Source organism: Oncorhynchus mykiss, chromosome 25, assembly GCF_057628025.1.
Source record: "Oncorhynchus mykiss isolate SJ-2025 chromosome 25, ASM5762802v1, whole genome shotgun sequence".
Taxonomy (NCBI): domain Eukaryota; kingdom Metazoa; phylum Chordata; class Actinopteri; order Salmoniformes; family Salmonidae; genus Oncorhynchus; species Oncorhynchus mykiss.
The window spans coordinates 25,849,589-25,993,767 of record NC_143046.1 but is presented as its reverse complement, the minus strand read 5'-3'; the positions used below and the strand labels follow the sequence as shown (position 1 = coordinate 25,993,767).

The 144,179-nt window shown below is 43.1% G+C and overlaps 7 protein-coding genes across 17 annotated transcripts in view; 3 read left to right on the top strand and 4 right to left on the bottom strand.

Moving 5' to 3' along the window:
• The window catches only part of LOC110504411 (E3 ubiquitin-protein ligase BRE1A), a 21,450-nt gene extending 20,062 nt beyond the window's left edge, over positions 1-1,388 (bottom strand). For both annotated transcript variants that reach the window (XM_036970482.2, XM_036970483.2), the window contains exons 1-5: positions 1,272-1,388; positions 689-866; positions 478-546; positions 277-375; positions 2-149 (exon numbers count right to left, since the gene is read on the bottom strand). In XM_036970482.2, the coding sequence (XP_036826377.2) occupies positions 2-149; positions 277-375; positions 478-546; positions 689-850 (478 nt within the window). In that variant the 5' untranslated portion in view covers positions 851-866; positions 1,272-1,388. The remainder of the gene's footprint in view (position 1; positions 150-276; positions 376-477; positions 547-688; positions 867-1,271) is intronic.
• A 1,460-nt stretch (positions 1,389-2,848) lies between these two features.
• LOC110504840 (fructose-bisphosphate aldolase B) lies at positions 2,849-7,588 on the top strand. The gene is made up of 9 exons (XM_021583688.3): positions 2,849-3,047; positions 3,798-3,910; positions 4,097-4,302; positions 4,626-4,680; positions 5,937-6,097; positions 6,314-6,397; positions 6,605-6,779; positions 6,890-7,089; positions 7,302-7,588. Exons 2-9 carry the CDS (start codon positions 3,799-3,801, stop codon positions 7,395-7,397), a joined length of 1,089 nt encoding a protein of 362 aa, XP_021439363.1. The 5' UTR covers positions 2,849-3,047; position 3,798; the 3' UTR covers positions 7,398-7,588.
• Positions 7,589-7,635: 47 nt separating this feature from the next.
• Positions 7,636-9,498, bottom strand: LOC110504841 (L-asparaginase). Its single transcript, XM_036970481.2, has 6 exons — positions 9,323-9,498; positions 9,133-9,228; positions 8,895-9,055; positions 8,698-8,781; positions 8,086-8,248; positions 7,636-7,905 (listed from the first exon to the last, which is right to left on the bottom strand). Exons 1-6 carry the CDS (start codon positions 9,458-9,460, stop codon positions 7,819-7,821), a joined length of 729 nt encoding a protein of 242 aa, XP_036826376.1. The 5' UTR covers positions 9,461-9,498; the 3' UTR covers positions 7,636-7,818.
• Positions 9,499-13,471: 3,973 nt separating this feature from the next.
• Positions 13,472-39,092, bottom strand: LOC110504839 (carnosine synthase 1). The gene is made up of 9 exons (XM_021583687.3): positions 38,965-39,092; positions 32,394-32,568; positions 31,838-31,927; positions 23,810-24,255; positions 23,522-23,732; positions 23,236-23,321; positions 21,360-21,591; positions 20,828-21,105; positions 13,472-20,342 (listed from the first exon to the last, which is right to left on the bottom strand). The coding sequence occupies exons 1-9, from the start codon at positions 38,965-38,967 to the stop codon at positions 18,789-18,791; spliced, it is 3,075 nt and encodes a 1,024-aa protein (XP_021439362.3). The 5' UTR covers positions 38,968-39,092; the 3' UTR covers positions 13,472-18,788.
• Positions 39,093-54,043: 14,951 nt separating this feature from the next.
• LOC110504832 (uncharacterized) lies at positions 54,044-77,056 on the bottom strand. 4 transcript variants are annotated; one of them, XM_090219460.1, is made up of 12 exons: positions 76,787-77,047; positions 75,975-76,036; positions 75,749-75,876; positions 64,831-64,994; positions 64,557-64,715; positions 64,165-64,327; positions 62,191-62,320; positions 58,145-58,218; positions 57,803-58,028; positions 56,299-57,462; positions 56,114-56,205; positions 54,044-55,929 (listed from the first exon to the last, which is right to left on the bottom strand). In XM_090219460.1, exons 5-12 carry the CDS (start codon positions 64,580-64,582, stop codon positions 55,894-55,896), a joined length of 1,911 nt encoding a protein of 636 aa, XP_090075586.1. In that variant the 5' UTR covers positions 64,583-64,715; positions 64,831-64,994; positions 75,749-75,876; positions 75,975-76,036; positions 76,787-77,047; the 3' UTR covers positions 54,044-55,893. The 4 variants fall into 4 exon arrangements, with proteins under 4 accessions (XP_090075586.1, XP_090075587.1, XP_036826019.2 ...); XM_090219461.1 differs by lacking the exon at positions 76,787-77,047 and adding an exon at positions 76,635-76,707; XM_036970124.2 differs by lacking the exon at positions 64,165-64,327 and having other exon boundaries at positions 76,787-77,056.
• LOC110504836 (T-cell surface antigen CD2) lies at positions 77,057-111,731 on the top strand. Of its 6 annotated transcripts, none has more exons than XM_090219469.1 (6): positions 77,057-77,236; positions 78,397-78,484; positions 79,967-80,305; positions 80,664-80,918; positions 81,237-81,350; positions 81,452-81,846. In XM_090219469.1, exons 2-6 carry the CDS (start codon positions 78,478-78,480, stop codon positions 81,508-81,510), a joined length of 774 nt encoding a protein of 257 aa, XP_090075595.1. In that variant the 5' UTR covers positions 77,057-77,236; positions 78,397-78,477; the 3' UTR covers positions 81,511-81,846. The 6 variants fall into 6 exon arrangements, with proteins under 6 accessions (XP_090075595.1, XP_021439355.3, XP_021439357.2 ...); XM_021583680.3 differs by lacking the exon at positions 81,452-81,846 and adding an exon at positions 110,462-111,160 and having other exon boundaries at positions 77,071-77,236; positions 78,397-79,657; XM_021583682.3 differs by having other exon boundaries at positions 77,071-77,236; positions 78,397-79,657.
• A 13,257-nt stretch (positions 111,732-124,988) lies between these two features.
• On the top strand, positions 124,989-139,634 carry LOC110504838 (uncharacterized). Of its 2 annotated transcripts, XM_021583685.3 has the most exons (5): positions 124,989-125,394; positions 125,839-126,171; positions 134,524-134,631; positions 138,588-138,701; positions 138,828-139,634. In XM_021583685.3, the coding sequence occupies exons 1-5, from the start codon at positions 125,346-125,348 to the stop codon at positions 138,839-138,841; spliced, it is 618 nt and encodes a 205-aa protein (XP_021439360.3). In that variant the 5' UTR covers positions 124,989-125,345; the 3' UTR covers positions 138,842-139,634. The 2 variants fall into 2 exon arrangements, with proteins under 2 accessions (XP_021439360.3, XP_021439361.3); XM_021583686.3 differs by lacking the exon at positions 134,524-134,631 and having other exon boundaries at positions 125,136-125,394.
• The last annotated feature ends 4,545 nt before the right edge of the window (positions 139,635-144,179 follow it).

Sequence of the window (144,179 nt, the reverse complement as noted above, 5' to 3'; positions counted from 1 at the left end):
CCTCGGTCTTTGGCTCTCTCCTGGTTGGAGTCGCCGTCGGGTTCTGGGGTGTCAGGCTTCAGGCTCCGCCCCTCTCCTACCGGGGTTTCCACAGGCTCACTTCCTGATTGGTCGTAGCGCCTGCCAATCTGGCGCACATTGTCATCAAACTAAGAGGAGGAGAAGGGAAGTAGATGGTATTTAGAATATAGAGAATTGTTTTAATGCTAATTTTATCTATGTGCAATGTTTTAATTGCATATTGTTCATTATTTGAGTGAATGAATAGTTAGTTACCTGATTCCAGTATCTGTTCAGGATCAGTAGGCTGGCATCATCAGTAGCCTGACGAGTCTCCAGTCTCTCGATTCTCTCTCTCAGCTCATCCTCAATCACCTGCAGAGCAACAGTCCCATTTTAAATGTATATAGTGAAAACAGGAGTTGTAGGTTTGTGTGTGCCTGTGTATTTGTTTATGTGTGTGTGAGACTAACATACCTGTCTTTGATCGAGGGATTCTCCCAACTTCCTGTTCTTCACATGGAGAGCTTTGACATCCTGTTCCTCCTGACCACAAGAGAAAGAGACCGAACAGATGAGAACAACACAATCAACGACACTGCTGACAAGCCATAACTACCATATGTAAAGGCAGGCAGACAGACAGAGATAGGATAAATACAGGCTAGGCACTTTGCAGCTCTCTCACCGAGTTGGACACCCCTCCGAGTTTGATGACGGTTTCCACGGCAGTAGCGCTGACCCCGGGAACCCCGTCCTCTCCTCCTTCTCGCTCCCTCCGTTTATCGGGGGGCGCACCGGACGAGGAAGAGGGGGCGCTGGAGTCACACGGACGCTTCTGTCCTGACATCCTGAACCCAACACCGCTGTAGTAGATATTAAATATGTACACATTGAGATCCTAGCTAACTAGCATTAGATAACCTTAATTAACGTGGTGGATCTTATTGTAGAAAACCCCACGTAGCTTGCTAACGTTAGCTAGCTACAGTCATTAGCTTACTATATAATTTCGAAAGAGCAGACATTTGTTTTAATTATAATTCAATTTCAGCTATTTGGCAATGTTACATTCACCAGTTAGTTAGGAAATTCCCAAATACGTTGTAACGTTAGATAGCTGTAGCTAATAGTAGCCAGTTTGCTAATTCAAATATACCACGCGCTATAAAATAGCCTTTCTAAACAGAAAACTTGAGTGGGGCACTTTACATCAATACATTTGATTTGTTATTTCTTGTAGAGTCGGTGGTTTGATTCAAATTCCTTACCAATTTTTATAAAATAGTGTTATTTACAAATTCTGTCAATGAATGTTGATATTGCAGCTTCTTTCGGCTCTCTTCCGAAAACGGAAGTAGCCACTGACATTGAAAGTCGAACCACTCATCATTTTAAAGGGCGCCACCACGTGGTGGAAGAAATTACATTCAGAATCATATAGATTGTACACGAATCTGCAGACTGGAGTTGGAGAACTAGAGAGATTATCATTCTATTGCTACCATCCTTACAAAAAAGGGATTGCAGTTTTGAAATCTGCAGTCGACTGTGGTATTTTGTGGGCAATAAAAATAAACTGTGTTATATTGGACACAGTATTTGCAGCATAATGCTGTTATACTGCACTCTGACTGCAGTCTGTGTTATCTGTGGATGGAGAAGTGAAGTATGTAGTACTGTATAAATAAATGTTGGTAGCGGCTACAGGTGGCATATTATCTCACTGTTTTATTTGTGGCAGCAAGTAAACAACACTAAAGACTGTAACAGCATTGTCTGGTTTTGGAGATCAACGTACAGAAATAACGTTTGTGCCTCTGTAGTTTCTCGCTCTCACTCTCTCACACACATTTTCATTCATTTTCTCTCCAGTGAATGAGAGGATGATGGGAACGGACTCTGACCCAGAGTGTTTGTGACACCATTGTTGGCGGTTCCATGGTCCATCTTGTGTAAGCTTGATTTGTAATAGCTTGTGCGTTAGTTTTCCACCCTGCTTACCTCATACCCGGGGTTCAAATACATTTGTCTGATGCAGTCATTCACAACGCCCCTACTGTGTAGCAGAGCGCCCCCTCCCAATGCCATTGGCACACCCATTTGTTGTTTTGTCCCATTATCTCCATCTTTTATGAATGATGTCTATAGAGGCGGAACAGGAATGTAGGTTTATTCCTGTCTATAGCCAGTAAAACAATACATTATACAGTTTGGTTAGCACACATGTGTACACTTCAGTATCAGTTGACCTTTACGGCTGTAAAGTGGTAGGCTACCGTATGATTCTACAGGAACCTTGTCAGAGCAGTATATCAAATAGGTGTCGACCTAGACAGACACAAACATGAGCTATTCATTGAGAGTCAGGGGAGTAAGTAACATGTTCATTTCATAATGTGGATTCTGTCATTTGACACTGATCTATTGTTGATGATAACCCCATTCACAAACCAACATATCCAGACATATTACTGAGAGATGTACAGACAGACATACCAACAGACTACAGACACACATACACAACAGCAGGAAAGACACAAGACAGTATGAAAACCTGAAAATAAACATTATATAGCCAAGCTATCATTGCTCATTGTGTATTTATTCCTCATGTGATTTTTTCTTCTTCTATTATATATATATATTACCTGCATTTCTCTGCAGGCAAGCACACACACACACACACACACACACACACACACACAATCATCATGCACTCAACGCATGCTGCTATGTATAACAAAGGATTTGCAGAGGGATGTTCCTTTACCTCGAAGTAATACTTTCAAGTTCTGATACAACTCAAAGTCCACAAAAGATGCATTATACACAAAAACGCCCCCCCCCCCGAATGTCTCGACCAATAGCATTTCCAGTGGGGATGCACGCCCGCGCCACATCACTCAGCGTTCGTCACCCGCCCGATAAATAGCACTTTGTTTCGAAAAATCGTTATTCTCAATTATTCCGAATTACTGGGAGACAGGAGAGGCAATTTGTCTATTCGTTTTCTGCAATTGGTGTTAACTTTGTCATATATTCAAGTAAGTTTTACTTTCAGCTTCATTTTCACGATTTGCTTATCTATGAAAAGGCTCATAAATGGCAAAACGAGTTTCTGTTTCTGGGCTACAACGCTTAAAACAGAGGCTCTTAAATATTGCAATGAAATATTGCAATGTTTCAACCCGATGTTGCAAGAATATCTTAGATGTTTGCAATGTTTGAGGCTCCATGCGGTATGCGGACCTCTGCAGCCTATGCTCTTCACTTCTAGTCAATTTTTTTATGCGTTGTAGGCAAAATATTTAATGGCAAATGTACACGTTTGTGCAGATATTTTTTTTTTCTTCAAGGTTGATATGTTGACTTTTTTAATCGAAAACAGTTTCTGTAACTCGAGAGCGCACGCATGGCGCGTGAAACACGCCACAGAATTGTGTAACTTCTAAAAAATATTTATGTTGAGTCCTCCTGAATCTGATCAAATTTGATGGCTCTTTGCCATCTATATGGTGTGAATGATTTGACTGACTTCTATAGTGAACTATGAACCTATTTGTCCTATGTAGGGGGAAGGTAACTTATTAGCTTTCAGACTAAAGTTCAAACTGCAGACAAGCCAAATATTGACAGAGTTGGGGAGGGGGAAGGGTCCTCCTGGTGGTTCATGTACTGTTAGTGTTTGAGACTATGCAACACGTTAACAACCACCAGAACTAACTGGAGTACATAACTGGATTTGGGTTAATGTATTGAATTCGGTTCTGAGTTCTCTTTTCTCTTCTCCACAGGATGACTACCCAGTTCCCATCCCTCTCTCCGGAGCAGAAGAAGGAGCTCTCTGACATTGCCCAGAGGATTGTGGCTCCAGGGAAGGGCATCCTAGCAGCAGACGAGTCCACAGGTGAGGAGGCAACGCTGGGCATGGATGAGTGGGTGGCGGGGCGATTTGGCGAGGTGGGAAGCTACTATTGTATTTTCTCAGAAAGTAGCAGTGTTGGCCATCTGAAGGGGGAGTGTTAGAGGGAGACGTTAAGAAGCTACAGGTATCTGTCATTCTTACATTCTTTCCCATAATTTCTCCGACTAGGCACAATGGGTAAGCGCCTGCAGAAGATCAACGTGGAGAACAACGAGGAGAACCGTCGGACTTTCCGTGACCTCTTATTCTCTGCGGTTGACCCCAACTGCATTGGCGGAATCATCTTCTTCCACGAGACGCTGTACCAGATGTCGGACAAGGGTGTCCTCTTCCCCCAGGTCATCAAGGACAAGGGCATCGTGGTCGGCATTAAGGTGAGAAGACCAGCAACGTCCGGTCCCTTTTTGAATGCCATTCTTGATCTGGGACAGTTTGCTTGGTGAAAACAGGACAGGGAGGAAGTATGTATTTTCAGAAGTACTCGGACAGGACCTGAGGCTATGCTGCAGTTGTAATGAAGGACGCTCGTCCCATATACTACTGATAAGACTGGTTGAGTGTAGACAATTATGACCACACGCCCATCCATCCAACAAGTAATTACTGGCTTCACTTACCAAGATTGGATGTCATATAGTGACACTAAGGATTACACACTACTGGGAAAGGGGTTATAGTTTGAACATTTGTTTTCTAGGTGGACAAAGGCACAGCTGGTCTGAACGGAACAGATGGAGAGACTACCACACAGGGTAAGATTACGCTCTTTATTTCTGTTGCAACTCTAATAAAGCCCTGTGTCAAATCTGAAACACTTTGAAACCAGTTCCTGAAATCTCCCAAGACCACATTGAATCCGTTTGACATGATGGATTGCAAACCGTCAACAGTAAAATGCGTTGCATGACTATGAAAGCAAAGACTGAACAAAAATATAAATGGACCATGTAAAGTTTTGGTCCCATGATTCATGAGCTGAAATGAAAGATTCAGAACTATTCTGTACACAGCTTGTTTCTCAAATTTTGTTTACTTCACTGTTAGTGAGCATTTCGCCTTTGCCAAGATAATCCATCCACCTGACAGGTGTGGCATATCAAGGAGCTGATTAAAAGGCATGCTATTTACACATGTGCACCTTGTTAAAATAAAAGGCCACTCTAAAATGTGCAGTTGTCACGACACAATGCCACAGATGCCTCAAGTTAAGGGAATGTGCACCCAGAGCTGTTGCCAGAAAATTGAAGGATCATTTCTCTACCTTAAGGTACTGCCAACATAATTTTAGAGAATTTGGCATTAAGTCCAACCGGCCTCACAACTGCAACCCATGTGTGTTGGCGAGCGGTTTTGCTGATGTCAACGTTATGAACAGTGTACCCCATAGTGGGGGTATGGGCAGGCAAAAGCTACGGACAACAAACACAATTTAATTGTATTGATAGCAAAATTAATGCACAGCGAACCTGAGGCCCATTGTTGTGACATTTTATCCGCCACCATCACCTCATGTTTCAGCATGGTAATGCTCAGACCCATGTTGCAAGGAACTGGACATAATTTCTGGAAGCTGAAAATGTCCCAGTTCTTCTATAGCCTGCATACTCAGACATTGAGCATGTTTGGGATGCTCTGGATCGACATGTAGACGGATATTCCAGTTCCCGATAATATCCAACAACTTCGCACAGCCATTGAAGAGGCGTGAACAGGCCAAAATCAACAGCCTGATCAACTCCATGCGACGGAGATGTGTCCCGCTACATGAGGCAAATCGTTGTCACACCAGATAATGACTGGTTTTCTGATCCACACCCCAGCTTTAATTTTTTTTTTTATGGCATCTGATCAACAGATGCATGTCTGTATTCCCAAACAGGTGAAATCCATAGACTAGGGCCTAATGAATTTTCAATTGACTGATTTCCTTATGAACTCTAAATCTTGGAAATTGTTGCATGTTGTTTTTTATATTTTGTTCAGTATAATATCATCCTTCTCTCATCAGGTCTTGATGGACTCTCTGAGCGTTGTGCTCAGTACAAGAAGGACGGTTGCGACTTCGCCAAATGGAGGTGTGTGCTCAAGATCTCCGACGCCTGCCCCTCGGCCCTCGCCATCGCAGAGAATGCCAATGTCCTCGCCAGATACGCCAGTATCTGCCAACAGGTGTGTGCATGCCATGATAACTTCTCCCTTCTAAAACTATAGTGCCCTGTACCCTAGGATAGGGTGAACTTTAATGTCCCAGAGGGGAAACTGTCAGATGTACAGTACTACTGCTGTACCTGACTTCACAAAAACAAACAAATTATCAGAAATTCCTTAATGGTAAGGTTTGTCTACATAAGTGTGTACACGTGATAATTATTTTTCTCTCGTCAGAACGGCCTGGTGCCCATCGTGGAGCCAGAGATTTTGCCTGACGGAGACCATGACCTGCTGCGCACTCAGTATGTCACTGAAAAGGTGAGCTCATAACCTAAATCTGTGTTGGCCTTCAGGTAATACCAACTGTTATTTGAATCACATTTCTCAGTTGTCAATTTCTCTTTCACAAAGCCAGTGCTGGACTTGTTTTAACAACATGAAATTAAACTTATCACCCCAAATCTCTTAGTCACACTCCAATTGACATGGCTGAACTGAATGCCTCTAAACCATCCTTCTCACCAGGTCCTGGCAGCCACCTACAAGGCTCTAAACGACCACCACGTCTACCTGGAGGGTACCCTGTTGAAGCCTAACATGGTCACTGCTGGACACTCCTGCCCCAAGAAGTTCACCCCCCAGGAGGTTGGCATGGCCACCGTCACCGCCTTGAGACGCACCGTTCCTGCCGCCGTTCCCGGTGAGCCCGGGTTAGGTGGATTTGAAGGAGTAAAACATGTATATTTAGTTACGATCAGGTGATGCTAAAATGAACTCGCCACCAAATTGCTTAACCCCCCCCTCTCTCAGGCATCACCTTCCTGTCTGGAGGTCAGAGTGAAGAGGAGGCCACCCAAAACCTCAACGCCATGAACCAGACGTCCCTCCACCGGCCTTGGAAGCTCTCCTTCTCCTACGGCCGTGCGCTCCAGGCCTCCGCCCTCGCCGCCTGGAAAGGCAAGGCCGCCAATAAGCAGTCAGCACAGGACGCTTTCACCTCCAGAGCCAAGGTAAGATGGTGGGGCTATTCTAGGGTAGAGTGGACAACTTACTTACAGGTGCTAACTACAGGGATATCATTGGGAAGCTATTGTATGGTGGCGGCCTCTTTACTTAAAATTAATTGGGTTCAAATTGTCTCCTTCCTCTCTAAGCTTCATGCTGGAAACACATACTTTCCCCCCTTTTTTTTCTCTTACTAAATCACAAATGTTAATTTCAGAGCAACGGTTTGGCCTCCAAGGGAAAGTACACAGCGGTCAGCAGCGATGACCAGGCTTCCATGCAGTCCCTGCACACAGCCAACTATGTCTACTAACTAGAGAACACGGCAGACGCAAGGAGCACAACACAACCTTGAGAAATGTCACCTGCACACAAAGCAGGAAATTATTGAGCTGGGTTGTCTGGTTTTACTGGTCCCTCCCTTCCATGTTGACATTCCCTAATGACAGATCCAGTTGTACAAGTTATTCTCTGGAGTAAATGAAATAAACAGTGCAAAACAAAGCCTTTGTAAAAGTGTCATGCTGTTGGGTACAAAACACTTAAAGGGATTGTTAGTATAATCCTTTATCAATAGGCAAAGCATTGTATGATAACACTGAATGAACTCGATTGTCTAGGGTTGTTGGCTGGATTAAAAAGGATGAATTTCCTGGGGAGGTGCACACTGGAAGTGGTCAGATCATCCTGTTGGCCAGGTGCAGCAGGTTGTTCTGGGCCTGTTTAGGGAACTGCTAAGTGAAGGGGTGGAACAGCTTCAGGATGCTGGGCCGGTTGTTCTGGGCCTCGTCCACTGCAGTCCAACCCCAGATGTCACTCTCCTGAAGTGTGCAAATAGGGTTTCGGGGGAGTTAAACTTAAAGATTGCGAACTGGGAATGGAAACATTGGTATTAACAATTTGAGTGCTAATGAAGTCATTGTGCTGTCCCAGGACTGCAGTTATCATGTCACTGGTAATAAACAGCCAAACCCTTGTCATATTTACAGATAAGGCAGTACCAGAGGGGTGGCTCCGTACTCCAGCAGCCTGGACACCATGGTCCTCTCCCTCAGTCTGACTGCAATATGCAGAGCTGTACGGCCGTTATAGTCACTCTGGTCCAGGTTCACGCCAGACAGGTACCAGGCTTGCAACAGCTGGTAGTCCTTGTTCTGGACAACCCTGATCAAAACACAAAATGGATATGTACCCACAATCTACAATTGAAAATAAACTAGATAGTGTGAAAATATCCAATCACCAAGCTGCAATATGTAACTAACTACCTGACAATTAAGAAATTCATTATAGATCTCATTGTCAGCACGTCTAAGATCTGTTCTGTGCTATTTCTACACTTTTGTTTTAGCATCTTTTACTTTTTTGTACAACAGCCAGAAATACAATGTTTTTGGCCATGGAAAATATATTTACAGGCAGTTTAGATGGTATAACGATGCTGTACTTTGTCACAAACTGAAATTAGGTGAACAATTTTAGCAACCAGGAATTGATGGTGCAATTCCTGCATAATGCATCTTTAAGGATTAGCACAACATTTTGTTTAGACACTGACAGATAAGATGTATATGCTGTGACCAAACGCCTAGCTAGATAAGATGTAGACTCACTTGATCAGCTCCAGCCCGATCCTCACAAGCTCCAAAGACAGAGGGGCTCCTTTCAGACGAAGGATGCGGATGATGTCAAAGTGCCTGGAAGGAAAAATTACAATGGATTACTTTGTCATTCTAGACACACCATTGTATGCTTATTTGTCAGTCAGCTGGTATTCATATCACAAAAGCAAATCCTCTTCACACTGCACCGGTTCTTGATGGCCAGGTGAAGCGGTGTGTATCCAAAGCGGTCTTTGAGCTGGGTGCTGGCTCCTTTACCCATCAGGTACTTGACCATATCCAGCCTGCCCTTCTCACAGGCCTTGTGGAGGGGGGTGGTGCCGTCGTAGTCCCCACAGTTCACATCCATCTGCGAGAGGAAGGTGGAGGGAGAGAGTTTCTCAGACAATGTGTAAGGTGTCTTGTGTGTGGTGAAGAAATCCTCACCCTCTCCAGGATCTCCTGCAGGGAGAGGAAGTCATTGTTCTCCACACATCCACAGGCGAAGGAGGGCAGCAGCTCCCCGATCATCACTTTGACCTCCTGAGAAATCGATGGTGGGTGAACATCAGTCATGTTATTGGTCAAAGGTCAGAATAACTTCATGAACCATAGGAATTGCTACTTGGTAACACACTTCTTGGCTCTTGTTCTTCAGCCACTTCAACTTCAGCACTTGGCCTACCCAGTGCAGAAACCTTCTGTCTCTGGTAACAGTGCCCAGAATTATGATGGGTTTGGTGACAATATCCGGTCCGTCCTGTGTGCTGTCCATCTCTGCAAGGATGAGTTTATGGGGTGGTAGCCAATAAAATAGGCTACACCCAATGATGAAATGAACCCAGAGTGATCAAAAAAGTCAGCTAGTCATCTAATAAAAAAATATATATACAGTAGGAAGAGGAATATATTAAGAGGTAGCTTGGTACCTTTGCTTTAATAGTTAATATTAGCGTTAGACAACTTTTTAGTGTTGACTCTAGAACTAATTCCCCAACATTGTAGTAAAGCAGCTAGCTAATTGACAATATATTTACGCATAGTAAGAGCTCAAATACCCATTGCAGACTCGAATTGGACATAACGTTCTTGCACTTGCTTGCGTGGCTCACCTGCGGCCTGCTGAGTGCTGCTCTCGATACTTGATGTTATGGTGGTCAACCTAACCGTTGACCACTTGGGTCGTCACTAGTTACCACAGTAACAAAGTCATAATTATGGCTAAACCCCGCCTATTTCTAAAATGTATCTTCTAAAATCTGATTTTAGCCATAATTATGGCTAAACTCCGCCTATTTCTACAATGTATCTAATAAAATCTGATTTTTACCCTAACTTTATGCCCCATTTTAAATTAAGATTAAGATTTTAGATTACATTAATTGTTACGACTTTGTGGCTATGCTAACTAGTGACAACCGTTGACTTGGTCGCGAGACAAATTGGCCTAGCTAGCTAGTACCTTGAGGAGGTAATTGCAGCAGTAAAGAACATCACTCCTCTAACTGTCAATGTTTGCTTAAGTGGCTTATCAAAAGCAACGTGGCTGGTCAGAATAAGTAACGTGGCAGGTTAGAAGAATTAAAGTGGAAAGTTAGGAGAACTAACCTAGCAGCAGGTTAAGGTTAGGAAAAGGGTTAGGCTTAGCTAAAATGCGAAACGGTCTTGAGTGGCAATCAATCTGCCCAATTAGCTGAAAGGGCTGCCATACATATATTGATCCTCCCACTTATTTCACAACGCCTACGTTGACACACTCTACATATGCAGTTACCAATTACTCACATTTAAGTGTACCATATTTATGACCATAAGAAATTGCCAGCTATGTTAGCAGAAGATGTCATACAACATCTCACAAACCTGCCAAGAGAAGGCCGCCGACCAAAACTCACGGACCAGGTATTAATCAGAGAGGCAACAAAGAGACCAAAGATAACCCTGAAGGAGCTGCAAAGCTCCACAGCGGAGATTGGAGTATCTGTCCATAGGACCACTTTAAGCCGTACAATCCACAGAGCTGGGCTTTACGGAAGAGTGGCCAGAAAAAAAACATTGCATAGCATCTTCCAGCAGGACAATGACCCTAAGCATACTGCTAAAGCAACACTCGAGTGGTCTAAGGGGAAACATTTAAATATATTGGAATGGCCTAGCCAAAGCCCAGACCTCGATCCAATTGAGAATCTGTGGTATGACTTAAAGATTGCTGTACACCAGCGGAACCCATCCAACTTGAAGGAGCTGGAGCAGTTTTGCCTTGAAGAATGCGCAAAACTCCCAGTGGCTAGATGTGCCAAGCTTATAGAAACATACCCCAAGAGACTTGCAGCTGTAATTGCTGCAAAAGGTGGCTCTACAAAGTATTGACTTTGTGGGGATGAATAGTTATGCACACTAAAGTTTTGCAGTTTTGTCTTATTTCTTGTTTGTTATACAATAAAAAAAATGTTGCATCTTCAAAGTGGTAGGCATGTTGTGTAAATCAAATGATACAAACCCCCCAAAAAATCGATTTTAATTCCAGGTTGTAAGGCAACAAAATAGGAAAAATGCCAACGGGGGTGAATACTTTCGCAATCCACTGTACTTTAAAATTAGATTTTTTTTTCATTCAGCTTCACACTCGCAATACCCCAAACCAGCTTCAGACTCACTGATCAAAATATACCTCTTTACAATTGTTAACAATTTAGTCAATAAAAATGATTTAAGAACTTTTAAGCCTTAGAAGTTTAGTACAACTGCCACACTGGTGTATAGTATAGTTTTTTGTTTATTTATTTTTTAAACAGGACGAATCTGAGGGGGCACATGCCCTTGTGCCCCCTATGGGCATGATACCACTGATTACTGTACAGTATTATTGATGTGTTATTATAATTGATAATTTCCCATCGATCAGTTAAAGGACCATTTCTGGCTATAACTATACATGTCCACTAGGGGGAGTAGCATACACAAACACAAGCAATCAGAACACGTTTTGTTGGTAGGTGATTTTACATAAACCTGCTGAAGTGAAGATTATCAGGAGCAGGTGACTAGTATGTCTCCTCATTTTTAGGTTTCACTCAGACCTGACAAGATAATATCCTCTTTTACCCCATCTTAATTGTTTGAAAGACAGACGGCTGGACGAGATTAGCTGGACAACAACCTACAAAACATACAGATAAAGATGAGGAGAGATACCGAAAAGCATAAGCACACACGCATCAAAGCTGGGACCGAGCGACTGCAAAACAGCTTCTATCTCAAGGCCAGCAGACTATTAAATAGCCCTGTACCCTAGAGGCTGCTGCCATATGTACATAGACATGGAATCACTGGTCACTTTAATAATGGAACACTAATCACTAATATACAAGCATTTCCCTACCAAATAAGTTTTGAACGGTCTTCTAACTCGGAATAGTAAATTGGGAACTAAGGCCTCTTTCTAGAGCTACGACCTGAAGATCACTGACTTCATCATGATTGGACCTTGTTTTTTCCCCAAATTCACAAATTCACAGTCTTGAAAGCGCAATAAATCCAGAGAATGTCAGACTTCGATGACAGTTTGATGACAAAATGTGCCCCTTCCTAATAAAGTAAGTCCAAAAATGTATTGTATGCTGCTGCATAAATGATGTAATATGTCAGAGAGATATGTATATTGTAGCTAAGAAAGTAATGTTAAGTGTATGTTGCATAGTAAACTGTTAGCAGCCCATAAGCCTCACCCTAATAATTTGGTATATTTTCTCATCTAAATTTCGCCTACTGTTCTGACTTGGTGATGCACATGTAGCCTATATCCTGTTTTAGAGAAATGTAATCATCGAATATTGTAAGAGCTTTCATTGTCTGCTTAAATGCCCCCTTTATCACTTGGTGTACTGGGAGAACATTGTAACAACGGCCCACGTCCGTCCTAGCTCGCTCATTAATATCTTAATTGAAATGACGGATTGCCTCTTATACGCTAGTCGTCCCCTTATGCCATAGTTTGTACATCTCAATTGTCAGTAGAAACTACATTTTTTAAGCAAGTCAGCCATATCAGCTATGTTTTTTAAAGGCAGTAAATGAGACTAAATGAATTGTTTCGGTGGCAGACAAGCCTCCGCTGATAGCCAGATGTAGCAGAGGTAAGGTGTTGGGACTTTGCTGTTGGGACAGCTTTATGTAGGCCCTAACAGTTTGAGGGCACCGTTTGTCACCGTTATAGTGCAATTAATGTGTTTAGTGTTGTGTTGTGTAGCGGCTTTGCTGGCATGCATCCCCCAATATATATATATTTTTTTACATGCTAGAATCACCACTGGCTGTAATTGCTGCCAAAGGTGCTTCTACAAAGTATTGATTTAGGTGTGTGAATACTTATGTCAATGAGATATTTCTGTATTTCATTTTCAATAAATGTGCAAATATTTCTAAAAACGTGTTTTCACTCATTATGGGGTATTCGGTGTAGATGGGTGAGAAAACAAATATTTCCCCCATTGAGAATTCTGGCAGGGTGTTCACAAATGTACAGTGCTTCAGAAAGTAATCACACCCCTTGAGTTATTTCAATTTTTTTCGTGTTTCTGCCAGTGCTTGACTTGGGCAGGAGCTCACCGGACCGGAGCTGAGTACTGGTGTTGTGCCGAAAATGGAGAATTCTGGCAGGGGGGAGATTTTCGGCCAAACACCGGCACCTATTTCAGTCCAAGTCAAGCAGCTGGTTACAGCCTGATAACCTGATAAAGTCATTTAATTTAAACAATTTGTCAATAAAAACAAACACAGAAGAGTGTTGATTTGAATGTTTATTGTATTTTACACAACACAGGAAATGTGAATTGATTATATTTGAATCAAAATAGTTGCTGAATCATAACACGATATTCATTCTATTTTTATTGTTTTAAAACTTTGTTAATAAGGAAACAACATTTCCACATTAGCTATTGTTTATAGTCAACAGAAAAATCCCTTTAAATCTGTGTTAATCTCTCGTGGACAGATTCTCGTTACAGGAAATGACAAACTTTCATGAGAGAATTCTACTTCTGGGTAACCGCGATTAAACATATGTTAATATTAAGGCTTTGTTCACCATTGCTCTCATGTGGTGAAATTATTTATGATGCATATGTAACGGATCACATACGTTACACATACTGTATATTTGTAATACAATGTGTAACTGTAAACATTGTATCTGTGGTTGAAACCAGTTCAGGTAACAGAACCGAAAACCATAAAATAACTAAATAAGAATGGATCAACTTTTTCAATGCTAGTTATCACATTTCACATTGGATTTATAAACTACAAAAAGGTAAGACGTGTTTTTAATTCTGGTGCTGCTCTGCACACACAAGCGTGTTAGCTAGCTAGCTCAAAAGACATTCAAAGTTCCTCCACAGAAGCCGCTCCTCCTAGGTACAATTCCTTGGACCTAAATCAGATCATGCGTGTCATAACAAGAATAACATGCATAACATGCGTGTCATAACAAAATTTTCAGTCGCATCTTGCGATGTAAACTACAGTTGTCTGTACATCACGCGTGTAAACAACTAGCTTGCCTGCTCTATCCGCGCTGATTGGCGAAGTAATTTTTAATGAGCTAAATGTAAAACACGGTTGATTTCACAGGTTAAAAAGGAACAGGAGGGAACGATATAATCCAGTATTTTTGGGGGTTCGAATCGGTTCGGGACATTATTTTGCTGGTCCGAACAGTGGAAACAAAAGAACATTGTGATTCTGTTCAGAATGAAACGATTGGAAAATAATTTCCGTTCCAACCCTTGCTTCAACACCAACGTTTTTTTTTTGCAACTTTGAAATTGGCCACTAGTGTGACCTTACACATTGTTAATCATTTAATAATAAAACATTGGATTGGTTTAGAACCGAAAAATTTATGGATATAACAACCAGATGAATTAGTCGCATCATTAAACAGCAGGAAATGTATTTTTATTTTAAAAAAGTAAAAAATCCAAAGAAAGAAGTGGGCTTCGTAGGTACGCTTACCCTAATTCTCCTAACCTGCTGCGTAAGTTCTCCTAACCTGATACGAAAAGTCAATTCTAACATAAATTGTATCCCATCTAGACAGCCTAGAATGGTCCCACCTAATCTTGCCTTCCATCTTGAGGACATGTATTTCCATTGTTTGAGAGGTCACTCAACTATCTTGTCAATATAATATAAAACCTTTTTCTAACTAAGTAAGCAGCTTCTTTCAAACACTCTCTCTCCTTTCTCCTCTGCAGCTTAGCTACTGAAGTCTTGATCAGGATCCGTGGTCTGTCAATGAGGAACTACAGGCTCATCTTTTGCCATAACCTGAAGCAGCCATAGATGACCATTCGATTCACCGCTAGTGAGTGGTGCTGAAGATAAGGTGAATTACTGGGTGTTTTAAGTGCTGAACGATGAGTACTACAACAACAACACATATCATCTGGCCATTTAGGTTTGTGTGAGCATTGAGCTAACATTATTGTCAACATGTTTAGAGCAAATGGCGAGCCACAACACACTGCTGTGTTTGAATAGAGGCTGCAGTCAGTCATTTTGTTTTCACAGCCTAATATGCCCCATGCTCACCTGCAGTAGAGCCCTTTTTTAGGGAGGTCGCTGGCCTGGGTATTGTTTGTTTGTTTAATAGGGCTCAGATCATTGAAACCGTCATTGACATATTCTTTGGTTTTAATTATGTAATCTTGATAGGATGTTTTATTCTTGAACTTTCCTCTCACACCTCCTTTTTGAGTAAAAGCCAGAAGTGTTGGCTCCCGAGTGGTGCAGCGGTCTAAGGCACTGCATCTCAGTGCAAGAGGTGTCACTACAATCTCTGGTTAGAATCCAGGCTGTACACATCTGGCCGTGATTGGTGAGGCGTCCTATTGGCCCAGAGTCGTTCTTAATTTACTTACTTAGTTAAATAAAGGTAAAAAAATATATGTTTACTATATTTTCCCAAATGTTACATCAGAAATACATAAACTAATAGTCAGAAACAGAAGATATGGGAAATCCACAACCTTTTGACCACTGTAAATCTTGTCTGGGAGGTTGTGTGGTGTGGCCAGGATACGTATGGCATCTCAGTTTCACCCTGCTTACTGGGTCAGTCTGACACCAGACCCCAAATGCCACACTACAGACGTTAACTGCCAAGGTTAGGTCTTGTTCCAGGGTCAAGAGGATTGCAACGGTGAAACTGCCTCAAATTATTTCTCATTTACAAAATAACGCACTTTGTTTTATGGGCTAAAATTGGTGTGAATATGTGGTGGAATTCAATCCCCATTTCCATACACTTTTAGTTAGCGAGTTATTTTTGGGGGAACAACATTTCACTTCAACCTTTTAAATTAAGACATGAACTTTCATATGACCTCTAACTTCACATGTATGGGAGTTTGCATTCCTAAATTCTACATTTTCCCAAAAGTTCAAACGCACTGGCCCCGCAGACATCATCTCTGGGCCAAGAGTTAAAAGGTTCCGCAATCGCCACCCCTGTCCACCTGTTTCAGCTATTCTACTGCTCTCCTCAAACCCCCTTCCTCAAAATCTGCAATTTTCCTCTGCTCTTCCTTCATATAACTATTTAGCTAATGACACTCTGACCTACTGCACGTGTAATATTACTCCCCCTCCCACCTGTTCCAACCCTGCACTGCCTTGTGTCCACAGTGTACAGGTTATTAATCAACTGCCTTGTGTCCACAGTGTACAGGTTATTAATCAACTGCTACGTGTTCACGGTGTGCAAGTTATTAATCAACTGCTACGTGTTCACAGTGTGCAAGTTATTAATCAACTGCTACGTGTTCACGGTGTGCAAGTTATTAATCAACTGCTACGTGTTCACAGTGTGCAAGTTATTAATCAACTGCTACGTGTTCACAGTGTGCAAGTTATTAATCAACTGCTACGTGTTCACAGTGTGCAAGTTATTAATCAACTGCTACGTGTTCACAGCGTGCAAGTTATTAATCAACTGCTACGTGTTCACAGTGTGCAAGTTATTAATCAACTGCTACGTGTTCACAGCGTGAAAGTTATTAATCAACTGCTACGTGTTCACAGTGTGCAAGTTATTAATCAACTGCTATGTGTTTACAGTGTACAGGTTATTAATCAACTGCTATGTGTCCACAGTGTACAGGTTATTAATCATCTGCTATGTGTTCACAGTGTGCAAGTTATTAATCAACTGCTACGTGTTCACAGTGTGCAAGTTATTAATCAACTGCTATGTGTTTACAGTGTACAGGTTATTAATCAACTGCTATGTGTCCACAGTGTGCAAGCTATTAATCAACTGCTATGTGTTCACAGTGTGCAAGCTATTAATCAACTGCTACGTGTTCACAGTGTGCAAGTTATTAATCAACTGCTACGTGTTCACAGCGTGCAAGTTATTAATCAACTGCTACGTGTTCACAGTGTGCAAGTTATTAATCAACTGCTATGTGTTTACAGTGTACAGGTTATTAATCAATTGCTATGTGTCCACAGTGTACAGGTTATTAATCAACTGCTACGTGTTCACAGTGTGCAAGTTATTAATCAACTGCTACGTGTTCACAGTGTGCAAGTTATTAATCAATTGCTATGTGTTTACAGTGTACAGGTTATTAATCAACTGCTATGTCTCCACAGTGTGCAAGCTATTAATCAACTGCTACGTGTTTACAGTGTGCATGTTATTAATCAACTGCTGTGTCCACAGTGTGCAGGTTATTAATCAACTGCTATGTGTTCACAGTGTGCAGGTTATTAACAACTGCTATGTGTTCACAGTGTATATGTTATTAATCAACTGCTATGTCTCCACAGTGTGCAAGCTATTAATCAACTGCTACGTGTTTACAGTGTGCATGTTATTAATCAACTGCTGTGTTCACAGTGTGCAGGTTATTAATCAACTGCTATGTGTTCACAGTGTGCAAGCTATTAATCAACTGTTATGTGTTCACAGTGTGCAGGTTATTAATCAACTGCTATGTGTTCAGTGTGCAAGCTATTAATCAACTGTTATGTGTTCACAGTGTGCAGGTTATTAATCAACTGCTATGTGTTCAGTGTGCAGGTTATTAATCAACTGCTATGTGTTCACAGTGTGCAAGCTATTAATCAACTGTTATGTGTTCACAGTGTGCAAGCTATTAATCAACTGTTATGTGTTCACAGTGTGCAGGTTATTAATCAACTGCTATGTGTTCACAGTGTGCAGGTTATTAACAACTGCTATGTGTTCACAGTGTGCAGGTTATTAATCAACTGCTATGTGTTCACAGTGTGCAAGCTATTAATCAACTGTTATGTGTTCACAGTGTGCAAGCTATTAATCAACTGTTATGTGTTCACAGTGTGCAGGTTATTAATCAACTGCTATGTGTTCACAGTGTGCAGGTTATTAACAACTGCTATGTGCTCACAGTGTGCAGCCTACTACGTTATGAGGTAGTAAGGTAGACTGCTGATGCCACAACCTAGTAGATAACAGGGTTGGGGTCGATTTGAAATGAAGGCTATTCAGGAAGTAAACTGAAATTCCAATTCAATAATTGGACAAAGGGCCTCTATTTATTTTATGACTTGTCAATAAACTGAAAAGTAGAAGCTTTTCCATAAGTTTTTCCATATTTGAATGTTAAATTCAAGATAGATAGACACCCATATCCTATTCTTCCCAATCACTGATGAAGATATCTTTTCGAAACTTGTATTTTATTCCCGAGATGGTCCCCAAAATATAAGTGCTAAAAATGGAAAGGTTCTGCTACCTGAATGATTAGTCCCTGAATTTGCAATTTTGAGATAACATATTATGTTTTGATATGAGAAGTGTTTGTTCATCCTGTGATGTACCTTTTAAGCTAACTAAACTAACCCCTGCACACAGCACAACCTTGCTAAACATGGGTTATATTCAGAAGGGTCCAATGTAATGAACAAACATTCAGGCAGGAATATAATATATATAATTCTGCAGAGTAAGGAATCGTTTCAGCTCTTTGTATTATTTTGATCTGTGATTCAAATGTAAATGTGGCACCCTCCTGAACAAACCCTGCTTCTCCCCCCTGAGTTCCTGTCTAGTTGAAATGGGACAGGAAGTAGCCCAGGTCGTAGCGTGGAGGACAGTGCAGGCCCAGCCCTTGGCAGAGGGCGAGGAGGCGCTGGCGAGCGTTGGTGGCATTGTGGGCATCTCTCACCCCGACATTACAGAAGGGCTCCTCGTACTCACCAGAGATCAGTTCATCCTCCTCCGCCAGCTCGTTCAGCCACAACGCCCCCTCCTGGTGGAGCCCTCTCAGGCGCTCAGGGCTGGCTGTGGTCCTCAGGGCATGGAGGTGCCGTGACACCACCACCATCACCCCAGCAAAGTGGCCTCTGGCTGGGAGGGCTGTGGCCGAGGGCAGGCAGGGACGCACCCCACAGGACACCATGAAGGCCGCCATCAGGAGGTCCACGCCATACAGCTGGCGGATCCAGTCGCACAGGTAGAAACCGCCCATGCGGGCGTTGATCTCTATGAGCCTCGGGCCCACTTCTGTCATCTTCAGCTCCACGTTGAACACGCCGTCTCGCAGGCCACAGCCCAGGCATGCGTGGTGTGCCGCGCGGATCAGCTGAGCACGCTTGTCCTGCGCCAGCCCTGAGGGCATCTGGGCGGCCGTCTCGGTGAAGGCCGGGGTGCGCGTGGGGCCGTTGTCGGACACGAAGGCGCCCTCCAGTCTCCCCTCGAACAGGACCACGTCCACGTCGTGCTCGGTGCCTCCCACGTACTCCATGAGGATCATGGTGTTGCCCCAGCCCAGGCCGATGCCAGGGTAGTCTGTCTCCTCGCGGAGGTCCCCGCCGATCCTCTCAAAGTGTGCCAGACTTTCCTCCAGAGAGCATACCTTCCTCACGCCCACCGCCCCCGCGCCGTACTCCAGCTTCATCACCGCTGGGAACCTCACCACCCCCACACTGGCCCCACCAGGCCCCCCCTCCCCCCCACTGGCTGCCTTCTCCAGATCCAGGGTGCTCTCCACGTGGATACAGGGAACAGCATAGGAGGAAGGGGAGGGAGAGAGGAGAGGAGCGGAGGGACGGAAAGTGCCAAAGGAATGTGAGGAGGAAGAGGAGAGTGAGGGGGAGGAAGAGGTAGGGGCGGTAGTGTCGTGTTTGCCCATTGCCTCATTGAAGAGATCCCCCCTGTCGAAATCAGCCATAGCTCTCAGGCTATCTCCTTCCATGTTGACCATGCCATTCTGCTGTCTACCTCTCCTCTCATCCTCTCCAAACTCAACCAGGCTATCTGGCTGACCGGAGGGCTGCTCAACACTGATCAGGTTAGTCCCCGTAGACTTCAGTAGGCCCAGGAGGTGCCTGTGGGTGCGGCTCTTCTCCTTCGCAATGCGGATGGCCTCAGGGGGAGGGCCCCTGAGCCCCAGCCTATCACAGACCAGCGATGTCAGCACCACGCATTCGTCCCAGAAGCACACGCAGCCGTCAGGGCGGAGGCTGGAGGACAACAGCCAATCACAGATGCGGGAGCAGTGCTGGTCATCACGCCGATGGTCGGGGAGGTCTGGCAGGGGGAGGAAGTGGTCGACCAACTGGGAGGCGAAGTGGGCAGGGTCACTGTCCACCAGCAGGATCTGATTGGAGGGGAGAAAGTTAACGAGTTCAATTTGCACATTAGCATAACAAGCTAGCCAGTAACCATTAATGTGCCATTTAATCAGACTTTGCAGTGCAGTAAAATGCACTTCTAAAATAGCTGAAAAGTCTATGTTGGGCAATCTAATATAATCTAGTATTCACTTTCACTGTCTACACTCCTAGAAAATAATGTGTTATCTTGAACCTAAAAGGGTTCTTCGGCTGTCCCCATAGGAGAACAATATGAAAAACACTTTTTGGTTGCAGGTAAGAACCCTTTTGGTTCCAGGTAGGACCCTTTTGGGTTCCATGTAGAACCCTTTCTAAAGAGGGTTCTACATGGAACCCAAAAGGGTTCTACCTGGAACCAAAAAAAGGTTATCTTATGGGGACAGCTGAAGAACCCTTTTGGAACCATTTTTTCTAAGAGTGTAGTTATCCTACATTCATCTATATAGTTATTCTCCATGTAGACATTCACCTTGAGTTTGTACTGTTTGGCTGTTTTCCAGATGAACTTCTTACTGTGTCCTCCAGCTCCCACCACCAGCACAGTTTTCCCCTGCATCAGGTAGTACTGGGAGCGGGTGAGAGGGGTGAGGAGGAGGGTGCCCCTACTCCACCCCTCTATCCCACTGTCGCATCCCTCCATCCCCATCCCTCGCTCTTGGAAGGAGGAGTGGAGACAGAGGGAGGGATGGAGGCCCAAAATAACAGGCCTGATGATGGAGCCATCCATGGTGAAAAGGAGGTCCACGCCTAGGAGAGAGGGAGTAGAGAGAGATAGAGATATGGAGTGGTAGAGAGGGAGATATGGAGAGGGAGAGGAAGGGTCAGATAGTAGCTCAGTGAGACATAGTGTTGACAGAGCGTGAGACTTATGATGTCATAAGTATACCCATGCTTTCAGAGGCTTCAACAGTAATCTTCAGTAATCTTTATCAAATCATATATCAACTCAGACAGCTTCATGCTACCGTAGAGGAAACCTTTGGCAGTGAACCAAAACACACCTATCATGTCAGTCTGGGCACCCGCTCCACCGCGTTGTTCTGCGGACATGCTTGACTCTGTTTCCATGACAACACAGAGGCAGGACAGGGCGGTGTCCAGTGCTAGACGGCAGAGAGATTTCGCCATGGTAGGGTCAGTGAAACCGCACTCTAATAGGGTGGTCTCCAAAGACTGAGAGAGGGAGTGGCTGTGAGAGAGAGGGTCGTCAGACACACCCACTCTACACACCAACTGAGGGAGAGGAAGAGGGAGGGAGAGGAAGAAGATAGAAGAGAAGTTAGAGATAAGGCCATTGATTTCAAACAAACAGTTCAGTTCAAGTATTTGGCCTATTACATGAATGTGTCTCCCATTCCCGAGGTAAAGACAACCTCTTAGATGTTAAGTCCCCGATTTAGGGGACTTTGAGCGGTTCTGGACCGGTTCTGACTGATATTTTGGTGTACAGAACACTCTGTGAACGTCGGAGGGTCCAATTCCTTATAGTGCTTTCCGCTACCACTCTCACTTGAAGTATCAGGTTGGCTTGACGTGACGAGCTGACTTAAAGTGTCAGGTTTCATACATTTGCATAGGGAGTGACGTGTCACATTTTCTGGCCTATCCAGACAGATAATAGATGTCCTTTGCCTCTGAGCGATAGAGCCCAGCCTGGTAGACGGCATATTAAAAGGGACAGTCTAGCGAATACAATTGCTGTAGTTTCATCCCACTGTGATATTCTCAGCCAGATATAGCACTCTCACCATGAAAAAATACTAAATCATTTTGTAGAATGGTGTCTGTAAGTCGCTCAGAGGACGATTGGCAGAAAATTCTCTGTCGTCAGTTATATGAAATGGGGCCAAATTTGTACTGTCACTAAATATGATCATATTTATTTTACAGTTATAAGAAATGTGAAATCTTATAGTAAGTCATTTATAATTTGGTTGTTACTATATTTAGAAAGCATTTCAGTCATTTCAAGCCCTAATAGGAAAACAAGTATATAAATCATATATTTTCATATTATTTGTACTATGTACAGTACTCCTCAGCTATTAATAAAAAAAGGACCAGAATACTATGCACCATTACTCGTTATTGTTAATGACCATGTCATTAAATAGTATGTCTATTTAAATCTACATTTTGCCATAACGTTGAAGAGGAGACAACATCAACATTTTACAGAGTTATATACAAATACACTGAGTGTATAAAACATTAAGGACACATTCCTAATATTGAGTTGCACCCCCTTTTGCCCTCAGAACAGCCTCAATTCATCAGGCATGGACTCTACAAGGTGTCGAAAGTGTTCCACAGGGATGCTGGCCCATGTTGACTCCAATGCTTCCCACAGTTGTGTCAAGTTAGCTGGATGTCCATTGGGTGCTGGGCCATTCTTGAAACTGTTGAGTGTGAAAAACCCAGCAGCGCCACAGTTCTTGAGACAAACTGGTGTGCCATACCCCGTTGCAAGGCACTTCAATCTTTTGTCTTGCCCATTCACCCTCTGAATGGCACACATACACAATCCATGTCTCAATTGCCTCAAGGCTTAAAAATAATTTTTTAACCTGTATCTACCCTTCATCTACACTGACTGAAGTGGACTTAACAAGTGACATCAAGGGATCATAGCGTTCACCTGGATTTACCTGGTCAGTCTATGTCATGGAAAAAGCAGGTGTTCTTAATGTTTTGTACACTCAGCTATACTTTTACAGTATTGAGGGTCAATGCAAATACATGGTAAACACAATGCGAAGACAAGGGTCAAAAAGCTGCTGCTAGTCATACAACAACGTTTTCATGATGCACATAGTCAACATTTCATTTTTCTCTCCTACCTCATTCTCTCTCGTTCTCTCTCTCTCTTACTCTCACCTTGTAGAGGAGAGGCAGGTCCAGAGGTGAGCGAGTTACTATGGCACACAGTCTGAAGGACAGGTCTGGAACCTGAGGCCTGCAGTCTGACAGACACACAACAACTACCTCATTACAACAGGGATGGAGAGGACCATCTTTAGTCATGGTCGTAGTACATTACATTGAAAGTAGTTAGAGAGTCTTTACAAGTTCAATGTCATATGAAGACCACATACAAATACGCATGAAAACAAGGTCCTCAAACATCAAAACTACACTCATCCATCCTGATTAAAGCCCTCACCGGTGTACTGTTCCCAGGTGCGGTCCTCTACCCGTGGCCCAGGCTTCAGTGGGGAGCAGTAGGCCTCGAGCAGGACTGCCTCTCCAGGGAGGAGTTGGGGCAGGAGATAACTCACCTTGGCCCAGACCTCATCCCTGCTGTTCCTCGACAGGTAGACAGGGGGTGAGGTTGCCTCGCCCACGAACCTCCCCCCACTGCACCTGAGCACCACCTAGGCACAGAGAGAAAGGAAAGCTTTGTGTACTTTTACATAAAGGCTGACTGAATTCTTTAACAAACAGGACATACCCTCTCTGATCCCCTCATATTCTCAGACTCCAGGAAAGTGTCCACCTTGTTTCTGACAGAGTTCATCCCTTCCTCCGCTCCCATTTCCAGGTGCACCACCTCCACCCCTCCTGTCCTGCCCTCCTCCAGCCTCATCTGCCCCGGTGGTAACAGAAGGGCCAGGGTTGGGGGGCAGTGGATCTTGGCCTTCTGCAGCAGAACCCTGGTGGTCAGAACATTCCCCCAGAACTGACCCAGTGCTCCAGAACCTCCGCTTGGGCAGTCTGTCTCTCGGGTCATTTCCTCCTTAGCCCACGGGTCAGATGACAGGAAGTAGGTGACCTTGCGAGGCGGGTTGAAGTTGGATAGGAAAGTGCGCCCTCCCAGGTCAAAGGTGACAGCCTTGTGGACCAGGAGGGAGGAGGAGCGAGAGAGCCAGGATGAACAGAGACACAGGAGAGCATCTCCTAAAGAGTGAGAGAGAAAGAGGAGGGGGGATTTGAAAGGGGTAAACGAGAGAGAGAGAAGAAGGGAGGAACAGAAGGAGCGGGTGATGGGGGAAGTGAGGTAGAGAGAAATTGGAAGGGTGTAAGAGAGAGTGAGAAGAGGGGGAGGGAGGAGGGAGAAGGATTATAGAGGGGTGCTAGACATCCTGTGTTTGGCATAGGGCCGATGTGCCTAGAAAACTGGAGATAGGAAATATCATTGACATATTTCAATAGAAAAAGGTCAAAAGTCATAAAGACGATCATGCCACGTGTAAACAGAACTATTTTTTTACCACTTGTTCCCACTTCAACATTGAAGTAAAGTGTTTTAATCTGTTATTGGTCCTAACAGAGGGACAAAGTAGGCGGGAGAATGACTATTTATCATACCTGGGATAATTATAGTTTAAAATATTTTGCGGAGAACAAACAGTTACTTTGGAAGCGCCTACAGTCTTAACATTTTTTTTTGCTAACATAAACCTAAAAGGGTTCTTCGGCTGTCCTCATAGGATAACCCTTTGAAGAACCCTTTTGAGTTCCATGTAGAACCCTTTCCATAGAGAGTTCTACATGGAACACAAAATAGTTATATCTGGAATGAAAAAGGGTTCCTCTACCTTATGCAACCCCATTTAGACGTTTTAAGAGGAAGCTGATTCCAACTCCAATATGTGATAGATGCCGTATGAATGCTGTTGGAACACTAATGCACATGTTTTGGGAATGTCCTGTGGTGTCCCAGTTCTGGTCACATGTTTTGGGAATGTCCTGTGGTGTCCCAGTTCTGGTCACATGTTTTGGGAATGTCCTGTGGGGTCCCAGTTCTGGTCACATGTTTTGGGAATGTCCTGTGGTGTCCCAGTTCTGGTCACGTGTTTTGGGAATGTCCTGTGGGGTCCCAGTTCTGGTCACGTGTTTTGGGAATGTCCTGTGGTGTCCCAGTTCTGGTCACGTGTTTTGGGAATGTCCTGTGGGGTACCAATTATGGTCACATGTTTTGGGAATGTCCTGTGGGGTCCCAGTTCTGGTCACGTGTTTTGGGAATGTCCTGTGGTGTCCCAGTTCTGGTCACATGTTTTGGGAATGTCCTGTGGTGTCCCAGTTCTGGTCACGTGTTTTGGGAATGTCCTGTGGGGTCCCAGTTCTGGTCACATGTTTCACATTTCTTCACAAAAATTATGGGTTTCCCTGTGAACAAATATCCACCTTTGTTTTTGTTGAATGACTCTTCACTTGTATTGCAACTGGTTCAGAAAATAATAATTTATGCAGGGTTAACAGCAGCAAAAAAAGGTTATCCTTAGTGCTTGGATTACCCCTACAATCCTCTCCCTCAAACATGGTTATCATATTTTCTTGTTCATATAGAGCGATCAGTGGCCGTGATAAACAAAGCTCGGGCAAATACAGTTGAGGCATGGGATGTATTATGCAAAAACTCTATCAGATATCAACAACTCTTGACCAAGCAATGGACCTACATGGTTAGGGGAATGGGGAAGACGCCATTTTCTTTTCTGAGAATAAAATAGAATGTTTTATTGTAAACTCTTACTTCTTTTCTGTAAATGTCATATTGTGCACTCATATAATTAACTCCTGACAGTATGTAAATAGTTGTATTGAATGTTAATGTTGTCATGTCGGCTAGTATTTGTAAAGTGATCTGGCCTTGTGTGTTATATATTGTGAAATAAAAATAAAATGTTGATCACAAAAAAAGGGTTCTACCTAGAAACAAAAGGGTTCTCCTATGGGGACAAACGAAGAACCCTGTTGGAACCCCAGATCCCAAAAAATGACTATGTTTTGAAACAATTTGAATACAAATCTCAGAAAGCAACTACTTAAAATATATACAGTGGGGAGAACAAGTATTTGATACACTGCCGATTTTGCAGGTTTTCCTACTTACAAAGCATGTAGAGGTCTGTAATTTTTATCATAGGTACACTTCAACTGTGAGAGACGGAATCTAAAACAAAAATCCAGAAAATCACATTGTATGACTTTTAAGTAATTCATTTGCATTGTATTGCATGACATACAGTGGGGCAAAAAAGGATTTAGTCAGCCACCAATTGTGCAAGTTCTCCCACTTAAAAAGATGGGAGAGGCCTGTAATTTTCATCATAGGTACACTTGTATGTATCAAATACTTGTTCTCCCCACTGTATATACAGATCTGTGGAAGTGACTACTTTTCAGAAACTGCCTTCAACTAATGGCAGGGTTGTATCTGGAACGGTATGTTGGAAGAAAGAAACAGAATGAATAGCAAACACAATCTCCTATACTATTCCAATCTGACAGTCATTTGATCGACACAATACATTTCTATCTGAACATTCTGTGAATGTCCATTCTCCTGAATGACCATTGCACCAGGTGTACATTATCAAGTCAAACAAAAACAAATTATATTTTGTACAGATATGTAAAAATATGTTGTGATGCTCAACTTCGGTATGACTCTTTCAACATGCCACTACAGCACCTACAGCACCCGATGTCACACGAATGCCAAAAAGATCATCAAGGACAACAACCACCCGAGTCACTGCCTGTTCACCCCGCTACCATCCAGAAGGCGAGGTACAGGTTGGATCAATGGTGAGGCCATCTACTGCATCTTGCCTATGCCTATCATTAGTCACTTTAAATAATGCCACTTTAATTATATTTAACATCACTCATCTCATATATATATATATATATATATATATATATATACTGCTCTATACCTCTATATCTTGCCTATGCCACAAGGCCATCGCTCATCCATATATTTATATGTACATATTCTTATTCATCCTTTACATTTGTGTGTGTATAAGGTAGTTGTTGTGAATTTGTTATATTGCTTGTTAGATATTACTGCATTGTCGGAACTAGAAGCACAAACATTTTGCTACACTCAAATTAACATCTGCTAACCATGTGTATGTGACCAATAAAATTTGATTTGATTTGGAACAGTTGACAGCTGCTATTTATTTGATTAATTAATGCCACTGAAAATACTGCAGAGAAATTCAAAGCCATTTGCAAACATTGCAAACAGCAAGTTGGATGCTTAGCAAAAACAACTTTGATACTCTTTGGCCATCTGAGGGGAAGTGATCTTGTTTCAAACACATCTTTAAAGGGGTAGTTTATTTAGTATACAAACTAACATGATTTCCAACCTACCTTGGCTGTAGTTGATACAAGACAGCAGTTTTTGGATATATTGTTTCCTTTCGACACGTAATAGCCATATTTTGTTACTGCTAGCATTCTCAGTAACACTTCAAATCAAACTGTTACTGTGCCTGTGTTATAAAACTGTAATTAGTTTTGAAGCAACATTTTAACATGTTACATAATACTTTGGTAATTGCATTTGAATTCCATAGCAATGAGCTGAACGTTTTAGCAACTACTGTACACAAGAGGAATAGTGACTGTTCCATATTCCACTTATGTAATAATCCCATTATTATGCAACAATAAAGCAATTTCCAAAGTCTTATGTAACAGCAATGTTGCTATTGTAATAATCACTAAGATACTACACATGTATAAAAACTTGATGTTAAGTGTTACTGTATAACCTTATGTCACTCATTATGAAAATATATTTGTTGGTCATTTTGAAGCTGCAAAAGTTGTCTACTCTAATGTTGAGGTGATACCATGTCCCCCTTAAAATCAGTTGGAGCTGATTTGCTGGAGTTTAAAAAAAAAGTTATGTCCAACAAAAGTGTATTTTATTTTTATGCTCAAAAAACTTTGGGGGGCCAAATAATATCACTGGTGCCAGTTGTGGAACCTTGCTATTGTAGTTTTTGGTTCCTAGTCAAATATTTGGCAGACATCAAATATATTAATATATATTGTTCTCAAATAACTTGCCTATATTCAAATAGCTTCAACTATTATTTGTTTTTCTGAGACCTGTATTTGAATATCACAGAAAATAGTTGCCTTTTAGTTGAAACTCCATAACTATATTCAACTACCTCAGTATTTTCAAATAAACTACAAATAAACATACTGTAAAGTACAAAATGCAACTATTTTCTGCCCATGTCCGCTATTTATGTATAAAAAGAGTCAAGGAGGGGAGTGACATTCTAATGAAATGTCAACCTGCACTAGCAGCTTTCCCCTCAACCTGTTGGCCATCAGGCTAAAATTAGATCTATTACTGTTAGACTCAGAGTTTTTCTCTAGAAGGCGATTATGTTACTTGATAATGACACTAATGAATCCCATTAAAGGATTGTCGTTCCAATATATACACTACCTGACCAAAAGTATATGGACACCTGCTTGTCCATATATCTCATTCCAAAATCATGGGAATTAAAATGGAGTTGGTCCCCCCTTTGCTGCCATAACAGTCTACACTCTTCTGGGAAGGCTTTCTAGTAGATGTTGGAATATTGCTGCAGGGACTTGCTTCCATTCAGCCACAAGAGCATTAGTGAGGTCAGGCACTGATGTTGGGCGATTAGGCCTGGCTTGCAGTCAGTGTTCCCATTCATCTCAATGTTGTTTGATGAGGTTAAGGTCAGGGCTCTGTGCAGGCCAATCAAGTTCTTCCACACGATCTCGACAAATCATTTCTGTATGTTCTCACTTGTGCCCAGGGGCATTCTGGAACAGGAAAGGGCCTTCCCCAAGCCGTTGCCATGAAGTTGGAAGCACATAATCGTCAAGAATGGCATTGTATGCTGTAGTGTTAAGATTTCACTTCACTTGGAACTAAGGAGTCTGAACCATGAAAACAGCCCCAGACCATTATTCCTCTTCCACCAATCTTTACAGTTGGTACTATGCATTGGGGCAGGTAGCGTTCTCCTGGCATCCGCCAAACCCAGATTAGTCATTTGGACAGCCAGATGGTGAAGCGTGATTCATCACTCCAGAGAACACATTTCCACTCCAGAGTCCAATGGCGGCTCCAGCCGACGCTTGGCATTGCGCATGGTGATCTTAGGCTTGTGTGCGGCTGCTCAGCAATGTAAACCCATTTCATGAAGCTCCCGACGAACAGTTCTTGTGCTGATGTTGCTTCCAGAAGCTGTCTGGAACTTGGTAGTGAGTTTTGCATCCGAGAACAGACAATTGTTACACGCTACTCACTTCAGCGGTCCTGTTCTGTGAGCTTGTGTGGCCTAGCACTTCATGGCTTAGCTGTTATTGCTCCTAGACGTTTTCACTTCACAATAACAGCACTTACAGTTGACCTGGGCAGCTCTAGCAGGTCAGAATTTGACGAACTGACTTGAAAGCCACTGTGTTTTTCAGTAAGGCCATTCTACTGCCAATGTTTGTCTATGGATATTGCATGGCTATGTGCTTGATTTTATACACCTGTCAGCAACGGGTGTGGCTGAAATAGCCAAATCTAGTCATGTGAATGGGTGTCGACATATTTTTGTATATATAGTGTATTTTACTGGTGCTCTGACAAGGTAAAGTGTTTAGGTCTATAGATGGATAAGAAAACCATGTACAGTCTAACACCATTCTGTTTGGCACTAAGGGACACTGGGAAGACCTCTTGGAAAACAATTTGGCACATACTTTGAGGGGTAAAGGTATATGTTTTGGCCGATGTTCTAGCCAAACAGGCTTTTACATTGATTTACTGTCAGACTGATACCGGCAAGTGCGTACTGGTACTTATTAGAAGTGATTACAGGGTTCAACCACCAAAAACTGTGACCAAATTTTTATTTTGACATTTTTACAGATGGAATTTCTTGACTTTTAACCAAATTTCTATGACCAACATACATATAAAAAAGTAATGATAAATGTGGTATTGACAATGGCTGCTGGCTGCTCTCTGATCCCATGTAGCCTGTTAGGCAACTTCATAAAACACATGTGGTCAACCCTCAGTCTGGACAGCTACTGGGTGTGGAAGGCTTTTGATCCAGCCATTCTCAAACACATCCAGCACTAGACAAACATTGGCAGTATTACCGGCTGTGCACATCAAGCCCAGACGATAGTGGAGATCCATAAAGCCCACTAGCAGCTGCCCAGGATACTTTGCAGGCTGACTAGCATCTATTGATGTTGCAATGTCCCATACATTGGATGCCCAAATCAACTGGAAGTATCTACAAAACAAGTTGAAGCCACTTAATCCAAAAGAAAGGCTACATCTAATATGTTTTCCTACAATTACGTTTCACGACTCATATGATTTGCTTCACCGCGATTGAACAGAATTACAACTACTACAATGGCGAAATGAATCGTTAGTTTTGTAAAAAATAATAGTTTAAATTAATAATTTAAATCGTTTTTCGCGAGTGTCAGTGGAAAGTTTTTGGACATGATGAAAACATGAATACATGCTAATAATAACTAAACAGTTAACTATAAAGGTAACTAGCCAGGCTACAATATATATTTTTTCTACCTATTTAATCTGTTCTCTATCCTATTTTATAGTCTAGGCCAGGGCTCTCCAACCCTGTTCCTGGAGCACTACCCTGCTGTCGGTTCTCTCTACAACACCAGTTGTAACTAACCTGATTTCAATTTATCAACCAGCTAATTATTACAATCAGGTGTGATGGATTAGGGTTGGAGTGAAAACCTACAGGACAGTAGTTCCCTAGGAACAGGGTTGGAGACCCCCTGGTCTAGGCCTACCTGCTGCTACAATATCCTTGAGCAACCGCCGCACACCTGTCACCATCGTTACTCGCTCCTGGGCTTCATTAGACTTACTTGGACTCCATCACTTCCCTGATTACCTTCCCTATATATGTCACTCCCTTTGGTTCCTTCCCCAGGCGTTGTTGTTTCTGTTCCTGTGTTATGTATGTGCGTTGTTCGTGTTTCTTATTTTGTATTATGTTGTGTTATGTTTATTTATTAAAACACTCACTCCTTGAACTTGCTTCCCGACTTACAAGTATGCACTAAAGCAAGGCTACTAAGCTATATTCTTATTGGGCCAGATGTAAAAAAAAAAAATAAAAAAAAATTAATTGTGAGCATAATATTTTGTCGCTTAATTAAACTGTTCAAGTGCTGGAGTCAAGTTTATATGAATAAAAATAATCAACACGCCACACAGATGCTAAGAAACCGCTAAAAACGCTAAATAACGACACTATACAGGATACAACCACCATAGTGCATGTCATTTTGGCACTGAATGTCGTATTTTTGCGTTTTTAAAAAATATTAATGTTCAGAATTGATCAAAGGGACAATCTAAATGAATAACACGGGCCGGATCTAGCAGCTGGGCCACCAGTTGAATAGTCTTGTGCTAAAGTGTCATATTCCGATCCTGGCTGATTGGTGATTATTATGTGATTGATCAACTATTAAACAATAACTGTTCCTAAATTACATTAAAATAAATGATTCAATTATTTTCCATGACTTTTCCAAACCTTTTGAGATTTGAACATTTCCAAAACTTTTCCTGGCATGGAAAACACAATTGTAAAAATCTATGTATTTTCCAGGATTTTCATGAGCTGCTTGTACATATCTGCTGTGTTTCCTGTCTGGGTGTGTTCTGCTACCATACCTGGGCTCCGTTGGCCTGCCTCTAACAGCAGAGAGAGATAGGGGAGTGGGGATCCCAAAACACAGATGCACATCTCAGAGTGACTCATACCTGGAAGAGAACACAGTAGAACTGCCATTATGGTCAAAATCCCCATACATCGGTACTTCAGCCTTTCATGAAAGAGAAAGTAGTTAAATCCAAAAACAACTATACAGGGGTCAGCAAAATGGTAGGTCATCTAAGCTAATTTCCTACATGCACACAGCCCTCTGGCCCTTTCCGGTCTGCAGACACACTTTGACACACCTGTTCACCTGCTAACCCAGTGACATATAGTGCTAAACGCATATGGTCTGGGTGACTCTGTGCAGGTTAATATCCAGTGATAGGTTCACCTGGCCTGTAGGCTTAGTTCTGATTCAACGGTTCAGAGAGTCACAGGTAGAAATAAAGGTGATAGAGCATGACCCCAATATCATAGAGATTGTAATAAACATGGAGGTGTCTTTCTAGCCTGGTACACTTCTGACACATCATGAACATTTCAACCAGGTGATCGTAGCTCGGGTCTCACCCTGTGGCAGGTCCTGTGTTTCAGGCAGGTCAATCTCCCTCAGAGCCTCCTGCAGGGTCTGGAACAGTGCCACCTCCTGTCTGGAGGACCGTGCCCTCGGTCCTCCAGTAGCACAGCCCCCTGGAGAGGAGGAAAGGCTGGGGACAACGGTGCTGGGGAGAGAGCTGAGAGAGAGCTGTGGGGGACAGGTGTGAGATGGACAACGTGTGTGTGTGTGTGTGTGTGTGTGTGTGTGTGTGAGCGAGAGAGTAAAATAATTGGATTAATGAGAAAATAATCTAAAATTGAGAGGAGACCTGTCATCAAAGGGATTGTATTATAATCTATACATTTATAAACTATCTCCAATTATAAACTGGGTGGTTCGAGCCCTGAATGCTGATTGGTTGACAGCTGTGGTATATCAGACAGTATACCACAGGTATGACAAAACATGTATTTTTACTGCTCTAATTACTTTGGTAAACAGTTTATAATAGCAACAAAGCACCTCAGGGGTTTGTGGTATATGGCCAATATACACTGAACAAAAATATAAACGCAACATGCAACAATTTCAAAGATTTTACTTACAGTTCATATAAGAAAATCTGTCAATTGAAATAAATGAATTAGGCCCAAATCTATGGATTTCACATGACTGGGAAAACAGATATACAGATACCTTAAAAAAAAAGGTACGGGCATGGATAAAAAAAAAACAGAACCATCTGGTGTGACCACCCTTTGCCTCAAGCAGCATGACGCATGTCCTTCGCATAGACTTGATCAGGCTGTTGATTGTGGCCTGTGGAATGTTGTCCCACTCCTCTTCACGTCGATCCAGAGCATCTAAAACATGCTCAATGGGTGATATGTCTGGTGAGTATGCAGGCCATGGAAGAACTGGGCCGTTTTCAGTTTCCAGGAATTGTGTACAGATGCTTTGCGAAATGGGGCAGTGCATTATCATGCTGAAATATGAGGTGATGGCGGTGGATGAATGACACAACAATGGGCCTCGGGATCTCGTCACGGACACTCTGTTCACAACGTTGCCATCAGAAAACCGCTCTCCCAAATGACTCCACACACGCTGTCTGCCCAGTGCAGTTGAAACTGTGATTCATCCGTGAAGAGCACACTTCTCCAGCGTTCCAGTGGCCATCGAAAGTAAGCATAATCGACAATGAAGTCGATTATAACGACAAACTGCAGACAGGTTAAGACCCTGATGAGGACGACAAGCACGCAGATGAGCTTCCCTGAGACGGTTTCTGACAGTTTATGATGAAATTCTTCAGTTGTGCAAACCCACAGTTTCATCAGCTGTCCGGGGGATGGTCTCAGATGATCCCGCAGTTGAAGAAGCTGGATGTAGGGGTCCTGGGCTGGCGTGGTTACAAGTGGTCTGAGGTTGTGATGATGGTTGGACGTACTGCCAAATTCTCTAAAACGATGTTGGAGGTGGCTTTTGGTAGATAAATGAACATTAAATGATCTGGAAACAGCTCTGGTGGACATTCCTGCAGTCAGCAAGTCGATTGCACACTCCCTCAAAACTCCAGACATCTGTGACATTATGTTGTGACAAAACTGCACATTTTAGAGTGTCCTTTTATTGTCCCCGGCACAAGGTGCACCTGTGTAATGATCATGCTGTTTAATCAGCTTCTTGATATGCCATACCTGTCAGGTGGATGGATTATCTTGGCAAATGAGAAATGCTTACTAACAGGGATGTAATCAAATTTGTGCACAACATTTGAGAGAAATAAGCTTTTTGTGCGTAAGGAACATTTCTGGGATCTTTTATTTCAGCTCATGAAACATGGCACCAACACTTTACATGCTGCATTTAGATTTTTGTTCAGTGTAGTATCGTCCAAAATGTATATTGTGATAGTTAACTGCATACATTTTTTTCCCCCACCACTACTATAAACTACTTAAAACCCCTTTACAAACCCTTCATGAACTGTTTTTCCTTCATGTAAAGCATGAACACTTTTCCCCCCCAATTGATTTCCAACCAGTTTCCCTTTCCAACTATAAATAATTAATAGTCAACAAACCATTCCATGATGTAAATTGTGAACACGATTTTTCCCTCAAGTGTTACCAAACACTGTCTGAGAGGGGAATGTGAACGTCAGAGTCACACTGATACTGTTAAAAACATGCCGCTGATAGCTGACAGCGGATAGCTGATATCTGTGTATGTACATATAATACTGCATCACACCCATGTAGTAAACACAATCTTTCATTAGCATACATTTGGTCCTATGGCTTTTTAAACACTGGAATATATTCCAATAAAGTATGGATTGGTTTGGGCCCCAGAAAAAAACGTTGTTAATTAAATGCTAAGATTTCTCTTTTATTTCTATAGGTTTTATATTATAATCTCATCAGTTATTTACAGCTATACTGTTTGAAGTTTATATTTTTTTAGAACACAAAATGTTATTTCAGAATATTTATCAGTTAGCTGGCTAAATCATTGTTATTGTTATTGTTATCAATCCATGGCCGAGTCAGTGACATTTTCATTTGTGCTGAAATCGAAATAAAAAACACATAATCCTTCAAATCCAGCAGGCTATTGTGTGAAATTGGCTTTTAGAAGTTCTGTCTATCTAACATTTCTGGAAATGACCATTCAAAACCCGCCCACAAGTCCTTAAAACTAGCCCAACATGTTTTTTTTTCCCCCAGCATGTCACGCCCAATCGGTTTCACCTGTCCTTGTGATTGTCTCCACCCCCTCCAGGTGTCACTTCTTTTCCCCGGTGTATTTATCCCTGTGTTTCCTGTCCCTCTGTGCAGTTTGTCTTGTCTGTTCAAGTCAACCAGTGTGTTTTTCCCATGCTCCTGCTTTTTCTATTCTCTTTTGCTAGTCCTCCCGGTTTTGACCATTGCCTGTTCTGGATTCTGTACCCGCCTGCCTGACCATTCTGCCTGCCCTGACCTCGAGCCTGCCCTGACCATTCTGCCTGCCCTGACCTCGAGCCTGCCTGACCATTCTGCCTGCCCTGACCTCGAGCCTGCCTGACCATTCTGCCTGCCCTGACCTCGAGCCTGCCTGACCATTCTGCCTGCCCTGACCTCGAGCCTGCCTGACCATTCTGCCTGCCCTGACCTCGAGCCTGCCTGACCATTCTGCCTGCCCTGACCTCGAGCCTGCCTGCCACACTGTTCTTCCTGGACTCTGAACTGGTTTTGACCTTTTTCCTGTCCACGACCATTCTTTTGCCTACCCTTTTGGAATATAATAAATATCAAAGACTCAAACCATTTCCCTCCCATGTCTGCATCTGGGTCTGGCCTTGTGCTCTTATACGGCAAGAGAGGAGTTGGCACATTTAGCCAATAAACCCTTTTCCCATAATGTTATCGAGCGAATTAAGGAATGTCGACGTAATTTGTAAAGACGTAAGAAGCTAAATTCAGTTCTCCATCAAAATAATAATTATTGCGAACTAACATGACTAATAAAGGAATTTGAATATGTCGAAAGAGAAAAGATAATTAGTTTGCTCTTAATAAACTCGCCAGATAATTATCCGTCAATGGATGTCGATTTAACTGCTATGATTGTAAATCCCTTATGCGCGTGTGCATAACTATAGACCAATCTGACAGGAGAGTTTGAGGGATGGAATCTGGACAGAGGATCTCAATCTCTGTTCAAGAAACATTTGGAAAAAAATCTAACTAATGTTAGACCATTTATTTTCTGTCAATTGTGCCGTTATTACGTGCCAGATGTTAAGACTGCAAACCGTTATAAATGAATTGGCTTATCATTTCAATAGGTTTGGCTTACTGACTAAAACCCGGGTTTATGATTGTAATTACATTTTGTCATGGTTTTCGGTTGTTTAATAGCCTGCTGGAATAGGATATTGAGGGTTGTAATTTTAATCACTGAATCAAACACTAATAATATGAACTGAATAGGCCCACGCTTGTCAACAGCCAGTGTTTTTTTTTAACCTGTAGCCTAATCTGACTGAATGCTACCTAATCTAATGCATTCTGACTACAGCTGATCAGCAATTGCGATAGAACTGTGACCATGTTCACAGTTGATAATTTCCAATTTCATTAACTAAACATGGTCAATAATAATAGCATAATAATGCAAGGCTACAACAACAATAAACTGACGTTATAAGCTATTTCTTAAATCTGTTTGCCATCTCCAGGTAGGCTACACAAGTGGCACAAATTGATTTGCAATGGCTCCAGTGATATCCTAATTTCAACATATGTATTGTATCAAATGGTAGGCTACAGTAGCATATAAAATAATAGGCTACTTGATGACTAACATGCAAATGTATCATTCTCCACATTTAATGTCAGTTTCATTGTGGACTTTTCAGAAGCACGCCAGGGTGTTCCATACCTTCCATGGTTTTCCATAAGCAAAGTCGGAATTAGAATTAAGCAATAAGGTTTGAGGGGGAGTGGTATATGGCCAATATTGGTTTGTATGGTCTGATATAACACAGCTTTCAGCCAATCAGCATTCAGAGCTTGAACCACCCAGTTTATAATTAAGCAATAAGGCACGAGGGGGTGTGGTATATGGCCAATATACCACGGCTAAGGGCTGTTGTTACACACTACGCAAAGCGGAGTGCCTGCCCTTAGCCGTGATATATTGGCCATATACCACAAACCCTCACGGTGCCTTATTGCTATTATACACTGGTTGTCAACCTAAGCAAAGCAGTAAAAATACATGTTTAGTCATACCCGTGGGAATCGCCAATCAGCATTCAGGGCTCAAACCACCCAGTTTATAATGCAGTTTAAACCACCTCTGAGCGAATGTATCTAATATGTGCTGGAGCGCCTAAAGTAGTTTTCCTGTGCTTTGACGCTGTTATTTCTTGATGAACATCAGTTCTAGCGCGTTAATATGTTTTATGGAAAAATAGTTGGAAAAACAGTAAGTTGTCTCAATAATGACAATCCAACCTACAACATGTAAAAGGTTGACACGACTTGTCCGCGTGCTGCTTTGGCTCCTCTCACTCAGCTGCAGCGCTCAATCTCAACACACACCCCCTCTTGCCCTCTCGTCCCCACCGCTCACTCACTCCGCAACAGGCTGCCTCACTGCTTGATAGTAAGCAGCAGCAGGTCACAGTGAAATATATATTTTTCAGAAAAAAAACCAGGGCGGCCGCGGTGCAATTTAGGAGTAGCCTCAACCCGCGACCAATACATTTTCAGACGCATGTATATTAGTGTTACTGTCCATTAAGTTTAAAATCCAGTCTGTCATTACCAAATGAATAAAATATTTAAGCAGTCGTCTGCCTCAAATGAAGGGGATGGTGACGCAATCTTTGCAAGAGGGAGGTCATCTGATGTAATTGGTCCTCAACTCGCAGCTAAATCATTTCATTCAGGGTAAATTGAGTTACCCGTGAGTTAGCAGGTTAGATTGGAAGAATTCGTTGCCACAGGAATGTACCTGGATAAAAGGTCAGCCACTTTCGTATGACCGGTTATCTCGAGTTGAACTCAGTTTACCAAAGTTACCTCACTAACTCCTCAACCTGCTTTGTAGTATACCCCTATGATCCCGCTTTCACCCCTCTCTACCCCCGTTTGCCCATTATCACCCTGCTTATTTACCTTTCTATTTTCTAACTTATCACCCTGTTTATCTACTTTCGTATTTCTAACTTCTTTCCTACTGACCTACCGGTACACACCTGAAGGGGTTTACTCTACTGTTTAATTCCCACCCCCACCAGCTACAGTAGTTTGCTGCTTCATCACAGTAATATCATGTCATAGGAAAGAATGCCAAGGTTTTCAGTTTCACATACTGTAAAAAATATTAAATGAAGCTATAAATACTTATTGGCACTGCAGGAAATACAGCCCCACCTCTCGCTTAGCATTCATTGCACTATAACCTCTGTAAATCACACTTGACACTCTACATTTAACATGATACGCAGAGACCCTTAATAGACACTGTTTCTCACACAGACAACACACAGACAACACACAGAACTGTAACGGTTTTGAGAGTAATATTGCAGCTGCTTTCCCTCCAATCTCTCCTTATTCCGCTACACAGCAATATCTCTTCTTTACACCCCTTCCTTTGGTCTCTGCCACCCTCAGTCTTTCTCCCTCTTCCATTCCTCGCTCGATCACTGATTCTTTGACAGACATTGTCACACGCACACAAAAAAACATATTCTAATTCTTCTGTCAATACAATGTACGGCATTGTATTTCAACACAAACATGTTGCACTCAATAGCATTTGCACGCCAAACACTGCAAAACACTATTCAGTCAATTTATGAAATGTTATAAATGCAGATCAAGAACAAGCAAAACCTTTGAAGACTTCTCATCTGACAACGATTCAAATAGCGTCATGCAATAACATACAGCACTGAAAAACATTGTCTCATTCACACATTTACAAGAAAAGCTTTTCAGAAAAGCTAAGGAACACTTGATTAAAATAGAAACACTCAACACCTGCAGATATAAACTCACATCAATGTTCATTCAACCAAACTGTCTCTCTCATTCATCTCACCATAGTGTCTGCAGTGACCAAGTGGAAACCTGGAAATGACAGAAAGAGGAAGAAGTTGAGAGGGGTAAGGAAAGAGAGAGGGAGGGAGTAAGCTGGGAAGGGTCAGAGGATGGGGTAAAGAGGGGGGGTTCAGAGGAGGGAGGGGTCAGAGAGGAAGGGGTCAGAGGAGGGAGGGGTCAGAAAGAAGAGAAGTGCAGATAGCAGAGAAGAAGAGTACAAGTAAAAACATAACAGATGACATGCTATAAAACATGTCTGTTTTCTATGTAATATCTTGTAAAAAGGAATATCATGTAAAAGGCCCATGTGAGCCTAATACATTTAAGTGGCAATATTACTAGTACGCTGACCGATATTGACTTTGTAAAAACCAACACATTTCGAGAGCCCAGTACTTCCATTGACCTTGGAGATCACAGGGATGCCAACCTGTTGTTCTATTTTGATAACACATACTTCTTGGGGTAGTCTGCAAATGGGCATCCATTTTTCACTTGGTTGACCGTTTTCCCAACATTCAAACTTTTTCTTTAATTGAAATTCAAAACAACTTGACTCTCTGAAAGAAAATAGGTCAATCACAGATATTATAGTCTACCCTTTTCAACCCTGTTATCGTTGGCCTTTTTGTCTGAACTTTGCCAATGTAAACAGACGGAGTAGATTGCAGGTCTCTAGGACGGGCGTTGATTGGCAGGGGATCTAAGGAGCCAGGCTGTACCTCTGCACCAGCTGACAGGCTCTACAGGTGAGTGTCGACTAAGGGACGTTCCCATACCTTATACCTTATACCTTACCATGCAGGTATAGGACAGGTATGGAGCACGTTTTAACAATCCGACACTATCAGTCGGTCTCACTATTCCACACACACATTGTACCAGCCAGCCTCTCTGGCTATCTGACCACTGGGATGGTCAAGGGCTGGCCTCTTAGATTTTCTGAAACACACAACCCAGACAAAGGTAATGTTATCAGAGGTAATCAACCTTTATAAAACCTGATGACTGATGGAAACATGGTGTACAACATACTGTTGTTGAGTCACTAACCTCGTTCACCGGACACTTCCTGGCTATGCACAATTAGCCTGGGGAAGAGGTTACAGGGTCAATCTCGCGCACACACACCTTTTAATATGCTCTGATGAAGGTGGACTGATCAAAAGCTTAGCCTCTATTAAAATACATTTGCGTCTGACTGCAGATACTTTTTCCCGTTTCTCCAAAAACAAAACAATTAATTTACATTTGAGTCATTGAGGAGACCCTCTTATCCAGAGTGACTTACAGAAGCAATTGGGGTTAGGTGCCTTGCTCAAGCGCACATCGACAGTTGTTAACTCCTAGGCTACCGGTCAAAACACATCTGCTATCTATTGAAATCAAGAGGTTCTTAAGACAAATCACATTCTGTTAGTAGAATTTTGCATTTTATAAAAACAGTATAAAAATAACATCTGATTGTTTTACTGTACAGATATCCAGCACATCATATTATTGAAAAAACATTTGAACATCACATCATTTCATAAAAACATTTATACATCACATCATTTCATAAAAACATTTTAAATGTACATGGTAGGTCTTCTGACTAAACCTTGTTAAAACATTTGGAAGTCTTTTTTTGTGGCACTCCTGTTCTGCAGGTTCCTCATGGGGATGAAGAGGTTTCCAGCTTTAACAACAGAACAAAGCACTCTTAAAAGTCTGGACATACACACAAACACAGCCTGTGTTAGGGCAAGAGTCCTCACCGTGGGGGCAGGGGATGTTCCAGCAGGTGTGTTGCTCTGAGGTGTAAATTATCCTGGCTGTTATACTGGGTGGCTTCCAGCAGGGGGAGCCCACTCTGCCTCACAAACTCCTCCCCCAACTGAGAAGAAGAAGAAGAAGCAGAAGAAGAAGCAGTGCTTCATCAAAGCCATCCTCAGCCTGTGTGCTATGGTTGCTTTTTAAGAACATCTTTATTCCTTGTTTTGTTTTTTTTGGGGGGGGGGGTCACCACCTCAGGGTCAGCCATCTTGAGTGTGGCACAGAGAGCAGGCAGTAGGCCAGCCTGAGCCAGGTGGAGCCAGTAATCTCTCCCCTGATGGGAAATGTTACCCAGAACCCTTAGCACCTGGTGGGTTGGGGAGAAAGATTATCATTCAATCTCACCAAACTGAGTCAAAGTGCAGACGTCCATAGTGTATGGCTCAGTGGATGGTGAAGCATAGTGCTGGACACATAGAGGTTAAATACACCACATAATGTGTCAATAAGAGAATGTAACTTGACCAGGAAAAAATCTGTAATGCTGTAACTTTTCCTGACTGGGTCAAATGATGTATGTGTCCCGTCAAATTAGATACTCAAATCGTGTTTAAAGGAGTTGACATTTGTAACATGATGGATATCACACAAGCATTCTACATGGCAGAGCTCCAGTGTGAAGGGAGTGATGTATCACTGCTGCTAAAAATACTATCACTTTATATGACAAGCAGTAATCTATACGGCTTGATAACACACACGGATGTATAAATCAATTCACTCTCTCACATACAACACAATCACCAGTGGAGGCTCCTCAGAGGAGGAAGGGGAGGACCGACCATCCTTCTCAGTGACATTTCATAGAAATAAAAATAGTGAAACTAAAAATGTTTTCCTGTTTAGATAAAACTACACTAAATATATTCACGTCACCAAAAACAGATTAGAAAACACTGTTTTGCAATGAAGGTCTATAGTAACTTCAACATTACTCGCTGGGGTAGCACCATGGTTTAGCTAGCTAGCTAGCTTCTGTCCTCCTCTGGGTACATTGACTTCAATACAAACCCTAGGAGGCTCGTAGGCCTCACCCCCTTCCATAGATCTACATGGTAATTATGACCACTTCCGGAGGATGACCTCCAACCAATCAAAGCTTTTGTAGTATGAACTGATATGTTGTCCATCAAATCATAGGATTAGGATCAGAGAATGAACCTAGTGTGTTGTATTGGGGTTGTGCAAAAGAGCATTATAGGGCGGGGCAGGTCTATGTGTTGAGAAGCTTGGTGAGTTGGTGACATTATTGGATAAAGATTGAAAAGTGATAGTTGAGCAATTTTTTGATATTATTCAATTCAAATTAGTTTCTTCAAATCACAGGAGATGGTGGACGTAGATTATACATTGTTTTCTTGGTTTTAGAACTTTCTTTTTGCTAGCTACCAGCTCCAGTGTGCAGGAAAATGTTGACTTTTTGTTGAAGAACTGTCACGAGTCCGACCGAGGGTGGTTCCCCTTCCCGGGCGGGTGGCGCTCGGCGGTCGTCGTCACCGGCCTATTAGCTGCCACTGATTGTTTTTCCTCCCCCTCCTTGTATGTTTATTGGTAGCACCTGTTTATGTATAATTAGTTTGTCTTTATTAGACAGCCGGCCCGCCTGGTTGTTGTGCGGGATTATTTCAGTGTAACCTTCGGCTCTGTTGTAGAGGTACGTGTTAGTGCCTGGTTGTGAGCACCCTGTGGTGCGTTGGTGCTATTAAAAATGCACAGCATTGCACTCTCTGTCTCCTGCGTTTGACTCCACACCCACGACACCCGGAGCATTACAGAATCCCGCACCACCAAATTGAATGGAGTCAGCAGGAGCAGCAGCCAACCCTCTCCCATCGATGGAGGAACGGGTTCTCCACCACACCACCGTCCTCCATCGGATCGGATCCGCGATGGATTAAGTGATGGAGAGAATGAACCGATGGGAGAGGAGTGGTCTCCTCTCTCCACCTTCGGCACCCACGGTTCCGGACTCCCCATCTCCCGACTCCAGCACCCTCCGTCTGACGCTACCGAGGGCTTATGATGGAGCGGCGGCGGGTTGCCAGGGGTTTCTGCTTCAGCTGGAGCTATACCTGGCCACCGTCAGACCCACTCCCTCAGGAGTGGAGAGGGTGAGTGTCCTCATCTCCTGCCTCACGGATCGTGCTCTGGAGTGGGCGAACGCAGTCTGGAATGGCCCAGACTCAGCGCGGGAGCACTACCCAGAGTTTTCCCGCCGCTTCCGTGCCGTGTTTGATCACCCTCTAGACGGCTGAGCGGTGGGAGAACGACTATTTCATCTCAGGCAGGAGAGGAGGAGCGCCCAGGATTACGCGCTGCAGTTCCGGACCTTGGCAGCCGGATCTGGGTGGAACGACAGGGCCCTTATGGACCACTACAGGTGTAGTCTCCGAGAGGACGTCCGCCGGGAGTTAGCGTGTCGGGACACCACTCTGTCACTGGATCAGCTGATTGACATGTCCATTCGACTGGACAATCTGCTGGCTGCCCGCGGGCGTTCAGAGTGGGTCCTGTGCGTTCCACCACCCAGCCCCTCCGCTTCCATTCCGATGGAGTTGGGAGGGGCTGCGCCGAGGGGTACCGGAGGAGGAGGCCTTCCCTGCACCAACTGTGGTCGGAGAGGACACACGTCTGATCGGTGCTGTGGGGGTCCGTCTGGGAGTAGAGATGGCAGGCGGAACGCTTCTCGGTCACCCCAGGTGAGTCAGCATCAAACTCACCCAGAACCCCCTGTTGGCCACATGTTTGTCTTAACCTTTTTCCTTCACTTTTTTCCCTCTTCCCAGCATAGGGCGCTAGTCGATTCAGGCGCAGCTGGGAACTTTATGGATCGCGGACTCGTCCTTAAGTTAAGGGTTCCGCTGGTGCCGATAGATTCTCCTTTCCCCGTGCACTCCCTAGATAGCCGGCCATTAGGGTCAGGGATGGTCAGGGAGACCACGGTCCCACTGGACATTTTTTTATTTATTTTACCTTTATTTAACCAGGCAAGTCAGTTAAGAACAAATTCTTATTTTCAATGACGGCCTGGGAACAGTGGGTTAACTGCCTGTTCAGGGGCAGAACGACAGATTCTGGTGGTGACGCAGGGGAATCAGTTTCTTTATTATTGATTCGCCTGCGTTTCCAGTGGTGCTGGGGACTCCCTGGCTGGCCCGGCACAATCCTAAAATTTTGTGGAGACAGGGGGTTGTCAGAGGAGTGTTCTGGAAGGTGTTTGGGAGTTTCCATCGGTGCCACGTCGATGGAGAGTCCAGACCAGGGTTCCACGGTGTGCATTCCCCCCGAGTATGCCGATTTGGCAATCGCTTTCAGTAAAGTGAAAGCGACTAAATTACCACCTTATCGACCGGGAAGGGATTGTAAGATAGATCTCCAGGTAGACGCTGCGCTTCCCAAGAGTCACGTGTACCCGCTGTCCCAGGAGGAGACGTTGGCAATGGAGACATATGTCGCAGAGTCGCTGGGACAGGGGTACATTCGGCCCTCCATTTCACCCGTCTCCTCGAGTTTCTTTTTTGTGAGGAAAAAGGAGGGAGGCTTGCGTCCGTGTATTGATTATAGAGGTCTAAACCTGGATCTCAGGAGCGCGTATAGTCTGGTGCGTATTCGGAAGGGAGACGAGTGGAAAACCGCATTTAGTACCACATCAGGCCACTATGAGTACCTCGTCATGCCGTATGGGTTAAAGAATGCTCCAGCCGTTTTTTCAATCCTTTGTAGACGAGATTCTCAGGGACCTGTGCGGGCAGGGAGTGGTTGTTTATATCGATGACATTCTGATCTACTCGGCCACTCACACCGCGCATGTGTCTCTGGTGCGCAAGGTGCTTGGTAGACTGCTGGAGCATGACCTATACGTCAAGGCTGAGAAATGCGTGTTCTCTAAGCGAGCCGTCTCTTTTCTGGGATATCGCATTTCCACCTCGGGGGTAGTAATGGAGGGCGACCGCATTAGAGCCGTGCGTAATTGGCCGACTCCGACCACGGTAAAGGAGGTGCAGCGGTTTTGGGGTTTTGCCAACTACTACCAGAGGTTTATCCGGGGTTTTGGCCAGATAGCGGCTCCCATTACCTCACTGCTGAAGGGGGGCCCGGTTCGGTTGCAGTGGTCAGCAGAGGCGGACGGAGCATTCAACAAGTTGAAGGCGCTGTTCACTAATGCGCCCGTGTTGGCGCATCCGGACCCCTCTCTAGCATTCATAGTGGAGGTGGACGCGTCTGAGGCTGGGGTGGGTGCCGTGCTATCACAGCGCTCGGGTACGCCACCAAAACTCCGCCCCTGCGCTTTCTTCTCAAGGAAGCTCAGCCCAGCGGAGCGTAACTATGATGTGGGGGACCGGGAGTTGCTAGCGGTGGTTAGAGCTCTGAAGGTGTGGAGACACTGGCTTGAGGGGGCTAAGCACCCCTTTCTCATCTGGACCGACCACCAGAACCTGGAGTATATTCGGGCAGCTAGGAGACTTAACCCACGTCAGGCAAGGTGGGCCATATTCTTCACCCGGTTCCGGTTTACTTTGTCTTATAGACCGGGCTCCCAGAACGTAAAGGCTGACGCACTGTTACGACACGGAGGATGGGTCCACCGAACCTACTCCCATCCTTCCCGCCTCAAAGCTGGTAGCACCAGTTGTATGGGAGGTGGACTCGGACATCGAGCGGGCGTTACGGGCTGAACCCGCGCCTCCTCAGTGTCCAGCGGGGCGAATGTACGTGCCGCTTGGTGTTCGGGACAAACTGATTCGGTGGGCTCACGTCCTACCCTCCTCGGGTCACCCTGGGGTGACGAGGACAGTGGGGAGCCTTCAGGGGAGGTATTGGTGGCCTACTTTGGCTAAGGACGTTAAGGGTTATGTCTCCTCCTGTTCAGTGTGCGCTCAGAGTAAGGCTCCTAGGCACCTTCCTAGAGGGAAGTTACAACCCCTCCCCGTTCCACAGCGGCCATGGTCACATCTGTCCATAGATTTCCTGACCGATCTTCCGCCGTCTCAGGGGAACACCACGGTTCTAGTGATTGTGGATCGGTTCTCTAAGTCCTGCCGTCTCCTCCCGTTGCCCGGTATCCCTACAGCCCTACAGACTGCGGAGGCGTTATTCACCCATGTCTTTCGGCACTACGGGGTGCCGGAGGACATCGTTTCTGATCGGGGCCCCCAATTCACGTCTCGGGTATGGAGGGCGTTCATGGAACGCTTGGGGGTCTCTGTCAGCCTGACCTCCGGTTATCACCCCGAGAGTAATGGGCAGGTGGAGAGAGTGAACCAGGAGGTGGGTAGGTTTCTGCGGTCGTATTGCCAGGATCGGCCAGGGGAGTGGGCACGATACATTCCCTGGGCTGAAATGGATCAGAACTCACTATGCCACTCCTCTACTAACGTGTCCCCTTTTCAGTGTGTGTTGGGGTACCAGCCGGTCCTGGCACCATGGCATCCGAGCCAGACCGAGGCTCCTGCGGTGGAGGAATGGGTACAGCGCTCCAAGGAGACCTGGAGGGCCGTCCAGGAATCTCTACAACAAGCGAGTGGACGGCAGAAGAGGAGTGCTGACCGCCACCGCAGTGAGGCCCCCGTATTTGTACCGGGGGACAGGGTCTGGCTCTCGACCCGAAACCTACCTCTCCGCTTGCCCTGCCGGAAGCTGGGTCCGCAGTGTGTAGGGCCCTTTAAAGTCCTGAGGAGAATAATCGAGGTGTGTTATCGATTACAACTCCCTTCCTATTATCGTATTAACCCCTCGTTTCATGTGTCTCTCCTCAGGCCGGTGGTAGCTGGTCCCCTGCAGGACAGTGAGGTGCCGGAGGTCCCTCCCCCCCTCTGGACATCGAGGGGTCCCCGGCGTATGATTGTGTCCCACTTGTTGTTGATTCTTCACAAAAAATACAGTTTTATATCTTTATGTTTGAAGCCTGAAATGTGGCAAAAGGTCGCAAAGTTCAAGGGGGCCGAATACTTTTGCAAGGCACTGTAAATGTCCACATCAGATTCAAGCTTCTGGGAAAAAGCTGCATCGATCATGAAGAAAGTCTATGTATTCAAGCTGCGCAACATATGAGAAAGTAAGAGGAAACAGGGATGTTCTCAAGCGGCTTATCAATATCACTGTTTTTTTGGGCCTGCAAGAATAGGCTTTTAGAGGACACAACAAGAGGGAAAGTTCCTCTAACAAGTGCAACTAAAAGGAGCTTGCAGCGATAATTGCACATTGCGATGATTTACTTGCTGAACATATGGAACTTTCTACAATCTACTGTCTTTTTCTGCGATGTCGAAATCAATTCAATAGCTTCCATCGCATCATCCATAACAAGTTAGATTAAAGAGCGAGGTTGACGCAGAATGCTCAAGTAGGCTTTCCACTGTACTCAGGTATGCCTATACGTTTTCAATCCAAAATTATTATCTGGAATTAACTGGAATTAATCAATCAACATAATAGTCTATGGTTGCAACTGTCAAACTGCAGTAACCTGTTCATATGAATTATATCAGTTGTCAAACTGAATGTATTCAACTGAAATGTGTCTTCTGCATTTAACCCAAGCCCTCTGAATTAGAGAGGTGGAGGGGGCTGCCTTAATTGACATCTACGTCTTCGGCACCTGGGGAACAGTGGGTTAACTGCCTTGCTCAGGGATAGAATGAAAGATTTTTACCTTGTCAGCTCGGGGATTCGATTAAGCAACCTAATAAGTTTCTGCAGTTTGACAGGGTTTTTACCACCCAGTTTTTTATAACCATGTGACCTGATTAGGATAAACTGGTCCCATCATAGCCTTTATGAACCCTTTTATAACTGATTAATCACTGCTTTTTGTTTTTACATATTTTTTACCCTTTTTTCTCACCAATTTTGTGGTATCCAATTGGTAGTTACAGTCTTGTCTCATCGCTGTACGGGAGAGGAGAGGCAAAGGTTGAGAGCCGTACGTCCTTCCAAACACATCCCAACCAAGCCGCACTGCTTCTTGACACAACGCCCACTTAACCCAGAAGCCGCACCAATGTGTCAGAGGAAACACCATACACCTGGCGACCATGTCAGCGTGCACTGCGCCCGGCATGCCACAGGAGTCACTAGTGCGCGATGGGACGAGGACATCCATGCCAGGCAAACCCTCCACTAACCCGGACGATGCAGGGCCAATTGTGCACTGGCCCAGAGGTCTCCCGTCCGCGGCCGGCTGGGACAGAGCCTGGACTCGAACCCAGAATCGCTAGTGGCACAGCTAGCACTGCGATGCAATGCACCACTACGCCACTCGGGATGCCCTCTGTTCTCTGATTAAGAGGTGATCTCCACTCCACTACCATTGTCAACGCCACTGGAACATTGAATGTTTCCTCTCCAAGCACTATGAGTACCCCTATCAATTTTCTCTCATTACTGTATGTTACTGTTACGCGCCTATACCCATGCTCCTAAATGTTTCGAGTCACCAGCCTCCACTGACACAGACACACACAAACACACACAGCCTTGTCTAACCTGTGTGGTTGTTGAGGACCCAGACCCGCTCTCTGGACAGGTCTAGGTGGGTCTGGAGGAAGACCTGAGCAAACGCACACAGAGCATCCAGGAGACGGCTATCGTTTAGTTGGGTCTGCAGGACCCCTAGGGGCCCAGATAACAGCAGGTTCCCCACCCAGGGCAGCAGGGGCCAGATCAACTGGAGAGAGAAAGGGGGAGAGAAAGAGAGAGAGAGTAGGAGCAGATATGTTGATTATGACAGTAGCCTAGGTTATCTACATATCAATTAATTTCAGCAAATGGATTCCTTACATTCTGGTGCAGTTGGTCTATGTCTATCAGCCACACAGTCACAACACATGATTGAGATAATAATTTCGAAAGCATTTGGATTCATTGACAACTCACCAGCTCCATTCTCTCCTCTATACTCCCTTTAGCAACACCACCACCAAGTGTCAGCAGGAGGGAAGTGCACTGTAGAAGAGTCCATTGGGCCACCAAGTCAAATAACATTTTATTGGTCACATACACATGGTTAGCAGATGTTATTGCGAGTTTAGTGAAATACTTGTAATATTTGAAAAAGTAATAACACAAGATTTTCTGGGCTAACTATCTAAGAAATAATACATAAAAAAACAAAATACAGCAAAGTTCCTAAGGACTAGAAGCGAGGTGGCCCTCTCTGTCGGCGCCATTTTGTACACGTTGCTATTGACAAGAGGGCAACAAACAGACTGTGAATCACGCAGTGCCACCACATCCTGTATAATAGTACTATATCCATGGCAACAATACATAGTAGCTGGTCCTCCTGGGTGACATGTTACACCGGCAGGTTGTAACGTCACCCAGGGACGTTAGGTAGCCTAGTGGTTAGAGCGTTGGTCTTGTAACTGATCGAATCCCCGAGCTGACAAGGTCAAAATATGTTGTTCTGCCCCTGAACAAGGCAGTTAACCCACTGTTCCTAGGCCGTCATTGAAAATAAGAATTTGTTCTTAACTGACTTGCCTGGTTAAATAAAGGTACATTTTAAAAATAAAAACACCCAGGTTATAGTGTGTGTCCCCAAATGGAACCCTTTCCCCTACATATTACAGACAGACAGACAGTGGCAGTCTGTCTGTCTGTCTGACAGGAGAGCATAATACTGAATATGAATGGATCTCTCAATGGCATCTCTGAAAGGTGTCTAATGACGTTTCTACAATATAGTATATTATTATCACCAAGCTAAGGCTATAATGTTAATTTACGGGATGATTCTCCCTGCTGCGTGGTTCGCTGAGACGAGCTGGGAGAGACAATGGCAGGTGGGTCCACTCCATTGACAGAACTGTGGGACTGACTGAATTTGGGCCTCTGTCCAGACAGGAAGATGATCAGGTAGGGTGTGGAGGGAGTGGGACAGCTCGTAGAGACAGCAGGCAGCCTCCACAAGCCACTGAAGGTTGGGGCCACTGAGGTTGGTCACCAGGACCGCAATACGGCTCTGCTGCCTGAATACAGATAGGACAGACAGAGACAAGGGATAACACCTACTGATATACACACACACACTTACATAGACACATGTACACACACAGATATAGAGAGAAATATACAGACAGAGAAAGACCCTCATGCATGATGAGGGTGAGGTGGGCTGAGGGGCTGCGGAGGGCTTTCCTCAGAGCTCTCAGGTGGAACTCCTTTTCCAGCCTCTTGAACAGCTCCGCCACCTAGGGAAGAGAAGGCAGAACAACGGTCCCAGGATTGAGAGGATAAAACATCTGTCATATTCAGTGTCCTTCAGCTGCTAGTTGCTGTACTTCTCTGCTGGGTTACTGACTAGAATATTCGTCTCTGACACGTGGTTGTTATATTAGAGCACAATACCTGATCGCTGGCGAGTGTGTCCACGGTTAGTGCTATCTACCTCATAACTAGATACCAAAAAGCCATTTCAGACTATCAATGAAGTTAGAGTAGCTAGCTTGTTCTAACTATTTTAGCAGGCAATCCTGCTGGTAAGGTTAGTAGACTTTAGAACAGCAGGCAATAACTAAATGTACTGAATTAGACTAACATTCCTTTTAATCTTTTACCCAGATTTTAGCAGAGAAGCATATACACAGAACAAAAATATACACAACATGCAACAATTTCAAAGATTTTACTGAGTTACAGTTCATATAAGAAATTCAGTCAATTGAAATATATTCATTAGGCCCTAATCTATGTATTTCACATGACTGATATAGATATGCGTCTGTTGGTCACAGATGCCTTAAAAAAAGGTGATGTGACACATCTCTTTCACGTAGAGTTGATCAGCCTGTTGATTGTGGCCTGTGGAAAGTTGTCCCACTCCTCTTCAATAGCTGTGCGAAGTTGCTGGATATTGGCGGGAAGTGGAACACGTTGTCGTAAACGTGAATCCAGAGCATCACAAACATGCTCAATGTGTGACATGCCTGGTGAGTATGCAGGCCATGGAAGAACTGGGACATTTTCAGCTTCCAGGAATTGTGTACAGATCCTTGCAACATTGGGCCGTGCATTATCATGCTTAAACATGAGGTTAATGTGGGATGAATGGCACGACAATTGGCCTCAGGATCTCGTCACGGTATCTCTGTGCATTCAAATTGCCATCAATAAAATGCAATTGTATTCGGTGTCCGTAGCTTATGCCTGCCTGCCTGCCTGCCCATACCATAACCCCACCGCCACCATGGGGCAATCTGTTCAAAACGTGACATCAGCAAACCGCTCGCCCCGCTCGCCCACACTACACCATACTGCTGGTCTGCTGTTGTGAGGCCGGATGGACGTACTGCCAAATACTGAAAACGACATTGGAGGCGGCTTATGGTAGAGAAATTAACATTCAATTTACTGGCAACAGCTCTGATTGACATTCCTGCAGTCGGCATGCCAATTGCACACTCCCTCAAAACTTCAGACATCTGTGGCATTGTGTTGTGTGACAAAACTGCATATTTAAGAGTGGCCTTTTATTGTCCCCAGCACAAAGTGCACCTGTGTAATGATCATGCTGTTTAATTAGCTTTTTGATATGACACACCTGTCAGGTAGATGGATTGTCTTGGCAAAGGAGAAATGCTCAATAACAGGGATGTAAACAAATTTGTGCACAAAATATTAGAGAATATTAGAGCTTTTCTGGGATCTTTTATGTAAGTCGATGGGAGTATCATATGTGATTATGATAGATAAAAAACAGAGAGTAGCAGCAGCAGCGTATGTGAAGAGTGTGAAGGAATGTGTGTGGTAGCAGAGTCTATGACTTGGGTGACTGGAATTTTTGAAAATTGTCAGAGGCCTTCCTCTGACAGTCCTGGATGGCAGGAAGCTCAGCCGCATTATGTGCGCACTGCCCTCTGTGGCAGGATTGCTGTCGGAATCCTGAGCAGTTGCCATACCAAGCGGTGATGCAACCGGTCAGGATGCTCTCGATGGTGCAGCTGTAGAACTTTTTGAGGATCTGTGGGCCCATGCCAAATCTTTTCAGCTCCATGAAGGGGAATTGTCGTATCCTTTTCACAACTATCTTGGTGTCACAACTATCTAGGCAAGTCTTATTTTCAATGACGGCCTAGGAACAGTGGGTCAACGGATAACTGCCTTGTTCAGGGGCAGACCGACAGATTTTTACCTTGTCAGCTTGGGGATTCGATCTTGCAACCTTCCGGTTACGAGTCCAACGCTCTAACCACTAGGCTACCTGCCGCCCCAGGTAGCCTAGTGATAGGTCCTATGGACACCAGTGATATGGACACCAAGGACATTGATTGAAGCTCTCAACCCGCTCCACAACAGCCCTGTCGATGTGAATGGGGGTGTGCTCTGCCCTCCTTTTCTTGTAGTACACGATCAGCTCATTTGTCTTGCTGATTTTGAGTGAGAAGTTGTTGTCTTGGTACAACACTGCCAGGTCTCTGACCTCCTCCCTATAGGCTTTCTCATTGTTGTGTGTAATTTGGGCCTACCACCGTCGTGTCGTCGGCACACTTAATGATATTGTTGGAGTCGTGCTTGGCCACGCAGTCATGGGTGAACAGGGAGTACAGGAGGGGAGGGGGGTCAACGTGGAGGGGTCAACGTGGAGCATGTGGAGGATGTGTTGTTACCTACCCTCACCACCTGGGGGCGGCCAGGATTCAATTGCACAGGGAGGTGTTTAGTCCCAGGGTCCATAGCTAAGTGATGAGCTTGGAGGGCACTATGGTGTTGAATGCTGAGCTGTAGCCAATGAACAATGAACATGTAGAATGTTCCTTTTGTCCAGGTTGGAAAGGGCAGAGTGGAGTGCAATAGAGATTGCGTCATCTGTGGATCTATTGGGGTGGTATGTGAATTGGAGTGGGTCAAGTGTTTATGGGATGATGGTGTTGATGTGAGCCATGACCAGTCTTTCAAGGCATTTCATGGCTACAGATGTGAGTGCAACGGGGCGGTAGTCATTTAGGCAGGTTACCTTGGCGTTCTTTGGCACAGGGACTATGGTGGTCTGCTTGAAACATGCAGGTATTATAGACTGGGACAGTGAGAGGTTGAAAATGTGGTCTTAGTGCCAGCACCGGTTTGTGGTGGTTAATAGACAGCCACGAAATATATAGATGAAAACTCTCTTGGTAATGCACGGAAAACCCGGCTAACTATATATTATCCATGTCCTGGTTCAGCCACGACTCTGTGAAACATAGGATACTATAGTTTTTAATGTCCTGTTGATAGGATAGTCTCGAACGGAGCTCATCCAGTTTATTCTCCAGTGATTGCATGTTCGCTAGTAGAACAGTGGATGAAGGTGGATTATCCACTTGCTGACGCAGTCTCGCCAGGCAACCGGCTTTTCGACCTCTGTAACGGCATCTCCTCTTCATACGAATTATGGGGATTTGGGCTTGGTCTAGGAAGAGCAGTATATCCTTTGCATCCGACTCCAGTTCAAGGTTATTGCTGTTCTGATATCCAGAAGCTATTTTCGGTCATTGGAAACGATTGCGGAAACATTATGTACAAAACAAAAAGTAAAAAATGGCGCAAAAAAACACACAAAATAGCACAATTGAACAGGAGCCCGTAAAACGGCGGCCATCACCTCCGGTGCCAATCTTTCATATTCAGGGTATAAACCTTCAAACGTATTTTTCGATAATATTAGTTTAGATTAGGTTCTAACTTTTCTTTGGACATTTCAAAATGGATTAACAATTTGACTTTTCCCATTACATAATTGCACATGAATGACCTTTGACACTATGACACATGTTTGGTGAGTAGGTTTACGATAGTGTTCTGCCCTGGAACTTGCTATTGAATGGCATCTGAAAGCAAAAGTAGCCAATTGTATAGCAGATGATTAGGTTGAATTATTCCTCCATGGTTCTGACTTTAGCTGCGCGTTGTGCATTGCCTTGTATCAATCTGGCTGAACTCACCTTTTTCATGTGCTTGAATTGAACTCTGAACCGTTGCCCTGACTACCAGCCTTGTGGCGGACTGCGTTCAACCTAAACATTTCATATATCTACCAATCTATCCGTTTTAATAAGTTTGATAGCTAAGTTGATAAGACACGAGTTTGTTAGCGTCATATTTTACCAAGAGTTGTTGACGTTATCTTCTTCGTCGGTAGAATAGTCAAAAGTCATGTTTTAAGACAAGGTGCGAGATGATGGTGATAAAGCTGTAAAGTGCTTCAGGAGTGCGTCAAGATAAAGCTATTGGCACCAGTGCCTCCAACCTACTGCAACAAAATGCACTTAAAAACACAAAACTGTAGAAAAATATGACTTTTAATTCCATTAAAAATACAGTAGAAAAGTAACATGCTTTCTGACCATGAAACTTTTTGAAAAATGTTCTTAGTCCTAATATCTTTCAAATATTTTTCAACCTCATGATTCTCTTACCATTTAGGTTATGCATTCATCACTAGGGTGTTAGGGCAAAACAACGGCTCTGGGTTTCATTGGTAGTTTGAGGTTAATTTGATCTGTACCTCCATTTCAGATCGGCTATATGTATTCACCCCGTAAGACATACAGCAGCAGATGCTGCCCAATAATGGGTCAAAGGAGGCTAGCGTTACTCCTTATAGTTCAAGGACCTTACGTGTTCTGTTTAAAGGGCAAATCGGCAAATTTGGCTCTGCCAGCCAAAACAGCATCTAAACAGAAATCGATTCTCAATTGGGGTACGGTTATAGAAACATAAATCCCTCTACTTTCATTTCATATCAAAATAATTTCACAAATGGAAAATACACACTAACTGTACACTGTTTTAACCAGTATTAACACAGCCGACAGTATTGTTCAGTGACAACACGTTTGTGGCGTCTGCCTTCCGTTTACACACAGGTGTTCGGAGACGCAGATAGCTAATTAACACAGGTAGTCGCTTCTGTTTTCCGTCTGTTTTCCATAAACAAGCACTGTAACATGGAGAAATGGCTGTGTGGGAACCTTAACCCCATAAAGTAAATTTTTTCCTCACTGATATGAATATATACACTACTGTTCAAAAGTTTGGGGTCACTTAGAAATATCCTTGTTTTTGAAAGTTTTTATTGCTTCTTTAATCAGAACAACAGATTTCAGCTGTGCTAACATAATTGCAAGAGGGTTTTCTAATGATCAATTACTCTTTTAAAGTGATAATCTTGGATTAGCTAACACAATGTGCCACTGGAAGTGATGGTTGCTGATAATGGGCCTCTGTACGCCTATGTAGATATTCCATTAAAAATCTGCCGCTTCCAGCTACAACAGTCATTTACAACATTAACAATGTCTACACTGTATTTCTGATCAATTTGAAATTATTTTAATGGACAAAAAATGTGCTTCTCTTTCAAAAACAAGGACATTTCTAACTGACCCCAAACTTTTAAACGGTAGTGTACGTTCCTTATGTTTCAAAATTCGTCCCGGAAGCAATGCGTGTTCACATTCAGAAAGAGCGTCGGGGCTCTTAACAAAACTCCCCCGGTCAGAAGTTACTATCATCAATAGGCCAGAAAAGGTAGTTAGCGGCTATGAATGGGCTAATGCTATAGTAAACTTGACATTTCCTTAAAACGTTCTGTTTGTCACTATCACACAAACATGCAAGGAAACATCATAATTAAAATGTACAGTAACATAGATAGCTGCAGCACATCACATAGTATGCAAAACAGCAAACTGTACAATTATTTTGGAGGGGATAAACTAATAAAAATGAATGTTTTAACTTCAATAAAATGTACCAACAGGAAAAGTGTTCATTTAATACAGTATACAATGTTGTAAAAAAAATCTAACAAATCCCCAGGGCCCGGTTTTTCTAACGTTAACTATCTGGATTTCGCCTATCGGATACAATTAAATGCATAGAAATAGAATGAATAGGACAGACAAATCATTGACTTGAATGGGGACTTCTGTTCTATTCATTCTATTTCTATGCATTTCAACCTCTCCGATAGGCGAAATCCAGATAACTTTTGAAAAGCTTGGCCCAGTTGATTTGGTCTAGGGAGACCATTGTGTGGACAGACAGTCTTTACCATTACTACCATTTAGGTAGAATCCTGGGTCCAGGTCCACACTTGACACAGCCCCATTGTAGGTGACCTTCATCTCTAAAGGCCTGACTTACTCTTAGATGATTTATTTTTCTGAGGAGAACAAAAACAAAAACATTTAAGGCTCTCTGTATATTGCAACAGTTATAGGTCTGAGGACTAAGGCATGCAGTGAGCAGTATAAACATGCTGGAATTCAACGTCAAGAAAGAGCATGTGTGTCTGTCTTGCTACTACTTCTACACCTTGGTAAAGATGAGGATGATAGCTTCCTTACCTTTCTAGGAGGGGTCTTTGTGGATGCCTGTACAGGGGTGACCGGAGTCTCAGGCACTGCAATCTCCACTGAGAGTTTCAGCTTGTTCTTCTCTGTAGAGAGTTTAACACACATTAAACAGACACTCTTCAGTATAAAGTTATTTTGTTGTCTGAGACAAGGACTTTAGAGAAAGAGTCACTCACTTTTCTTCTTCTCTGTTGGAGGATCAGGCGTTCCTGTGGTGGATGGAGGTAGTGGGTCACTTTTAACGCCATTCCCTTTGGTCTTGTTCTTGTCTTTTCCCCGTTTCTTGTCAGTCTCATTGTCCCTGCTCATCTTCACCTGTTTCTTCTCAGTCTCATTGTCCCTGCTCATCTTCTCCCGTTTCTTCTCAGTCTCATTGTCCCTGCTCATCTTCTCCCGTTTCTTCTCAGTCTCATTGTCCCTGCTCATCTTCTCTTGTTTCTTCTCAGTCTCATTGTCCCTGCTCATCTTCTCTTGTTTCTTCTCAGTCTCATTGTCCCTGCACATCTTCTCCTGTTTCTTCTCAGTCTCATTGTCCCTGCTCATCTTCTCCCGTTTCTTCTCAGTCTCATTGTCCCTGCTCATCTTCTCCCGTTTCTTCTCAGTCTCATTGTCCCTGCTCATCTTCTCCCGTTTCTTCTCAGTCTCATTGTCCCTGCTCATCTTCTCCTGTTTCTTCTCAGTCTCATTGTCCCTGCTCATCTTCTCCTGTTTCTTCTTTCTTTCCTTCTCTTTTTCTGCCCCATTCTCCTTAGTCGTCTTCTCCTTTTTCTTCTTCTCTGGTTCCGTCTTCTCCTCTACAATCTCCTTTTTCTTTTTCTTCTTCTTGGGTTCTGGTAGATTCTTATCTGCTTTAGCCTTACTAATGTTCCCATTTTTCCTCTTTCCTTTCTTGGCTGTCTGTTTTCCATTAAGTGTTGTGATAGAGAGCATGGAGGGTGGCTGTTTGTCTGCTACAACTATTAGGTCAGCTGTATTACTGTTGATCTCCTCTGCTTGGCCTTCAGGGGATGGGGAGGGAGGTGCTGCCTTCTTCACTTGACTAGACTTGGCTTTACTGTCTTTTGCTGGTGTCTTGGTCTTCCCATTCTCCTTAGCCATGGCTTTTTTTCCAGTTGTAGCTTTGAACTTTTTAGCATGACCAGCCTTTTTCACTGCAGCGTCAGCCTTGGGTTTTGGTGTTTTCGTTGCAGATTTGGCCCTGGGATTGGGGGGTGTTTCCAGTGCAGATTTAGCCCTGGGCTTCCTCGGTGCTCTTGTTTTCTTCGCTACTGAGGCAGGTGAGGTGGGAGCAGGTGGAGCATTCAGTGCAGTGATGGTGTCTATTTTGGCAATATCAGCGTCTGTGGACAGAGAGGTCGGTCGACAGTAAATAAACAACATGGCTAACATAGATGGACTATGAACACCTCCTATACTTTATGCAAAATACATCATGCAGATGAACTGTCAACACCTACTGTACTTTATGTAAAATACATAATACAGTTCTGTTTATATTGACATAATGAATTATTAAAGGGTGATGCTGTCTGTCTTATGGCTGTTATTATTTTAAATCCTTCACCCACTCTCTGACTCACAATCCTCTCCATCCTCTCATGTCCCTCCTGCTCTCTTCTTCTATCTCTCCCTCCCCTCTCTCCCTCCCTTCCTCCCCGCTCTCCCTCCCCTCTCTCTCACCTGACAGTTCCCGTGCCAGTTTCTTCCACTTCTCCACATCCAGTTCGGTGTCAGAGTCTGAGTCAGACTCGTCATCCCCAGTAGGAGGAGGAACAGGAGGGGTCTGAGGCATGGCGACCATGACAGTCTCCGCCTGTGGAGGGGAGGGCTTCTTCCTCTTGTTATTAGCGGGCATGTCCCCTGGTTTCTCTTCACATCTCTTCCTCTTGGCTGATGAAGCTGAGGCCTGAAACCAGGGTTGGGTAAGAATAAGTCAGTTAGGGGGAGTTATCTAGCTCACAGTATGTGGTTCACCATGAGCACGTACAGATGAGACAAGTCAACTTAGAGAGTTATCTGTACCTGTGCTTTCTTTGTTGCTGTTGCTTTCTTGTCTTTTGTGGTCACCTTCTTTCCTTTTGGTGTGGCTGGGGCAGCTACATACAAGGGAAAGAGACAAACCTACATTAACTTACACCACCATCAAGGCAGAACACACATAGATCAGAACAGAACACACATAGAACAGAACAGAACACACATAGAACAGAACACACATAGAACAGAACAGAACACACATAGAACAGAACAGAACACACATAGAACAGAACAGAACACACATAGAACAGAACAGAACACACATAGAACAGAACAGAACACACATAGAACAGAACACACATAGAACAGAACAGAACACACATAGAACAGAACAGAACACACATAGAACAGAACAGAACACACATAGAACAGAACAGAACACACATAGAACAGAACAGAACACACATAGAACAGAACACACATAGAACAGAACACACATAGAACAGAACAGAACACACATAGAACAGAACAGAACACACATAGAACAGAACAGAACAGAGCCCGACTTCCGGCGCCGACAGAGATGGCCGCCTCGCTTCGCGTTCCTAGGAAACTATGCAGTTTTTTGTTTTTTTACGTGTTATTTCTTACATTAGTACCCCAGGTCATCTTAGGTTTCATTACATACAGTCGAGAAGAACTACTGAATATAAGATCAGCATCAACTCACCATCAGTACTACCAAGAATATGTTTTTCGCAACGCGGATCCTGTGTTCTGCCTTACAAACAGGACAACGGAGTGGATTCCATGCAGCGACCCAAAAAAAAAACAACTCCGAAAAAGAGGGAAACGAGCCGGTCTTCTGGTCAGACTCCGGAGATGGGCACACCGTGCACCACTCCCTAGCATTCTTCTTGCCAATGTCCAGTCTCTTGACAACAAGGTTGATGAAATCCGAGCAAGGGTAGCATTCCAGAGGGACATCAGAGACTGTAACGTTCTTTGCTTCACGGAAACGTGGCTCACTGGAGAGACTCTATCCGAAGCGGTGCAGCCAACGGGTTTCTGCACGCATCGCGCAGACAGAAACAAACATCTTTCTGGTAAGAAGAGGGGCGGGGGCGTATGCCTTATGACTAACGTGACATGGTGTGATGAAAGAAACATACAGGAACTCAAATCCTTTAGAATTTATTTAGAATTCCTCACAATCAAATGTAGACCGCATTATCTACAAAGAGAATTCTCTTCGATTATAATCACAGCCGTATATATCCCCCCCCAAGCAGACACATCGATGGCTCTGAACGAACTTTATTTAACTCTTTGCAAACTGGAAACCATTCATCCGGAGGCTGCATTCATTGTAGCTGGGGATTTTAACAAGGCTAATCTGAAAACAAGACTCCCTAAATTTTATCAGCATATCGATTGCGCAACCAGGGGTGGAAAGACCTTGGATCATTGTTACTCTAACTTCCGCGACGCATATAAGGCCCTGCCCCGCCCCCCTTTCGGAAAAGCTGACCACGACTCCATTTTGTTGATCCCTGCCTACAGACAGAAACTAAAACAAGAGGCTCCCACGCTGAGGTCTGTCCAACGCTGGTCCGACCAAGCTGACTCCACACTCCAAGACTGCTTCCACCACGTGGACTGGGACGTGTTTCGTATTGCGTCAGACAACAACATTGACGAATACGCTGATTCGGTGTGTGAGTTCATTAGAACGTGCGTTGAAGATGTCGTTCCCATAGCAACGATTAAAACGTTCCCTAACCAGAAACCGTGGATTGATGGCAGCATTCGCGTGAAACTGAAAGCGCGAACCACTGCTTTTAATCAGGGCAAGGTGTCTGGTAACATGACCGAATACAAACAGTGCAGCTATTCCCTCCGCAAGGCTATCAAACAAGCTAAGCGTCAGTACAGAGACAAAGTAGAATCTCAATTCAACGGCTCAGACACAAGAGGCATGTGGCAGGGTCTACAGTCAATCACGGACTACAGGAAGAAATCCAGCCCAGTCACGGACCAGGATGTCCTGCTCCCAGGCAGACTAAATAACTTTTTTGCCCGCTTTGAGGACAATACAGTGCCACTGACACGGCCTGCAACGAAAACATGCAGGCTCTCCTTCACTGCAGCCGAGGTGAGTAAGACATTTAAACGTGTTAACCCTCGCAAGGCTGCAGGCCCAGACGGCATCCCCAGCCGCGCCCTCAGAGCATGCGCAGACCAGCTGGCCGGTGTGTTTACGGACATATTCAATCAATCCCTATACCAGTCTGCTGTTCCCACATGCTTCAAGAGGGCCACCATTGTTCCTGTTCCCAAGAAAGCTAAGGTAACTGAGCTAAACGTCTACCGCCCCGTAGCACTCACTTCCGTCATCATGAAGTGCTTTGAGAGACTAGTCAAGGACCATATCACCTCCACCCTACCTGACACTCTAGACCCACTCCAATTTGCTTACCGCCCAAATAGGTCCACAGACGATGCAATCTCAACCACACTGCACACCGCCCTAACCCATCTGGACAAGAGGAATACCTATGTGAGAATGCTGTTCATTGACTACAGCTCGGCATTCAACACCATAGTACCCTCCAAGCTCGTCATCAAGCTCGAGACCCTGGGTCTCGACCCCGCCCTGTGCAACTGGGTACTGGACTTCCTGACGGGCCGCCCCCAGGTGGTGAGGGTAGGCAACAACATCTCCTCCCCGCTGATCCTCAACACTGGGGCCCCACAAGGGTGCGTTCTGAGCCCTCTCCTGTACTCCCTGTTCACCCACGACTGCGTGGCCACGCACGCCTCCAACTCAATCATCAAGTTTGCGGACGACACAACAGTCGTAGGCTTGATTACCAACAACGACGAGACGGCCTACAGGGAGGAGGTGAGGGCCCTCGGAGTGTGGTGTCAGGAAAATAACCTCACACTCAACGTCAACAAAACTAAGGAGATGATTGTGGACTTCAGGAAACAGCAGAGGGAACACCCCCCTATCCACATCGATGGAACAGTAGTGGAGAGGGTAGCAAGTTTTAAGTTCCTCGGCATACACATCACAGACAAACTGAATTGGTCCACTCACACAGACAGCATTGTGAAGAAGGCGCAGCAGCGCCTCTTCAACCTCAGGAGGCTGAAGAAATTCGGCTTGTCACCAAAAGCACTCACAAACTTCTACAGATGCACAATCGAGAGCATCCTGGCGGGCTGTATCACCGCCTGGTACGGCAACTGCTCCGCCCTCAACCGTAAGGCTCTCCAGAGGGTGGTGAGGTCTGCACAACGCATCACCGGGGGCAAACTACCTGCCCTCCAGGACACCTACACCACCCGATGTCACAGGAAGGCCATAAAGATCATTAAGGACATCAACCACCCGAGCCACTGCCTGTTCACCCCGCTATCATCCAGAAGGCGAGGTCAGTACAGGTGCATCAAAGCTGGGACCGAGAGACTGAAAAACAGCTTCTATCTCAAGGCCATCAGACTGTTAAACAGCCACCACTAACATTGAGTGGCTGCTGCCAACACACTGACACTGACTCAACTCCAGCCACTTTAATAATGGGAATTGATGGGAAATGATGTAAATATATCACTAGCCACTTTAAACAATGCTACCTTATATAATGTTACTTACCCTACATTATTCATCTCATATGCATACGTATATACTGTACTCTATATCATCGACTGTATCCTTATGTAATACATGTATCACTAGCCACTTTAACTATGCCACTTTGTTTACATACTCATCTCATATGTATATACTGTACTCGATACCATCTACTGTATCTTGCCTATGCTGCTCTGTACCATCACTCATTCATATATCCTTATGTACATATTCTTTATCCCCTTACACTGTGTACAAGACAGTAGTTTTGGAATTGTTAGTTAGATTACTTGTTGGTTATTACTGCATTGTCGGAACTAGAAGCACAAGCATTTCGCTACACTCGCATTAACATCTGCTAACCATGTGTATGTGACAAATAAAATTTGATTTGATTTGAGAACACACATAGGGCAACATGCAGTTTGTTTGGAATCATTGGAATCCTTACTAGATGGTGCCTTGCTTGGCGTAGCAGCAACCACTGGTTTAGCTGGGGTAGCAGGAGTGGCTTTTGTCTTGGCTGTTGAACTTGGTTTTGGTTGCTTCACTGGTGTAGCTGTAGTTGTGGCAGCTGTTGTCTGAATCAGCGCAAAGTCAGATAAAACAGTGTTAAGAAAACAAATGATGAAGATTATTTCGCACTACACAGGGATATACAGTGTCCTCAGAAAGTATTCAGACCCCTTAACTTTTTCCACATTTTGTTACGTTACAGCCTTCTGTAAAATGGATTAAATAAACAAAAATCTCAGCAATCTACACACAATAAACCATAACGACAAAGCGAAGAAAAAAAATTCTGAATTTTTGCAAATGTATTACAAACAAACAGAAATACCTTATTTACAAGTATTGAGACCATTTGCTATGAGACTCGAAATTGAGCTCAGGTGCATCCTGTTTCCATTGATCATCCTTGAGATGTTTCTACAACTTTATTGGAGTCTACATGTGGTAAATTAAATTGATTGGACATGATTTGGAATGGCACACACCTGTCTATATAAGGTCACTCAGTTGACAGTGCAAAAACCAAGCCATGAAGTTGAAAGAATTGTCCGTAGAGCTCCAAGACAGGATTGTGTCAAGGCAGAGATCTGGGGAAGGGTACTAAACAATGTCTGTAGCATTGAAGGTCACCAAGAACACAGTGGCCTCCATCATTCTTAAATGAGAGAAGTTTGGAACCACCAAGTCTCTTCCTAGAGCTGGCCAAACCGAGCAATCGTGGGAGAAGTCAGGGAGGTGACTAAGAACCCAATGGTCACTCTGACAGAGCTCCAGAGTTCCTCTGGAGATGGGAGAAACTTACAGAAGGACAACCATCTCTACAGCACTCCACTAATAAGGCCTTTATGGTAGAGTGGCCAGACAGAAGCCACTCCTCATTAAAAGGCACATGAAAGCCAACTTGGAGTTTGCCAAGACTCTCAGATCTTGAGAAACAAGATTCCATGGTCTGATGAAACCAAGATTGAACTATTTGGCCTGAATGCCAAACATCATGTCTGGAGGAAACCTGGCACTATCCCTACGGTGGAGCATGGTGGTGGCAGCATCATGCTGTGGAGATATTTTTCAGCGGCAGGGACTGGGAGACTAGTCTGGATCGAGGCAAAGATGAACGGTGCAAAGTACAGAGAGATCCTTGATGAAAACTTGCTCCAGAGCGCTCAGGACCTCAGACTGGGGTCAAAGGTTCACCTTTCAACAGGACAACGACCCTAAGCACACATCCAAGAAAACGCAGGAGTGGCTTTTAAGGTCAGGGTTCTGTTCAGGCCAGTCAAGTTCTTCCACATCGATCTCAACAAACCATCTGTATGGATCTCGCTTTGTGCACAAGGCATTGTCATGCTAAAACAGGAAAGGGCCTTCCCTGTTTGCCTATGGCGATTGCATTGCTGTGTGCTTGATTTTATACACCGGTGAGCAACAGGTATGGCTGAAATAGCAGAATCCACTAATTAAAAAAGGAAAGAAAAAAAGAAAAGAAACAGGTCTGCTTGTCGGGGAGGATGTCTGCTACAAAGACAGAGCACTCAACCCAACTGTCAATCAATGTATCAATGCAACAATCTTCCATCCATACATGTGATTATTTTGCAGTCTATTTTTTGTCTACTTTCATGTTGTGTATCCGCTATTATTTCTTACAACCGACAAGAACTCTTGTAATCCCCACATGTTTTAAGATGACCGCAATCATCCCTGTTCCTAAGAACTCTAAGGCTTCATGCCACAATGACTACCACCCTGTAGCACTCAATTCTGTAATCATGAAGTGCTTTGAGGGGATGGTTATGGCATATATATATACTCCACCATCCCAGCCACCTTAGACCCACTGCAATATGCATACATCCCCAACAGGTCCATAGATGACGCAGTTTCAATTGCTCTCCACACTGCCCTCACTCACCATCCACATTGATGGGGCGGCAGTGGAGCAGGTAGACAGCTTCAAGTTCCTCTGTGTCCAAATCACTAAAGACTTCAAATGGTCCAAACACACACGCACAGTCCCAAAGCAAGCAGAGTGTGCAAAGCTGTCATCAAGGCAAAGGGTGGCTACTTCGAAGAATCTAAAATAAATGTTGATTTGTTTAACACTTTTTTAGTTAATACATGATTGTGTTATGTGTTATTTCATAGTTTTGATGTCTTCACGATTATTCTACAATGTAGAAAATAGTAAAAATAAAGAAAAACCCTTGAATGAGTAGGTGTGTCCAAACAAAAGGCATTTCCCTGTACTTGTGCATGTGACATTAAGACTTGAAACATCTGTATCTCCACCCCCTCCTATTTCACCTGTGGAAGCAGACTCTGGCTTTCATCTTCACTCCCTGAGCTGCTGTCACTGTCTGAGCTCTCTGCTGGTTTCTTGTTCAGGGTCAATGGTGTGACCGCTGACCTGGCCTTGACCTTTGCAGCTGGAACATGATTGGCTTTGGGTGTCACAGGGATTTTCTTTAAACAGTGGGGGAGAGGAACAGAGGACACCATCATTAACAGGAAGAATATCTCACTTTGACATCATGACCTATCAGTGTTAACCTCTGAACTGACCAGTGTGATTCCTCACCTGTGGTGGTGTCTCCTCACTCTCTGAGTCTTCAGAGACCTCTGAGCTGTCAGACCCAGAGCTCTCCCCCACTGTGGCCTTTCCTCCAGAGGTGCTCTGCACTGCAGCCCTGCCCTTAGCTGGTCTGGCAGTAGCTGGGCTCTGATGCTTTGGGGTCTGGGAGCCTGGAAAGACAGATATCCTCAGAGTTAAAGAACATGACATACATGATCTTCAGGGCTCTAATTCCAGCTGGCATTAAGGTGGCACCAGTGTCAAACGCACGTTCTTGGCAATTCCGACCCGTTAAAGCCAGTGCTCTGCTATTTTCAAACTGTTGGATTGGTAATTGACCTATCTTCTATCAGCTAGTACAGTGGTTCCCGAACATTTTATAGTCCCGTACCCCTTCAAACATTCAACCTCCAGCTGCATACCCCCTCTAGCACCAGGGTCAGTGTACTGTTAAATGCTGTTTTTTGTCATCATTGTAAGCCTGCCACACACGCACTATACGATACATTTATTAAACATAAGAATGAGTTTTTGTCACAACCCGGCTCGTGGGAAGTGACAAAGAGCTGTTATAGGACCAGGGCACAGATAATAATATAATAATAATCAATAATTTTGCTCTTTATTTAGCCATCTTACATATAAAACCTTATTTGATCATCAAACATGGTGAATAACTCACAGGTTAATGAGAAGGGTGTGCTTGAAAGGATGCACATAACTCTGCAATGTTGGGTTGTATTGGAGAGTCTTAAATAATTTCCCCCACACAGTCTGTGCCTGTATTTACTTTTCATGCTTGTGAAGGCCGAGAATCCCCTCTCACATAGGTTGTGCCTGTATATAGTTTTCATGCTACTGAGGGCCGAGAATCCCCTCTCACATAGGTACGTGGTTGCAAAGGGCATCAGTGTCTTAACAGCGTGATTTGCCAAGGCAAGAAACTCTGAGCGCAGCCCTATCCAGAAATCTTGCAGTGGCTTCTGATTAAATTACATTTTCACAGAACTGCTTTTTGCAATTTCGACGAGGCTCTCTTTTTCAGATATCGGTAAGTGGACTGGAGGCAGGGCATGAAAGGGATAACAAATCCAGTCGTTTGTGTCGTCCGTTTCGGGAAAGTACCTGCGTAATTGCGCACCCAGCTCACTCAAGTGCTTCGCTATATCACATTTGACATTGTCCTTAAGCTTGAGTTAATTTGCACACAAAAAAAATCACACAATGATGGAAAGATCTGTATGCAGTCCTTGTTAATTATGACAGTGAAGAGTTCCAACTTCTTAACAATAGCCTTAATTTTGTCCCGCACATTGAATATAGTTGCAGAGAGTCCCTGTAATTCAGATCATTCAGGCGGGAAAAAACATCCCCCAGACAGGCCAGTCGTGTGAGAAACTCATCATCATGCAAGTGGTCAGACAAGTGAAAATAATGGTCAGTAAAGAAAACTTCAAGCTCGTCTTTCAATAAAAAAGTGTCAATACTTTGCCCCTTGATAACCAGCGCACTTCTGTATGTTGTAAAAGCGTTACGTGGTCGCTGCCTATATCATTGCATAATGCAGAAAATACATGAGAGTTCAGGGGCCTTGCTTTAACAAAGTTAACCATTTTCACTGTAGTGTCCAAAACGTCTTTCAAGCTATCAGGCATTCCCTTGGCAGCAAGAGCCTCTTGATGGATGCTGCAGTGCACCCAAGTGGCGTCGGGAGCAACTGCTTGCACTCTGTCATGGCTGTTGCGACATCAGTACAGATACCAACACATATTGACCACCAAAGTCCATTTGATGTCACAAAGCTGTCCAGTACAATACAAATATCCTCTCATGTTGTCCTGGTTTCCAGTGGTTTGCAGAAGAGGATGTCTTCCTTAACCTCTTGAACCTCTGGGGGCAGTATTTCATTTTTGGATGAAAAACGTTCCCGTTTTAAGCGCAATATTTTGTCACGAAAAGATGCTCGACTATGCATATAATTGACAGCTTTGGAAAGAAAACACTCTGACGTTTCCAAATCTGCAAAGATATTGTCTGTGAGTGCCCCAGAACTGATGCTACAGGCGAAACCAAGATGAAACTTCAAACTGGAAGTGAGCAAAAGTTTTGAGGCGCTGTTTTCCATTGTCTCCTTATATGGCTGTGAATGCGCCAGGAACGAGCCTACACTTTCTGCCGTTTCCCTAAGATGTCTGCAGCATTGTGACGTATTTGTAGGCATATCATTGGAAGATTGGGCATAAGAGACTACATTTACCAGGTGTCCGCCCGGTGTCCTTTGTCGAAATTGGTGCGTAATCTTCAGCTGCAAGCATTCCTCCATGGGATTCAGAGGAGAAAACAGACTTCCACGAACGTTATATCATCGAAGAGATATGTGAAAAACACCTTGACGATTGATTCTAAACAACATTTGCCATGTTTCAGTCGATATTATGGAGTTAATTTGGAAAAAGTTCTGCGTTTTGATGACTGAATTTTTTTTTTGTTTAGTTTTTTTGTTTTTGAACAAAACTGAGCGATTTCTCCTACACAAAGAATATTTTTGGAAAAACTGAACATTTGCTATCTAACTGAGAGTCTCATTGAAAACATCCGAAGTTCTTCAAAGGTAAATGATTTTATTTGAATGCTTTTCTTGTTTTTGTGAAAATGTTGCCCGCTAAATGCTACGCTAGCTACGCTAGCTATCAATACTGTTACACAAATGCTTGTTTTGCTATGGTTGAAAAGCATATTTTGAAAATCTGAGATGACAGTGTTGTTAACAAAAGGCTAAGCTTGAGAGCTAGCATATTTATTTCATTTCATTTGCGATTTTCATGAATAGTTAACGTTGCGTTATGGTAATGAGCTTGAGGCTGTATTCACGATCCCGGATCCGGGATGGCTAGTTTAATTGACCCCCCATAAATGTAACGGGCATATACCAGCTGTGCCAGGCCCGCCACATCTGTTGACTCATCCCAGCTGTAACGCATATAATTCACTGGCTTGTATAAGAAGCAGTAATTGTTTCAAAACATCTCGTGCCAGGTCACTGATGCATCGTGAAACAGTGTTGTTTGATGAAGGCATTGTCAGTAAAGTTTTTTGGGTCTTTTCCCCCCATCTTTGTCCCAGCCATATTCGTGGCAGCAGGAAGAATTAAGTCATCCACAAAAGTATGGGGCTTGCCTGTCCTAGCCACTCAGTAGCTCACCATATAAAACGCTTCTGGCCCCTTCTTATTAATGGTATCTGTTGCTTTTATACATCTCGTATACAAGTCGTATTTATTCTTGCTAAAATAAACTCCCATGGTTTATTTTTCAAATTTCCATGTTTAATTTATAAATGTCTGCGCAAGAGTGAAGGTTTCCTGCGAGAGAGTAGCAGTTAATGGCTAGGCTACCTGTATTCTGTAACGGTTTTCTTGAGGTGAAGGAGAGGCGGACCAAAACGCAGCGTGGTTGTTATTCATTGCTCTTTAATAAAGAAACTATACATGAATAAACTAACAAAACAACAAACGTGAGCAAACCTAAAACAGTCCTATCTTGTGCAAACACAGAGACAGATCACACCCTGACCAACCAAAACATAGAAACATACAAAGCAAACTATGGTCAGGGTGTGACAGTACCCCCCCCTAAGGTGCGGACTCCGGCCGCAAAACCTGAACCTATTGGGGAGGGTCTGGGTGGGCATCTGTCCGCGGTGGCGGCTCTGGTGCTGGACGTGGCCCCCACTTCACCATAGTCTTAGTCCCCCACCTTGTCCGCTTCCGTGGCCTCCTAACCACGGCGACCCTACTTAATGACCCCACGGGACAGAGGGGCGGAAACTCGGGACAGAGGGGCGGAAGCTCGGGACAGAGGGGCAGGGGCTCTGGCGCCTCTGGGCTGAGGGGCACTGGCGCCTCTGGGCTCAGGGGCACTGGCGCCTCTGGGCTCAGGGGCACTGGCGCCTCTGGGCTCAGGGGCACTGGCGCCTCTGGGCTCAGGGGCACTGGCGCCTCTGGGCTCAGGGGCACTGGCGCCTCTGGGCTCAGGGGCACTGGCCCCTGGCTGACTGGCGGCACTGGCGGCCCCTGGCGGCACTGGCGGCACTGGCGGCCCCTGGCTGACTGGCGGCCCCTGGCTGACTGGCGGCACTGGCGGCCCCTGGCAGACTGGCGGCACCTTGCAGACTGGCGGCACTGGCAGCCCCTGGCAGACTGGCGGCACTATTTTAAAATGTAAAAGTAATACAATTATGTACAATAATGACCAACACTGCATCTCTTAAAGTAAGAGCAATCTTCATATTTCCTTGGTTTTGTTTGGCAGACTGGCGGCACTGGCGGCCCATGGCAGACTGGCGGCACTGGCGGCCCCTGGCAGACTGGCGGCACTGGCGGCCCCTGGCAGACTGGCGGCACTGGCGGCCCCTGGCAGACTGGCGGCCCCTGGCAGACTGGCGGCACTGGCGGCCCCTTGCAGACTGGCGGCCCCTTGCAGACTGGCGGCACTGGCGGCCCCTTGCAGACTGGCGGCACTGGCGGCCCCTTGCAGACTGGCGGCCCCTTGCAGACTGGCGGCACTGGCGGCCCCTGGCTGACTGGCGGCCCCTGGCAGCCCCTGGCAGACTGGCGGCACTGGCAGACTGGCGGCACTGGCGGCCCCTGGCAGACTGGCGGCACTGGCGGCCCCTGGCAGACTGGCGGCCCCTGGCAGACTGGCGGCACTGGCGGCCCCTGGCAGACTGGCGGCACTGGCGGCCCCTGGCAGACTGGCGGCCCCTGGCAGACTGGCGGCACTGGCGGCCCCTGGCAGACTGGCGGCACTGGCGGCCCCTTGCAGACTGGCGGCACTGGCGGCCCCTTGCAGACTGGCGGCACTGGCGGCCCCTTGCAGACTGGAGGCACTGGCGGCCCCTTGCAGACTGGAGGCACTGGCGGCCCCTTGCAGACTGGCGGCACTGGCGGCCCCTTGCAGACTGGCGGCCCCTTGCAGACTGGCGGCACTGGCGGCCCCTGGCGGCACTGGCGGCCCCTTGCAGACTGACGGCACTGGCGGCCCTGGCGGCCCCTGGCGGCACTGGCGGCCCCTTGCAGACTGGCGGCACTGGCGGCCCTGGCGGCCCCTTGCAGACTGGCGGCACTGGCGGCCCCTTGCAGACTGGTGGCCCCTTGCAGACTGGCGGCACTGGCGGCTCCTTGCAGACTGGCGGCACTGGTGGCTCCTTGCAGACTGGCAGCACTGGCGGCGCTGGGCAGACTGGCGGCGCTGGGCAGACGGGCGGCTCAGGCGGCGCTGGGCAGACTGGCGACACTGGTGGCGCTGGGCAGACGGGTGGCACTGGCGGCGCTGGGCAGACTGGCGGCTCAGGCGGCGCCTGGCAGACTGGCGGCACTGGCGGCCCCTGGCAGACTGGCGGCCCCTGGCAGACTGGCGGCCCCTGGCAGACTGGCGGCACTGGCGGCCCCTGGCAGACTGGCGGCACTGGCGGCCCCTGGTAGACTGGCGGCACTGGCGGCCCCTGGCAGACTGGCGGCACTGGCGGCCCCTGGCAGACTGGCGGCACTGGCGGCCCCTGGCAGACTGGCGGCACTGGCGGCCCCTTGCAGACTGGCGGCACTGGCGGCCCCTTGCAGACTGGCGGCACTGGCGGCCCCTTGCAGACTGGAGGCACTGGCGGCCCCTTGCAGACTGGAGGCACTGGCGGCCCCTTGCAGACTGGCGGCACTGGCGGCCCCTTGCAGACTGGCTGCCCCTTGCAGACTGGCGGCACTGGCGACCCCTGGCGGCACTGGCGGCCCCTTGCAGACTGACGGCACTGGCGGCCCCTGGCGGCACTGGCGGCCCCTTGCAGACTGGCGGCACTGGCGGCCCCTTGCAGACTGGCGGCACTGGCGGCCCCTTGCAGACTGGTGGCCCCTTGCAGACTGGCGGCACTGGCGGCTCCTTGCAGACTGGCGGCACTGGTGGCTCCTTGCAGACTGGCAGCACTGGCGGCGCTGGGCAGACTGGCGGCGCTGGGCAGACGGGTGGCTCAGGCGGCGCTGGGCAGACTGGCGACACTGGCGGCGCTGGGCAGACGGGTGGCACTGGCGGGGCTGGGCAGACTGGCGGCTCAGGCGGCGCTGGGCAGACTGGCGGCACTGGGCAGACGGGCGACTCTGATGGCGCTGGGCAGACGGGAAGCTCCGGCAACGCTGGAGAGGAAGGCTCTGGCAGTGCTGGACTGAGTAGCTTTGGCGCCTATGGAATGAGGGGCTCTAGCGCCTCTGGACTGAGGGGCGGGAGCTCTGGTAGCGTTGGAGAGGAGGAAGGCTCCGGCAGCGCCGGACAGGCGGGAGACTCCGGCAGCGCTGGAGAGGAGGAAGATTCCGGCAGCGCTGGAGAGGCGAGGCGCACTGTAGGCCTGATGCGTGGTGCTGGCACTGGTGGTACTGGGCCGAGGACACGCACAGGAAGCCTGGTGCGGGGAGCTGCCACCGGAGGGCTGGTGTGTGGAGGTGGTACTGGATAGACCGGACCGTGCAGGTGCACTGGAGCTCTTGAGCACCGAGCCTGCCCAACCTTACCCGGTTGAATGTTCCCGGTCGCCCTGCCAGTGCGGCGAGGTGGAATAGCCCGCACTGGGCTATGCAGGCGAACCGGGGACACCGTGCGCAAGGCTGGTGCCATGTAAGCCGGCCCAATGAGACGCACTGGGGACCAGATGTGTAGAGCCGGCTTCATGGCACTTGGCTCGACGCTCACTCTAGCCAGGCCGATATGCGGAGCTGGAATGTACCGCACCGGGCTATGCACCCGCACTGGGGACACCGTGCGCTCCAAAGCATAACACGGTGCGTGCCCGGTCTCACTAGCCCCCCGGTAAGCACAGGAAGTTGGCGCAGGTCTCCTACCTGGCTTCATCACACTTCCTGTGTGCCCCCCCCAAGAAATGTTTGGGGCTGCCTCTCGGGCTTCCTTGCCAGCCGTGTTCCCTCATATCGCCGGCTCCTCTCTCCGGCTGCCTCTGCTCTCCTAGCTGCCTCCACCTGTTCCCATGGGAGGCGATCCTTTCCCGCCAGGATCTCCTCCCAGGTGTAGCAACCCTTGCCGTCCAATACATCGTCCCATGTCCATTCCTCTTTGCGCCGCTGTTGCCCGTTACCACGCCGCTTGGTCCTGTTGTGGTGGGTGATTCTGTAACGGTTTTCTTGAGGTGAAGGAAAGGCGGACCAAAACGCAGCGTGGTTGTTATTCATTGTTCTTTAATAAAGAAACTATACATGAATAAACTAACAAAACAACAAACGTGAGCAAACCTAAAACAGTCCTATCTTGTGCAAACACAGAGACAGGAACAATCACCCACAAAACCCAACACCAAACAGGCTATCTAAATATGGTTCCCAATCAGAGACAATGACTAACACCTGCCTCTGATTGAGAACCATATCAGGCCAAACATAGAACTAGACAAACTAGACATGTAACATAGAATGCCCACTCAGATCACACCCTGACCAACCAAAACATAGAAACATACAAAGCAAACTATGGTCAGGGTGTGACATATTTGACATTGTGTTGTTATTTTACTGAACACAAGATGGTTTCATTTTATTTTTGGCAGTGAAACGAGGCTACCCAGGAGAGACAAAAAACCTCACCCAAATGTATAGCCCCGTTGTAAATTATAAATGTTTTGTTTTTAAATGTGAATTACATTTGTATTTGGCGCACCCCCGATGGCATTGCGCATACTGCAGTTTGGGAAAACGTGGTGTAGTGTATACAAAAGTATGTGGACACCCCTTCAAATGAGTGTTGCTGACAGGTGTATAAAATCAAGCACACAGCCATGCAATCTCCATAGACAAAACATTGTCAGTAGAATGGCCTAAGGGATGCCACCTTTCCAACATGTCAGTTCATGAAATTTCTGCCCTGCTAGAGCTGTCCTTGTCAACTTTAAGTGCTGTTATTGTGAATTGGAAATGTCTAGGAGCAACAATGGCTCAGCCGCGAAGTGGAAGGCCACACAAACTCACAGAATGGGACTGACGAGTGCTGAAGTGCGTAAAAAACGTCTTTCCTCGGTTGCAACACTCACTCCCGAGTTTCAAACTGTCTCTGGAAGCAATGTCAGCACAATAACTTGACTAGCCTGCACAGAGCCCTGACCTTAACCCCATCACACATCTTTGGGATTAATTGGAACAACGACTGCCTAATTGCCCAACATCAGTGCCCGACCTCACTAATGCTCGTGGCTGAATGGAAGCAAATCCCCGCAGAAATGTTCCAACATCTAGTGGAAAGTCTTCCCAGAAGAGTGTAGACTGTTATGGCAGCAAAGGGGGGACCAACTCCATATTTAATCCCCATGATTCTGGAATGAGATGTTCGACGAGCATGGGTCCACATACTTTTGGTCATGTAGTGTATCTTCATCAAGATAGACTTTGTGAGCCATGAGATATAAACATATCTCTTCACAAAATCAATTGCTCATTAATGTCCATTGCTTTCCTCCACAGTCCTCAGATATGGATCTCCATCTGTGTAGATATTAGAAACCTTCAAACGTCAAATTTATTCTACATCAATTCCTTTCCTTCACCGTCTTAGAAATTCCTCAGACATCGGTATTTATCAGGATAGACTTCACGAGCCTTGAGTCATGAATATGTCTCTTCAGAATACCAATTTCACATCATTATCTGTTCCTTTGACTCACAGTCTAAAAGACAAATCTTGCTGCATAGCTGTATCTCTCTGTCTCAGACCTTGCTTTCCCAATGAGCACAAGACGTTGAAAAGATGTCGAAAAGACATTGAAAATACATATTTTGGTTGAAAACCAAACCATCTTGCTCATTTTGCTCACTGGGTTATCTCTATCAGTACTCAGTAGTAATGATGAACCTTCCTTCAGACTCACATCTCATTGAGATTGTTAGCAGTTGATGTTATTCTTCAATAACACAAACTCCAAAGCAAATCAGAGGGAGAAAAATAGGTTTATTTGAGAAGGACAAATCATAGATGTTATGCTGGGAGATAGATGTTCAGTCTCCCCTGTCCTCAGCTTTTCTCCACAGAACAAAGGAACAGGATGCCATTTATAACCCCCCACCCTAGCCTGGGGATGACCAATCAGATGTCCTTGCAGTACAACTGGGCCAATGGCCAAAGAACTTGCTCCAGACTCAATGTACAGACCAATGAAAACGTGGCACACGTAGCTCTGAGTCCAGGACTGACATTCCACAGATTCTACAGATGTTGAACCGAAGAGCAACTATTTACATTGATAATTCCCTATTGACCATTAGTACTCTCGTCCTCTCATCCTCTGCGTTGTGTATTTATCATCAAAGAATTCTTACTCTGAGACTGAGAAGGTGACAGAGGGAATAGAGCTGCCAAACTCTCTGACACGCCTTGCTATTATTCTCATCTTACTGGAAATGTTTTGTCTCTGCTCCTGGTGCTGTCTGTGACAGACTGGGTTGATGTGATGTCTCTGCTCCTGGTGCTGTCTGTGACAGACTGGGTTGATGTGATGTCTCTGCTCCTGGTGCTGTCTGTGACAGACTGGGTTGATGTGATGTCTCTGCTCCTGGTGCTGTCTGTGACAGACTGGGTTGATGTGATGTCTCTGCTCCTGGTGCTGTCTGACAGACTGGGTTGATATATCTGTTCCTCGGCGTACACATCACTAACAAAATTAAATGGTCCACCCACACAGACTGTGTTGTGAAGAAGGCGCAACAGCGCCTCTTCAACCTCAGGAGGCTGAAGAAATTTGGCTTGGCCCTTAAGACCATCACAACTTTTTACAGATGCACCATTGAGAGCATCCTGTCGGGCTGTATCACCGACATGTACGGCAACTGCACCGTCGGCAACCGCAGGGCTCTCCAGACAGTGGTTCAGTCAGCCCAACACATCACTGGGAGCACACTGCCTGCCCTCCAGGACAACTACAGCACCCAGTGTCACAGGAAGGCCAAGAAGATCATCAAGGACTCCAGCCCCCTAGATATGGCCTGTTCACCCCGCTACCATCCAGAAGGAGAGGGCTGTACAGGTGCATCAACGCTGGGACAGAGAGACTGAAAAACAGCTTCATCAGACTCGTAAATAGTCGCCACTAGCCGGCCTCCATCCAGTACCCTTCTCTGAACTTTAGTCACTGTCACTAGCCGGCTACCACCTGGTTACTCATCCCTGCACCTTAAAGATTGTCACCCAATGTACATAGACATGGAACACTGGCCACTTTAATCATGTTTACATACTGTTTTACACACTTCATATGTATATATTGTATTCTAGTCAAGGCCATATATACAGTTGAAATTGGAAGTTTACATACACCGTAGCCAAATACATTTAAAAACTCAGTTTTTCACAATTCCTGACATTTAATCCTAGTAAAAATTCCCTGTCTTAGTCCAGTTAGGCTCACCAGTTTATTTTAAGAATGTGAAATGTCAGGCTGTAACATAACAAAATGTGGAAAAAGTCAAGGGGTCTGAATACTTTCTGAAGGCATTGTACACTATATGACCAAGAGTATGTGGACACCTTCTTGTCAAACATCTCATTCCAAAATGATTGGTTGTTGTTTACTTTGGATTTAGTCTCATACACTGTATGTCTGACACTACAGTTAGTTAGATGATTGGAGATAAAGGCTGTACCTTTAACAGGAGCTGTTAGATGATTGGAGATAAAGGCTGTACCTTTAACAGGAGCTGTTAGATGATTGGAGATAAAGGCTGTACCTTTAACAGGAGCTGTTAGATGATTGGAGATAAAGGCTGTACCTTTAACAGGAGCTGTTAGATGATTGGAGATAAAGGCTGTACCTTTAACAGGAGCTGTTAGATGATTGGAGATAAAGGCTGTACCTTTAACAGGAGCTGTTAGATGATTGGAGATAAAGGCTGTACCTTTAACAGGTTTTGTTTCTTCCTCTGCTGAACTTGAGCTCTCTGTGCAGCTTTCAGGGTCTGCTTGACAGTTCTTTTTTAACTTGGAAGAATCCGGTTCTGTTCCCTTTTCTGTGGTCTTGGAAGTACTTAAGAACACAGTTGAATGTTAAAATCAAACCCAATGCAATCAATTTATCAGACAAAATAATGGCTGGTATTTTAAGAAAAAGTTTAGGCTACTCACTCTCCGAACCATTTATTGTAGATCTCCAGTAGTGATGTTGACAAGGCTTCTGGTTCTCCACCCTATACAAAAAATAAAGACTGACAAAATCAAACACAGGGAAATCTAGCTAGCTACATAATGAAAACAATAAACTCTACACAGCAGAGTTCAATCTATTAGTGTAATCTCCATGTATAGTCTACAGCCTCTACCAAGAGGTCTGGACCTTCATGGCACTGGCACAGTAGTGTAGAGAGCATATAGTAGGGGTCCCCAATAAGATTCAGGCGCGGGCCGATTTTTCCTTGAGCGGATGGTCCGGAGACCGGAACATAGTTATAAATAATTTATACACTGCAAATTGACCGCAAGAATCGCACAAATATATAGTATTGGACAAAAACAGAATCATTTCAAACCTTATTTACATTGGGATACGATCACATATGACTCTCTACTTGTGTACTTGGGAACAGGGTTCAAATAAGCAGGCGCGGGCTGCCTATTGGGGAACCCTGCAATTGATTCTTGTTGCATAGACTCTTGTTCAAGCGTCGCTTCGGCTGTTCCTCCTAGCTACACTGTTAAAACTATTTTATTACATCGTAACACGTTTCCTAAGGAGATAGCGCTAATGTTACAATGGCAATAAGCAGGAAACATAATAGATATATCGACCTTCTTCACATGCTTCTTGAGTTCAGCAGCTTTCTGGAAGCCGTTCTTTTAAATACTGGTAGATCAAATGGTTCAATATTTGATATGAAGCATGCTCCTTCTTTAAAGACATATTCAGACGTTAACACAATAAACATAATAGATATAGCGACCTTCTTCACATGCTTCTTGAGTTCTTCTGCAGCTTTCTGGAAGCCATTCTCTTTTAAATACTGGTAGATCAAATGGTTCAATTTTTGATTTGAAGCATGCACCTTCCTTAAAGACATATTCAAACGTTAACACAAACACAACAAGATAACGTTACATTTTAACTAATTTAATAAACTTGGCCACATCGGTGTGCATGCTTTCGTTCTTCACATCGGGCATGGTAAACTTTCAACTTTGGCCCATGAGTGTCTATCCGCCCAAGACCGTGTGCATGATGGGAATTGTAGTGCTGCCACTGCGGATGCACTGACTGGGTATTGTACATTTTTTCCAACATTATGCAAAGTCATATCGAGTGTTTCCCATGATGAATTTGACGCGATGGGACCGAACGCTGGTGACTTTCTTCAGCAAAGATGGCTGACAAGAATACTACGATGGAAGCAAATGTAAGTCATGTTAACGTCATAACGAATCATGCAAAACAAATGTACAGTTGAGAGGATTATGCTAGTTAATGTAAAGACAAATGGTTATGCACATTTTTCTGTCATAAAGTTAATTTATCGTAAGAGTATGGGTGTTAACCCCGGTGTCCTGGCTAAATTCCCAATCTGACCCTCAAACCATCACGGTCGCCTAATAATCCCCCTCCTCTCCCCTGTAACTATTCCTCAGGTCGTTGCTGCAAATGAGAACGTGTTCTCAGTCAATTTACCTGGTAAAATAACGGATAAATAAAAAATTTAAAATACGAAAATCGCTATTTAGCAAGCTAGCTGACTAGCCAACATTAGCCAGCTATAGTAGATTATTATTATCTATAGTAGATAATAAATGACCTGGAGCCAGTGGGTTTGGCGACGAGAGCGTACAGGTCGCAGTGGTGGGTAGTATATGGGGCTTTGGTGACAAAACGGATGGCACTGTGATAGACTGCATCCAATTTGTTGAGTAGAGTGTTGGAGGCTATTTTGTAAATGATATCGCCGAAGTCGAGGATCTGTAGGATGGTCAGTTTTACGAGGGTATGTTTGGCAGCATGAGTGAAGGATGCTTTGTTGCGAAATAAGAAGCCAATTCTAGATGTAGTATTGGATTGGAGATGTTTAACATACCCCCAAATGAGGACTCCCGGGTGGCGCAGTGTTTAAGGGTGCTGTACCTGAGACTCTGGGTTCGCGCCCAGGCTCTGTCTTAACCGGCCGCGACCGGGAGGTCCGTGGGGCGACGCACAATTGGCCTAGCGTCGTCCGGGCGCAGTGCGCGCTAACCAAGGTTGCCAGGTGCACGGTGTTTCCTCCGACACATTGGTGTGGCTAGCTTCCGGGTTAGATGCACGCTGTGTTAAGAAGCAGTGCGGCTTGGTTGGGTTGTGTATTGGAGGACGCATGACTTTCAACCTTCGTCTCTCCCGAGCCCGTACGGGAGTTGTAGCGATGACACAAGATAGTAGCTACTAAAAACAATTGGATACCACGAAATTGGGGAGAAAACTGGGTAAAATTCAACAAAAAAAACATACCCCCAAATGTTAAATGTCAACAAACGATCTGTGCAGTATCCTAACCTTTTTCCCCCCAAACACTCATGTCGCATCTCCCCACAGATGCTGATGAGAGTCCAGAGCTGGAATATGCTGACATCAATATTCTAAAGAAGATGGAGAAACACAGGGAGGTTCCAGAGGATGTGGGGTATGGACAGGTTGTAGTATTGAAGGGTTCCAGACCAACCACAGAGAGAGACAGACCTGAGGGGCAGGAGGAGACTGTATGCTGGAATACAGCTTGACCAATGAGAGAGATTCTTGTGAAGGGTTGATATTTAGACATAGTATTAAAGCTCTGTTGCTTCTTTTGTTACTGTAACTATTAGTATCTAACGTTCCCATATTTCTGTACATATTTTCATAAAATGTAAATGAACAACTAAACTGTATACACTTGACGTAGTTTGTCCTTCTGTTATTGATTTAATATGTTTTTGTAACGTTTGCTTCCAACTCACACTCTCAAACACGTAGATCCCCTGAACGCAGCTCACTCTCCAAATCCCAATCACCTGAATTTTGATCACCTGTTCACACACCTGTATGTCATTTACACACACTATGTTGTTCAGTTCTTGCACCCCATCACTATGAGGTATTGTTTGTTTTGTGACACTTGTCTTTCAGAGTGCTGGTTTTCCCAGTGATTTACTTCTCCCGTGTATGATAGTGTTTGCCTGCCTCACCAACGACGCCTTTTTGCCTTTTTTTGACCCAGATTTCCTGTTATATACAGTGGGGAGAACAAGTATTTGATACACTGACGATTTTGCAGGTTTTCCTACGTACAGAGCATGTAGAGAGAGGTCTGTAATTTTTTTATCATAGGTACACTTCAACTGTGAGAGACGGAATCTAAAACAAAAATCCAGAAACCCACATACTAAAATAACATGCAAAACAGGCAACAACAAAAAAAGCTAGATAAACAGGTGAACTCAAAACAGGTGTCCCACCTGCTCTGAATCACGGGTCACCACTGGCTGTTAATATAATGAAGAAGTGAGACTTCGATGAGGCTCTTCCTCTTTCTATGTCAGAACCGATGAATAGGGTAAAAATTACACCTCTTCTTTTGCTTGTCACACAATGGGTGAATTCTTCTGAGCGGCAGGAACAGCTATCTCTCATACTATCCTTGCATTGGTTTTTGTTTATGCCGTAAAACATTGCCAGATTATGGAAATGCAGCTCTGAATAGAAAATAGAAGACTTTGTTGAAGTACCAAAGTTAATTTGATAAACTGAGACCCTGCATTGTAAAGAGACATGGAGGCTGTTTTAGAACTGTTGGTGATCTCAGCAGGAGTGTCTCATGGTAAGAAACATCTTTATATGTGTTGCTTTCCCTCTTCTTTTATGCAGAATATAATATCAGTAGTCTTCTATACATGTAGAAATTACGGATGGTGATAGACAATATTCAGAACACTGTAGAAGACAGTTGTCTCTTTACTCATTGTCCCATGATAATGATCACTGACTTAATGATCCCTATCACGTTGATGCTGTTGGTTTGGTTGTACTGTTAGCCGCTTGTATCATCATCTGTAAAATTATACATGACTTGACATGGGTTAGAACAGTGATAGTCACTACAGTGTCTGTTTTTCTTCTTGATCTTCAGGCTTGGAAACTTCCTGTGATGCTAGAGAAGATGGATCTCAGTGTTATGGAGCTCTGGGAGGAACTGTCTATCTCCAGCTGGTGACTGATGCCACGAGATATGATGCACTCTCATTTTGGAAAGGCTCAACCGGTGCTAAAACAGAGATACTGAAAATGAAGAAGGACAAATGGGTAATAAAAGACACCCCCATTGAAGACAGAGTACACTTCTTTATAAACAATGGGACATTGAGGTTAAATAACACAAGAAGGAATGATTCTGGTGAATACCTGCAAGAAACATTTAATTCAGCAGGGAGATTATCAGGGATCAGAGGACTACAACTGTTCATCGAAGGTAAATAACTAACTTGCCAAATAATTATTACAAATGATAACTTTGACAAGCTATTGCTCTGGCTAAACTACAAATATGTGACTACCTAATAATACAAATAATGAGAAATGCATTTTATGTGTAACCATGGAGTCATTTTTATTTTCATAGTCTACTGTAGTTGGTACATAGAGTCATAACCACATCCATCAACATTAAATCATCTGTTGGTTATTTGAAATACAGTCATTATGTGTCAATGAATCTGCTGCTCCTGTTGACTACAGTAGTTTATGTGGCTTTAAAGAAGAATGGCTGGTGTTGTGTTGTAATGTGTTTTTCCCTCTTACTACAGTTACATATCCTTCTTCCCCCACAGCTCCAGTGTCCAGTCCTCAGCTGTCCTCTGAGTGTCTGTCTCATGGAGAGATGAAGGTGTCCTGCTCCTCTGAGGGGGATGGTCCCCAGTACAGCTGGACTCTGGATGGACAGACGCAGAGAGACACTAGGGCCTCTTCTGATAACGAGACAAACACCATCACTCTGAAGAAAGGCCTGTCAGGAAATCTCACCTGTACCATCAGAAACTACATCAGCAGTGATTCTATCAGCAAGAGAATCTCACCTTGTCCAGGTAAGCTACTCTACTCTCACATTGTCAACCCTGTACTCTCTGTGTAACTTTGTTTCTTGTAGCAGACACATCATGCAAAATGATACATGATTATATTGATATTAATGATGATGATTGACTTCATCGTCATTGTCATCATGACCTTTAGGGTCGTTCTACGAAATGAGTCCCTTTTGCATCCCTTTGATATTTTCTTTAATATAGACCACATGGAAATGTCAATAAATCTGATTTTTGACCATTTTTCTAACACATAGCTTGTCAAAATTAGCTGAATACTTCATTTAAGTGTCATTCTGTCTCCCTTCTGTTCCCTAGAACCAGGAGTCAGTGTGTTTGTTTATTTCCAACTCGCTGAAGTCTTCATTCTTCTGACAGTCTGTCTGGGATCATACTGTTTCTACAAGAAGGAAACCTATCATCATAAAGAAGGTCAGTAATGCACCATTGTACCTTTATTGAAGGTATTTTGTTCAATACGTTTCTCATTTTATTCTGCTTAATTCTCTCTCTCTCTGATGTTGAGTAAGCAGAGTGTATGCAGTCTCAGGTGGATCATGGTGGGACACAGATGAGGGTGTTAATGTCCTGAGAGGTGCTATGGAGACCAACTAGGCTGTGAGATTACATGATGATGATTTAATATTGCCAATCATTGAAAATATTTGATTTCGCTCTTTAATAAAAGGTTTAATTAAGCTTTTATTATCATTTAGAATTTTTACTGAGCTTATAGTACAGTGTATTGCATTGCAGTGTTTTGTTTTATGTTGCTTGTGACATACAGTAACCTAAATGTATGATATTGGGAAGACTTGTTAAATGGTGAAAGGTAACAAAATGCTTTCCTTCTTAACTTTATTATGCTTTAATATAGCGTATTTGTGTGATTTTGAATTCATAGAAATACAAGCAAGCAACGTTTAAACATTCTGGACCTCATTTTCTATGAACTATTACTTAAAAAACATTATTTTTCAGAATCTACCATTTTTGAAACATTCTGGACCTCATTTCTCATTATCTACTACTTTTAAAACATTCTGGACCTCATTTTAATAACAAATACAAATGGTGACTTTGACAAGCTCTACATATTGCTCTGGCTGAACTACAAATATGTGACTGCTTAATAATCAAAATAATGAGAAATGCATTTTATGTGTAGTCATTCAACAGGAGTCATTTTTATTTTCAGTCTACTGTAGTTGGTACATAGAGTCATAACCACATCCATCAACATGAAATCATCTGTTGGTTATTTGAAAAACAGTAATTGTGTGTCATTTTCATTATCTACTACTTTTTGTTTAAAGCACAACAAACTAAGTGACAATGTGCAGGGTTTTCTGACTTTTCTATGGGTCCACTGAAAGAAATGTTATCACACAGACTGTAGCACTTCCCTTCATGAAGAGCCAATGTTGAGGTGTAGTCAGTCAAACATCACAATGTCATAGACCACATCTCACGTCACCAGATCTGTCTCCTACTTCCTAGAATGATGGGCGATGAGTGAGTCACCTGGAATGCATTTCAATTAACAGAAGTGAAGAGAAGAGTCCCTTGTTAAAAGTTCATTTGTGGATTCTTTACCCTTCTTAATTCTTGCGTCGAGCAATCCCGTATCCGGGAGCGGAATCATAGCCTCAAGCTCATTAGCATAACGCAACGTTAACTATTCATGAAAATCGCAAATGAAATAAATATATTGGCTCACAAGCTTAGCCTTTTGTTAACAACACTGTCATCTCAGATTTTCAAAATATGTTTTTCAACCATAGCTACACAAGCATTTGTGTAAGAGTATTGATAGCTAGCATAGCATTAAGCCTAGCATTCAGCAGGCAACATTTTCACAAAAACAAGAAAAGCATTCAAATAAAATCATTTACCTTTGAAGAACTTCAGATGTTTTCAATGAGGAGACTCTCAGTTAGATAGCAAATGTTCAGTTTTTCCAAAAATATTATTTGTGTAGGAGAAATCGCTCCGTTTTGTTCATCACGTTTGGCTAAGAAAAAACCCAGAAAATTCAGTCATTACAACGCTGAACTTTTTTCCAAATTAACTCCATAATATCGACAGAAACATGGCAAACGTTGTTTAGAATCAATCCTCAAGGTGTTTTTCACATATCTATTCGATGATAACTCATTCGTGGCAGTTGAGTTTCTCCTCTGAAGCAAATGGTAAAATGCACGCAGCTGGAGACGCAATAATTGCAACGGAGGACACCAAGCGAGCACCTGGTAGATGTAGTCTCTTATGGTCAATCTTCCAATGATATGCCTACAAATACGTCACAATGCTGCAGACACCTTGGGGAAACGACAGAAAGTGTAGGCTCATTCCTTGCGCATTCACAGCCATATAAGGAGACATTGGAACACAGCGCATTCAAAAATCTGGGGCATTTCCTGTTTGAAATTTCATCTTGGTTTCGCCTGTAGCATCAGTTCTGTGGCACTCACAGATAATATCTTTGCAGTTTGCAGTTTTGCAAACGTCAGTGTTTTTCCAAAGCTGTCAATTATATGAATAGTCAAGCATCTTTTCATGACAAAATATCTTGTTTAAAACGGGAACGTTTTTTTATCCAAAAATTAAAAGAGCGCCCCCTATATCGAAGAAGTTAATGCGTTTGAGCCAATCAGTTGTGATGTGACAAGGTAAGGGTGATATACAGAAGAAAGCCCTATTTGGTAAAAGACCAAGTCCATATTATGGCAAGAACAGCTCAAATAAGCAAAGAGAAACGACAGTCCATCATTACTTTTAGACATAAAGCTCAGTCAATGCGGTAAATTTCAAGAACTTTGAAAGTGAAGTTGCAAAAACCATCAAGCTCTATGATGAAACAAGTTCTCATGAGGACCACCACAGGAAGAAAGGAAGACCCAGAGTTACCTCTGCTGCAGAGGATACATTCATTAGAGTTACCAGTCTCAGAAAATGCATCCCAAATAAATGTTTCACAGAGTTCAAGTAACAGAAACATCTCAACATCAACTGTTCAGAGGAGACTGCGTGAATCAGGCCTTCATGGTCGAATTGCTGCAAAGACACCATTATAAAAGTACACCAATAAGAAGAAGAGACTTGCTTTGAACAAGAAACACTAGAGCAGTGGAAATCTGCCCTTTGGTCTGATGAGTCAAAATGTTTGATTTTTGGTTCCAACCGCCGTGTCTTTGTGAGACGCAAAGTAGGTGAACGGATGATCTCCGCACGTGTTGTTCCCACCGTGAAGGTTGGAGGAGGAGGTGTGATGGTGCTTTGCTGGTGACACAGTCTGTGATTTATTTTGAATTCAAGGCACACTTAACCAGCATGGCTTCCACAGCATTCTGCAGCAATATGCCATCCCATCTGGTTTGTGCTTAGTGGGATCATTTGATTTTCAACAGGACAATGACCCAACACAACTTCAGGCTGTGTAAGGGCTATTTGACCAAGAAGGAGAGTGATGGGGTGCTGCATCAGATGATCTGGCTTCCACAATCACTCTACCTTAACCCATTTGAGATGTTTTGGGATGAGTTGGACCGCAGAGTGAAGGAAAAGCAACCAACACGTTCTAAGCATATGTTGGAATTCCTTCAAGACTGTTGGAAAAGCAATTTTTTTGTTACTACATTATTCCAGATGAGTTATTTCATAGTTTTGATGTCTTCACTATTATTCTACAATGTAGAAAACAGTAAAGATTAAGAAAAACCCTTGAATGAGTGGGTGTGTCCAAACATTTGACTGGCACTGTATGTAGAGTTCAAAAGGTACTTGCACTCAAAACCATGAAAAGGTATGCAAAAATAATGCACTTAATTTAATCAATGCTCAAAAGAATACGAAAAGGTGCTAGAAAACAAAAACGGATTATACGGTTTGACCTCATGCCTTCATCAGTGCTGTACAAACAAATTATGAAGACGAGTTGTTGCGTAACAGGCACAACAGGTGCAAGCAGATAGTTGATTAGATACTGGCGAATAGGGAGTCAGTGCATATTAGCAAGGATTATGTAGAAGAATATAAAAAATGAACAATCAAATGTCACATATAATTGGAAAGAGACAACAGTCTGGTCTACATAACAATATCAGAAGCAATAGACATGAAATAATAAAGTAAGCTAAAAAGAACAGAGTGCAGGAGGGAGGGACATTAGCTTGAAGGGTAGTCCCTCGAGACAAGGCTATTCTAGTGTTATTGTTAAACATTTGAAAGGAGTATATAGTATTGAAGTGTTTTCTTTTATGTTGCTTGTGATATACAGTAACAGAAATTAGTTTGGGATGGCTTTAATCAGGGAAACTGTAGCATAGACACTTCCCTTCTTACTGTAACTTCCAAAGGTATTTGTGGTTTTGAATGCATAGAAAATAGTAAAAGCAAGTAACTTTTTGAAACATTCTGGACCTAATTTCTCATTATCTACTACTTTTGAAACATTCTGGACCTCATTTCTCATTATCTACTACTTTTGAAACATTCTGGACCTAATTTCTCATTATCTACTACTTTTGAAACATTCTGGACCTCATTTCTCATTATCTACTACTTTTGAAACATTCTGGACCTCATTTCTCATTATCTACTACTTTTGAAACATTCTGGACCTAATTTCTCATTATCTACTACTTTTGAAACATTCTGGACCTCATTTCTCATTATCTACTACTTTTGAAACATTCTGGACCTCATTTCTCATTATCTACTACTTTTGAAACATTCTGGACCTCATTTCTCATTATCTACTACTTTTGAAACATTCTGGACCTCATTTCTCATTATCTACTACTTTTGAAACATTCTGGACCTCATTTCTCATTATCTACTACTTTTGAAACATTCTGGACCTCATTTCTCATTATCTACTACTTTTGAAACATTCTGGACCTCATTTCTCATGATCTACTACTTTTGAAACATTCTGGACCTCATTTCTAATTTCTTAAGCCCTTTGGTCTTTCATTGTATTCATTCATTGATTTCTAATACATATTTCTATGGTATTGTCTTTAATTTCTAATTTTTTTGACAGACAGGAATTAGCAATGGCATTAATACATTTTCTCAGGATATGAAAACAAATTGCATTCGAATACTTTTTCACAAGTAAAACAAACAGTATGAACCTGTAACACTTTGTTAAAATGAAGTTCTCCCTCACACAGCAAATCAAATTGTATTCATCACATGCTTCGTAAACAACAAGTGTACACTAACAGTGAAATGCTTACTTACAGGCCCTTCCCGACAGTTCAGAAAGAAAGAAAATAGACAAATAATAGAAAAGTAAAAAAAGTAATAAAAAACACAATAATAGATACAATGAGTAACGGAAACATGGCTACAGTATATACACGAGGTACAAGTACAGAGGCAATGTGCAGGGGTACGAGGTAAAAACATGGCTACAGTATATACACGAGGTACAAGTACCGAGGCAATGTGCAGGGGTACGAGGTAATAACATGGCTATATACACGAGGTACAAGTACAGAGGCAATGTGCAGGGGTACGAGGTAATAACATGGCTATATACACGAGGTACAAGTACCGAGGTAATGTGCAGGGGTACGAGGTAATAACATGGCTATATACACGAGGTACAAGTACCGAGGTAATGTGCAGGGGTACGAGGTAAAAACATGGCTACAGTATATACACGAGGTACAAGTACCGAGGTAATGTGCAGGGGTACGAGGTAATAACATGGCTATATACACGAGGTACAAGTACCGAGGTAATGTGCAGGGGTACGAGGTAATAACATGGCTATATACACGAGGTACAAGTACCGAGGTAATGTGCAGGGGTACGAGGTAATAACATGGCTATATACACGAGGTACAAGTACCGAGGTAATGTGCAGGGGTACGAGGTAAAAACATGGCTATATACACGAGGTACAAGTACCGAGGCAATGTGCAGGGGTACGAGGTAAAAACATGGCTATATACACAAGGTACAAGTACCGAGTCAATGTGCAGGGGTACGAGGTAATAACATGGCTATATACACGAGGTACAAGTACCGAGGCAATGTGCAGGGGTACGAGGTAAAAACATGGCTATATACACGAGGTACAAGTACCGAGGCAATGTGCAGGGGTACGAGGTAAAAACATGGCTATATACACAAGGTACAAGTACCGAGTCAATGTGCAGGGGTACGAGGTAATAACATGGCTATATACACGAGGTACAAGTACCGAGGCAATGTGCAGGGGTACGAGGTAAAAACATGGCTATATACACGAGGTACAAGTACCGAGGCAATGTGCAGGGGTACGAGGTAAAAACATGGCTATATACACGAGGTACAAGTACCGAGGTAATGTGCAGGGGTACGAGGTAATAACATGGCTATATACACGAGGTACAAGTACCGAGGCAATGTGCAGGGGTACGAGGTAATAACATGGCTATATACACGAGGTACAAGTACCGAGGTAATGTGCAGGGGTACGAGGTAAAAACATGGCTATATACACGAGGTACAAGTACCGAGGTAATGTGCAGGGGTACGAGGTAAAAACATGGCTATATACACAAGGTACAAGTACCGAGTCAATGTGCAGGGGTACGAGGTAATAACATGGCTATATACACGAGGTACAAGTACCGAGGTAATGTGCAGGGGTACGAGGTAAAAACATGGCTATATACACAAGGTACAAGTACCGAGTCAATGTGCAGGGGTACGAGGTAATAACATGGCTATATACACGAGGTACAAGTACCGAGGTAATGTGCAGGGGTACGAGGTAATAACATGGCTATATACACAAGGTACAAGTACAGAGGCAATGTGCAGGGGTACGAGGTAATAACATGGCTATATACACAGAGTACCAGTACCGAGTCAATGTGTAGGGGTACGAGGTAATAACATGGCTATATACACAGAGTACCAGTACCGAGTCAATGTGTAGGGGTACGATGTAATAACATGGCTATATACACAGAGTACCAGTACTGAGTCAATGTGTAGGGGTACGAGGTAATAACATGGCTATATACACAGGGTACCAGTACTGAGTCAATGTGTAGGGGTACGAGGTAATAACATGGCTATATACACGGACTACCAGTACCGAGTCAATGTCAAGGGGTACCCAGTAATAACATGGCTATATATGTAACAGTATTGCTTCCGTCCCCCTCCTCGCCCCTACCTGGGCTCGAACCAGGAACCCTCTGCACTCATCGACAACAGTCGCCCTCGAAGCACCATTACCCATCGCTCCACAAATGCCGTGGCCCTTGCACAGCAAGGGAAACAGCTACTTCAAGGTCTCAGAGCAAGTGACATCACCGATTGAAACGCTATTAGCGCGCACCACCGCTAACTAGCTAGCCGTTTCACACCGGTTACACTCACCCCCCTTTTGACCTCCTCCTTTTCCGCAGCAACCAGTAATCCGGGTCAAAGTCATCAATGCAACAGTATGGCTTCCGTCCCTCTCCTCCCCCCTACCTGGGCTCGAACCAGGGACCCTCTGCACACATTCGCAACAGCCACCCTCGAAGCATCGTTCCCCATCGCTCCACAAAAGCCACGACCCTTGCAGAGCAAGGGAAACAACTACTTCAAGGTCTCAGAGCAAGTGACGTCACCGATTGAAACACTACTGGCACGCAGCCTGCTAACTAGCTAGCCATTTCACACTGGTTACATATACACGGGGTACCAGTACCGAGTCAATGTGCAGGGGTACGAGGGAATAACATGGCTATATACACGGGGTACCAGTACTGAGTCAATGTGCAGGGGTACGAGGTAATAACATGGCTATATACACGGGGTACCAGTACTGAGTCAATGTACAGGGGTACGAGGTAATAACATGGCTATATACACGGGGTACCAGTACTGAGTCAATGTGCAGGGGTACGAGGTAATAACATGGCTATATACACGGGGTACCAGTACTGAGTCAATGTGCAGGGGTACGAGGTAATTGAGGTAGATATGTACATATAACTAGGAATAAAGTGACAGACAATAAACAGTAGCAGCAGTGCATATGATGAGTCAAAAAAAGTTAGTGCCAAAAGGGTCAATGTAGATAGTCCGGGTAGTTATTTGGTTAACTATTTAACTAGCTATTTAGCAGTCTTATGACTTGGAGGAAGCAGAAGCTGATCAGGATCCTGTTGGTTACAGACTTGGTTCATCGGTACCGCTTGCCGTGCGGTAGCACAGAGAACAGTATATGACTTGGGTGGCTGGAGTCTTTGACCATTTTTAGGCACTTCCTCTGACACTGCCTGGTATAGAGGTCCTGGATGGCAGGGATCTCGGCCCCAGTGATGTACTGGCCTACACACTACAATCTGTAGCGCCTTCCGGTCAGATGCCAAGTAGTTGCCATACCAAGCGGTGATGCAACCAGTCAAGATGCACTCAATGGTGCAGCTGTAGAACTTTTTGAAGATCTGAGAGCCCATGCCAAATCTTTTCAACCTCTTGAGAGGGAAGAGGCGTTGTCGTGCCCTCTTCACGACTGTATTGGTGTGTTTGGACCATGATAGATCCTTAGTGATGTGGACACAGAGAAACTTGAAGCTCTCGACCTGCTCCACTACAGCCCCGTCGATATGAATGGGGCCGTTCTCAGCCCGCCGTTTACTGTAGCCCTCCATAAAGCTCTTTTGTCTTGCTGACGTTGAGGGAAAGGTTGTTGCCACGCAGCAATTTCTCAATTACAGAAACGCATATAATTGTACCATAGAGCACCCCGAGAAAACATCCCCAAAATACAAACACTTAGATATCTTTTTATAATACTGTAATATTGTTCTCAAAGTTGTGTTTGAGGCTTTCTCCAAATCAGGTCTAACTTTGGAAGCAATCGCACAACACTCCGCGGTCAGCGTCACATGGTGAGGGAATAAAATCCATGCTCACCCTTCATGTACTTGTGGGTAAAAAATAACAACAACAACAACAAAATACATTTGCGGGTCAGTAGTAATGAGCTAGCTAGCAATTCCATTTTTATTCATCAAGATGGCCAAGCTTTGTGTAGATGCAGGTTGTAGCAACACTTGATATGCAAATGTGAGTATCTTTCTATGGGCACGCAAATGAACCACCTCGTAAAAAGAATAATACATTTGTAAAAATGAGGCGGGCGAATTGGGCATCTATTCGTCATTCTGCGGGGAACATTTCATCCTTGAGAACTTCCATGGCTACCAACAATGGAAGGATACTGTTAGTGTAAACAATACTGGAGAGTTGAGACCAAATCACGGACGCTGGACAGAGTGGATTTCAGTTGTAACAAAAGACAGTTTTAATGAGTCAGAGATATCTTGTCCCGCAGTTTTACGTGCACGGACCTAGTTCACATAACTCGGCAAGGAGCCAGGTGAAAAAGAGAGCCTATACAACGGTTACATTCATTTTTATACATAGAATAAAGTAGGTGGAGTCTTGTCGTTTCGGTCTTCTTGACTGGTCGGAGGGTTGGAGGCGGGCCTTGCTCTAGCCAGAGCAGAAGCCCCATTGGTGCACAGCAGAGCCTTATCTTGAGCATCCGACCAATAGAGGGGGTCAGTCTTGTGGCTGGGTGTATGTGTTCTTACGACGGAATGTCTTTGTTTATGAGCTATGTGTATGAATACTTATATAACAAATCCCTCTCTTCACGTCTATTAGACGTGAAAACTATAGCAGAAAGGTGGCGGTTGCAATCGTGGGTATACATAAGGTGGTGCTCCTAACCTTGTCTGGTTTGCATGGTGGGTCTGTAGGTGTAGTGCTACGTTTGGGACGGGAGTGATTGGAGGGAGTGATATCAGGAAAGGAGTTAGGGACATGTGTAGGGGTTGGTGTACGTGATGTGGCAGGGTGAAATAGTTGTTCAATTAACCATGTGAAAGTCCTAGGGTTACTCCAAATATCAGTAGGAATATCACAAATAAGGGACCAGATATCCCCAGCCTCACCCAGAGAGGGAGAAATTTCCCTCTAACTGGGCGAGGTTCCCTTCTCAGGGGAGGCGGAGTTTGATGCCGCATCACCTGAGGAAGGAGTGTCTTCATTTGGAATCGAATTTAGGCCGCTCAAATCAGCTCTGACTTCAGTCAGTGTTCTAGAAGGAATTGGGGCTGGGGTGCAATGTGTAAGGCGGTGCCTGATTTACCTTTGACCTGGACTGAGTGTGAAGTAACCTCCTTCACTTCGTACGGTCCAGTCCACCTGGGTTCCAGCCACTTTCTCTTGTGGACTGTAACCCTCACCCCGTCACCAACCTTTACCTTCAGTAGTGGCGTGTCCCCCGGCAGCTCCCCCTCCTGGACCTTGTGAACCTGGGTAGAGAGTGCTGCAGAGAGAACCGTCAGTTTTTTCACATAATTAGACATTACAATTTGTTGTACATCAAGGGCGGGCATATGACCTCCCTCCCTTGGTGGACCATGCATGCATTATCCCATGAGGCACATACTTTAGCTATCTTAGCTTTTGCTTTTGGTTTGACGTTCCACCAGATTTTGGGATTGGGGCCTGTACTTAGATCCAAATCTGTGGGTTATGCCAAATCTTTCTTCCACCTGTCTCAGGTGTTTGTTAAATGTGAGCCATTTGTCAAATTTGATTTGTCTTGGGATGCCATACCTGGGTATTAGTTTGGTTTGTAGCCACTCAAAGACTGACCTAGCATCCTCCCCTTTTGTTAGTATTGCCTCTACCCATTTGGAGAACCTATCTACTATGACTAGGAGATAGAGTTTGCCTTTAGATACATTTTCGGGGCCCATGTCGGTGTAGTCTATACTAATATCCTGAAAACATGCATTAGGTATTAAGTATGAGCCCATTGGTGTTCCATATGGTTTCTTTGGGTTGTGTCTGTCACAACCATTGCATTCATCACAAAATAAATCATCGTCATAAAATAAGTCAGTCATATTTTTTATGTGAGGGTGCCACCAGATGTGCGAGGCCTTTTTGGAGGGTCTTTAGTTTGCCTTCGTGTGTGGGGCCATGTGTTTCTCATAAAAGTTCTGGGTCCATCAGTGTGGCCTGCTTCATGGGCATGGGCTGAGTCTGTATAGATATTCAGTCTTTCCTTTTCCTCTGATGAGGACCTGCGTCAATCCGATGATTTCAGCTAATTTGGCCGATGCTGGTTGAGGGATGATGGCTGATGGCTGATTGAAGGGTGACATCACGAGGTGAGCTGTTTTTTCAATAGCTTTTGCTACTGCAGCAACGTATCTGGAGCATGTTGACTGTCCTACCTCAATGTGGTCAAGTTTGAAGAGTAGTACATCAAGACCCTTCTCTCCCCCTCTTGTTTCTGGAATAGGACGGATGAGGTGAATCCTTCCCTTTCAGAAACATCCAAATGGAACTTGTTCTTGTAGTCAGGTGCAGTCAGAGCTGCTGCCGCTGATAGATCTGTTTTCAGGAGTGCTATGGCTGTTGATGCTTCAGCCGTCCAGGCCAGGGGTGCATGGAGGTTCCTTGATCGTAGGATGACCGGTGCTGCCACCCCCTCTGGGCCACACCCAATGGTACAACACCTGATAGGTGGGGTCAGGTGCATCATGTCTTCGTCCCAGTCTGCAGTGTAGAGGCAGTCATCAGTTTCTGTTGCATTGAGTGTGCAATGGATCTCAGCTTGGGGAGTCTTATATGGGTGCAGAGTGTAGATTTGAGCTTTCAGTTGGTTGAACTTAAACTGGATGTGAGGGTTGGCAGGCCCTGTGGGTAGGCATTTTAGCCAGTACACTTCTTGGGCTTCAGACAGTGTGGTCATCGGCAGGAGTGGCATCCTCATCATTCTTACTGGGTGATCAGGTGTTGAAGTGGGAGGGTTGGTTGTAATCTTGCTGCTCCTGCTGCATGTGGCTAGATTCTGGGTGGTTGTATGCTGGCTGTTGCTGATGCATGGGTGTGGGTCCTGGTTGCTGATGTTGCAGAGGTGGGTTTCCCCCACTTCCTCTTGGTCTCCATTGCTGTTGCTGCGGGGAGAGTGGTTTCATGCAATCTCTGGCAAAATGACCGGGAATTCCGCAGTTAAAACACTGGTAGTTTCCCCCTCTGTGTTGTCCAGTGTAGGGACCCCGTCGAGCCCATACTGGGTGTTGTTGTTGCAGGATATACTGCTGTGGGGGAGGGTATTGGGGTGGTTGGGCCCCCCTAGTGGCCGTGAGTGAGGCTGCCTGCTGTTGGATCATCTGAGAGACAGTCTGGGCCACTATTTGGGAGATGTCTGTTTTGGTTCCCGGTTCCTTCGTTTCTTCCGCCACCATCTGTTTCTTAGGTTTTTCTCCTTGTTGTGCTTCCTTCAATTGGAGTTTCAGGAGTTGTACCTGGAGGGACTGCACCTGGCTCTCAGCACCCCCTCTTTCCTTGTTGTGCTGGGTCACATGGTGGTGCACATGCGTATTGAATTGGGTCAGAGGAAGTGCAATCAACCCTACCGTTCCTCTGAGTTTGGTTTTAACATCTCCAGGACACCCGTTGACCACCATTTCCTTCCACATGCTGAGTGTGGTATCAGTGTGATCGAATGGTTCTTCGTGGACCGATCTCCATGTGGTCTTAGCCCTGTCCAGGTATGCTGCAGGTTGCTCACCTGGGTTGATTGTGAAGGAGGATAAGGTGGCATGGTTTCTTTCTGTAGGGTATGCTCTCCGTAGAACTTCCCATAATCTGGTACGGAAGTGGTCTATGGGCAGTGTTGGGGCCCGCCATCCAAGGTCAGCTGCTGTCATGAGGGCCTCCATGGTTCCGTGGTCGGTGGCTCTTGCTAGAAGTGCTTTCATGTCTCCTAGGCAGAGTTGCAGGCCTGACGTAAGTGTCTGCAGTTGAAGTAGCCACGCTGAAGCTCCTCCATGTAGGCTAGGCATCTGTCCCATCAGTGTTGTTAAATCAGTCATTTTCCAGGGCTGGTCATTTTCCAGGGCTGGTACTCCACAGTGTGTGCATCACCTGGTCGGTCGCAAGGGGTACTGTCCTGCCATCTCCTGCTCTCGCTCTCTTCTATCAGCAATTCTGGAGGACCGACGGAGTGTTTCGGACCCCATTGATTCAGTAACTTTGGTTACTGTTCCTCTCATTATGCCTTCCACACGGTAGACTCCCTCTCTGTTGTTATCTTGGTTAGCTATTAGCTCCCTGAGTTCCTTAGCTCGAGCTATTGATGATTTCAGCAGCTCCTGCATCTTAGTCACGTTTGGAGCTCCCATCGGAGCTGGGGTGAGCACCATGTCAATTTCTTCTTCATTTTCGATATCCATGTTCTGATGACAGTCCTCCCTATCCGTCTGATAGAAGTGGTTTTAATCTAATCTTGTTTGTAGGTGTCCTCTGGTTTCAGAGGTGAGAGAGTTCACAGAGGAGCATTGCGGCCTCCGTTCCTGGGGGAGGTCTCTTGCTCCTGGAATCCCAGTTTCGAACTGTTCACATACCATATGGCCAGCCGTTATCCCCAGGGTAATTTCCCCTTTTAACTCCCCTTGGTCTATTCTCAGAACTGGAGCCTGTATTGTGGGAGGTGCCCTGGGCAGGAATGGGTTGTGTGACGGGCTCCGGTGATTTTGTCCCTTTGAGTATGGCGGGGGCTGAACTGCCTCCATTGTCAATTGTGGATATAGTGAGGGAGAAACGGCCACAGGGGGAGCCGTGGGCAAGTTCTCAGGCGGAGCTTTAACATCCCCCGACGCCACAATAGCCACGCACATCATGTCTGGTGTGTTTTTTGGTAGTACCCTCCTACTCTCCTGTATGGCCCATGTACCTATCTTGAGCTCCCCCTCCGCTCTCTCTCTCTCTCTTGTACCTACTTTTTTGAACCTGTGTATCTTGTTTCTCTCCGCCTCACTCGCTTTTGCATGCTCTACTGCGTCCTCTAATTCTGTCTGCATATCTTGGAGTTTCCCCCTGTAGGTGGTCCTCCGCTAAAATAACCTGCTTGTGTCCATTTTATCCGTAATCCTTTCCACACTTTCTCCACTTTCCCATACTGTTCTTTACCTCCCGCTCTATCAATCATACTCTGATCTAAATATTCATTGAATTTTAGTTTGGGCGTGGTGGCTGCAGACATTTTATCTAGTTCGTCTGATAATGTGTATAATGCGTTATTTTAGGTATATTCAATCCTTACTATGTGGTGTTTATTTCTATCGTTGTATGCTTAGCTGTACTGCTGTACTGGCTGTGGCTTATCTCTTCCACCCTCACCCTCGCATACAAAGGGGGTTATCAGTATGTGACGCCCGCCACGTGTGTTTCTCCGGTATTTTATTTGAATTTGTTCAGCGATTCGTTTAGGTATTTTCTAGAAATGATTCGACGATTTCCTTTTGGAACAATATATCAGTGAATATATGCGGTTCTATAACAATTTTCAGAGTAATTCTAGCTCTTTAGGAAATATAGATAGAATTTCTAGACAACTAAGAGTTGTTCAGTGAATTATTTAAATACTTTCTGTAAACAATTCAGTAAATTCCTTTATGAACATATCAGTAAATTCGAGCGATTCTATAGCAATTGTCAGAATAATTCTATATCTTTAGGAAATATGGATAGAATAGAAAAACCCAAAAATCAGTGTGTAGCTTTTAGCGTCTGTCAAACAAAGTCTGTACTAAGCTCGGCGGCTTATTTAAATACTTTCTAGAAACAATTCAGTAAGTTCCTTTATGAACTTATATCAGTAAATTCCAGCGATTCTATAGCAATTGTCAGAATAATTTTAAACTTTAGGCAATATCAACAGGAATGAAAAAAACGAAAATCAGTATTCCAGCCCGGCTGCTGTCAATCAAAGTTGCACGGCCATTCGATACTAAGGTGGCTTTGTCTATCAGCACGTGTGCCTAATAGCCCGGTTACGTATCCCAACCTACTCCGCGACAAACGTTTCTTTCAATTTAATTTCCCCCATCTCCAAATCATGGAATGTCAACTCTGGTTCATATTATGTTTATTGTTTGATGTGCAATAGCCACCTCATTCCCGATCTCTGTCTTGTGGAACGCCAAACTTACATATCCTGTATCTACTCGACTACACCTCTTACAAAACCTATTAAATAATACACAGCTTTTTTAATAGGGCATTTTTCATGCAGATTCATTCAATCCAACCACATCTCCACAAGACCTATTCGATGTTATATGTATCAACAGGAGATTTTACTTGCAGATCCGGTTCATCTATAATTCAACTATAACCACACCTCCACAAGACCTTATTCGATAGTACAGAACGTATCAAAATAGGACATTTTTACTTGCAGATTCGGTTCATCTATAATTCAACTATAACCACACCTCCACAAGACCTTATTCGATAGTACAGAACGTATCAAAATAGGACATTTTTACTTGCAGATTCGGTTCATCTATAATTCAACTATAACCACACCTCCACAAGACCTTATTCGATAGTACAGAACGTATCAAAATAGGACATTTTTACTTGCAGATTCGGTTCATCTATAATTCATTCATTCGTATGAAATTCTCATTGAATTTCCAACATCCATAATTGTGTCCTTTACGTGTTAAAACACAGCCACTATTTAACGTCACCTCTATACACAAACCAATACATATATAATTAGGACAGTTTTCTATGCAGATTTCAGAACAAATAGGGTCCCTGGAGGAATTTAACACATTGGTCAATCACAATTCACACATTCCTATTAAAATAACTGAGTATAGGCCCATTAATAAGAATATATATATATATATATATATATTTTTTTTTTACAAAACAAGATATCTTTAATCAATGTCTTAGGTTCTTATGTAAAAAATTTGGGCACCGATTCATACTCACGCCCAGTACTTTCTGATCAAAATTTGGTTTAGGCTATAATACAATATGCAGATTTCGATATAACGGGCTCTGCTCACCTTATATAGAGCGCTCCGATCAGATTTCCTGAGGCAAGATGAATGGCTGGGGAAGTCACTCTTCCGTCTGATTTTTTAGCCGTGATCAGTCTTGTCCTCTCACACTAACTTATAATAGATCGAATTCAAGAACAACCAAACTCTGCTACCAAGTTTTGTTAGTGTAAACAATACTGGAGAGTTGAGACCAAATCACGGACGCTGGACAGAGTGGATTTCAGTTGTAACAAAAGACAGTTTTAATGAGTCAGAGATATCTTGTCCCGCAGTTTTACGTGCACGGACCTAGTTCACATAACTCGGCAAGGAGCCAGGTGAAAAAGAGAGCCTATACAACGGTTACATTCATTTTTATACATAGAATAAAGTAGGTGGAGTCTTGTCGTTTCGGTCTTCTTGACTGGTCGGAGGGTTGGAGGCGGGCCTTGCTCTAGCCAGAGCAGAAGCCCCATTGGTGCACAGCAGAGCCTTATCCTGAGCATCCGACCAATAGAGGGGGTCAGTCTTGTGGCTGGGTGTATGTGTTCTTACGACGGAATGTCTTTGTTTATGAGCTATGTGTATGAATACTTATATAACAATAGCTTCAGAAAAACATTGCTTTTCAAATGTAGTGCTGTCCCTACCAACAATGTGGTTATAACGTATCACAAAGCCAGCAGCACCAGCAGAGACAGAGCATTATCAGGGCTTCACCAGGTAAGTTAAAGAGCTTGCTTACTACCTCTATGCTAACGCTAGATAGCTATAGAGATACCTCATTTCCTTCTAAATAACACTGATTAATGCTGAATATGAGTCTCCAGCTTTAGTGATTTTTGCAGTTCGTTCCAGCCAGTGAAAGTGCAGGGCGCCAAATTCAAAACAACAGAAATCCCTAAATTAAAATTCCTCAGACATACAAGTATTTCACACAATTTTAAAGATACACTTCTTGTTTATTCCACCACGGTGTCCAATTTCAAACAGGCAAAAGCACTACAAACGATTATGTTAGGTCACCGCCAAGTCACAGAAAAACACAGCCATTTTTCCAGTCAAAGAGAGGAGTCACAAAAATCAGAAATAGAGATAGAATTAATCACTAACCTTTGATGATCTTCATCAGATGACACTCATAGGACTTCATGTTACACAATACATGTATGTTTTGTTCGATAAAGTTAATATTTATATAAAAAAATCTCAGTATACATTGGCGCGTTATGTTCAGTAGTTCCAAAAACATCCGGTGATTTTGCATAGAGCCACATCAATTTACAGAAATACTCATAATAAACGTTGATCAAAGATACAAGTGTTATACATGGAATTTTAGATCCACTTCTCCTTAATGCAATCGCTGTGTCAGATTTCAAAAAAGCTTTACGGAAAAAGCAAACCATGCAATATTCTGAGTATGGCGCTCAGAGCCCGAACAAGCCAAAAAGATATATGCCATAATGTGCAGTCAACAGAAGACAGAAATAACATTATAAATATTCACTTACCTTTGATGATCTTCATCAGAATGCACTCCCAGGAATCCCAGTTCCACAATAAATGTTTGTTTTATTCGATAATGTTCATCATTTATGTCCAAATAGCTTCTTTTGTTAGTGCGTTTGGTAAACAAACCAAACTCCCGAAGCGAGTTCACAAGTTGCAGACAAAATGTCAAAAAGATCCGTTACAGTCCGTAGAAACATGTTAAACGAAGTATGGAATCAATCTTTAGGATGTTTTATCATAAATCTTCAATAATGTTCCAACCGGAGAATTCCTTTGTCTGTGGAATTGCAATGGAACGCAGGTCGCTCTCACATGAACGAGCGTGGCCAGCTCGTGGCTCTCTGCCAGACACCAGACACCTGACTCATTCCCCTCTCTTTCGGCCCCACTTCACAGTAGAAGCATCAAACAAGTTTCTAAAGACTGGTGACATCTAGTGGAAGCATTAGGAAGTACAACATGACCAATATCCCACTGTATCCTCAATAGGGAATGAGTTGAAAAATGACCAATCTCAGATTTTCCACTTCCTGGTTGGATTTTTTTCTCAGGTTTTTGCCTGCCATATGAGTCCTGCTATACTCACAGACATCATTCAAACAGTTTTAGGAACTTCAGAGTGTTTTATATCCAAATATACTAATAGAATGCATATATTAGCAACTGGGGCTGAGTAGCAGGCAGTTTACTCTGGGCACCTCTGGGCACCTTATTCATCCAAGCTACTCAATACTGCCCCCAGCCAGAAGAAGTAAATGTGAGTCTGGAAGAAGAGTTTACAATCTAACCAGACACCTAGGTATTTGTAGTTGTCCACATATTCTAAGTCAGAACAGTCCAAAGTAGTGATGCTGGACGGGCGTTCAGGTGTGGGCAGTGATCGGTTGAAGAGCGCGCATTTAGTTTTACTTGCATTGAAGAGCAGTTGGAGGCCACAGGGGGAGAGTTGTCTGGCTTTGAAGCTCGTCTGTAGGTTAGTTAACACAGTGTCCAAATAAGGGCCAGATGTATAAAGAATGGTGTCGTCTGCATAGAAGTGGATCAGAGAATCACCAGCAGCAAGAGCGACATCATTGATGTATACAGAGAAGAGAGACGGCCCGAGAATTGAACCCTGTGGCACCCCTATAGAGGCTGCCAGAGGTCCGGACAACAGGCCCTCCGATTTGACACACTGAACAATATCTGAGAAGTAGTTGGTGAACCAGGCGAGGCAGTCATTTGAGAAACCAAGGCTGTTGAGTCTACCGATAAGAATGTGGTGATTGACATAGTCGAAAGCCTTGGCCAGGTCGATGAATACAGCTGCACAGTATTGTCTCTTATCGATGCTGGTTATGATATCGTTTAGGACCTTGAGCGTGGCTGAAGTGCACCTATGACCAGCTTGGAAACCAGATTGCAGAGTGGAGAAGGTACGGTGGGATTCGAAATGGTCGGTGATCCGTTTGTTAACTTGGCTTTCGAGGACCTTAGAAAGGCAGGGCAGGATAGATATAGGTCTGTAGCAGTTTGGGTCTAGAGTGTCTCCCCCTTTGAAGAGGGGGTTGATCGCGGCAGCTTTCCAAACTTTGGGGATTTCAGTACAATCAGCTACAAAAAATATAAATGAAAACTCTCTTGGTAAATAGTATGGTCTACAGCTAATCATATTCTAATTCAGACAAGCAGAACCTCGGGACTTCTTGAACATCAGTGATCACTAACCAGTTGTTGTTAACAAGGAGACACACACCTCCCCCTTGAACTTACCCAACGCTACCATTCTATCATGCCGATGCATAAACAGTTAGATGTATATTATCTACAGTGCCTTTGGAAAGTATTTTTTGTATTTTTCCACATTTTGGTAGGTTACAGCCTTATTTTAAAATAGATTCAATTGTTTTTTATCCCCTCATCAATCTACACACAAAAAAACATAATGATTTTTTTACAAAACTGAAATATTACTTTTAAATAAGTATTCAGACCCTTTACTCAGTACTTTGTTGAAGCACCTTTGACAGCGGTATGACGCTACAAGATTGGCACACCTGTATTTGGGGAGTCTCTCCCATTCGTTTCTGCAGATCCTCTCAAGCTCTGCCAGATTGGATGGGGAGCGTTGCTGCACAGCTATTTTCAGTTCTCTCCAGAGATGTTCGATCGGGTTCAAGTTGAGCTCTGGCTAGGCCACTCAAGGACATTCAGAGACCTGTCCCGCTTTGTTTTGTCTGTGTGCTTAGGGTCGTTGTACTGGTAGAAGGTGAACCTTCACCCCGGTATGAGTGCTCTAGAGTGCTCTAGAGCAAGTTTTCATCAAGGATCTCTCTGTACTTTTCTACCTTCATCTTTGCCTTGATCCTGACTAGTCTCCCAGTCCCTGCCACTGAAAAACATCCCCACAGCATGGTGCTGCCACCACCATGCTTCACAGTAGGGATGGTGCCAGGTTTTCTCCAGATGTGATGCTTGGCAAGCCAAAGAGTTCAATCTTGGTATAATCAGACCAGAGAATCTTGTTTCTCATGGTCTGAGATTCTTTAGGTGCCTTTTGGCAAACTCCAAGCGTGCTGTCATGTGCTTTTTACTGAGGAGTGGGTTCCGTCTGGCCACTCTACCATAAAGGCCTGATTGGTAGAGTGCTGCAGAGATGGTTTTCCTTCTGGAATGTTCTCCCATCTCCACAGAGGCACTCTAGAGCTCTGTCAGAGTTACCATTGGGTTCTTGGTCACCTCCCTGACCAATGCCCTTCACCCCCAATTGCTCAGTTTGTCGGGCAGCCAGCTCTAGTAAAAGTCTTAGTGGTTCCAAACTTTGTCAATTTAAGAATGATGGAGGCCAATGTGTTCTTGGGGACCTTCAATGCTGCAGAATGTTTTTGGTACCCTTTCCCAGATCTGTGCCTTGATACAAACCTGTCTCTGTCACACCTTGATCTGTTTCACCTGTCCTTGTGCTTGTCTCCACCCCCCTCCAGGTGTCGCCCATCTTCCCCTGTATATTTCTGGCTGTGTTTTCTGTCTGTCTGTGGCAGTTCGTCTTGTATGCCAAGTCAACCAGCTTTTTTCTCCTTGCTCCTATTTTTCCCAGTGTCTGTTTTTCTGCACCTAACCTCGAGCCTGCCTGCCACCCTGTACTGTTTTATATTCTGACCTGGTTGTGAACTCTTGCCTGTCTCCAATCTACTTTTTGCCTACCCCTTGGACTATAATAAATATCTGTATTCAGTGTCTGCATCTGGGTCTTGTCTTGTGTTGTTATAGTCTCGGAGCTCTACGGATAATTCCTTTGACTTCATTGCTTGGTTTTTGCTCTGACATGCACTGTCAACTGTGGGACCTTATATAGACAGGCGTGTGCCTTTCCAAATCACGTCCAATCAAGTGAATTTACCACAGTTGAACTCCAATCAAGATGTAGAAACATCTTAAGGATGATTAATGGAAATGGGATGCACCTGAGCTCATTTTCGAGTCTCATAGCAAAGGGTCTGAATACGTATGTAAATAAGCTTTTAATTTATTTTTTTTAGCACATTTGCAAACATTTCTATAAACCTGTTTTTGCTTTGTCATTATTGGTTATTATGTGTAGATTGCTGTGGTTATTATTGGTTATTGGTTATTGCTGCACGTTGGCCTCTCTTTCTCTTCTAAGTGTCGGGGATTAGGGCCTGGTCCGGGGTTAGCAGTATGTCCTGCTAGGCCGACTCATTGAGTAAAAATCTTCATCCAAATCGAGGTTAGAGATCGCTGTTCTGATGTCCAGGAGCTCTTTTCGATCACTGGAAATGGACTCATTGTACAAACAATGTTAATGTCAGAATGAAAAAACACACAAATTTGCAGATTTGTTCAGAATCCTGTAAAACAGCAGCTATACATCCAAGCGGTAGCTATACATTCTAGTACCATTCCACATCATCTTCATCATAACGGATGATCAGAGATTCAACAATATAGTTTACCACGGCTCTGACATCCAGACAACACAATGCTTAATAAACTGGCAGTGGACGGAGTGAAGAAGGATCACTATTACATGTTGGTTGATCCATATATCTGTCTGTTTTCAACTTAGATTTTAGATAATTTATAGTTGATATAATGCTTTCCCTTCGATCAGGTCACCCTGCCCCAGAGACTACAGGAGGCTGGCAACTCCACCCATATAGTGGGCAAGTGGCACCTGGGCTTCTACAAGAAGGAGTGCCTGCCCACCCACAGTGGGTTCGACTCCTACATTGGCTCTCTGACTGGCAGCTTGGACTACGACCCCGGATACGGAGTCTGGACCCCACCCCAGAAGCTCCCTGGTTTCCCCAGCAGCTGGTGGAACATTGAACACCTCCTAGAACCTCAGAAGACAGTGCGGCTCTTTAACATCAGCGAAGACCCCTACAAACGCTACGACATGGCAGAGCAGCAACCAAACGTGGTAAAAGAGCTGCTGGCACGGTTGGTGAACTTCAACTGGACGTCGATCCCTGTGCGGTACTCCTCGGACGACCCAGACCTGAATGGGGGTGCGTGGGGACCCTGGGCTGGGGATGAGGAGGAGGAGCATGGGGACGGAATCTGCCATAAAATGAGCAAGGGACAGGAAGAAGAAGTACAAACTGTCTGAAACCAAATCCTTCTTCGGGAGACTTAACACTAGGATCATGGCCAAACGAATACAGGAGCTGCTTCAGTCTTAAAGCAACCTATAGCGACAATATGGAAGCAGACTGTTAAATCAATTACACTGTTTACACTCCACAACCTGTACGTTTCTGTATGTCTTCTTGTGTAAACAGTGGCTATCTGATTTGTGTTCAGAATTAAGTTGACAGTGGAATCACATTTTGTACTCTGGGCAGAGCTGTCCTGACTTGCCCTCCTGGATGGAGCTCAAAGGTGCCGGCTAACCAAAGATTTCAAGACCCCCCTCTTGTTACAAAGTGATTCTTCCCGACAAAACTCCAACATCCCAAAGTGGATAATGAAACAATATTTCTAACACAAAGAATTTGAGAAATGGTCAGGAGGGACTTAAAGAACAATCATGTAAGATAATTTAATGTTTTGTGATATCATTAAAGACGTTATAATGGAAACATTGTAACTTTAAGAGCTTTCACAATGTACAGTTGAAGTCGGAAGTTTACATACACTTAGGTTGGAGTCATTAACCTCTAGCGTCGAGCAATCCCGTATCCAGGAGTGTAATCATAGCCTCAAGCTCATTACCATAACGCAACGTTTCCTATTCATGAAAATCGCAAATGAAATGAAATAAATATATTGGCTCACAAGCCTAGCCTTTTGTTAGCAACACTGTCATCTCAGATTTTCAAAATATGGTTTTCAACCAAAGCTACACAAGCATTTGTGTAAGAGTATTCATAGCCTAGCATAGCATTAAGCCTAGCATTCAGCAGGCAACATTTTCACAAAAACAAGAAAAGCATTCAAATAAAATAATTTACCTTTGAAGAACTTTGGATGTTTTCAATGACGAGACTCTTAGTTAGATAGCAAATGTTCATTTTTTCCAGAAAGATTATTTGTGTAGATGAAATAGCTCCGTTTTGTTCATCACGTTTGGCTAAGAAAAACACAGGAAAATGCAGTCACTTACAACGCCAAACTATTTTCCAAATTAGCTCTATAATATCGACAGAAACATGGCAAACGTTGTTTAGAATCAATCCTCAAGGTGTTTTTCACATATCTATTCGATAATCTATCAGTGGTGGCAGTTGCCTTCTCATCAGAAGAAAACGGAAAAATACTGCAGCTGGAGATTACGCAATAATTGCGACGGAGGACACCAAGCGACCACCTGGTAGATGTAGTCTCTTATGGTCAATCTTCCAATGATATGCCTACAAATACGTCACAATGCTGCAGACACCTTGGGGAAAACGTGGAAAACCTAAACTGACTCCTAGCTCCTTCAAAGCCATATAAGGAGTCATTGTCATGAGGCGATTTTAAAAAATGCGGCACTTCCTGATTGGATTTTTATCTGGGTTTTTTTCTGTAACATCAGTTCTGTGGCACACAGACAATATCTTTGCCGTTTTGGAAATGTCAGAGTGTTTTCTTTCCAAAGCTGTCAATTATATGCATAGTCGAGCGTCTTTTCGTGACAAAATATCTTGTTTAAAACGGGAACGTTTTTCATCCAAAAATTAAAATAGCTCCCCCTATATCCAAGAAGTTAAAACTAGTTTTTAAACCACTCCACAAATGTCTTGTTAAAACCTCTTAAAGCTAGGGGGCAGAATTTTCACTTTTAGATAAATAGTGTGCCCAATTTCAACTTCCTGCTACTCATGCCAAGAATGTAAGATATAGATATTATTCATAGATTTGGATAGAAAACACTAAAATTTTGAAAACATTTTGAATCATGTCTGTGAGTATAACAGAACTTATGTAGCAGGCAAAACCCAGAGGACTAACTGTTCAGATTTTTTTTCTTCCTCCCTCTCTGTTCACTATATTGTATTTGCCATTGGATATTTAATAGGAACCTATTTTCAGTTCCTACCGCTTCCACACGATGTCGACAGTCTTTGGAATATGGTTGAGGTTATTCCTTTGTTCTATGAAGAAGTCGGCCAACTCGGAACTGGGGACACTTTTGTGAGTTGCGCAAGACGTGAACAGCAGTGCTGGTTTGTTTTCGTTCCTGTACTGTATTGAATACAGATTGCCCTGTTGATCGATTATTAACGTTTAAAAATACCTAAAGCTGTATTACAAAAGTAGTTTGAAATATGTTGGCAAAGTTTATAGGCAACCTTTGAAATATTTTGTAGTGACGTTGCGTTTTTGTAAGCTGTCTTTTTCTGGATCAAACGGGCTTTATAAATGGACATTTTCGATATATATGGACGGAATTAATCGAACAAAAGGACCAATTGTGATGTTTATGGGACATATTGGAGTGCCATCAAAAGAAGCTCGTCAAAGGTAATGCATATTTTATATTTTATTTCAGCGTTTTGTGTAGCGCTTGCTATGCTAGCTCCTTTGTTTACTACTGGTGCAGATGGGTGCAGGCTATCAGATAATAGCTTCTTATGCTTTCGCCGAAAAGCATTTTAAAAATCTGACATGTTGGCTGGATTCACAACGAGTGTAGCTTTAATTGAGTATCTTACATGTGTGATTTAATGAAAGTTTGAATTTTATAGCATTTTATTTTAATCTCGCGTTCTGCATTTCCCCTGGCAATTGGCCAGTTGAGACGCTAGCGTATCCCCTATCCATAAGAGGTTTTAAGGACAACAAAGTCAAGGTACTGGAGTGGCCATCACAAACGCTGACCTCAATCCCATAGAGCATTTGTGGGCAGAACTGAAAAAGCGTGTGTGAGCAAGGAGGCCTACAAACCTGACTAAGTCACACCAGCTCTGTCAGGAGGAATGGGACAAAATTCACCCAACTTATTGTGGGAAGCTTGTGGAAGGCTGCCCGAAACGTTTGACCCAAGTTAAACAATTTAAAGGCTATGCTATCAAACACTAATTGAGTGTATGTAAACTTCTGACCCACTGGGAATGTGATGAAATAAATAATTATTCTAACTATTATTCTGACATTTCACATTCCTAAAATAAAGTGGTGATCCTAACTGACCTAAAACAGGTAATTCTTACAGGATTAAATGTCAGGAATTGTGATAAACTGAGTTTAAATGTATTTGGCTAAGGTGTATGCAAACTGTATTTCAAATTTACATCTAAATGTTGTAAAACTTAGATGATTAAATATGAAACTATTTGTGAGAAGATGAAATGTGATTTTATCCTTCTAGATGAGATAATTGTTTTTACCCAGTCAGTAACAACACCCACGTGAGCACAGACATTACGCCAAAAGGATGGAACGCCCCTTTTTCGAGAGTGCTCATTTATTAATTTTAGTTTTTATTTCACCTTTATTTAACCAGGTAGGCAAGATTCTCTTGAGAAAGACCAAATTAAATATGAATGAATGTGAAAAACATCCCACTTCCAGTGTCTTCCTCAAATGACCTTCCGGAGGTAGATCCAAGAGGTCAGACCAATGGGCCTTCATCACATCACACTGAACTTTGTGGACCAGACATATCAATATATTATTTTGGGGCGGCAGTTAGCCTAGTGGTCAGAGTGTTGGGCCAGATTGCAAGATCGAATCCCCAAACTGACAAGTTAAAAATCTGTCGTTCTGCCCCTGAACAAGGCAGTTAAACCACTGTTCGTCATTGTAAATAAGAATTTGTTCTTAACTGACTTGCCTAGTTAAATAAAGGTTCAATTTAAAAAACGTATGACTGATGGAACATTGCCCTCTGATGGTAGTTAGGAGAAGCTACATTTTTATGCCACCATAAGTTTATTTTATATATATATATTTTATTTTTATTATAAACACAACACATACAACAAAAAAAACAGAAATATACAAACAAGAGTACATAAACCTAACAGACAGTATTACATATCAAGATTCATTTTCAATTTGTTGAATACTTTTATGGTGCGTATTGCTTTTTTGTTTTTACATTTACTGATCACTTCAAAATAATATTTAAATTCTATCTTAAATAATGTGAAGAGGGGTTTGTTCTCTGCCCACTTCATTTTATGGATAAAGAATCTTCCATGAAAGATAAACAAATTAACAATGAAAGTTAAATCAGGACCCATATCATTTGGATCAAAATAAGACATAATATCAGTCTTTCAAATTAAGATTAATAGTAATTTCTTTTAAAATTATATCTTCTAAATCACTCCAAAATCTTCGGACATAAGAACAGTCCCGAAATAAATGGTCAAGAGTTTCTGGGTCACAACAAAAAATACACATTTGTTATCAATAGCTATTTTAAATCTGTGTATAATACAGGTTTTTACAGGGTAGATTCTATTAATGAGTTTCTATGATAGGGCTGCATTCCAGTACATTTTAGCAGAGAGAATAGTAACATATTGACATAGTTTCCATATATACATGGTATCATAACCCATGGTCTCTGGTTGCACAGCTTGCGCTGCAGTACAGCGCCCTTAACCACTGCGCGAGTAAGAATTCTTGACCACCAATCTGTTGAAATATTAAATCAATGGTTGATATTCCAAATGCAATCCTTATTTCTTAAATAGTTTTGTATCCATTTAATATTAAATATTATATTAGAGGTTTTAAAATCCAGAGCAATCAACCCTCCCTCACCTTGGGTGCTACATATTACCGCTTTTCTTAAATAATGAGGTTTCTTCCTCCATATGAAGTGAAATAATTTAGTATCAACCATTTTAGTTACTGACAGAGAAACATCCAAGGCAAGGGAGGTATAAACTCATCTGGACCTCCAGATTGATAAAAGTACACGTCCAGATAAAGAAAGATCTCTTAATAACCTGGAGTTAAATCTCTTTCCAATTTTCTCTACAATAGGAGAGAAATTTAAGTTGGTCCTTTCTTTCTGATCTCTGCTAACTTTAATACCAAAATATGTGATCACATCTTTTACAGGGATATTACATACTGAGTTTAAGCTACATCTTTTCAATGCAAATAATTCACATTTGCTGATATTCAGAGATAAACCTGATACATGTGAGAAGGCATTAATACACTCAAAAGCTTTCCTGACTTCATTATGATCTTTCAAAGAAAAAGAGGTGTCGTCAGCCAATTGTGAACATTTTATCCCTTTGTCTTGTATCTGAATACTCCTAAAACTATCCTTATTTATATGAAGTGACCAATAAAAATAAGAAAGGAGAAATTGGGCATCCTTGTTTAATTCCACGTCTAATGTCGAATCTTTGTGAAGTTCCATGGGATAATTTAACAGAGCTGTTGCTATTATTGTAAAGTGTCTTAATTACACTTTGAAAATATTGGGCAAAACCAATAAATTGAAGAATCTAAAAAAAAAAAATATTCAACTGTATCAAATGCCTTGTAAAAGTCTACAAATAAAATAAAGCTATCTTCCATAATGTGCTATTTGTAGTCTATCAAGTCCAATACTAGTCGAATAGTATTATATATTTGTCTGCCCTTCATAAAACCAGACTGGGTATCATCAATGATTTGGTCAAGACCTTTTTTTAATCTTTCTGCCAAGATGGATGCAAGTAGCTTTCCATCATTGTTCATTAATGTGATTGGTCTCCAACTTTCTAACGTCATAGAATCTTTGTTTGGTTTGGGTATTACAGAAATTAGGCCTTGTGTCATAGAAACAGGTAGGATCCCTAAACCAATTGCCTCCTTAAAAACATGAAATATAAATTAAATAATATCCTGATGAAAATATTTATAGAATTCACCGATAATGCCATCATTCCCTGGATATTTGTTCTCTTTAAACTTGCTGATACATTTTTTTATTTCATTGATAGAAATAGTAAGTCTTCATCTATGACATTTGCATAGTCTTTGACAGAGTCTAGAAAGGCAGATATGTCACTAGTAGGACAGGCATTACTGGTATAAAGGTTACCATAGAATTCTGAAACATATTTTGAAATATCTTTTGAGTTTTCATTTTTTTTGCCATCTATATTAAGCTTATGAATAGATGTACATTCAGAATTTTTTCTTTCTAAATTGTAAAAGTATTTTGTATTTTTTCACGTTCCTTCAACCATCTCCTTGATCTTACAAATGCCCCTTTTGCTTTCTCTTCATACATCCACCCTCTTTTCATTTTCCTGGCAGATAACTTCCACTTTCTTCATGTCACTTTTGAGGGTTTTCACTTCTCCAAAGATGAAGTCAACAGATTTTTTAATGGCCTCAATTTTCATCGCTTTCCCCCTAACCATGTCCTCCAAGCCATTTGCCCTTTCATCTATCTTTGCTGTCAAAAAGCATTACAATATTGTTTTGCATCTCAAGAAGTGACATACCCTCTTGGCCTCTCATCTTATTCCCCTGGGGCTTGACTGGAGGGCCGGGGTTGTAAGGTAATGGCCATGAGCTGGGGACTGTGCTCACCACATTTTCATCACCTATTGCAGTATTTCCCCCCACAGTTACATTCTGAAGAGGAGTACCCAAAAACATACCAGTAGAAATCATCCAATTGTCATAATCGGGTAAGGAAATCCAATAATTCCTCCAGCTACCAAAACAAATGATCTGCGCTGACTGCCATCTTGCGCGCGCGCCCCAAGCCACCATAAGTTTAAAACCTCTTCTCTCACTTCCCTTTCAAGTCAGTTCCAGTAGATCAGAAGTGAACCCACTCCAATCTATATAGAGGATCAACAGCATGGTCTGTATCAGTAGAGGCAGTATTATGAGCTGTCCTCCCCTCAGCAGCCTCCACTGGTGTGTATGGTGGTAAACAACATGTATAAGCGGGTAAAAAGGCCTGGCTTTGCCTAGTAGCTAATCTAACCAATCAGTTGGCCTACTTGAACAAAACATTATTGTTGGCCACTCAAACTCTCTGTCATCAAACACTTCCTCTTTCAGTCTGATGTGCCAAAGAAATAAACATATCAGTGGTTTTGTCACTGACACAGGCCACCTACTATGCTAAGCCCAAACAAACACATACACATTTAATTTCAAAGCAGTATATTGCATGCCAATCAATCAATCAAATGTATTTATAAAGCCCTTTTTACAACAGCAGATGTCACAAAGTGCTATACAGAAACCCAGCCTAAAACCCCAAACAGCAAGCAATGCAGAGGTAGAAGCCAGACTCCATGGGATGTAGAAGTGAGATGTGACCCTTGTGTTAAGCACCTCCCCTGCGCACAGAGGCAACACCATCACTTGGTTTCCTGAATCAACCACCTCACTACTTGTCTGACAACTAGGTTAATCAATATGTTTCTGCCTTTAGGATCAATTAACATTTTTTAAGAGACTACCTAAACAAGCTTTTTTTAAGGTAATTGGACTCAGAAGGTTGTTGTGTGAAGTGACATGGAGGCTGTGTTTGGACTAGTGTTGGTGATCTTGACTAGTGTTGGTGCATCAACTACATGGTTTCTATTGTCTACTTTGTTTTGTAAAGATGTGAATGGTTATTGAGTCAAATGCACATACAGCATCATGCATTACATCAGTGTTATTTTTGGCACCATGTCTTTCATTGAGATCCCACTGACAAGATTGTGATTCTCATTTTCTCTCCCTCCTCAGCCACAGACATGGTGACCACCTGTAATGCTACTCAGAACTTATCCCAGTGTTCCGTGGTTCTGGATGGAACTCTGGATGTCTAGCTAATGACCAACGCTAGTGGACGGGAACTGCTGTTTAAAAAGAACCTCTGAACCACAGGTGGCCAGTGTGAAAAAGTCTATGACGTACACTTTCAACTTCATACTTTTTAACATAAAACCAAAAACCAAATTATGTTCTAAGCCCATAACAATTCTTAAACCACATCAGAAGATAACTTTTGACGTCTGCACACTTACCCCAAAGGTGTGCAGGCACCTAGCAATGTTGTTTAGTTTGCAGTGTTTCTGTAGCACATGAGATGGAGTTTGCAAAGGAAATGGCTACTGGTTTGATGCAAATAATCATGATATCATTCTGACAGGTAGGCATAAGCTACTTTGGAGCTACTGTAGTCAACATTTAATAGAGAGTTAACATTTAATACAGAAGGTTTTTGGGAAAGCCTTTCCATCTACCAGAAGACGGTTAGGCCTATCATTACCATTGCTATATTTTTCCTTTTCCTTAATTGTTTGAAACCTGGACATTTTACTTCATATTATGAGGATGACTTACCTTGAAAGTAGCCTATCACCAAAATCCCACCATAGAAACGTGGAGGATAATGCCTTCAACATTATCCTCACATCTCCATCTGAACCGAAAATGATTTGCATTGATACCCCCCCCCCCCCTTTGTTTTTACACTGCTGCTACTCGCTGTTTACTATCGATGCATAGTCACTTTACCCTTACCTACATGTACAAATTACCTCGACTAACCTGTACTCCTGCACATTGATTCGGTACCGGTACCCCAAGTATATAGCCTCATTATTGTTATTTTATTGTGTTACTTTTTTTAAATTAATTGTTTAACATTACTTTATTTAGTAAATATTTTGTTAACATTTTGTTAAAACTGCATTGTTGGTTTAGGGCTTGTAAGTAAGCATTTCACAGTAAAGTCTACACCTGTTGTATTCGGCGCATGTGAAAAAACATTACCAGATTGAAACAAACCTTCCATAGTTTACTAGACTGTAGAAAGCAGTGACAGAATGTGAAACTAATAATGAGTCTGTGGAAGGTCTATACCATAAGAGGGATTTCTGTGTCAAATGGTTGAGAATGTGGACTTCATTACATTCAGAATCACCTAGGTCACACTTTACATTATGTTGCACTGATATGTCAACAGGAATTGCTCAACTGATTTGCTCTGTAAATAAACCCATATCTCATAGCAAAAGTCTTATTTGATTTAGTCCTATTCTTTACTTTTCATTTGAACTTAATTTTTTTAAACTTTCGACAAGTAAACAACTTATATGTTAGGATCACATCTCCATCTCAACCAAAAATGTATATTAAGGAAGAAGATTAAGCCAGTGGCTCAGATGAAACTATCCAAGCACCTTTAAATGTTGATATTTGGTTGTGTTGTCAACCAATCACAATTCAATATTACTAATGTAAGATAGTAAATGGTCTTCAGCGGGGGTGTCAAACTCATTCCATGGAGAGCCTCGTGTCCGCAGGTCTTTGGGTTTTCCTTTCAATTAAGCCATAGACAACCAGGTGTGGGGAGTTCCTTACTAATTAGTGACCTTAATTCATCAATCAAGTACGATGGAGGAGAGAGAACCTGCAGACACTCAGCCCTCCATGGAATGAGTTTGACACCTGTGGCCTAAAGAGTAACACATCACTGGCCACATTTTGAGGTTACTGTCACTATAATGTCCTCTTATGTAATCATAGAAAGTGTTCATGTTCAAGATAGCATGCAAAGGTCACAGGTCTGTGGAGATCTTCGCAATTGCTATAATAAAGAATCTCAAACAATGTTGTTCACTTGCACTATACATCGCGTGCACACTTTTAATGTAATCTCAACTGCAATCCACGTCTTTTGGTTGTACTATAAGATGATGCACTGTGAAAATACATAAAGTTGTTTGTTACAGGTTTTAGTTTGTCAATTTATGTTTAGAGGTTGTATTCTGGCACATATAGCTTGTTAGCACGTAGGGCGCAGATTGCCGTTATTCGTTAGTCAGTATGTGTTACACCTGTGCTGGTTGCCATCTTGTTAGTGGGAAGGTGTTTCACCTGTGCTGGCCCAGGTGCTATTTAAGAGTGGCTCCAGTTGTATTGATAGATGTGGAGGTTTAATCTATTTTGTTAGTGTGCCTTAGTTTGAGGTCTAGACAAACAGTCCTTTATTTGATCTTCCCTGTTTTGGTTTTGCACCACTTTTTGGTTTGCTTCCTGTCTGGTGTGGGTTTTTTCTCTTGTTTGCCTGTTATTGGGCAAATTTACTGGCCACTCATGGTGGGTGTCTATTAGGTTCCAGTTGTTGTTGCTCGTCAACTTTCAGTGGACACCCCCATGAGTGTCGTTCAGAACCCCACCGGTTTTGTTTTAGTTGTTGTCAGTGACTTTTTGTTAGTTCCCCTTTCTGTTTGAGCTACATTATTTGGTTTTCTAGTTGAGGAACGTAACATATTGTATGAATAAACAAAATATCTGTCATTGTATTCACCTTTCAACTTTTCTGTAAATGGTTAAAGGTCAGTGAAAAAACATTTAGGTGACTAAACTAAACAAATCAAAAATGATTTTTCCTTTGGAATTTGGTTGTTCTTTTAGATGGTTGAAAGCATAGTGATAACACATTGGGTATTCAACACATTGGGTATTCAACACATTGGGTATTCAACACATTGGGTATTCAACACACTGGGTATTCAACACATTGGGTATTCAACACATTGGGTATTCAACACACTGGGTATTCAACACACTGGGTATTCAACACACTGGGTATTCAACACATTGGGTATTCAACACACTGGGTATTCAACACATTGGGTATTCAACACATTGGGTATTCAACACACTGGGTATTCAACACACTGGGTATTCAACACACTGGGTATTCAACACACTGGGTATTCAACACACTGGGTATTCAACACACTGGGTATTCAACACACTGGGTATTCAACAGATTGGGTATTCAACACACTGGGTATTCAACACATTGGGTATTCAACACACTGGGTATTCAACAGATTGGGTATTCAACACACTGGGTATTCAACACACTGGGTATTCAACACATTGGGTATTCAACACACTGGGTATTCAACACACTGGGTATTCAACACATTGGGTATTCAACACACTGGGTATTCAACACACTGGGTATTCAACACACTGGGTATTCAACACACGGGGTATTCAACACACTGGGTATTCAACACACTGGGTATTCAACACACGGGGTATTCAACAGATTGGGTATTCAACACACTGGGTATTCAACAGATTGGGTATTCAACACACTGGGTATTCAACACACTGGGTATTCAACACACTGGGTATTCAACACACTGGGTATTCAACACACTGGGTATTCAACACACGGGGTATTCAACACACTGGGTATTCAACACACTGGGTATTCAACACATTGGGTATTCAACACATTGGGTATTCAACACACGGGGTATTCAACACACGGGGTATTCAACACACTGGGTATTCAAGACATTGGGTATTCAACAGATTGGGCATTCAACACACTGGGTATTCAACACACTGGGTATTCAGCACACTGGGTATTCAACACATTGGGTATTCAACAGATTGGGCATTCAACACATTGGGAATTCAACACATTTGTGTCTGTCTTTTTGAGTGAGTGAATATAGGATCTCATCTCTCAACGTCTCACAAATATTACCCATTTTTCCAAGTTGAAATGATGTGGTGTTCCCTGTGGGAACTCTATGGGTGTTGTTGCCTGGTAACAGTCACCTGAATTCAGTCAAGGTCCTGCATCAGCTACAAATATAGATAGTGTGTATTTCCAGTAATATGCTCATCTCTCCACCATGTTAACTCTCCTCTATCTAGGACCAGGTCTACCGATGGTGCTCATCTCTCCACCATGTTAACTCTCCTCTACCTAGGACCAGGTCTACCGATGGTGCTCATCTCTCCACCATGTTAACTCTCCTCTACCTAGGACCAGGTCTACCGATGGTGCTCATCTCTCCACCATGTTAACTCTCCTCTACCTAGGACCAGGTCTAACGATGGTGCTCATCTCTCCACCATGTTAACTCTCCTCTACCTAGGAACAGGTCTAACGATGGTGCTCATCTCTCCACCATGTTAACTCTCCTCTACCCAAGACCAGGTCTAACGATGGTGCTCATCTCTCCCTCATGTTAAGTCTCCTCTACCTAGGACCAGGTCTAACGATGGTGCTCATCTCTCCACCATGTTAACTCTCCTCTACCTAGGACGAGGTCTAACGATGGTGCTCATCTCTCCACCATGTTAACTCTCCTCTACCTAGGACCAGGTCTAACGATGGTGCTCATCTCTCCACCATGTTAACTCTCCTCTACCTAGGACCAGGTCTACCGATGGTGCTCATCTCTCCACCATGTTAACTCTCCTCTACCTAGGACCAGGTCTACCGATGGTGCTCATCTCTCCACCATGTTAACTCTCCTCTACCTAGGACCAGGTCTACCGATGGTGCTCATCTCTCCACCATGTTAACTCTCCTCTAACTAGGACCAGGTCTAACGATGGTGCTCATCTCTCCACCATGTTAACTCTCCTCTACCTAGGACCAGGTCTAACGATGGTGCTCATCTCTCCACCATGTTAACTCTCCTCTACCTAGGACCAGGTCTACCGTTGGTGCTCATCTCTCCACCATGTTAACTCTCCTCTACCTAGGACCAGGTCTAACGATGGTGCTCATCTCTCCACCATGTTAACTCTCCTCTACCTAGGACCAGGTCTAACGATGGTGCTCATCTCTCCACCATGTTAACTCTCCTCTACCTAGGACCAGGTCTAACGATGGTGCTCATCTCTCCACCATGTTAACTCTCCTCTACCTAGGACCAGGTCTAACGATGGTGCTCATCTCTCCACCATGTTAACTCTCCTCTACCTAGGACCAGGTCTACCGATGGTGCTCATCTCTCCACCATGTTAACTCTCCTCTACCTAGGACCAGGTCTAACGATGGTGCTCATCTCTCCACCATGTTAACTCTCCTCTACCTAGGACCAGGTCTACCGTTGGTGCTCATCTCTCCACCATGTTAACTCTCCTCTACCTAGAACCAGGTCTAACGATGGTGCTCATCTCTCCACCATGTTAACTCTCCTCTACCTAGGACCAGGTCTAACGATGGTGCTCATCTCTCCACCATGTTAACTCTCCTCTACCTAGGACCAGGTCTAACGATGGTGCTCATCTCTCCACCATGTTAACTCTCCTCTACCTAGGACCAGGTCTAACGATGGTGCTCATCTCTCCACCATGTTAACTCTCCTCTACCTAGGACCAGGTCTACCGATGGTGCTCATCTCTCCACCATGTTAACTCTCCTCTACCTAGGACCAGGTCTAACGATGGTGCTCATCTCTCCACCATGTTAACTCTCCTCTACCTAGGACCAGGTCTAACGATGGTGCTCATCTCTCCACCATGTTAACTCTCCTCTACCTAGGACCAGGTCTAACGATGGTGCTCATCTCTCCACCATGTTAACTCTCCTCTACCTAGGACCAGGTCTAACGATGGTGCTCATCTCTCCACCATGTTAACTCTCCTCTACCTAGGACCAGGTCTAACGATGGTACTCATCTCTCCACCATGTTAACTCTCCTCTTCCTAGGACCAGGTCTAACGATGGTGCTCATCTCTCCACCATGTTAACTCTCCTCTACCTAGGACCAGGTCTAACGATGGTGCTCATCTCTCCACCATGTTAACTCTCCTCTACCTAGGACCAGGTCTACCGATGGTGCTCATCTCTCCACCATGTTAACTCTCCTCTACCTAGGACCAGGTCTAACGATGGTGCTCATCTCTCCACCATGTTAACTCTCCTCTACCTAGGACCAGGTCTAACGATGGTGCTCATCTCTCCACCATGTTAACTCTCCTCTACCTAGGACCAGGTCTACCGATGGTGCTCATCTCTCCACCATGTTAACTCTCCTCTACCTAGGACCAGGTCTAACGATGGTGCTCATCTCTCCACCATGTTAACTCTCCTCTACCTAGGACCAGGTCTAACGATGGTGCTCATCTCTCCACCATGTTAACTCTCCTCTACCTAGGACCAGGTCTAACGATGGTGCTCATCTCTCCACCATGTTAACTCTCCTCTACCTAGGACCAGGTCTAACGATGGTGCTCATCTCTCCACCATGTTAACTCTCCTCTACCTAGGACCAGGTCTAACGATGGTACTCATCTCTCCACCATGTTAACTCTCCTCTTCCTAGGACCAGGTCTAACGATGGTGCTCATCTCTCCACCATGTTAACTCTCCTCTACCTAGGACCAGGTCTAACGATGGTGCTCATCTCTCCACCATGTTAACTCTCCTCTACCTAGGACCAGGTCTAACGATGGTGCTCATCTCTCCACCATGTTAACTCTCCTCTACCTAGGACCAGGTCTACCGATGGTGCTCATCTCTCCACCATGTTAACTCTCCTCTACCTAGGACCAGGTTTAACGATGGTGCTCATCTCTCCACCATGTTAACTCTCCTCTACCTATGACCAGGTCTACCGATGGTGCTCATCTCTCCACCATGTTAACTCTCCTCTACCTAGGACCAGGTCTACCGATGGTGCTCATCTCTCCACCATGTTAACTCTCCTCTACCTAGGACCAGGTCTACCGATGGTGCTCATCTCTCCACCATGTTAACTCTCCTCTACCTAGGACCAGGTCTACCGATGGTGCTCATCTCTCCACCATGTTAACTCTCCTCTACCTAGGACCAGGTCTACCGATGGTGCTCATCTCTCCACCATGTTAACTCTCCTCTACCTAGGACCAGGTCTACCGATGGTGCTCATCTCTCCACCATGTTAACTCTCCTCTACCTAGGACCAGGTCTACCGATGGTGCTCATCTCTCCACCATGTTAACTCTCCTCTACCTAGGACCAGGTCTAACGATGGTGCTCATCTCTCCACCATGTTAACTCTCCTCTACCTAGGACCAGGTCTACCGATGGTGCTCATCTCTCCACCATGTTAACTCTCCTCTACCTAGGACCAGGTCTACCGATGGTGCTCATCTCTCCACCATGTTAACTCTCCTCTACCTAAGACCAGGTCTAACGATGGTGCTCATCTCTCCACCATGTTAACTCTCCTCTACCTAGGACCAAGTCTAACGATGGTGCTCATCTCTCCACCATATTAACTCTCCTCTACCTAGGACCAGGTCTAACGATGGTGCTCATCTCTCCACCATGTTAACTCTCCTCTACCTAGGACCAGGTCTAACGATGGTGCTCATCTCTCCACCATGTTACCTCTCCTCTACCTAGGACCAGGTCTAACGATGGTACTCATCTCTCCACCATGTTAACTCTCCTCTACCTAGGACCAGGTCTAACGATGGTACTCATCTCTCCACCATGTTAACTCTCCTCTACCTAGGACCAGGTCTACCGATGGTGCTCATCTCTCCACCATGTTAACTCTCCTCTACCTAGGACCAGGTCTAACGATGGTACTCATCTCTCCACCATGTTAACTCTCCTCTATCTAGGACCAGGTCTACCGATGGTGCTCATCTTGGGGTCAGGTTCAGCTGGTAGTCTCCTCCCAGTAAATTTTATTAGGATCCCCATTAGCTAACGCCATAACGCTAGCTAATCATCCTGGGATCCAACACCAATTAGCAAGACATTACAAACAATCACAATCAAGACTTCACAAACATTCAACAAATAGACAATACAGATTATTAAAATACCTGACAGGAAACATATTCAGGTGATACTTTCTATTTGCTGTCCAGTCATATGGTCTATCACATTATTTTTTTTTTTACTTTTCTTGAATGTGGAATTACTTTTGTCTGAGAAATATGGATTGGTAAAAGGTTCCATTCAGCTATGGCTCTATATAAAACTGTCGATTTAAGGTGATTTGTCCTTGGCTTGAGTTGTTTTAGCTCCCCTGAATTTGCCTGTCTGGTTATGCGTGGTTATGCGTGTTGCTAATATGTCCTAATTGGACTGAAAAATACTGTGGTTTTTTGAAAAATATGACATTCCTAAGGAAAACTCAGAAGACTATATAGTAATTTGTTTTTAACGTGAAGCCATGAGAGATTTTGATGCATTTGGATAATATTCATACGGTTAGAGCAATGAAGAGAATCTGGCAGACATGTTTTGAGCCATTTGGAGATTTTTTTAATATCTTTCTTTGCTGCAGATGACCATATAACTGGACAGTACTCTAAGTGTGATAGGACCAGGGATTGACCATATAACTGGACAGTACTCTAAGTGTGATAGGACCAGGGATTGGGGGGAGGCACACAGGGAGTATGGCGAAGCCAGGTAGGAGACCTGAGGTGCGTGTCTTCGGCCCAGTACCACCAGTGCCGGCACCACGCACCAGGCCTACAGTGCGCCTCATCTCTCCAGAGCTGCTAGAGTCTCCCGTCTCTCCAGAGCCGCTAGAGTCTCCCGTCTCTCCAGGGCCGCTAGAGTCTCCCGTCTCTCCAGGGCCGCTAGAGTCTCCCGTCTCTCCAGGGCCGCTAGAGTCTCCCGTCTCTCCAGGGACGCTAGAGTCTCCCGTCTCTCCAGGGCCGCTCGAGTCACCCGCCTCTCCAGGGCCGCTAGAGTCTCCCGCCTGTCCTGAGCCGCCAGAGCCGTCAGTCTGCAAGGAGCAGCCAGTCTGCCAGGAGCCGCCAGAGCCGCCAGTCTGCCAGGAGCCGCCAGTCTGCCAGGAGCCGCCAGAGCCGCCAGTCTCCCAGTAGCCACCAGAGCCGCCAGTCTGCCAGGAGCCGCCAGAGCCGCCAGTCTGCCAGGATCACCAGTCTGCCAGGAGCCGCCAGTCAGCCAGGAGCCGCCAGTCAGCCAGGAGCCGCCAGAACCGCCAGTCAGCCAGGAGCCGCCAGAGCCGCCAGTCAGCCAGGATCCGCCAGGATTCGCCAGAGCCGCCAGTCAGCCAGGATCCGCCAAAGCCGCCAGTCAGCCAGGAGCTGCCAGAGCCGTCAACCAGCCAGGAGCTGCCCCTCAGTCCGGGGCTGCCCCTCAGTCCGGAGCTGCCCCTCAGTCCCGATCTGCCCCTCAGTCCCGAGCTGCGCCTCAGTCCCGAGCTGCCGCTCAGTCCAGTGGGGCCATTTAGTAGGGTTGCCAATCCTAGGTCGGCGTACTTTGTGGGTGGTTGTCTTCTGTCTTTGTGTCATTGCACCAGATAGGACTGTTTCGGATTTCACATTTGTTGTTTTGTATTTTGTAGTGTTCTCGTGTATGGTCTTGATTAAACATGTTGAACTCCAACCACGCTGCATTTTGGTCCTCCTCTCCTTCGACGGAAGAAAACCGTTACACAACCATAATGTTACTATCAATGAGGCTACAGTACAGATGTGTGTTCACCTAGGATCTGACTAGTCTTGGATATCCCGACCTTGGAGCATTGTAATTAAGGCTGGATTACCGAATGGGGTACGCAGGGCACGTTGGTTGGGGCCCCCTGGAGGTCGAGGGACCCCCAGATAGCAATTGATAGCAACGTGTAGAGTTGCAAAAAAATTGCTTTAAAACTGCAACATTTTCTGTCATCCTCATGGCAGAGTGTGAACAAAAGCGTGAGGTGAGCTATAAAACAACAACAAAAAATCACTGTCCCCATTGCAACATGTTGAAATGCAGGAAGTTAGTTGATTTCCCCCGTGGCCGAAAATGTGGTAGTCCGTCCCTGATTCTAAGCCTGTAGGCAACTGATTCAAAGATTGCAGAAGTAAGCCGTCTGGCTTGAGAGACTAGGATCTGATTGTGTCAAATAACTGATTTCACCCATCTCATATTTTCAGACCAGAACTAAATTGATCTCAGCCTTCAGAATGATCAAACTTGTGGTAACTTATAACTGAGATGAGATAGGTTGTGCGCTCTTTAGTAGGCCAAGCAGAGAGTGGTTATTGACAAGAAACTGCAATGGAGAGAAAATGCCCTTTTCAAGAAACCCAAACTTGTTTAGATTTCCCTTATTCCTTTATTGCATAAAATACTGCTACTCTGCATGTTTGTTCTACCAAAGTGTTGTTGCAAGTGGGCTCACTTATGTAATTATGTTCTGGAGAGAGGATTTGAATCACATCATTCACAGTGCTTGAATTTGTAACCCTGGCAATAAGATGTATGGACTCTGCAGCAACCATAGAGTCATTACATCTAGCACAATCCTTACAATATAAAACAGGTAGATGCTCGTTGAGGCAACAGAATGAACAAAACCTTTCGTCAGGATAACAGATGAATGACTGCATTTTAACTTGCTAATAAATATGAATGTAATATATTTTTATATGAAGATGTTTTTCAACCTAACAACTATGTTGTTGTTGCTTTGAACTTTAAATGTGTGTGCTGCCCCATACTACATGGTGTGATATTCACTTCGTCACACACAACTAAAAGATACAGTGTACTTCAGAAACATGTTTTAAAAGAGTTCTGGATCAGGACTGGGGCGAAGGTTCACCTTCCAACAGGACAACAACCCTGCGCAAACAGCCAATACAGCGCAGGAGTGGCTTTGGGTCAAGTCTCTGAATGTCCTTGAGTGGCTCAGCTAGCGCCCGGACTTGAACCTGATCAAACACGCCTGGAGAGACCTGAATATAGCTGTGCAGCAATGCTCCTCATCCAACCTGACCGTGTTTGGGAGGATCTGCAGCGAAGATTGGGGAGAAACTGCCCAAATACTGGTGTGCCAAGCTTGTAGCATCATACCCAAGAAGACTCTCGGTTGTAATCACGGCCAAAGGTGTCACAGGGTCTGAATACTTTCCGAAGGAAGATTAGAAGATTAGATACATGGGGAATGTTAAACTGTAAAACTGATATATGATTAGATACATGGGGAATGTTCCACTGTAAAACTGATATATGATTAGACACATGGGGAATGTTCCACTGTAAAACTGATATATGATTAGATACATGGGGAATGTTCCACTGTAAAACTGATATATGATTAGATACATGGGGAATGTTCCACTGTAAAACTGATATATGAATAGACACATGGGGAATGTTCCACTGTAAAACTGATATATGATTAGACACATGGGGAATGTTCCACTGTAAAACTGATATGTGATTAGACATATGGGGAATGTTCCACTGTAAAACTGATATATGATTAGACACATGGGGAATGTTCCACTGTAAAACTGATATATGATTAGATACATGGGGAATGTTCCACTGTAAAACTGATATATGATTAGACACATGGGGAATGTTTCACTGTAAAACTGATATATGATTAGACACATGGGGAATGTTCCACTGTAAAACTGATATATGATTAGATACATGGGGAATGTTAAACTGTAAAACTGATATATGATTAGACACATGGGGAATGTTCCACTGTAAAACTGATATATGATTAGATACATGGGGAATGTTAAACTGTAAAACTGATATATGATTAGATACATGGGGAATGTTCCACTGTAAAACTGATATATGATTAGACACATGGGGAATGTTCCACTGTAAAACTGATATATGATTAGATACATGGGGAATGTTCCACTGTAAAACTGATATATGATTAGACACATGGGGAATGTTCCACTGTAAAACTGATATATGATTAGACACATGGGGAATGTTCCACTGTAAAACTGATATATGATTAGACACATGGGGAATGTTCCACTGTAAAACTGATATATGATTAGACACATGGGGAATGTTCCACTGTAAAACTGATATATGATTAGATACATGGGGAATGTTCCACTGTAAAACTGATATATGATTAGACACATGGGGAATGTTCCACTGTAAAACTGATATATGATTAGACACATGGGGAATGTTCCACTGTAAAACTGATATATGATTAGACATATGGGGAATGTTCCACTGTAAAACTGATATATGATTAGACATATGGGGAATGTTCCACTGTAAAACTGATATATGATTAGATACATGGGGAATGTTCCACTGTAAAACTGATATATGATTAGACACATGGGGAATGTTCCACTGTAAAACTGATATATGATTAGACACATGGGGAATGTTCCACTGTAAAACTGATATGTGATTAGATACATGGGGAATGTTCCACTGTAAAACTGATATATGATTAGACACATGGGGAATGTTCCACTGTAAAACTGATATATGATTAGACACATGGGGAATGTTCCACTGTAAAACTGATATATGATTAGACACATGGGGAATGTTCCACTGTAAAACTGATATATGATTAGACACATGGGGAATGTTCCACTGTAAAACTGATATATGATTAGATACATGGGGAATGTTAAACTGTAAAACTGATATATGATTAGACACATGGGGAATGTTCCACTGTAAAACTGATATATGATTAGATACATGGGGAATGTTCCACTGTAAAACTGATATGTGATTAGATACATGGGGAATGTTAAACTGTAAAACTGATATATGATTAGACACATGGGGAATGTTCCACTGTAAAACTGATATGTGATTAGACACATGGGGAATGTTCCACTGTAAAACTGATATATGATTAGACACATGGGGAATGTTCCACTGTAAAACTGATATATGATTAGACACATGGGGAATGTTCCACTGTAAAACTGATATATGATTAGACACATGGGGAATGTTCCACTGTAAAACTGATATATGATTAGACACATGGGGAATGTTAAACTGTAAAACTGATATATGATTAGACACATGGGGAATGTTCCACTGTAAAACTGATATATGATTAGATACATGGGGAATGTTCCACTGTAAAACTGATATGTGATTAGATACATGGGGAATGTTAAACTGTAAAACTGATATATGATTAGATACATGGGGAATGTTCCACTGTAAAACTGATATGTGATTAGATACATGGGGAATGTTCCACTGTAAAACTGATATGTGATTAGATACATGGGGAATGTTCCACTGTAAAACTGATATGTGATTAGATACATGGGGAATGTTCCACTGTAAAACTGATATATGATTAGATACATGGGGAATGTTCCACTGTAAAACTGATATGTGATTAGATACATGGGGAATGTTCCACTGTAAAACTGATATATGATTAGACACATGGGGAATGTTCCACTGTAAAACTGATATGTGATTAGATACATGGGGAATGTTCCACTGTAAAACTGATATATGAATAGACACATGGGGAATGTTAAACTGTAAAACTGATATATGATTAGACACATGGGGAATGTTCCACTGTAAAACTGATATGTGATTAGATACATGGGGAATGTTCCACTGTAAAACTGATATGTGATTAGATACATGGGGAATGTTCCACTGTAAAACTGATATATGAATAGACACATGGGGAATGTTAAACTGTAAAACTGATATATGATTAGACACATGGGGAATGTTCCACTGTAAAACTGATATGTGATTAGATACATGGGGAATGTTAAACTGTAAAACTGATATATGATTAGACACATGGGGAATGTTCCACTGTAAAACTGATATATGATTAGATACATGGGGAATGTTCCACTGTAAAACTGATATGTGATTAGATACATGGGGAATGTTAAACTGTAAAACTGATATATGATTAGATGCATGGGGAATGTTCCACTGTAAAACTGATATATGATTAGATGCATGGGGAATGTTCCACTGTAAAACTGATATATGAATAGACACATGGGGAATGTTCCACTGTAAAACTGATATATGAATAGACACATGGGGAATGTTCCACTGTAAAACTGATATATGAATAGACACATGGGGAATGTTCCACTGTAAAACTGATATATGAATAGACACATGGGGAATGTTCCACTGTAAAACTGATATATGATTAGACACATGGGGAATGTTCCACTGTAAAACTGATATATGAATAGACACATGGGGAATGTTCCACTGTAAAACTGATATATGAATAGACACATGGGGAATGTTCCACTGTAAAACTGATATATGATTAGACACATGGGGAATGTTCCACTGTAAAACTGATATATGATTAGACACATGGGGAATGTTCCACTGTAAAACTGATATATGAATAGACACATGGGGAATGTTCCACTGTAAAACTGATATATGAATAGACACATGGGGAATGTTCCACTGTAAAACTGATATATGATTAGACACATGGGGAATGTTCCACTGTAAAACTGATATATGATTAGACACATGGGGAATGACCTTGAGGTCAATAATCAAGAAAGAGAGGAGGCAAACATTTATTTATTTACAATATTCATTGTTAATAAAAAAATCATTATTTATGGATTCAAGCAAAATGTCCTAGTTATGTAGATACACTAACCAAGCATTAACAGATTGAGTAACAGTTTTCTAAGTAATTTCTAATCTGAGTTACTGTGTTGTTACTTTGTTCCTCGTGTTACTTTGTTCCCCAGTCTCCCCTATTGCGTTTCTGAATATGATAATATTTTCTCTGGATTTGATAACTAAATGTGAAGACTTATTGTCTAGAGACAAATGTGTCATTGTTTTATCAAAGTAAGGAAGTTAAATAACAACCTTGTGTTTCCGCACCCTTTTGTCAGAGAAAGGGGGGCTAGCTAATGTAAGAACTGCTGGATAAGAACTGTTAATTCTAGAACGAGGAAGACAACACATCAAGAGAGGTTTCAGTTGCAGATTCTTCTCAGTTTGACTTGCATAGCCAGACTTGTGGACAAAAGTAACGGAAACGTCTTTTTGGGGCTCATTTGAAGTCAGTTAATTGAATTAGGGAGTGAAGAGAGAGACATGGAGGCTGTTTTTGGATTGTTGGTGATGATCGCAGGAGTGTCTCATGGTAAGTTATGTCTTTATTTGTGTCGTAGCTCATTATGCAAGAGCCTACTATTTTCAGACTGTGGAGACTATGGCTATATGGCGACAGGAGGGAAGAAGAGAGTTATAGAGAGGTTTTCCATTACAACCATATCTGAGTAGAACTGTTGATTGCTTGTGTGTCCTTATCATTGCAACAGCATAATTGGTGTCTGGAAAATATATTGATAAAAGATATGCCAAACCTGAGACGGCTCCATCTGATTGTTCCTTTCGATACTGTTTTCTGCTGTATCCCACTCATTGTATAAGTCATCTTTGAAGTTATTGGCAACTCAGTGTCAGACAATTCAATGACAAGAAACCACTCCAGTTCAGTCATACTTATGACAGTAACATATTTTCACTTTATCCACTTATATCAGTTGTGTCAGAATTGTGACACAATGTTCAACTTTGTCCTCAGGCATGTTGATCTCCTCCTGTGATGCTAGAGAGGATGGATGTCAGTGTTATGGAGCTCTGGGAGGAACTGTCTATCTCCAGCTGACTGATACCACAGTATCTGAACTCACATTTAAAAAAGATCCCACTGGTGTAACTACAGAGATACTCCGAATGAGAAGAAACAAAATGATCATCGCTGACTCCATTAAAGCTAGATCAGAGTTCTTCATGAACAACAAGACATTTAGGATGGATAACACAGAAAGGACGGATTCTGATGAATACCTCTTAGAAACATTTCATTCTAATGGAAGTTCATTGGCCACCAGAAGACTACACCTGTTCATTGAAGGTAAATAGCTAACCCTCTTTAAAAAAAATATAGCTACATGACTGTATAGGGATACTTGAAAGTTGGGGCAATCCTTGTCTGGCAGGGAAACGTTTCTTTTTTAATCGTTTTCATTATTTGAGCCCAAAAAATACATTTAGGGAATTTTAAAAGGTAAAATATTTGCAATATTATTCATTTCCATGTTGGGCTCTGTGCCAGGAAATGCCCTTGTCTAGAGCAAAGGTCCACAATTTCAAACTCCCCCAAAAAGTGTTTGCGAAACTTGCGAAAATGTATAATAACTGTTAAAGGAGCTCATGTAGTTTCCTGCAATAGCCCTTTCTGACTTAAAATAATATTTCTCTCAAAACTGTGATTCCTAAAAAAATATGTGTCCAGAGTTTTGGTCAACTTCGTCATATTTGTCTAAAATCCTAAATGAATCTGAAAGGATCGGGGTCAGCTATACCATGACAACGCCTTCATCTCCTGATTAACTGCAGTGCAACAAGACAGTGCATGGTCCTGAAAGTCCTCTACTTTTGATCGATTTAAACAAACAATATTGAAATCACCATGGTCACAGCGGATATGCAGCAAGTGCAGGTGATTTGCATGCGATTCTATTATTTCATGTCACAGCAATATATCATATCTGTTAGCAAACAATTTAATTTAATTTAAACAATGTGTTCATATAAAGCATAAGTGGTTGCTTTCCCATTGTATTGTTTTTGGTAAATTTGTATTGAGTCAGGCAGCTCCAAAATGCAGCTGTTTCAGCCTCACTCTGTTCTTCCTGTGGTGGAGGGGCAGACAGAGAGCATGATTGGCTCAGGGTGCTGTTACTCATGGGGACCCTACTTCATTGCAGCAACAGCTGGGAGAGCTAGCCAGCAAAACATCAATTTTTGTAATGGTTCTATTTATGAAGGCAAAATTGGACAGAGAAAAACATAATCTTTGTAGGTGACATGTTTGATAGTGGTGGCCAAATGTTAAGTTATGAAGTAATTCACACTGGAACCGCCTGGCCTTTCAGCCTATCAGCACCCCCTAGAGAACGTTGGGGGAATCTACTTTAGCATATGCTTCAGATGCATATCAACAATGCTTGATAAATAAATACTTGATAAATATATTGTAAAGGAAACCTCTTGAAACTAGGGGGCACTATTTTTATTTTTGGAAAAATAACGTTCCCAAAGTAAACCGCCTATTTCTCAGGACCAGATGCTAGAATGTGCATATAATTGACAGCTTAGGATAGAAAACAGTCTAAAGTTTCCAAAACTGTCAAAATATTGTCTGTGAGTATAACAGAACTGATATTGCAGGCGAAACCCTGAGGAAAATCCAATCAGGAAGTGCCTCTTATTTTGAAACCGTTGTGTTCCTATGCACCCCTATTGGCCATTGAAAGGGATATCAACCAGATTCCCTTTTCTACGTATGCCCTAAGGTGTCTACAGCATTTTGACGTAGTTTCACACCTTTATGTTGAAGAATGAGCCAGCTGAGGGCTCTCAGAGTGATTCTAGCTTAAAAGACAGAGGTAGTAATTTTTCCTCTCGCTCCTACTGAAAAGTAAATTGTCCAGGTTGATATATTATCGAATAGATATTTGAAAAACACCTTGAGGTTTGATTATAAAAAACGTTTGCCATGTTTCTGTCGATATTATGGATATAATTTGGATTTTTTTTCGCCGTTGTCGTGACCGCTATTTCCGGTGGATTTCTCAACATAACGTGACCAACAAACAAAGGTATTTTGGGTATAAAAATAATCTTTATGGAACAAAAGGAACATTTGCTGTCTAACTGGGAGTCTCGTCAGTGAAAACATCCGAAGATCATCAAAGGTAAACGGTTAATTTGATTGCTTTTCTGATTTTTGTGACCAAGCTTCCTGCTGCTAGCTGGACATAATGCTATGCTAGGCTATCGATAAACTTACACAAACGCTTGTCTTGCTTTGGCTGTAAAGCATCATTTCAAAATGTGAGATGACAGGGTGATTAACAAAAGGCTAAGCTGTGTTTCACTATATTTCACTTGTGATTTAATGAATATGAATATTTTCTAGTAATATTTTTTGACCGTTGCGCTATGCTAATTAGTGGAGGTGATGACAATTCTCCCGGATCCTGGGATGGGTAGTTCCAAGAGGTTGCATGAATAAACATTCATGGGAATATATCAATAAAAAAAATAACAACAATAGTTATTTGTTTAGCCAGAGTCAAGGATATGTTTTGAACAATTCTACAAAGTCCTAGAAAATACATCCGCATATAGCCTGTTTTAGTTTCCTTTACATTAAAACATAATTGTAGTCCATTTGACCAACTTTATTTGTAGATTCGATTAGTAATAGTTATAGTAATAAAGTCCAGTTACAGGTTACTTTGACAAAGAAACGAAAAAGAGGATAATAATAATAACTGGTGAAATGATTTGCTGTATTCCTAAAGAAAATCACCCGCGGATAAACAATTGTCAATGATTAATTGCACAAAGAAATATTGGTTAGTGTCATAGAAACTGCTCAATATACTCTTTCAGATGCAATATAGCAATCAAAATATTTTACATGCATATCCCTGCATCTGTCAATTACAAGATGTGCCAATCTCTTCATGTACAATTTGACAACTGATAGGCCTAATATTGTCACTCATCAGATTATTGTCAATTAAATCTATAACTCGTATTATATGTGAAATTAGTTTTGGTATAGTTTAGGTGTAGTTTCGATGTGCAGGCATCGTTTGTTTCCCGCTCATCAACGTGGACAGAGTCAATGATATGTTTAGCATTATTCGAAAGGCCTCCTGCAACATGTAGCGTTTTTTGGTTCCCTTAAAATACGTGTGATTAGTAATAGAGCTACAGTAAATAAAACAGTCCCAAAACAGGTTATTTTTACAAAGTAAAAAGGTACGCGGTCAAATATTTAACATGATCGCCAACACTGATAAATACAGTGGGGCAAAAAAGTATTTAGTCAGCCACTTAAAAATATGAGAGAGGCCTGTAATTTTCATTATAGGTACACTTCAACTATGACAGAAAATAATTCCAGAAAATCACATTGTAGGATTTTGAATGAATTTATTTGCAAATTATGGTGGAAAACAAGTATTTGGTCACCTACAAACAAGCAAGATTTCTGGCTCTCACAGACCTGTAACTTCTTCTTTAAGAGACTTCTCTGTCCTCCACTCATTACCTGTATTAATGGCACCTGTTTGAACTTGTTATCAGTATAAAAGTCACCTGTCCACAACCTCAAACAGTCACACTCCAAACTCCACTATGGCCAAGACCAAAGAGCTGTCAAAGGACACCAGAAACAAAATTGTAGACCTGCACCAGGCTGGGAAGACTGAATCTGCAATAGGTAAGCAGATTGGTTTGAAGAAATCAACTGTGGGAGCAATTATTAGGAAATGGAAGACATACAAGACCACTGATAATCTCCCTCGATCTGGGGCTCCACGCAAGATCTCACCCCGTGGGGTCAAAATGATCACAAGAACGATAAGCAAAAATCCCAGAACCACACGGGGGGACCTAGTGAATGACCTGCAGAGAGCTGGGACCAAAGTAACAAAGCCTACCATCAGTAACACACTACGCCGCCAGGGACTCAAATCCTGCAGTGCCAGACACGTCCCCCTGCTTAAGCCAGTACATGTCCAGGCCCGTCTGAAGTTTGCTAGAGAGCATTTGGATGATCCAGAAGAAGATTGGGAGAATGTCATATGATCAGATGAAACCAAAATATAACTTTTTGGTAAAATCTCAACTCAAGAATGCTGAGTTACATCCAAAGAACACCATACCTACTGTGAAGCATGGGGGTGGAAACATCATGCTTTGGGGTTGTTTTTCTGCAAAGGGACCAGGACGACTGATCCGTGTAAAGGAAAGAATGAATGGGGCCATGTATCGTGAGATTTTGAGTGAAAACCTCCTTCCATCAGCAAGGGCATTGAAGATGAAACGTGGCTGGTTCTTTCAGCATGACAATGATCCCAAACACACCGCCCGGGCAACGAAGGAGTGGCTTCGTAAGAAGCATTTCAAGGTCCTGGAGTGGCCTAGCCAGTCTCCAGATCTCAACCCCATAGAAAATCTTTGGAGGGAGTTGAAAGTCCGTGTTGCCCAGCAACAGCCCCAAAACATCACTGTTCTAGAGGAGATATGCATGGAGGAATGGGCCAAAATACCAGCAACAGTGTGTGAAAACCTTGTGAAGACTTTCTGACCTCTGTCAGTGCCAACAAAGGGTATATAACAAAGTATTGAGATAAACTTTTGTTATTGAACAAATAATTATTTTCCACCATAATTTGCAAATAAATTCATTAAAAATCCTACAATGTGATTTTCTGGAATTTTTTTCTCATTTTGTCTGTCATAGTTGAAGTGTACCTATGATGAAAATTACAGGCCTCTCTCATCTTTTTAAGTGGGAGAACTTGCACAATTGGTGGCTGACTAAATACTTTTTTGCCCCACTGTAGATACAGCACAAACTCATCATTACACTATTGTTGTTCGAAATTAAATCAACCTCTTCACCCTCCTTATCATTCAGTTAGGCCTAATTTAAGTACAATTGTGAAGGTGCACAATTATCGCCCATTCGTTGTTAATTCAGTGAGGAGAGAGACGCATTAGCACCTGTCCTACAGCATTTTGTCTTGGCTGTAGGTAGGAACAGGGGTGGGGAAAAGGCTCTAAATACTTTTCTGTTTGTGATTAAAAAATTATGACAAATGAGCTTTGCTTTTTTTTATAGCTTTTTGGGGGGGCTGATTTTTTAAATTTACTAAATCAAATGTTAGTGGCCATTAGCCTATGGGGTTCTAGTGTTCAGAGTCAAAGCCTGCCCTAGTTACACACAAAGAATATTGTTCTGTGGTTAATGCTATTCACTCAGGTATCTCCCAGCTAATGAAAAGTCACATTTTCAAGGTATTCTTAGAATAGTACCCAGTCTATGTATTAATGGTATTGATATCAAAGTCCCAAGTGTACAAATAAACACATAAAATAATACTTTTTATAGCAAAAGAACAAGGAAACAGGGAAATCCTTTTGTAATTAAACAACTATCAGACCTTCAATGGTGAAAGGCTTGGCTTTGTCCCTTTACGTGTTGCATTTCTATAAGATAAAATAGGTGCACCTAAAGATTCTGCACAATATATACCTCTCCAACACAATGGTGTCAAGGTTTACATACATTGATGTCAAGTGTACTTTCTGCAGTGATGGACCTGAAATGCTGACACATTTGTTTTCCAGTTGTTACACTATTAGAGTTTGGTGGAGTACATACTGAGTATTTTTTTTCATCAACCCCCTGCTTTATAGTGTTTTGATAGACATTGTTTTTAATTGAGCCTCTGAAATAATGACAAAAGCTTGTCTACAGTCCAATTTTATAACAAATACTTTTCTGAATAAGTGTCGTTAGCTAGATTTCAATCCAAGTGTTGACAGATTTTCACGTGAAAATTCTAATATGTGTGACATTTTCCCACCAGTGGTGTTTCCACAAAACTGACTTGTTGCGGATAAAAATCAGTGCTTGATGACGTAGTGCACACACAATTTACTTTTTGCTTAAGTTTTCATGTACCGAATAAAAATCTAAATTTCAATCTGTTTCCATTGCATTTTAAACTCACCAATAGTTTTGTCACAAAAACTGTTGCGTTAAATAGCAAATAAGCCTATTCTGGTCTTGGCAGGTGCACTCTAGCCAACAGCTGGCAGATACGGTGCAGGTATCTGAATAAGAGCTAGTATGTTTTTATTTGTCAAATGGCAGCTAAGCATCGATGATCATGTCACCATAATAAGACCCTGGATATTTACTGGATAGCAGCATCAAGCTCATCACCGTGTACTTTTACCACTATGTGAAGTTCATCATCATTTATTTAATCAGTAGCCTAATAGACTGTATGGTTTCCCAAGTAGTGGGAGGACCACACGGCCATCCATTAAACTACTACTGTATATGTACTATTCTATCTTACGTATTCTACAGATATACTAAATATTATATTCACATACTGGCCATAATGCCTATACAGTGCCTTGCGAAAGTATTCGGCCCCCTTGAACTTTGCGACCTTTTGCCACATTTCAGGCTTCAAACATAAAGATATAAAACTGTATTTTTTTGTGAAGAATCAACAACAAGTGGGACACAATCATGAAGTGGAACGACATTTATTGGATATTTCAAACTTTTTTAACAAATCAAAAACTGAAAAATTGGGCGTGCAAAATTATTCAGCCCCCTTAAGTTAATACTTTGTAGCGCCACCTTTTGCTGCGATTACAGCTGTAAGTCGCTTGGGGTATGTCTCTATCAGTTTTCACATCGAGAGACTGAATTTTTTTCCCATTCCTCCTTACGAAACAGCTCGAGCTCAGTGAGGTTGGATGGAGAGCATTTGTGAACAGCAGTTTTCAGTTCTTTCCACAGATTCTCGATTGGATTCAGGTCTGGACTTTGACTTGGCCATTCTAACACCTGGATATGTTTATTTTTGAACCATTCCATTGTAGATTTTGCTTTATGTTTTGGATCATTGTCTTGTTGGAAGACAAATCTCCGTCCCAGTCTCAGGTCTTTTGCAGACTCCATCAGGTTTTCTTCCAGAATGGTCCTGTATTTGGCTCCATCCATCTTCCCATCAATTTTAACCATCTTCCCTGTCCCTGCTGAAGAAAAGCAGGCCCAAACCATGATGCTGCCACCACCATGTTTGACAGTGGGGATGGTGTGTTCAGCTGTGTTGCTTTTACGCCAAACATAACTTTTTGCATTGTTGCCAAAAAGTTCAATTTTGGTTTTGTCTGACCAGAGCACCTTCTTCCACATGTTTGGTGTGTCTCCCAGGTGTCTTGTGGCAAACTTTAAACGACACTTTTTATGGATATCTTTAAGAAATGGCTTTCTTCTTGCCACTCTTCCCTAAAGGCCAGATTTGTGCAATATACGACTGATTGTTGTCCTATGGACAGAGTCTCCCACCTCAGCTGTAGATCTCTGCAGTTCATCCAGAGTGATCATGGGCCTCTTGGCTGCATCTCTGATCAGTCTTCTCCTTGAATGAGCTGAAAGTTTAGAGGGACGGCCAGGTCTTGGTAGATTTGCAGTGGTCTGATACTCCTTCCATTTCAATATTATCGCTTGCACAGTGCTCCTTGGGATATTTAAAGCTTGGGAAATCTTTTTGTATCCAAATCCGGCTTTAAACTTCTTCACAACAGTATCTCGGACCTGCCTGGTGTGTTCCTTGTTCTTCATGATGCTCTCTGCGCTTTTAACGGTCCTCTGAGACTATCACAGTGCAGGTGCATTTATACGGAGACTTGATTACACACAGGTGGATTGTATTTATCATCATTAGTCATTTAGGTCAACATTGGATCATTCAGAGATCCTCACTGAACTTCTGGAGAGAGTTTGCTGCACTGAAAGTAAAGGGGCTGAATAATTTTGCACGCCCAATTTTTCAGTTTTTGATTTGTTAAAAAAGTTTGAAATATCCAATAAATGTCGTTCCACTTCATGATTGTGTCCCACTTGTTGTTGATTCTTCACAAAAAAATACAGTTTTATATCTTTATGTTTGAAGCCTGAAATGTGGCAAAAGGTCGCAAAGTTCAAGGGGGCCGAATACTTTCGCAAGGCACTGTATATATATATATATATATATATATATACTTATAGGTGAAGCGAGGGAATAACTTTAGAGTTTAAAAAAAAGTTGCATATTGTTAACCGGGACCTTGTATTAACAGGCACACAATCAGTGTCACAATATTGCAGGCAGATTGCTAGCTAGTTTACTCTATAAAATTATGCTCAACTAGCGTGGTCTTCCGTGCAATAAGAGCTAAAGATATGGGAAGTAGCCATAAACTGATCATAACCCAAATGTTATAACGTTTGTGTGTGGCTCTAAACTCATTTCTGGGATTGGTTATTAGTACATTCAGTGTGTAGCCAATGTGTACTGGTTTCGATGCATATGAGTTTTGTTAATTGAGTGTGCCCCACCAATATCTTCATTTAAAAGTTGCCACTGCATGGTCATAACCATATCCTGTCAAGTCCATCTCCCTTATATATTAAGATAGAATATGTAATGGTCCAAAATCCAATTCTGGTTTGGTTTAGTTTAGCAGATACATTATCAAAACATTACACATGATTATTATCATCATCATCAACATCATCATCATTATCATCAATAGACCTAGGAGAAGCAGCATGGGATTCACCACTTTTCAACACAGGTTTGTGACTGTTTATTTTGCCTACCTACAGGGCTCATATATATTAACTGTACCTTATCCACCGGGACAAAGATATCAGGGTGGGTGAATGCCACCGACAATGACCAGTGCCACTGTCAACTAACCGCTGGTGCTACCGGTAAGTCTGATATAATAATTTTAACAGATTTTATTCATCTGCTGATTAGTTGTCCCTCACAGATGAAATTGGGGAGGGGACAGGGGACCGGTCTCAGTCCGTCCATTACATGATGACCAAACTGACTCCAATGGTGCCCATATTGATTTTGTCTATGCTCACCAGACACGCAGGTTAAAATACCCAAACCAACTGTGAACTCAACCAACTGGGGAGGGGACAGTGGACCGGTCTCAGTCCGAACAAAAATATGAATGCAACATGTAAAGTGTTGGTCCCATGTTTCATGAGCTGAACTAAAATATCCCAGAAATGTTCAATTTTCACAAAAAGCTTATTTCTCTCAAATGTTGTGAACAAATTTGTTAACATCCCTGTTAGTAAGCATTTCTCCTTTGCCAAGGTTATCCATCCATGTGACAGGTGTGGCATATCAAGAAGCTGATTAAACGGCATGATAATTACACAGGTGCACCTTGTGCTGGGTACAATAAAAGGCCACTCTAAAATGTGAAGCTTTGTCACACAATACAATGCCACAGATGCCCTAAGTTTTGAGGGTGTGCAATTGGCATTCTGACCAGAGCTGTTGCCAGAGAATTGAATGTTAATTTCCCTACCATAAGCTGCCTCCAATGTCATTTTAGAGAATTTGGCAGTACGTCCAACTGGCAACACAACCACAGACCATGTGTTTGGCGTCGTATGGGCGAATAGTTTGCTGATGGCAATGTTGTGAACAGAGTGATCGATGATGGCGGCGGGGTTATGGTAAGGGCAGGCATAAGCTATGGACAATGAGCACAATTGCATTTTATTGATGACAATTGGAATGCATATAGAAACCGTGACAAGATCCCGAGGTTCATTGTCATGCCATTCAACCGCCGCTATCACCTGACGTTTCAGCATGATAATGCACGGCCCCATGTTGCAAGGATCTGTACACAATTCTTGGAAGCCTAAAATGTCCCAGTTCATCCACGGCCTGCATACTTACCAGACATGTCACCCATTAAGCATGTTTGGGATGCTCTCGATTGATGTGTACGACAGCGTGTTCCAGTTCCTGCCAATATCCAGCAACTTAGCACAGCCATTGAAGAGGAGTGGGACAACCTTTCACAGGCCACAATCAACAGCCTGATCAACTCTATGTGAAGGAGATGTGTCGTGCTGCATGAGGTGGTCACACCCGATACTGACTGGTTTTCTGATCCATGCCCCTACAGATGCATATCTGTGTTCCCAGTCTTGTGAAATCTATAGTTTCGGTCCAAATGAATTTGTTTCAGTTGACTGATTTCCTCATATGAACTGTAACTCAGTAAAATCTTTGAAATTGTTGCATTTATATTCTTGTTCAGTGTAAATTAATTTTGGGAGAGGTCGAAACAAATATGAAACATTGGCAGATGAACATTGAGTTGTTATTTTACCTGAAATCCATATGGTTCTTTTTTAGCTGGGTCTTTGTAGAATGTTGGCCCATTTTGAGACACACAAAGTTGTGTGTTCTCTACTCTGACAAATAATCCACAGATAAAGGGGGAATCCTACAGTAATTATTTTTTTGTTTGTTTTCTTTGATTAATCTCTCGTCATTCATTCTTCTTCTTCTCCGGATTGTATATGGCGGTTGGCAACCAACTTTAAGGTGCATTACCGCCACCAGATGAACTGGAGTGCAGGAGTTGGAACCGGTTCAGGGAACAGAACCGAAAACCACAAAATAACAATATTTTAAAAGGAACAGAACCAGAACCGAGAACGCAAGTGATCTATACGGTTCCAGAACATAACTGTTATTTTAAAAGCATGAGAACATTGGTTTTCCAGTCCCACAAAAAACACAGCAAACCCTCACTTTGTCACTCAGAAACTTATTCCAGTGTCTGCCTGCCTGCCAGTTGAAAATCTTGGCCAGTGTGTGCTTGTGTATAGGCTATCTGCCCCTCCCCTCCCTCCGAAGCATAGTCTACTCTAGCTACTGATGTTACAAGCTTCGTTCAGAAATTAGGGAGAGAGATTTTTAATTAGAGAAGAATTGATTCACTTTTTCAATGTTAAGGATACTATAGTTATCACGTTTCATATTGGATTTATTAACTACAAAAAGGTAAGATGTATTTGTATTTTAATTCTGTTGCCACCCTGCACACACAAGCTTGTTAGCTAGTTAACTTAGCAAGCTCTGTTCTAGATCTCAAACTCTAGGTGGCATTATGTGTACTTTAATGGAACTGAGAGTTATGATCAAGGCCTAGCTTTAGTCCAATGTTAGTTAAGCCAACTCTGAAGTTAAGACAATCAAAGTTCCTTCATAGAACCCGCTCCTCCAAAGGTATACTTCTGAGGTCCTAATTCAGATAATGTATAACAACAAGATGCCCAACGCTTCATTCCCAGGGCTCTCATCATCCACAAAATGTCAGTCGCATCTCGCACTCTACACTACACTTGTCTGTCCAATGAATGTACATGGCTTGCCCGCTTCATAGCAAGCTGCTCTATCCATTGGTGAAGTAATTTAATGTTGAGCAAAATGTTAAAAAAATATTATTTCAGAGGTTTATAAAGGAACAGAAAGGAAAAATATAAACCGTTACTGTTTTTAGGTTCGAACCGGTTCAGAACTAAACTTTTTTTGGGTCGGAACAGCTGAAAGGAACTAAAAAAAATAATGGTACTGTTCTGAATGAAACAATTGGAAAATAATTTACTTTCCAACCCCTGCTGGAGTGTGGACCTGGTTCATCTTTCAATCGCCCACTCGGCTATATGATGGTAAAAAACAATGAGTAGATGGTAGAGGTGGGACTTGTAGTGGCGTGTATTTAAGGATGCCAAGTGAAGTCAGTCCCCCCCCCAAAAAAAATTTACCAAGAAAAAACATAAATAATTACTATTTCGTCTCTCTGTGTTTCATAATTTTCCTTAAATTCACAAGAGGCTGAAAGTATCTCACCAGAGTAAGCATCCACGCAAGCGTGACAATGCCCCTCTGTCTCTGTATGTGTCGGCCATCTATCTGATGCTGTCTGGTGAAAAAGAGTGTGACATTGTTGCCGCCCATAGTATTGAATGCAAGGGAAGCCAGCGAATATTTGGCCCCCCTCAGTAAAAAAAAGTATAAAATAATAGCCAATCAGCGTTTGCGCTAAACTGAAACATTAAACTGAAACACTTGCTTGACCATGCTGTATGCTTTGTGGACTTCACCAGACAGTTGTTGCTGTCCGGTTTGTGATGAAACAAATGTGTTGCTGAATTTATTCTGCCACTGTGTCTTCTTATATATCATGGTAGCAAGGCATATGAAATAACAGGTTATAGAGCAAACACCAATTATCACAACACAAAGGTTGTAATAGGGCTTTTTTCCAGCTTGGCTTCCCCAGTGGTTTTACCCACGCACCACTACTGGGGACTTGCAGCGCGTCAAGTGTCTAAAATAGAACCAGGTTAGAACCAAGTTCTATTTTAGCATCTGGCTATGCAGACGCCGTTGACGCACACGAGCAGATAAAAGGATTTGATAACATGTACTGTATGTTTATTTTTCAATGCTCTTGCTCTCAACATGTGGGCGGTGTGATCAGCATGTTGGTCACACGTGATTTCTCAGACAGCATGTCCCGATTTTTACGAAACTTGGGTGCCATAGAGATCTGGGTGCCATAGAGATCCAGCATTTACAAATATATACCAATTTGCCCAAGGTGGGAGCTATAGTATTGAAATGTAATTTGTGATTCACATCTAGAGAGGAGGAGGTGAAGCGAGAGGGATAACTGGACCCAAAATATGTCTTCTCCAGCAGGTGGCGTTTTTTCTTTGGTGCATTACATGGAGTACAGGGTGTGGATTAGCTAAGAGATGGAATCATTTGTGGGGGATGACATGTTTACTGTTGCTTTCTTAATTTATGTGTTATCTGTCTCTCTTTTCCACAGGACCTGGGTTCAATGTGTTTGTTTATTTCCAATTCGCTGAAGTCTTCATTCTGCTGGCAATCTGTCTGGGATCCTACTGTTTCTACAAGAAGAAGACTTGTCCTCAAGAGCAAGGTCAGTAACCATATATTGTACCTTTCAATTAAGGTCTAGCTTTAAAAAAAATGTTGTCTCATTTTATTCTGCTTAATTCTCTCTCTCTCTCTCCCTCTCTCTCTCTCTCTCTCTCTCTCTCTCCAGATGATGGTCAGTAAGCAGAAGAATATGAAGTCTCTCAGGTGGATCACGGTGGGACTCAGAGGAGGGTGTTGATGTCCTAAGAGTTGCTATGGGGATCAACCAGGCTTTAAGATTACCTTATATGAAATAATGACTAATGGTGATATAAAACTGCTTATCACTCTTTTAATCTTGAAACTCAAAGCACAGTAATGTATTAAAACCAAAGAAATACCATTCTATTCTTTTGACATGTATTTTCTTATTTTCATTATGTTCCTTCAGACCTGCCCTTAACAAAATGAATAGCGAATGATCTATGTGATGGTGTTCATTTAATCGATTTTAACTCTTGAATTTAAATGTTTTAGTGCTGTTTCTTTTGTTCATACTGTTACATAAACGAATGAAAAAGTTGTGTTTTTAAAAATATACATTTTTTTCATATTCTAATATTACCTTCTTAAGCACAAACAAATAATTATTTTACCAATAGCATACATCACATGTATGTATTAGACTGTTAGAATGTTGACATCTGAAAGACTCATCATTGGCTTGAAGGGGGTCCCTCTAGGCTTTTCTAGTGTTAAGTATAATTTAAAATGTAATAGGAGTGTATATTACAGTGTATTGATTGCATTAAAGGGTTTATTTTTTTGATGCTTGTGGTATACAGTAACAGAAATGTTCCAGAGTTTAAAGGCTTTTTAATTGGGGAACTGTAAGATATGCTTTCATTGTTATTGTAACTTTATCATGTTTGATGTAATGGTGTGATTTTAATGCATAAAAATAAAAGCAAAAAAACTTTTAAAACATTGGAAATCTTGTCACGGTCGTCATGGGAAGTCGACCAAAGCACAGCGTGGTGAGCGGACATTTTCTTTTTTATTTGAATAATGTCGCCAACAAAAACAATAAACAATACAAAACGACCGTGAAGCTTAACAGGGCATTAGTGTCAGTAACAAAAATAACTACCCACAATCAAAGGAGGGAAAAAGGGCTACATAAGTATGATTCCCAATCAGAGACAACGATAGACAGCTGTCCCTGATTGAGAACCATACCCGGCCAGAACATAGAAACAAAGAAACATAGAATGCCCACCCCACATCACACCCTGACCTAACCGAATAGAGAAATAAAACAGCTCTCTAAGGTCAGGGCGTGACAAATCTACTACTTTTGAAACATGCTGGACCTCATTTCTCATTATCTATTATTTTTGAAATATTCTGGACCTCATTTTCTCATTATCTACTACTTTTTGTTTGAAGCACAACAAAGTAAGTGACAATGTGCAGGGTTTTCTGACTTTTTTTTCTATCGGCCCACTGAAAAATGTTATCACACGTACTGTAACACTTTCCTTCATGAAGAGGCAATGCTGAGTTGTCGTCAGAATAACATCACAATGTCATAGACCACATCTCACATCACGATTTCTGTGGTCTGATGTGATTAGTGCCTGGCAGAGAGTGATTATAGATAATAAACTGGAATGGAGAGAAAATGTAAGTACCTGCTATACTTATGCTTGGTAAATACCAATTTCTTTGTTCTATGTTTGTGCTTTTCTAGAACCCAATTTCTGTGTTCATGCAAGTGACTGATTGAATGAATCCTCACTTATCAGTATCTGCAATTTGGCAGTATGCCCAGATCTTGTTTTGAGAACGAAATATATCTCGGTTTCAAGGTCTCAGCTTAGAGAGATATAGCTGTATAACTATCCCAGCATAGCTCCTGACAGACATTCACTATGGTGCATTAAGTTTGTTGGAACCTCTCCAGCATGCTGACAATATTAGCTAGCTTTTGTGACACAGGGTCTATGGTGGTCTGATTGAATCATGATTTAAGATTGACTTTGAGTGCTCCTGCATAAGAATTTCCACGAGATAACCTTTTCAAGAAAGCACAAAGCCCTTTGCGCTTTCATTGTATTAATTAATTTACTTCTAATGCATATTTATATGATATTGGCTTTCAAAAATAAAATAAATAAATGAATTAGCAATGGCATTAATATATTTTCAAAGTATACAGAAACAAATAGCATTTGAATAATTTTTCTCGTGAAAAATATACAGCATGAACCTGTAACACTTTCTTAAAATGAATGTCTCCCTCACAAATAAAATCAAATTGTATTCGTCACATGCTTCGTAAACAACAGGTGTAGACTAACGGTGAAATGCTTACGGACCCTTCCCAACAATGCAGAGAGAAACAAAATATGTAAACAATAGAAAGTAAAGTAGCGAGTACCACTTCCTCCCAAATCGGCCCATACCTGGCGCGACCTCGGGACCTTTTCCTCACCAACACACTTGACTGTCCTCCCTCAAGCGTATTAGCCGATCGTGCCACCACAAAAGCTAGCTAATGAGCCTACGCAAGCAGGAAACTTAATGCTGAGGAGTATGTTCCACATATCCCCATGCGTTGCACTGGCACCACACTACCACATCTCTTACCTATAGGTGGTCTCATCGTTGTCGGTGATCAGGCCACCGTACCACAAACTTAATGATGGTGTTGGAGTTGTGGGCTCCCACGCACGGCCCTTGTGTTGAGGGTCAGCGTAGAGTATGTGTTGTTGCCTATCCTCACCACCTGGGAAGGCCCGTCAGGAAGTCCAGGATCCAGTTGCAGAGGGAGGTGTTCAGTGCATGGGTCCTTAGTTTAGTGATGAGCTTGGAGGGCACTATGGTGTTGAATGCTGAGCTGTAGTCAATGAGTAACATTCTCACGTAGGTGTTCCTTTTGTCCAAGTGGGAAAGGGCAGTGTGGAGTGCAATAGAGATTGTGTCATCTGTGGATCTGTTGTGGTGGTATGCGACTTGGAGTGCGTCCAGGGTGTCTGGGATAATGGTGTTGATGTGAACCATGACCAGTGCTACAGGGTGATAATCATTTAGACAGGTTACCTTAGCGTTCTTGGTTCACGGATTATGGTGGTCTGATTGATAGTTTTCTATGATAATCCTTTTTTAATAGAAATATGCTTGCAGTTCCTATGGCTTCCACTAGATGTAGAAATTGGTTGATGTTTTTCTTTTGAGTAATGAAGAAGTAGCTCTTTCCTTTCTGAGTGTCGAGCCAAGTGGACTGTAATGTTTGGTGCGCTATCCGCTATTGAACACAGTATGTTCCGTCTTAAATTTGATAGATTATTTACGTTTTAAAATACCTAAAGTTGGAATAGGAAAGTTGTTTGAAATGTTTGGACCAAGTTTACAGTGGCGGGAATGGGGGTGAAGGGATCCCTAAGAGGATAATTATCCTATTTCAAAGGTCTCACTCACATTGCTACGGAACAGCTGGTGCTCAGTGTTGCTTGCCTAAAAGCAGAGTATGTGAACGGAGTTGAGCAGTCGAAAATCTTGCTCATCGCTCTGCTAAAAACTGCTGCTCGCAAAAAAATTCAATAAATGCTGCTCCAAATTCTCTCCAATCATTGAACATTTATTCAACATCCAACTATTGTTGTGACTACCTGGACCTGCCATTTGGTTTTGAAGTATTGAAACCAAACCATATGCTTTGAAGAAAAAGTATTTTAATAAACAACATGAAAAGGTGCCTGTGAGAAGCACTCATCATTTCTAATAATCAACATGTCGTATTAACCTTTTCACGCTTGAATTCCAAATATCACTACTGAGCCGGACAGACTTCTCTTCGACGAGAGCCTAAGCACTTCCCCAGTGTTTCTCCAAATCAAGAATGCAGACAATGGTGCATCTCCAGTCAGAACAGAACTTCAGAACTTGCATGAACTTTTCCCCCCTTTGCACATTTTCTGTCTGGTGCCCACATTGCCTTCATTGTTTTTTCCTTACTAATACTACTTTTGGACATGTTTTTCGTTCCTATAGTTTCTGTACATCATGTTGTCGTTTCTACTGTAGCACATGAGATGTAGCTATGTATGGAGCTCTCTCTCTCTCTCTCCTCAGCCACAGATATGGTGACCACCTGTCATGCTACTCATAACTCATCCCAGTGTTCCGTGGTTCTGAATGGAACTCTGAATCTCCAGCTGATGACCAACGCAAGTGGATGTGAATTGTTGTTTAAAAAGAACCTCACCGATGGTACCGCACTGATATTCTCACTGAAAGGAAACAAGGTGACCTTTAGGGGAACGAGTGAAAAAAGATCAAAGTTCTTTATCAACAATGGGACCTTAAGGTTAACCAATGTGGAGAGGACTGATTCTGGGCAATACCTTGCGGAGATCTACGATTCCAATGGGTTACTTTTGGGAACCAGACGAGTACAACTGGACATTGAAGGCAAGTAACACATATAACACATTTTATCCTCCCCTATCTACTAAAATGACCAAATACAAAACAAATGAAATAAGGTGCAGCAGATCAAAGTAGCCATATTACTGCCAGATAAACCATCAACATTATGTAGAGATCATACGTACTACTTCCTTAGACCTAGTAACCATTTCCTTAAACGGCTGGAAATACTGTCGGATTGAAACAATTGGTGGAATATAGGTGAAAACAACATGTTGAGTCACAGCACATGTGGCAACACTGAAAAATACACGTTAATGTAGGTTACACCCCCTTGGATTTCTGCACATTTTATTACTTAGTGAGATTAAAATGGATTTGATTGAAATGTTTTGTCAACGATCTAAACAAAAAAAACGTAATGTCAAAGTGAAAGAATTAAAAACATTTCTTTAAAATAGGTGAATGCAATATGCTGAGACACAGCACATGTGGCAACACTGAAAAATCCACATTCATGTTGGCTTACAAGTGCCTATAGAATGTCTAAACCCCCTTGGATTTCTGCACATTTTATTGTTTACAAAGTGGAATTAAAATGGATTGCATAGTATTTTTTTTTTACCAATGATCTAAACAAAATACTCTAATGTCAAAGTGGACAAAAAATTCAAACATTTTCTTTAATGAATCCACCCCCAGAAATAAAAAGCATGAAACTCCTGTCAATTTGGTGAAAGCCTCTGTTCTATCAGTGGGTAAAATAACAAATGTCCCCATGATTTAACTTCTAAGTGGTCCATCTGTGAAAGTCAGGAAATTGTGTAGCACGTCATAGCTACAGTTGAAGTCAGACGTTTACATAGACTTAGGTTGGAGTCATTAAAACTTGTTTTTCAACCACTCCACAAATTTCTTGTTAACAAACTATAGTTTTGGCAAGTCGGTTAGGACATCTACTTTGTGCATGACACAAGTAATCGATTATTTCACTTATAATTCACAGTATCACAATTCCAGTGGGTCAGAAGATTACATACAGTAAGTTGACTGTGCCTTTAAACAGCTTGGAAAATTCCAGAAAATTATGTCATGGCTTTAGAAG

Bases quoted from the DNA above. Each gene is read 5' to 3' on its own strand.
- LOC110504840 (XM_021583688.3), top strand. From the start codon at position 3,799: ATGACTACCCAGTTCCCATCCCTCTCTCCGGAGCAGAAGAAGGAGCTC. The intron at 4,303-4,625 runs GTGAGAAGACCA...TTTGTTTTCTAG, and splicing joins GCATCGTGGTCGGCATTAAG to GTGGACAAAGGCACAGCTGG. The intron at 4,681-5,936 runs GTAAGATTACGC...TTCTCTCATCAG, and splicing joins TGGAGAGACTACCACACAGG to GTCTTGATGGACTCTCTGAG.
- LOC110504841 (XM_036970481.2), bottom strand. From the start codon at position 9,460: ATGGACAGCACACAGGACGGACCGGATATTGTCACCAAACCCATCATA. The intron at 8,782-8,894 runs GTGCAGTGTGAA...TTTTCCTTCCAG, and splicing joins CACCTGGCCATCAAGAACCG to GCACTTTGACATCATCCGCA. The intron at 8,249-8,697 runs GTGAGTCTACAT...TGTTTTGATCAG, and splicing joins ATCGGGCTGGAGCTGATCAA to GGTTGTCCAGAACAAGGACT.
- LOC110504839 (XM_021583687.3), bottom strand. The intron at 31,928-32,393 runs GTGAGACCCGAG...GTTCTCTTCCAG, and splicing joins AACACAGGACCTGCCACAGG to GTATGAGTCACTCTGAGATG. The intron at 23,733-23,809 runs GTATGTCCTGTT...CTCTGTGCCTAG, and splicing joins ATATGAGGGGATCAGAGAGG to GTGGTGCTCAGGTGCAGTGG.
- LOC110504832 (XM_036970124.2), bottom strand. From the start codon at position 76,903: ATGTCTTTAAGGAAGGTGCATGCTTCAAATCAAAAATTGAACCATTTG. The intron at 64,716-64,830 runs GTGAGGAATCAC...CACTGTTTAAAG, and splicing joins GTGAGGAGACACCACCACAG to AAAATCCCTGTGACACCCAA. The intron at 58,029-58,144 runs GTACAGATAACT...CCCTGGTTTCAG, and splicing joins CAGCAACAAAGAAAGCACAG to GCCTCAGCTTCATCAGCCAA.
- LOC110504836 (XM_021583679.3), top strand. From the start codon at position 79,609: ATGGAGGCTGTTTTAGAACTGTTGGTGATCTCAGCAGGAGTGTCTCAT. The intron at 79,658-79,966 runs GTAAGAAACATC...CTTGATCTTCAG, and splicing joins CTCAGCAGGAGTGTCTCATG to GCTTGGAAACTTCCTGTGAT. The intron at 81,351-81,444 runs GTCAGTAATGCA...TCTGATGTTGAG, and splicing joins AACCTATCATCATAAAGAAG to TAAGCAGAGTGTATGCAGTC.
- LOC110504838 (XM_021583685.3), top strand. From the start codon at position 125,346: ATGGAGGCTGTTTTTGGATTGTTGGTGATGATCGCAGGAGTGTCTCAT. The intron at 126,172-134,523 runs GTAAATAGCTAA...GCCTACCTACAG, and splicing joins ACTACACCTGTTCATTGAAG to GGCTCATATATATTAACTGT. The intron at 134,632-138,587 runs GTAAGTCTGATA...TCTTTTCCACAG, and splicing joins ACTAACCGCTGGTGCTACCG to GACCTGGGTTCAATGTGTTT.